Source organism: Dipteris shenzhenensis, chromosome 12 (assembly GCF_047967505.1).
Source record: "Dipteris shenzhenensis isolate YYH24624 ecotype China chromosome 12, Dip_SZ_1.0, whole genome shotgun sequence".
Taxonomy (NCBI): Eukaryota; Viridiplantae; Streptophyta; class Polypodiopsida; order Gleicheniales; family Dipteridaceae; genus Dipteris; species Dipteris shenzhenensis.
In genome coordinates, this window is record NC_141607.1 from 22,211,878 (window position 1) to 22,350,665 (window position 138,788).

General features: G+C 45.4%; 1 protein-coding gene across 1 annotated transcript; it reads right to left on the minus strand.

The window, feature by feature from the left end:
• Nucleotides 1-9,047: 9,047 nt before the first annotated feature.
• LOC147895979 (uncharacterized) lies at nt 9,048-109,349 on the minus strand. Its single transcript, XM_087382663.1, has 5 exons — nt 108,420-109,349; nt 74,428-74,994; nt 74,242-74,298; nt 63,851-63,986; nt 9,048-9,556 (listed from the first exon to the last, which is right to left on the minus strand). The coding sequence occupies exons 1-5, from the start codon at nt 109,058-109,060 to the stop codon at nt 9,431-9,433; spliced, it is 1,527 nt and encodes a 508-aa protein (XP_087238789.1). The 5' UTR covers nt 109,061-109,349; the 3' UTR covers nt 9,048-9,430.
• Nucleotides 109,350-138,788: the final 29,439 nt, after the last annotated feature.

Below are 138,788 nucleotides of genomic sequence, written 5' to 3' on the forward strand. Positions count from 1 at the left end.
GTCAGTAACTCTGCACCTGGTGGAGTACTGAAATTTGATGATGTTGTGGGTAGCTTATTGGCCGAGGAGATTAGACGGAAGTCTATGGATGGCAACAAGCAGGATGCAGCCTTAAATGTGCAAAGGGGCAGATCACAGTTCAGGGGGAAGTCCCAAGAAAGAGGGAAGTCTCGTAGCAAATCCAAGGCACGGAACATTGAGTGTTACCATTGTGGCAAGAAGGCATATGAAAAAGGATTGCTACAAGCTGAAAAGAGAGCAAAAGGATAAGAAAAAGAATGCAAATTGGGGTGCAAATCAAAAGGAAGACAGTCCAAGGGAGGACAAAGGAAAAGTGAAGATCGAGGAGATCAATGCAGTCACACATGATAGTGACAATGACGTTCTCTTCATGTCTAGTTTATCTGCAGAGTTGCTTACCACTTCAGATGATGCATATTCCCAAGATTGGATTTTGGATTCTGATGCTTCATTCCATGATGTTACTCCCCATAGGGAATGGTTCTCCACTTATGACAGTGGAAAGACAGGTTGTGTGCATCTTGGAAATGACTATGCATGTGACATAGTGGGAGCAGGTGACATAAAGTATTCTTTTGCAAATGGGTCTGCATTTGTTTTGAAACATGTGAGACATGTGCCTAAGCTGACCAAGAGTCTTATTTCAGTGGGTCAGCTAGATGATGTTGGTTTTCACACCACTTTTGGCTTTCAGAGTTGGAAAATTCAAAAGGGCTCTATGCTTTTGGCCCGGGATGCCAAGTGTGGGACTTTGTATCCCTTACATGTATCAGGGGTATTTGATCATGTTGTTGCAATACTCGAGCAGCCAAGCACTTCTTTGTGGCATTGCAGGTTGGGGCACATGAGCCAGAATGGAATGAAACTCTTATGCCGTTTGGGTTATGTACCGCATTTGAGTTTATCTGATTTTGAATTTTGTGAGCATTGTCTCTATGGGAAGCAGACTAAATCAGCCCATAAAAGAAGGGGAAAGAAAGAGTTTGAAATGCTTGATTTGGTGCATTCAGACGTATGTGGTCCCATGCCTACACGGTCATTAGGCGGGGCTGAATACTATGTCACATTCATTGATGATGCAACTAGGAAAGTGTGGGCTTATGCTATAGCTCGGAAGAGTGATGTGTTCCAGGTATTTCAGAAATGGCTGGCCTTGGTTGAGAATCAGTCAGGTAGAACGCTTAAATGTCTACGGACTGACAATGGTGGAGAGTATCTCTCTCATGACTTTCAGCATTTCTGTGATACACATGGGATTAAGAGGGAGCTCACATCCCCTCATACTCCAGAGCAAAATCCAGTTGCAGAAAAGATGAATTGTACCATTTAAGAAAGGTTGCAATGCATGCTTTCCAATGCAAGTCTTTCTGGTGGTTTTTGGGCTGAGGCAATGAAGACTGCAGTGCATGTGATCAATATATCACCTAGTAAGAGTTTGGATGGTGGTATTCCTGAAGAGGCATGGAGTGGCAAGAAGCCCTCTTACTCTCATTTACGTATATTTGGGTGTGAGGCATATGCACATGTGCCAAAAGAGCTTCGAAAGAAGCTAGATCCTAAGTCTAGGAAATGTATCCTAGAGTGTCTAGACCACCTGATAGGTTTGTTCCAGGGGTAGACTATGTGATGCTTACTGATTGCGGGGAGCCTTCTTGCTACAGAGAGGCTATGATGCGTGAGGATCAACGCAAGTGGGAGTATGCTATGCAATCAGAGATGAGTTCACTTATGAAGAATAAGACTTGGGACTTGGTTTCTTTGCCACATGGAAAGAAAGCATTGCCATGAAATGGGTCTACAAAATGAAGGTCACAGGTGATGATGTGCCTAGGTACAAGGCCCATTTGGTCGCTAAAGGGTTCAAGCAAGAGAAGGGTGTGGACTTTGATGAGATATTGAAGATGACCACACTTAGATGCATGCTTGGACTAGTGGCATCAGAGGATATGGAGCTTATGCAGATGGATGTCAAGATAGCTTTCTTGCATGGGGATTTGCATGAGGAAATTTACATGGTGCAGCCGGAAGGCTTTGAAGAAAAGGGCAAAGAGCATTTAGTTTACAAGCTAAAGAAGAGTCTCTACGGTCTTAAGCAAGCGCCTAGAGAATGGTATCAAAAGTTTGATGCTTTCATTCGGTCTCAGGGTTTTAGAAGGAGTGAAATTGATCACTGCCTCTACACTAAAAGAGCTAAGGATAATAGCCTGATAATCTTGGCACTATATGTGGATGATATGCTATTGGCTAGCAAGAATACTTATGAGCTAGATGCATTAAAGGCCAAGTTGCATGAGGCCTTTGATATGAAGGATTTGGGATTTGCAGGTCATATTCTTGGTATGCGCATCACACGTGATCGGAGTAGGAAACTCCTTTGGCTTTCACAAAAAGACTATGTTACAAAAGTATTGCAGCGTTTCAATATGGAGGGGGGGAAGGCAGTGAGTACTCCATTGCCTCCATATGTGAAACTGAGTCATATAGATAGTCCCAAATCAGATGAGGAGAGGGCCATGATGGCCAAGGTTCCTTATGCATCAGCAGTTGGGAGTCTTATGTATGCCATGATAGCTACTAGACCAGACATTGCATTTGCAATGGGAGTTGTTAGCCGGTATATGGCTAATCCAGGAAAGAGGCATTGGGAGGCAGTTAAGTGCATCATGAGGTACATGAAGGGTACCAAGGAGATGTGCATCTGCTTTGGTAGAGGAGACATGCGTGTACTTGGGTACACAGATTCAGACTATGCAGGGCATGTGGATAGTAGGAGATCCACTTCTGGTTATGTATTCACCTTTGCAGGTGGTGCAGTGTCGTGGATGTCTCGCGCACAGAAGTGCGTTGCTTTGTCTACCACAGAGGCTGAGTATGTTGTAGCCACAGAGGGTTGCAAGGAGGCTATATGGCTTGATCGGCTAGTGGGAGATTTGGGGATTTATACAGGTGTACCGACATTGCATAGTGATTCCATGAGTGCTATTCAGCTAGCACGGAATTCGGTCTTTCATGCAAAGACCAAACACATTGAGGTCAGGTACCATTTCATCAGGGAGGTACTTGAGGACAAGCACATGGAGCTTGTCAAGGTTCATACAGATGATAACCCTGCAGATATGCTGACGAAGAGTCTACCTAGTCAGCGGTTTGAGTATTGTCGTGTATTGATGGGCATTGGATAGTATGCTCACTAGTTGTTCTCCCTTAAAGGCACATTGTCCTTTAAGTGGGAGGTTGTGGGGGTTAAAGGTCACTGTGCCTTTACCCTAGTTATGTACAATACTCAAACACATATATAAACGAATGAAAAAGAAGATTAGGGTGGTTCTGCACCCACCAAAACTTGTGTGGCTCTCTGTCTCTCTCTCTCTCTCTCTCTCTCTCTCCTTCTTCCTTTCTTGCTTCCGTTGAGAGCACTCTCAAGATACACATGAAGTTCACATCCCCATGACATACCCCCCTCTTAAAGTAGCAAACACACTCGTCTGCCACTACATTATATAGTAAAGAAACAATAATGAAAGAGGCATAAATAGCCCATACCAGAGAATATATGATCTGTGATATACAACCAACAACAATGATGATATGGTCTAAGAGAGCGCGCGATGCTATCCATACATCAATGCATCACCTATGTGGAGTGACTAGTACACTCATCATAGAGGTTCCACGGTGAAAATGCTATCAGCAACCAGTACCTCGGGTGAGACCTGTAGTGTCACCAAGCAACCTCTAGATATTCTATGAGTTGTCTGTATCATGAGGGAGAGGAGGTGCTATCCCCCTCTCAAGCATCAGACAATGCTCCAGACCTCTACTCTGTTGAGCCTATACCATAGTGGGTTTGAGTTGAAATGCTTCTAGGTAGAGCTGCAATACCCATAATATAGTAAAGAAACAATAATGAAAGAGGCATAAATAGCCCATACCAGAGAATATATGATCTGTGATATACAACCAACAACAATGATGATATGGTCTAAGAGAGCGCGCGATGCTATCCATACATCAATGCATCACCTATGTGGAGTGACTAGTACACTCATCATAGAGGTTCCACGGCGAAAATGCTATCAGCAACTAGTACCTCGGGTGAGACCTGTAGTGTCACCAAGCAACCTCTAGATATTCTATGAGTTGTCTGTATCATGAGGGAGAGGAGGTGCTATCCCCCTCTCAAGCATCAGACAATGCTCCAGACCTCTACTCTGCTGAGCCTATACCATAGTGGGTTTGAGCTGAAATGCTTCTAAGTAGAGCTGCAATACCCTAGGTGAATCTGCCAGTTCAACTTCCTCATTCACTTGGCATCCACCGTTGAGTAGTTCTGAAACTTAACGAGACACCTTCTAGAAACTCTACCACTGACTTTCCTTTCATGGTATGCCAGAATTTGTTCCAGAACCAAAATCTCATCTAATTCCTCCACTTTAGGCTATTTCTCATCAAGCATGTCTACTGGCGCATCTCCTTGGAAAGGCTTCAACAAACTCACATGAAAGACATTGTGAATACTCCAATGGCGTGATAGCTTCAGCCTGTAAGCTACATCATTTATCTTTTGCAAGACTTAGATAGGTCCGTAGAACTGTATTTTCAGATTGGTGTACACCTTATCCTTGCCTTTCATCCGCCTAAGTCTTACTTTCTCAAAATGCAGCAACACCCAATCATCATTTTTAAAGAACAATTCACTTCGGTGCTTATCAGCTACTCTTTTATTCTTCTCCTAGCTTTTTGGGAGGGCTATTTTTACCTTCTGATAGGCTGCATCTAAGATTTCCTCAAATCTGTCCGCTTCAAAGATCTTAAATTTCTTCCACTTTGTTTGCTGGTCCGAAACATAGCATTTAAGAAGATCGAGGATAGTTTAGTTTGCCTCTTCTAACTATCCATCTAGCTGTGGGTGGAAAGAAGATGAAAAATTCAGTGTATTAGCCATGTTCTCAAACAAACCTCTCCAGAAAAGGCTGGTCATACGAGAGTCGTGATCACTGAAAATAGATTGAGGCATCCCGTGGTGCTTGAAAATATGACACATAAATAATCTCGCCATCTGATTTGATGTAACTTTCCTCCGTACTGGAATAAAGTGGGCCTCTTTGCTAAATCTGCAAATTATGGTCCAAATTCCATCATGTCCTAATGGTGTACAAGACAAGACAGAAGATGAAGTCCATGGCAATGCTTTGCTATGGTCTATCCGGAATAGGCAATGGTTGTAGCAATCCAGCTAGCTTTTGCCTATCATACTTTACCTTCTGACAAGTGATGCATGTCTTCACATAAGCCTCAACACCCTTCCTCAAAGTCAGCCAGTAGAAGAAGTGCTCCACACCTTTGATGGTGGCTTCAATGCCTTGATGTCCTGCATAAGGTGGGGCATGATTCTCCATCAAAACCTTTGGCCTCAATTGCTTTGTGACACAAATTCTACCATGCATCATCAAAAATCCATCCTTACTCATGTCGATTGCCCTCAACCAGCTGATCATAAATCCTTGCAAAAGCATCATCATTGGCACACTGATCCTTTATGGCATCAAGTTCACTGTGGTATGCAATGGTGATAGCTAAAACTTGTGGTTTCTTTGATAGTGCAAGAAAGGACTTCCTGGAAAGTGCATCTGCAATGATATTCTTCTTGCCAGGCACATGCACAATCTAAAAATGAAACATTTGCCCACCGCATGTGCTTTTTTTACAGCTTTCTCTGAGTGAGAAAGTACCTCAAGGATTGGTGATCCATCTGGACATAAAAATCAACACCTAAGAGGTAATGCTTCCAAGTAGAAAGAGCATGTATGATAGCTGCCATCTCTTTCTCATATATCCCAAAGTTCATCTCAACATCGGTGAGCGCTTTGCTCTCATACGCATTCACTCTACTGTCTTGCATAAGTACTCCTCCTATATTGTTCCCAAGGCATCACATTGGACATAAAAGGACTTCCGTAAGTCTGGCAAGATTATGACAGGATCGCGGAGCATAGTTTCTCCTTATGGCAAAGGCACATGGTTGCAAGGGCCATGGTATGTCACTAACAAGGTCAACAGCACAATAGCAAATAATTTTGTTTTGTTCTTCTTTTAGCAAATCCAACTAAAACATTATGACACCTTCGTGCAAGGAATGGTGGTACAAAAGGTGATACAAACATTACTAGTAGACACCTTCTTGCAATGAATGGTGGTACAAAAGGCCCTAAAGGCAACGAGAGGAGCCAAAGTCAATAAGGCAAAGTTGATGACCACCGCATCAAGGACTCGCACCAATCAAGAGAGAGCGAAGTCCAAACCAAAGGACTCATCTCACCAATCTCCCTATCCATATCACCCAATATTGAGCATGTGTGGAGAAGACCAATCCAATTGCAAATTGATACAAAAAAGAAGATTTGGTAAGCGATGACAAACCAAACAATGACTCTACTAGACGACCTTACGCAAGTGCAGGAGGCACGCGAAACCCACAATGCCTGAAAGTCACCAAGGGCCAATATTACGAGATGCATCATGTATCAAAGCTGGAGGCAATGCAGACTTTCAATCTCTTATGCAAATCTTGGTACCTCAATGGATGCACAACTCTCATCACCGCTTCCATGAGCAATGTTGGGAGGTCCAAGCCACAAGGGCACTAAGGAGCAACTCCATCCCACTTGTAAACACTGTGTACCAATGCATGAGGGCTGTTGCACTAGGCAACAAGGCGAGGCAGCAAGGGCCCCGATGGTCATATGACTTTGGCAAATGTCAGATACTAACGAATAAAGGATTCGTGAATGTCAAGAGTTTTGGGCTATGGGAAATACGATGTAGTGGGACCTAGCCTTTTGATTGGTGGGTGTGAATGATTGGAAATGCGGAGGGTAGTACACACCACAAATGTCAAAATGAGTCATCTATATGAAGTCCTAGACTCTTGGAGCCCGAAGCAACATGCATGTGAAAGTGTGGCCCTTGAGACATCTGTATGTGATCCAAGGTGAGCATTTCCCATTCATTGTACATCTCTTTCTCTTTCTCCCTTGCAATTCCTTTCTAAGTTGTGTGTCCCTTACCCCTTCTCGCGACTCACATCCACTACATAACTCTTCACATTTGTTTGCGGTTGCTGGCTATCTGAAAAGGTAATTTTAATGCAAACCCTCAAAGCAAAACAAAGGGTGATAGGACAAACCGGGGCACCAACATGTAGTACCATGATTCGGTGTTAAACTTTGATCACTGTGGGGTATAAGTTATGCCACCTACCCTTGCTTTGTTCTCAAGGTGATCTTAAACCATTTTTAGGACTTGAGGTCTAAGCTGGGTCAAAATTCTTTTGTACTCACCTATAAGATTTGGGTAAGGAACATGTGGGAGTTGATGTCTACAATGATGGGGCACAAGGCTTAGGTGGCAGCCTAAGTAGGCCCGAACTTGACTTCATGTGAAAACTTAAATCGAAGTTGAGCTCGACTTTTCTTTTGACCCAAACTGGCATTGAGTCCCTTGAACCTCAAATGTCATGCAACACATGAGGCCCAACTTGGCCATGATGAACCATGAGGCTTTGGAGGGAAAGTAAGTCATCAAGGCAAACAAGCTTTGGGTGCGGCAGTGCTACTAAGGTGGGCCCCAAAACCTTACTATGGCTTATGTTTAGCGATAGGAAGAGGATTGTGCTGAGATGGAAGTGAAGAGGATGTCAATGATGGGTCCTCAACTTGGATGATCGTGAACTGGAAGTGAAATATAATGATGATGATGGGTCCTCTACTTGGAATCTTTTCCCTTGGAGCTACTTTGACTAAGACCAACCAAAATGGCATTTGCTAGATCACCAAGGAGTTTTGCAAGAGGTCTTTGAATGTTGTTGGAGGCTTGGTTCGGATTTGGGTCTAGGATTATCAATGGAGAGGCTCTCCATGGGTCGACTGGCTCACCTAACTATGAACACACTAGGCCCGCTTGGTTTAGTGAGCTAAGATTGGAATAGAAATGCTAAGAGCACCCTATGGTGGCTAGAATCCTTAACCCAACAAGGAGTGGGACATTGGCTATAGTGTGGTGAAAATATGCTTCAAACCAACACGTAGCAAAGCTAAGCTAAATAACCAAAGGCCCTATAGCCTAGGAGCTCAAATGAAACTATTGAAACTACTATGGCTCCTATGGATGGGTGTCGCTGACGATGGAGAAGGGATCAGTGGCAAGAGGGCATTACCAAGAGAAACCTGTGAAGCCAGCGACCACCGACTGGAAAGCAATCCCTGTCGCTTATTGGTGATCGACGGATAAGGGAGTTGGGGTTCCATTTGGCATCATTAGATTTGTTCATTTGGTGGGCACATTGCAAGTAACATGTGGCTTTCATCATTTGGTTGATTTGGGGGGTGGTCGACACATGGCAGGTGCAAGTCAGACACATGGCAACATCAGCATGCTTGCCACACTAGTAGGTGCCATGACTGCTCTAAGAGTGCCCGACGGCTGTCAACTTGTCGTTGGCTAGTTCAATTTTTTCTTTTTAGTGTAGGTTTGATCCCTATATCACCAAGGGCAATCAAAGGCCCTGCTTGACACATTGACAAAGATATAGGTATGGAAGGATCAAATACTCAGGTTTCTACTAGTCTGGAGTTGGCTTTAAAAGGAGTTGATTGGCAAAAATTAGCAGCTTGTTGCATACGGAACGTTATTGACTATTGCCTTACTGCAGTCTAACATCCATGGACACAAGACTTACATACTCAGAAATGTGAGCAAGAAATAATGAGGCACTGCAAGGAGGCTCAGGACATGTATTACTCGAGGATGTAGTCATCCATTTGTTTTTGCACATGGAGTGGCTAACATCTAAACATGTTTGTACTGTTACAAAATACTCGCTTTGTGTGTGTGTGGTATATTTGAAAAGTTAAGCAGCAAAACAGTCATTTCCAGCTGAGCCCAGAAAGCCCCGAAACCAGATCTATGTTCAGCACAAGAAGCTAATCACAATATAGAGATGTTGTTGCATTAATACAAGCGAAATAAACTCAGAAAATTGATTCTGAGTTCATGTACATAATCGCTTAAGCAAAGCTGAATTTGTGGCATTCCACCGAGTCCATAATATACACCCAATGAAGGTAATTTCGCCCAACTAAAACCAAATGTTTGCTTTTTTTTTCCAGCAAAGACTAACAGTCTCTCACTTCTTGATCGTAACCAAAAGTTGCCTTAAGATGACCTTATCCGAATTTCAAACTGATTAGACTTGATAAATTACTTCTTTACAGCGGCTTCTTTTCATCGGCCCTATTCAATACCGGCTAGCCTCACCCAAACAGCCTCAAACTTGTACAGATGAAATATGCTCCATTTACCCACCACAAAGAAAGGGATAGCATACAAAAATAGACTATAATAACATCCATCATGAAAACTTCTGCATTTCGTCTAGGTCGTGCCTCGTGTGTGCTCGCTTGATAGCAAAGCAACGCCTCAATTTAGCTTGAGTGAAACTCGTTGGAGAGAGAGAGTCATCATGCACATCCATCTCCTGCATCAAGATTTTTTGTGTGAGAATCCTTCCTATTATTTCCTTGAGTTTAAAATGGCTGCAGAGGCAGATCTAAAGTCCAAAAAAGAAGATACAAGACTCAGAAAAGCCATCACAAAAAACAAGCACATGTGTACCACATTTGAAACCTTGGTTTATGTATTACTATTTGCATCTCTATATAGAGGCTCAATATTTCGCTTACAACTTGAATGAACTCCTTCAAAAAGATGTGGGGAAAAGAAATAATATCCAAAGGAAAATCATTTTGAGGTGTTGTAGCAGCAGACTATACAGGGGGAAATCAGGTCATGAAGCCAAAAATCACTTTCACTCTATTATTGGAAGGCTGCCTCATGAGTCATCACGGTTACATATGCAATCCCCATGTTCAAACGCCTGTCCTATTGTCCATCACCTAACTTCTGTTTACACATTTAGCTTTCCACTGTATTCGTGCAGCAAGATCATCTACGTTATGATCCACTTTCATTATGGCACCTATGACTTTCGATAATACGGTTCTGACTGTAAACCTCCCTTGCTGCTCTTGTTTTGCCTGCAGCTATCAGCTGTCCCACTCCTTCACTTTAGTTTTTTTCGTTTTTGAAGGCCCAGCCTTGTTAGAAAAGTAGGTTCAACTCCCCACATCCAAGCCCAAAATGAGTCATGCAAATGGGAGTGACACCCGTAGGTGGACGTGGGAAAGAGAGGGACAGCTATGTTGCTACTTCTTGAAAGGGTTGGTGGACCCTAAGTCCTTAGAGAGACCAAAAGAATGTTCATAAATGTTAAAGGCGCATTTTCCGTAAATGGTCAAAGTCTTGATTTGTCAAGGTATTTGATGTGCCGGTTGAGACGACCAGGTGGTCAACAGAAGAAGGTGCATATTCATACGAGGATCATATAGACAGTCATGTGACTACAGACAAGAAATGGTTTTTAGAGTTTAATGAACTCTTAGAGAGCATGAAAAATTTAAGCGCGTAAATTTATGACAAGTGGCAAGTGAATGATTTGATTTGATAACAAAACCATCTAGTAAAAAAGGGGAGCGACTTGTCACTATCTATACAGAAACATGTTGTGTATGTTTTGAGAATAAAGAATTATGTGGTAAGAGGTGTGATTAATCATTAGGATCGCACAAGCTGGGTGGTGAAAGTATCTCAAATATAGCTTTGTAAGACTACAATATATCCAATCGTACAAATTCAGCATTTTGTTGTTCTAAAGTCCAAATTTCTACAATGAAAATAAAGAGGAAACAACAAAGACGAAAAATAAGCTGACCAAGAAACTTTGAAAAACAAAAGGTAGACATACCTAGCAAGTAAAGCAATGCATGTGTCGTCATCAGTGCCCACACATAAGCAACTATACTGAATTTCTAAAGACCCACGGAGTCTCTTGGGCAAACCCCGTACTTAACTAAAATAGGTCAATTAAACAAAAGGGAAAGATAACAAGAAATAAAGAAGAAAGGAAGAAGATGACTAAGCAAAAATAAACAAATGAATCAAGAAACAAACGAGACCAAAAAACAGGAATAAAATCTCTCTCTCTCTCTCTCTCTCTCTCTCTCTCTCTCTCTCTCACACACACACACACACACACACACACATAACACATCGGTCTTCCAAAGGCTTTGATAAACTTTCTTTTTTTCTTTCTTTCTTTCTCTCCCTCATGTATAAATGAAGAGAAAGAATGACAGAATGAATGAATTATTTAAAACATAAAAAACTAAAGGGACCACTTACACTTATGTGTACAATGACGCAAAATTAAATTCCTTACTTAGAAAGCACATGCATACTCACTTTAACTCTTTTTTCAAACTAAGTTTATCTTCTGTTTGTAGCAACTATACTTCTATGAGTCCCTTTGTGATGGACCCAAACTACAGCAAATCCCCATAAGGTTTATGTTCTATTTGTAGCAACTAGACTTCTTTTACTCCCTTTGTGATGGACCCAACCTGCTGCAAATCCCCATAAGGTTTTCCAAAGGATGCTCATATCCCAAACCCTCTCTTGTTCTCTATAACCTCTAGCTCCAGGGACATGGCTCCTCTTTTTTGCAAGAACCTTAAGAATTGGCCACCCAAACCAGTTTTGTAATCTGGCCTCTAGAAATAAATAATAGAAGTTTGATTAATTAAAAGTATAATTCATTTGGTATCTAACCTGTAGGGGCTGCAATGATCAGAGATTACTTGTTTGAAGACCTTGTGGGGGTAGAAGCTAGGAAGCAATTGACTCAGAGAAAGGGATAATTCCCTGGGAAATTCGCAGCTGTGGTAAGCTATGAAGTCTGTGCCTTCTTTGCAGCCAGGAATTCAGATTTAAATTCAAGATCCCTGGTTGAATACAGAAGTTCGTGACAGGTTTCTAAGATGGAAATCCGTTCGTTGAACTGGTTGGACCTGTTGGAGGTGATGCTACTGCAAAGATCGGAAATTTGCAAGCAGTTTTGTCGATAAAGTTCCTTGTTTGCAGCAAATCTACCAGCCTGCGACAGTCGTGAATCTGTTCAGGGCTGTAGAAGGTGATGCCTACAGTATTCAGGTTAAAATTCTGTGTGATTGCAGTCGCATTGAAATAGGTAAGTGGATTGCCACCCCTTGGTATCATAGCCTCTTGGTGAGCGATGCTAGTTCAGCGCTTGTGTAGCCAGGTTGCCATTCAGGTGGGTTAGCTGCATGGGAGCTATCATTTGGTGGAGTGGGTCTACTACCAGTGTGAGAGTGTCAAGCGTTCTTTGCCATAATCATTTGCATCAAGTGCCGTTCATCATAAGCATATGCATCAAGCGTTGCTTATTATATGCGGTGACTTGAGATTGTCCAAAGTATTAAATGCAAAGGTGGCACTGCCTTTGCTAAGGGGACGACTTAGTTCCTAGCAGGCATGATTCAAACAATTAAGGGTAGCACGGTGTGTTTACCTGTCAGCTAGATCGCTTCTTGGGGACACTCACAAGCTAGACAGGACAAATTATGCAAACAAAAGGTGAAGAGCAGGAGCCACACGGTGGCTAAGCAGATATGTAGGTAGCCACGGGCACTACACTGAAACCCCAAGATCAGCAGGATTCGGGACACCAATAGACCAAGCTAAATGGAAATGGGAGGAGAAGTACTTATAGGTGTTAACTATGATATTGGTACAACCACAAGCGGAGGGATTCCACATATCCAATTGACAAATGCATCACCATCCTGAAAGACTTGTACAAGCCAAATAACACCGGCAGCATTCTAATGCACCAAAATTAATTGTTTTGGAGGACGGAGAACTTGTAATTGAGCACTTAGTAAAGGTCAAGTTAATAAGGGATCAAATCGCAGCTGTTGTGGTCAAAAGGTCAACATGAATTTGGTGGTGGTTGGGTCTCACCATCCTTCCTAAGAGCTTCAGCGAGCTTCAAGGGGATGGTTATTACATTAACTACAATAGAGTGATCCAAGCCACTCAATTTTGACAATCTAGGGCCAATGCTTCTACAAGAGGAAGCCAAGTAGAAGAAATACAATGAGAGGAATGAGAACAAGGCCTTTGTTGCGCAAGGAAAGGCAAACAACAACAAGGGCAAGCCTAGACAAGGAAAGCCCAAGAAGAAGACTCATGGTGAATCTTCAAATGAGGCAAGGGACTCTTCATATGGTGAAGGCAAGAAGAAAAAGAAGCGCTTCTACAAGGATAAAACCAAGCATAAAAAGACAGAAGAAAAGGAGGACATCCCCAAGACAAGAACGCAGACAATGGGTTGGCTATGCTGATGTCAAACATAGAGCAATAATATCAAATTCCTTAGTGAACCTAGAGAAGAACATGCGTTGCTTGATCTCTAGACTGAGGACAAGGCGGTCAACACTGAGGAGAATAGAAGAAGTAGATGTACTACACAATGGATAAGGACGGCACTCTTGAAAGGTGCCTAGCTTGCTACAATGGCAAGCAATACCAAGATGATTTTCTATTTTGTATTGATGATTTCAATAGCATGCTTTAGATTATTTGGATGTCCTAGAGCTCTCAACAAGGCGAATGGAGGTAAAGACCTCTCACTCAGCCAGACGGGAGAAGCTTCAATGCAAAGGCAAGCGATGCTTGCAAGAATTTAAGTCGTAGACATTTGACTAAATGAAGGTTGTGTTAGAAATCAACCAACAAAGGGAACACATAGCGGAAGACTGATAGAACAGCCCAGGAGCTCACACGAGTGTGTGGGGTGTGGAATCACAAAGTTCTTAAACTTATGTGCTTCAAATAAATGTGCACACTCATTAATAGACAATGATCCAGCCGATATAGAAGCTGCCAGAAGAATATATTTCCGTCCAAAACTATGGACACAATACAAAGAGAGAGAGATCCAAAGTCCCACCAAAGCGTGGTCCTTTGATCTTACGTACTTCTACTATCTGCCGGATATCTCTAGAACTTGAGCCCACGTGCTGTTAGAAACATGGTGTGAGGGAGAGAGAGAGAGAGAGAGAGAGAGAGGCAGACTAGGGAGTGAAGAAGTGATACTCAAATGAAGACATAATGAAGGCTTTCATTCATTCATCAAGTATATCAAGACGAGTGAAGTACAAGCCTTATATAGGCTACTCACTCACACACTAGCACCTAGTGCATATGGGATAAGTCCCACGATGACACGTGGCACTCACACATGATTCACATACATAGACTAGTACTAGATCACCTAGTACTACACACCAACACACTCTTTGGCTATGATATCTCCAACACCCCCCTTCAGAGCAAAGAGGGTGAGACCCAACACGCAAAGAGAAGACCGATCTCCCCTCCACCGCAATACTGCAAAGAGCAAGTCCAACTATCCAACACCTCCCATGTGATAGTGACTTCTCAGTCAGCTTGCGACCGGCAAGGGACAACCATCACTCGTCACCCCCCCTTACTCTGAACTAGGTGGTCGATACCATCAACCAAAGTAAAACTGGTGGACAACCCAGGATAGCGGGCCTCTTATTGACTCCAAAGACATTCAATTTAGAAAGACAACTCAAGGCTGAGAATCTTTATTTGACTCAACACAAACACACATAGCATATGGGCCTAGAAATCCCAATCCTAGTCAAATGGATCCTCCTCGTTGAGAGAGAGGCCATGAACCTCTGTTGTAGCTACATGTATCTCCTCCAGGGGCTCTTCAGGTTCAGCTTCGTCTTCAGCCAGAAGATTGGCATGATGCGTCTCTTGTTCCTGTGCTTTCTTCTTGAAGCAATGGGCTTCAACATCTTCCTGCAAAACTTGCAAATGATGTTCTTGTTGGTCTTCTTTTTGCTTGTGGAAGCAAATGCATGATCAATAGGAGAGGCAAGAACGACTTTCTTATTGCAATGATCCTTCTCAATGAGGAGGGCCACTATATCATCAAACGTGGTGGTGGCAAGACGAAGGATCTCAAGAGTGTGCTCAAAGCGAGAAATGCCATGCATACTCTTCATAAGGACGGCCATCTTATCTTCATCATCAGGGACACCCTTCAAACTTGAGAGTTGTTGAACAAGAGATTGAAACCGAGCTAGATGATCACTCAACTCATCACTCTCTTCCGTTTTCAGATCATAAAATTTGAGCTTCAGAAAGACTTTAGAGTTGGTGATTTTATTACCAAATAAGGTCTCGAGGCAACTCCAAATCTGCTTAGTTGTTGACTTGAAATCCACATGATGGATGAGAGAGTCAGCTAAGCAAAGACCAATGAGGGCAATGGCCTTAGAATTCTGCTGCTTCCAAATCCTTTGGTGTTGTTGATCAAGTAGCTCAACCTGGTCATCCTCAACAACATCCCAAACTCCTTCATGCATAAGCAGCAATTGCATCTTGGTTTGCCATGTGGGAAAACCTTCCCCCTTAAACTTCTCAACAAGGATAGAACTTGAAGACAAAGAAGTCATGATTGAAGAGAACTGCGTGAAGGCAGGCAGCAACCTCGAAATGAAGTAGGACAGCTCCAAAAATACTTCCAAGTGCAACAACAGCCTTCAAATAACCAAGTCGGCTGGAAAATGATCCAAACAACAGCAAAGAAACTCCGAAATAGTGAGGCGGCTGCAGCAAATGCTCCAGAATGCAGTGAGACTCCCTCGTGTGAGAGCGGCTACAACAAATGGATGATAACAGCTCCAAAATGCAAAACCGGCTGTCCAAAGTACACCGAGGTACTGCAGCAGGTCTTCAAGGAAAGAATCGGCTGATTTGGATGTGCTGGAGCCTGGAAGTCCTGAAACACCTCGAAAATGACTCTGTTGAACGTGGATATGCAGCAGCAGAACCGAGACCTTGAGTTTGGCGATGGAGAGCTCCACACATGCACGCAGGCCTTGAAGAATGTGCCAACCAGGTAGCTTACAAGGTGCCAAAGCTACCTAGACCTCCACAAGTGTAGGCGCAGCTTGCAGAAGCAGCCAACCAGCAAGGCTGTGGAGAGGTTAGACGGGCAGAAATGGATGCGAAGAAGAGGCAGCTATGGAGTCGGCTATGGAGGTTCTAGGTGGGCAGGTAGGAGTGCAAAGGACTGCAAGAGAAGGCAGCGGAACTGAGAGAAATGGAGCTTGAGCTAGAGTGACGAGTTAGGGCTAGGGCAAGGGTGACGTGGCAGCTATGGAAGGTGGCTCTGATACCATGTTAGAAACATGGTGTGACGGGGAGAGAGAGAGAGAGTGAACAGATACTCAAATGAAGACATAATGAAGGCTTTCATTCATTCATCAAGTATATCAAGACAAGTGTAGTACAAGCCTTATATAGGCTACTCACTCACACACTAGCACCTAGTGCATATGGGATAAGTCCCATGATGACACGTGGCACTCACACATGATTCACACACATAGACTAGTACTAGATCACCTAGTACTACACACCAACACACTCACTTCACACCAACACACTCTTTGGCTATGATATCTCCAACACGTGCTCCACCTCAAGCATATGTAGACTCTCCGTCCTTTGACCTCAGCACCTTGCTGCCCTAGAAGACAGCCAAGGCTCCAGCCCTAGAAGAGCTCACTTTGCAGCAACTCTTCCCTTTCTTTGCCTCCTGGATGTAGGCCCAAAAGTGAGGGTGGTGCTGCTCCTTCTGCTCCCAAAATTTGCCGGCTGCTGGATGTAAACCTGAGGCTCAATGGCCTCCCTTATATAGGGCCCAAGGTCCCTTGAAATGGCTGACTGGCAGCCTCATTCTGGCCGACTAGTCTGCCATAAACCCGCCCCCACCGGCACTTTATGTTGGGCTGTGGGCAGCTCCTCTTGGGCTGTGTGCCCTCTGCATTTAAGTGGGGACCCAGCCCCCTTGCTTTGTGTGCCAGCTGACTGGCTGGCCCCTTCCATGCCCCCATATTTTGGGGATGTGTGCTGGGCCTTATGGTTGACCAGCCAGCTCCTTGGCCCTATAAAGGGCAGGGTGCTGCTCACTGCAGCCCCCTCCCTTTCCTTGCCATCTGCGGTGCTGTTGCCAGGCCCTGCTGGACACCCGCCTTATAGGCACCTTCACATCTGGTATCCTCTGCCATGTCTGCTGCTCCAAATCCGCCTTTTCCAAGCCAGATCCCTCTTGCTAAGTGCATAGCTATCTGCTCCCGTCTTTCATCTCCATCTAACACAGCAGCCACGATTCCTTCGCTTGTGAGGTGCTGCCCATGTGGCAGCCCCCTGTCTCTCTCTTCTTTGGGCATATATTGCCCTAGGTCTCCATCCCCCATGCTCTCCTCATTTGGGGGCTTACAGATGGGGAGGTGACCTTTCCAACACACCCCCTCTCACACACACATCTCGGCTCAATGCTAACACATCGATGACGTTGCCCCAGCAGCTCCCATGATGGAACCCTCTGGAACAATCTGGTGTCAATTCTGGTTCCTAGCTTCTCAACCAATGGTTCCTGCTCCTCTAGGTCCGGTCCTGCACAAGCAAACCATCCTGGTACACAAGTCCATCCACAGTAGCATCAAACGGCACCATCACCTCAGTCACGTTCCCAATTTTGAACTCGAGCAATCCAGACGCCTCGATCTTCCAATTGTCCCCCTCATAATGAGTGAACCACCTGGAGTTTTCCAGGCACCATGCTCTCAGGGTCTATTTCAACCCATCCTTCCTTTGGCAAGGTCCGCAACAAAAGAACCATCTCCAAAAATGAACTCCCAAGAATATTTCCAGATAACCTGGACCACGAACTCTTACTGAGCTCTCAAGCAAGTACTCTCCTGGCTTCACTACACCTTGTCCATCACCTTCCAGCAATCTGTGTCTGATATTGGAAGAAACACCCACACTTCCCTTCTGTCTTCGAAGAAGGTCCGTTCCTTCCAATCTCGCATTACCTGAGATAAATGAAGAGCAAATTCTCTCCACATCATGCTATAAAGGCTTAAATTAAGAACATCAAGTACATACCAAATCGTCGTATTGCATGCGTGCATGCTCTGAAAGCAAACCAGGCACCTTATCGAGGCACATACCAATAACCTGTGCAATCCTATACTATCTCCTTTTAAATTACCGCAACCATTTGAACATGAAACCCTAGGGCACTCCATGGAATCCACCTTCGTGTCAATATCAACAGCCATGTACCACCATGCCGTCCTTCATCTTCACAAAGGTCTCAAAATCAGCATCACCAATGGTAGGCTCGTCCTCACGCGTAATGGCCTCAATATCTGTATCTCCTATCTCATGATCATCCTCCTCTCTCGTATCACGGTCATCATCACGTCCATGGCCATGATCATCCTCCATACGCTCCATATTAGTAAATGTACTATACATCACTTTGGAACGTGGCATAATAGGTATGACATGCCACCATCGGGTATTATCCACCATTGGTTGATAGACAACCTAATTCAAACACAAATACAATCATGTTATTTTTCTTGCATCAAATATTTAAAAGCGAGTATTTTTATATGTGTGCACAGTACCTGTTCACATTGTTGCGGTAGTACTAGTGTGTCCTTCCTACTTTGCCAAAACTTTGTGGAGTCAATAGTTACAAAGCCACTTGCATGGCATTTGATTGTTGCATTAGGGCCTCTTTCCACCACGTCCTTAAACCACTTTATATCCAAAACATACGCAAAGAAGCGTATGCGTAAAATACACAATATAAAAAGCACACAGAATGGAAGAGAAAGAGACACCAATATGCATGGTTCACCCAATATGGGCTATGTCCACCAAGAAGCAACTAGTCCTATGTTTTTCTTATCTAGCACATGAGAAGATACAAGGTACAAGTAGTATATCCTACCATTGCACTCCTGCTATGTGAGCCACACCTTTACCTTACAATTTTGACCACACAACTCATGAGCAACTCGTGCACCAATTTCATGTAGTTTTTGCTTCGGGGGTGCTGCCCCCAGCCCAGGATAGTTAGTCCCATCTAGTTTTCCGGACTCTCCAAAGTTAGGGATGGTGAAAGAAAGAACTCGACTGGGGGAGGAGGAAGGGAGAGAAGGGGCTGAAGAGGCTTCTGAAATCGACATCTCTGTTGCTAAACCACATAGTAAAATCGAAAAACAACTCAACCTTCTCTAGACTAGAACTCTGTACGCACCTGACTGGACGTGAGTCACCCTCCTTCTTGCAAGGGCATTGTCCTCCACTCGTGCCAAGAGCCTCTGAATCAGGGTCGTAAAGGCACTGTCCTCCAGTCGTGCCAAGAGCCTCTGAATCCGGGACGTCCTTTAGCAAGGTCCCTGCCTTTGGGCTCCCACACTTGTGAGCCTCCTACTTGGCCTCCGATACCATGTTAGAAATCAACCAACAGAGGGTACACACAACGGAAGACTGATAGAATAGCCTAGGAGCTCACACGTGTGTGTGGGGTGTGGAATCACAAACTTCTTAAACTTATGTGCTTAAAATAGATGTGCAAACTCATTAATAGACAATGATACAGCCAAATATAGAAGCTACCAAAAGAATATATTTCCGTCTAAAACTATGGACACAATACAAAGAAAGAGAGATCCAAAGTCCCACCAGAGCGTGGTCCTTTGATCTTACCACCACGTACTTCTACTATCTGCCAGATATCTCTAGAACTTGAGCCCGCGTGCTCCACCTCGAGCGTATGTAGACTCTCCATCCTTTGACCTCAGCACCTTGCTGCCCTAGAAGACAGCCAAGGCTCCAGCCCTAGAAGAGCTCAGTGTGCAACAACTCTTCCCTTGCTTTGCCTCCTGGATGTAGGCCCAAAGGTGAGGGTGGTACTGCACCTTCTGCTCTTCAAACTTGCTGGCTGCTGGATGTAAAACTGAGGCTCAATGGCCTCCCTTATATAGGGCCCAAGGCCCCTTGAAATGGCTGACTGGCAGCCTCATTCTGGCCGACCAGTCTGCCATTAAACCCGCCCCCACTAGCCCTTTATCTTTATCTTGGGCTGTATGCCCTCTGCATTTACGTGGCGGCCAAGCCCCCTTGTTTTGTGTGCCAACTGACTGGCTGGCCCCTTCCACGCCCCCTGATTTTGGGCTGTGTGCTGGGCCTTATGGCCAACCAACCAGCTCCTTGGCCCTATAAAGGACAGGGTGCTGCCCACTGCAGCCCCTCCATTTCCTTGCCATCTGCTCTGCTGTTGCTAGGCCCTGCTGGACACCCACCTTATAGGCTGTCACCACAATGTAAGTATCCTAAGTCAAAGTACAGTTGACCATTTATTTAATCATAATTAAAGAGTTTTCCATCTGGATTAATTATGGTCAAAAAAGTTTTTCTATTGGTCAAAGAATTGACTACGGCCAAAGATACTTGACTTCGGTCAAGTAAGCCTGATCTTGGTCAAGAAGACTTGGTTTATACCAAGAAGGTTAACTGCGGTTAACCAAGATGTGCCAACTTCGGTTGGAGAGACTTGACTATAATTAAGACGCCTCGACCCTTGGTCAAAGCCCCTTAATTATAATTAAGAGTGTTGACTCCGATCAACGAGAGAATAAATATATTAATATATTTGTTATGTGTGCACATGTGTTCAGTGGGGATGCCCACCGTGACTAGAATTAGTCCACAGTGTGTTATTTGCATGCAAAGCGCTAACAATTAATGGGTGCCATGGTGGTGCGCTTTAATTAATTCTTGCAGGTACTAGGAAGAGTTATTTTCCTAGCGCAATGGAGCCTAACAAGAGTCTAGGAGGCGGTTCGCGTGACCAAGTGCTTCGAAGACTCCAGAGTTTCCCTTAGTGGCATGTAATTAAGAAAGTAATTTAGAAATTGACAAGTGGCTTGTTGCCAAGAAAGAGAGTCTAAGAGCTCATGTAATATTAATTCATGTTTTGAATTTTTGTATGAGTAGCTCTACGTTGAACTGTGTACTCACTTTCTCTCAAGAAATAAAATACCTTCAGGGGGGTCCAACCCGACATGTTGTCCTGGGCCCTAGCTGTGTGTAGAGAGAGGGAGGGAGAGAAAAGAAAGAGAACGCTTATGAAAGTGTTTTTGCAGTAAATTATGAGCGTGAGATTTCATTGGTATCAGAGCCAACAATCAAAGCCTTTTCAGGTTTTGACGATTTGAGCAGACAAACACGATGATGAATGGAATTGCTTGCACAATGCCTTGTTAGCCATCGTGTGGGCATCAAGTGTTGCCAGCAGAAGTTACGCGAGATGATTAGTGTGATGCCTGCGTGGGATGTGAACTAAAAGTCGTGAATTGAAAGTTTGGCCAGGTCAATTGTTACTTAGTTCCGTCGACGACATGGGGTGCATGCTGCTGTAGGCGTAGGCTTGAAACAGCAAGGTGGCATCTGTTTTGACGACCCTTCATCGAATTCTAATATGCAGAGGCACATCGAGATAATCACCTGAAGGTAGCAGGCGCAAACTATTAGTAAGCCAATGCCAGGAATCTAAGTGGCATAAAGTAGCACCGCTCCCACGCAGGTGCTTAGATCATGTGACGGGGTGCCTTTTGCTAGACCCCGACAGGCATTTCCGATGGAGAAGCTTGCAAAACGAATAGTTAGCGTCGTGAGACGTGACAAGGGGAGATTGGACCGAACGGTGGCTGTGGGAGCAAAAGCAAGCTTTGATGCTTCATAGCGCCTAACAGACGACGGTCTTCGACGGAAGGTTATGGTGCTGGTCATTTCTCAGTAGGGTGTCACGGTGCTGAGTGCTTGCGGATGCCCGGGATGGTTAGGCACACGCAGAAGGTCCCACGACGGATGGTCTCCAAAAGGCGTGACGCGTGACGCTGACCAATTCACAGCCAAGGTTTGAAACCTTAGGCTCCTTTGGTTAGTGGACTGGTTAGAGGTCCAGTTAGTTGACCCAACCAGACTAGTCTGGTCACTGTAACCAGACTGTGACCAATCCAATTAGTCTAGTTGCAAACTAACCAAACCAAAACCAGCTTCTGGTTAGAGTAACCAGCAGTTACCCATCTGGTTACTGTTTAAAAAATAAAATTTTAAATTTTAAAAAAAAGACAGTTGCAGAGACTATTTCTGCTAGCAATTTTCACCTACCTGAGAGAGTATTTACTGTCAGAAAAAGCAGAAATCAGAGAAAATCAGAGATTTGCATAAGTAAAGGAATGCATGCCTTTTTGCTCAGAAAAAGCGAATCAGATGCATACTCAGTGCTTTTTTGCAGCAGCCAGAAAAGGGGCAATATAGTTGTTGCTGCCTTGGCAACTTTGTGGGTATATCCCTTGAGTTGACAGCCCGGTACTGGCATAGATTGTGAATGCAAAACACCACTTGTTGAGGTAATTTTTCTCTTTGAAAAGCAAAGGCAGCGTGCATCAGTTGCATACATAGTGTGTGTGAAAAACTTGCAGATCTCAGACAAGTTGTGGGAGAATGGCTCAATCACCTATCCAGTGGGATTCACAAGACAGGGATGCACATCCAAGACAGAGAAGTGTGCAGCAAACTCAGCAAGAATTTGAGCAGATGGTACGCATTCGTATGCAGGAGATGGAAAATCTCAGAAGGGATCCAAGAGCTCAGGATTTGTTTCAAGTAGAAACTATGCCTAATGCAGCTTATGATGTGCCGATGCCAAAGGCACACTCTCGTGTACAGCCCGAGAGAGAGGGATCTCATAGGGGACGGTCTCATAGCAGGAAGAGATGGAGGCATCATCACCGATCTCCAAGCCCTTCACCGTCTACCTCAAGCTCCACTTCTGTATCTTCTTCTTTATCAGATAAACCATCCAGGAAAAGAAGGAAACACAAGAAGTCTAGGAAGAGCAAGTCTTCCAGAGAGACCAAGGAGTTCAAAGATGGAGGTAAATCTGTCAAGTTTATGACCTATAATGGACAATATGGTCACACAGACAAAGCATTGCAGTTCATTAGACAGTTTGATGCTACTTTTGGTACATAAAAGTTTTTAGAATCCTCCAAGTTGAGAATGGTCAGTTTGCACTTGACAGCGACAACTAGTGCATGGTGGAGTGCACAAACCACAGATGGGTCAGCCTCAAAGAGGTGGAAGGGCTTCAAGAAATCCTTCTACCAACAGTTCATGCCTAAACAATTTAGAGATCATGTTCTTCAAGATTGGGACAGTTTGCATATGGATGCAGGAGATACAGTATACCAAAAGTTTTGGGATGCTTATTTGCAGGTTGCACCTTTCAAAAAGATCTCCAAAAGAACCCAAATGAGAAAGTACAGAGCAGGTCTCAGTCCAAAAATTCAGGCAGTAAGGAATGCTTTGGGGGCAAAGAACATTCAGAACATTATGCATTCAGCTTTAGTAGTTAGTCTCGTGCCGTTACAAGATCCATCCACAGTACTATCCTTGCATGCAAGAGGTGCTGAAAGAAAGAAAACTGCTTTTTCAAAATCAAAAAAGAAAGAGTATCCCAAGGTTGAAAAGAAAGGGTTTCAGCCTCAGAAGTCGAGGGGTACTCAGCTTACAAAGTCATATAAAGGCAAATCCCCATTCACTCCTGAACAGATAGCTGAATTCCGCAAAGATGGCAAATGCTTTAGATGCGAGAAAGAGGGGCATATGGCTGCCCAGTGCCCTGAGAAGCCTTCGGGTTCTAAGGAGCGGAAAAAGCCACAAGTACCACCAAGGCCAATGGTGGGAGCAATCCCAGATGTTTTGGGTAGTACCTCAGACCCAAAGGAAAAAGAGCTTTTGCTATCATGGGGAAAGATAAGAGATCAACAAGCATTAATCCTATTTGATCCAGGGTCTACAGACAATTTCATATCGGAAGATTTAGCCCTAAGATTAGGGATTAAAACTAAAGAGCTAGGCAGAGCTCTTGATGCTGATCAAATGTTCCAGGGAAATCTAGTGCAAGTTACTCCTTTGATTGGAAAGCTTCGTGTCCATGTGCAAAGCTATGTAGATCAGGAGGACTTAATCTCTCCTCTCAAGCAGCATAATGTTGTACTTGGTACACCGTGGTTCCATTAGTAACGATAGAATACCCTAAGAGGGTGCTGATTTTAATCCATAGGGGAAAAAACCAACGTTTAGTTGCCAGGAATAAAGAGAAAACTATCCCCATTGTATCTGATGTAACATGTGGTAAAGCAATAAAGTCTGCAATTTCCGTGTACATGGGTTTTGTAAAAGAAAAAGAGAATGATATGCATGCTGAAATGAATGATGCAGACAAAGACAAATTTCAGTTTCTTGTAAACTTTAAAGATTGCTTTTCCGATGCTTTGCCAGGGGAGTTACCCCCAGAGAGACCAGAGGATCATTAGATAGAGTTAATGCCTAGTAGTGAGCCACCAAATAGACCACCTTATAGAGTCAGTGCGACTCAGAGAGAGGAGATTATGACTCAGGTGCAAGACTTGCTGTCCAAAGGGTTGATTCAGCTCAGTTCATCTCCTTTTTACTCACCGGTACTTATAGTACAAAAGAAAGACGGTTCTTTTCGAATGTGCATTGATTATCGTGCATTGAATAAGATGACCATCAAAAATAGATTTCCGATACCACGCATAGATGATGTGCTTGACCAGCTCAAAGGAGCAACAATTTTCAGTAGGATAAACTTGAAGAGTGGCTATCATCAAGTCAGAATACAACCACAAGATGTGCATTAGACAACTTTTCGCACTACATTCGGGTTGTATGAATACTTAGTGATGCCTTTTGGGTTGACAAATGCTCCAGCTACATTCAATAGAATGATGGATCGCATCTTCCGAAAGTACAGGCACTTCACGGGTACTTTCTTTGATGATATCCTAGTCTTTTCAAAGACAGAAAAAGAGCACAAGTAACATCTTGCTTTGGTATTTCAAGAATTTCGAAATCATCAGCTTTTTGCCAATAGCAAGAAAAGTGAAGTCTTTTTGGAAGAGATCCATTATCTGGGGCACATAATATCCAAGAATGGGATACAGATGGATCCTGCAAAGAACCGATCCATCCAAGAATGGCTTGAGCTGAAAACTGTGCATGAAGTCCGTAGTTTTTTGGGACTCTGCTCCTATTACAGGAGATTCATCAAGCATTTTGCTGATATCGCAGCTCCACTACATGACCTTACTAAGAAAAATGCAGCCTTCACATGGGGAATATCACAGAAGAAAGCATTTAATACACTCAAGGAGTTGTTGACTACAGAGCCTATTCTTGTAGTCCCGGATCTCTATCAACCTTTTGATGTTGATTGTGATGCCTATGGAGAGTGTGTTGGGGCTGCATTACATCAAAATGGACATGTAGTAGCATATGAAAGCCGAAGATTGCGTGATGCTGAAAGATATCTAGGTATCTATGAAAAAGAATTGTTGGCTGTAGTTCATGCTGTGAACACATGGAAGCATTATCTTTTGGGTGCAGATTTTATTGTTAAAACAAATCACCAAAGTCTGAGATATTTTCTAACTCAGACAAAACTTTCCGAGAAGCATATGAAATGGGCAAATATGCTGTCGATGTATCATTTTCAGATTGTCCATACTCCAGGAATTCGGAACAAAGTGGCAGATGCCTTGTCCCGAAGACCCACTCCAGGTCAACAATGTGACCATTGCTTATCATCAGGACCTGGAAAACATGAGGGAGCAATATGCTAATGATGCAGATTTTGGTGAGATTTTACAGCAAATGCAAGAGGGGCAGTCCACCAGTCACTATTCCCTAAAAGATGGGTATGTAATGAAAGATGACTGCCTATGCATCACCCAGGAGATGAGGAAAAAGATTTTGGAAGAATGCCATGCACCTCCCTATGCTGGACATAGAGGAATTACAGCAACAACTCTAGCACTAGAGAGGTATTTCTTTTGGCCAAGGATGCGGTAAGATATACGTCAGTTTGTTACTGAATGCCTTACGTGTTAGAAAGTGAAGTATGATAGACGGAAGGCACCTGGCCTACTTATGCCTCTTCCCGTGCCTCAGGCACCATGGGAAAGTATTACAATGGACCTCATTTTTTATTTGCCAAGATCAAAGTCAGGGAATGATGGAATTTGGACTATCATTGATAGATTCAGCGAGCAAGCTCATTTTCCGGTTCGTAAAACCATAAAGGCAGATCATATGGCTAAACTTTTCATGGCACAGATTTTTAAGCATCATGGTATGCCTAAGTCCATTGTCAGTGATCGAGATCCCAGAATGACCAGTCTATTCTGGAGAGCTTTATTTGATAATATGGGGACGAATCTGAATTTTTCTTCTTCTTTCCATCCCCAGACAGATGGTCAAAGTGAAGTAGCAAATTCTACAGCATTGGATATGCTGCAATGCTACGTGAGTGACCAAGGTTCAGACTGGGAAAAGTACCTACCATTGCTAGAGTTTGCTTACAATAATACAGTACACAGCTCTACAGGGAAAGCCCCCTTTGAGGTCATCTATGGGAAGGTGATTCTGCCACCTTTCCTGAGGACCAAAGATGAAATATTTACCGCTGATCAGTTTGTGAGAGACCTCCAAACAGCTTACAACCAAGTCCGGACAGCAATTGAAAGGTCTCAAGAGAAGCATAAAAGAGCTGCAAATAAGCATAGAAGACAATTGGAGGAAGGGGATTGGGTACTTTTAAAGTTCCAGAAAGCTAGGCTCTGCAAGTTTAAAGGCAAACAAAAAGTGTATGCAAAGTTATCTCCTAGGTACTATGGCCCTTTCAAGGTTACAGAAAGAATAAAGGAGGTTGCATATAGGTTAGCATTGCCAGAGCATTGGAGGATTCACAATGCATTCCATGTGAGTCTTCTAAAGAAATTTCAGGGGCCAGAGCCTACAGAGGCAATATCAGAGGATCCACCAGAAGTGGATGAGCTGGAGGAGGTCCTTCAACCAGAGCAGATTGTGTACCATACTATACACAAAGGCCCTCAGGGCAAGGAATTTTACAGGTACCTTGTAAAATTCAAGAATTATACGGCATTGGATGCGAAGTGGATGGATGAAGACATGTTGTCCAATCATCCACAGCTTTAAATGTTTACAAGGAAGCTTTTCAGTTGAGGTCAACTCAATAGAAGCCGAGGGGATGTCACCACAATGTAAATATCTTAAGTTAAAGTACAGTTGACCATTTATTTGATCATAATTAAAGAGTTTTCCATCTGGATTAATTATGGTCAAAAAAGTTTTTCTATTGGTCAAAGAATTGACTACAGTCAAAAAAGTTTTTCTATTGGTCAAAGAATTGACTACAGTCAAAGATACTTGACTTCGGTCAAGTAAGCCTGATCTCGGTCAGGAAGACTTGGTTTATACCAAGAAGGTTAACTGCGGTTAACCAAGATGTGCCAACTTCGGTTGGAGAGTTGTGCCAACTTCGGTTGAAGAGACTTGACTATAATTAAGACGCCTCGACCCTCGGTCAAAGCCCCTTAATTATAATCAAGAGTGTTGACTCCGGTCAACGAGAGAATAAATATATTAATATAGTTCTTATGTGTGCACATGTGTTCACTGGGGACGCCCACCGTGACTAGAATTAGTCCACAATGTCTTATTTGCATGCAAAGCGCTAACAATTAATAGGTGCCATGGTGGTGCGCTTTAATTAATTGTTGCAGGTACTAGGAAGAGTTATTTTCCTAAGCACAATGGAGCCTAACAAGAGTCTAGGAGGCGGTTTGCGTGAACAAGTGCTTCGAAGACTCCAGAGTTGCCCTTAGTGGCATGCAATTAGGAAAGTAATGTAGAAATTGACAAGTGGCTTGTTGCCAAGAAAGAGAGCCTAAGAGCTCATGTAATATTAATTCACGTTTTGAATTTTTGTACGAGTAGCACTACGCTGAACTGTGTACTCACTTTCTCTCAAGAAATAAAATACCTTGGGGGGGGTCCAGCCCGACAAGTTGTCCTGGGCCCTAGCTGTGTGTAGAGAGAGGGAGGGAGAGAAAAGAAAGAGAACGCTTATGAGAGTGTTTTTGCAGTAAATTATGAGCGTGAGATTTCATAGGCTCCTTCACATATGGTATCCCCCACCATCTCTGCTGCTCCAAATCCGCCTTTTCCAGGCCAGATCCCTTTTGCTGAGTGCATAGCTATCTGCCCCTATCTTTCAGCTCCATCTGATGCAGCAGTCACGACCCCTCTTGTGAGGTGCTGCCCATGTGGCCGCCTATTAGTTGGCCCCTGCCGCCGAGCCCCACCAGGTACTCCAGACACGGTAGCAGACTCCCCCCCCAAATAGGGAGACATGGTCTATGAGATTCAGACTCAGCACACAGTACCCTTGGCATGCACCATATGGAACTGTAAACCCTATGGTCTGACCCTGGGAACTTCTCAGAGTCATACACTGGATGCGACATCGTTTTCTATACAGACACATGAGAGCCCCGAGCGCCCTCTCCCCTCGGTCAGTGGCTATACCTGGGAGTCAGTACTCCGTGAGGAGACCAGATATACTGGGGGGGTCCGAGGGTCAGGCGGAGTTGCAGTACTTCTTCGTTCAGCGCTCACAAGCTTGACATCCATGGTTAGATGGGATGTCCATGCCCATTACCTATGCCTCCGATTCTGACGCCCCTCCACACGCGACCTCTTTATTGCAGTCTGCTACTTTTCTCCCGAGACGTCACATTTCACACGGATGCTTCGTGAGGATACGGGGGTATCACCCTATCTAGATCTCTACTCAGACATTGTGGAGTTCTCCAAACGCGGAGAGGTCCTCCTAGTTGGGGATTTCAACGCAAGGACAGGTGCACATCAGACATCACTCCTGGACTTCCACTCAGATCCAGTCCTATTACCTGAGATGGACACAGAGGACTCGGGCTTCCCCCGCTCCTCGGCTGACAGTCGCGCTCCCGTTACTGGGTATGGGCAGGCTCTTTTGGACCTTGGACGTATACATGATTTGATCATCTACAATGGACTAGACCGGTGGCCTGCCTCCTCTGGTTTCACATGTTTCCCACATGGCGGAGGAGCCAGTGTCGTCGACTACATTCTGGGATCTCCTGCTTTAGCCCCACAGATCACTGACTTTCCCACTACACCCTTACCCCCAGGAGCCGATCACACTTACCTGTTCTTTCATATCCTTGTGCCCCGAGCCCCTCCCAGCCACACCCCGCACTACACTACCTATCATGATATACACTTCGATCACAACCTCTCACCTGATTACTCAGCCCACCTAGCCTCCCTCCTCAGACACATAGACACCATACCCTCTCTAGATCACCGAGCCACCCTTATCACCCACTCCCTTCACAATGCAGCCCACCACATCTTTCCTTCCACTACTCGGTCCACCCGCTGGCTCCACCCCTTGCAACAGCTGGTATGATGACGAGTGCAAAGCATTACGCCGCACACTCCGACTCACGACCCAACGAAACACTAGGGCCAATCCACGTCTCACCAGGGATTATCGTCGACTAGTCCGTCGCAAGAAGCTAGCCTTCCTGCGCCAGAATGAGGATACGCTACTGAACATTCTGTTTAGTAACAACTCCAAGGATTTCTGGAGGAAATTCCTAGAACACCGATCCCCCTCCCCCCTCACGGACACTTCCCTCTGGCACACCTATGCACGCACACTCTATGATATCCCTGATCAGCCTCCTCCCGACCTCTCAGCCACCCCCCGCCCCACTTCTTGTATCCTTCTCACAACCCAAGGAGTCACCCACGCAGCGCATAAGCTTCATAACGGTCGAGCTAAGGATCATGAGGGCCTATGCACAGAGTTTGTTGCCTATGGCATCAAAACTCTAGCCCCCATCCTGGCAACACTGTTCAATGAAGCTGTCTGCAACGGGTTCCCCAGAGCCTGGACCCTGAACACTATCACACCCATCCACAAAGCAGGAGATCCCATGGATCCAGGGAATTACATGACCATCATGGTTGGACATGTTATGTCCAAGATCTATGCATCAGTGTTAGATGGCGAGGTCAGTGCTCGCACAGAGGTACAGGGGCTCAGGGAATCCGGACAGGCCGGCTTCAGGGCGGATCACTCGACTTACGATCACATTTTTACACTTAGAGGGATCATTGAGGAGGCCAGACACAGGAGACAGAGAGTATATTGTTGCTTTGTGGATTTCCGCAAGGCATTCGACACCGTTCCCTGCGCCCGACTCATCAGATGTCTGTAGGAGTCAGGCTACGACTCGGTGATTATCTCGGCAATAGTAGCTCTCTATGAGCGGGTGACGGGGCAGGTCAGGATTGGCACCAACTGGACCCCAAAGATCATGAGCACTATCGGAGTCAAACAAGGATGTCCCTTGTCACCGACTCTATTTGGCCTCTACATCGACGAGCTCGAGACCACCATCAGGACACTCGGAGGTGCAGGCTGCTCTCTTGAAGAGGCTGTCATCCAGATTCTCCTATACGCAGACGATGTAGTACTACTATCCTCTTCTGCTACTGGTCTTCAGCGACACTTGGATGGACTTCAGGTCTTTTGTGATACACATGACTTGAAGGTCAACCTTGGGAAAACCAAGGTGATGATCTTTAACACTTCCAGACCCGCTAAGCACCGAGAGCAGTTCCTCTTCGCCGGCGACCCTGTTGAGATAGTTGACTCTTACACATACTTGGGCATTGTCTTCTCAGGCCCGATCTTCACGATGCGCCCGGCCATGCAGGCTAGGATCAGCCGGGGATACGCCGCTCTTGCTAGGCTGGAGCGATAGTGCTACCACTCCCACTTCCAGGACCCGCGGACCAAGTCTCTCCTTTTTGATTCTTTGGTCCGCCCAGCAGGCATGTACGGTAGCCCTTGGTGGGGAGTCGACCTTTCAGACACAGAGTGGGCTCGAGTCGAGCGCCTACAGATACTGATGTTTGCTCGGATGATCCGCAGCAAACCATCGGTACCACACCAGATCATTCTAGCAGAGTTCGGCGCCTCACCCCTACAGCTTGATGCGGCTTTTCAGGCTATTACCTATCTCCACAGAGTCAGGGATTTCAGCTCCTCCGCCGACGGTCGCCTCCGCCTACCTTGGCTAGCCCTATCCTCCTCTATGGCCTTATCCGTTGATGGGGACCAGCGATGCTGGTATAGTCGTCTTTCCAGCTGGTTCACCCGACTGGGCCTCGACTTAGACCGGTTGCCTCCTTTTCAGTACAGCCTCAACGCTCCACCATCTCCCCTCTCCCCCACTTACCAGGAGGTCAACCGGCTCATTCGAGCGGATCTGCTCCAGCTCCACACCTGGCGGACATGGTTTCTTCACTCCGAGCTTCCTGTGAAGCTCGACTTCTACCGCCGACACTGCCTCCAGATCTCACAGGAGGGCTTCATCACACCTCCAGGTTACACACAGCTTCATCTACCACATGCGCTCCGGATCTCCCTCGGTCAGTTTAGGGTCTCGTCACACCAATTACGGATCGAGAGCGAATGCGCAGAGGGTATCCCACGAGAGGACCGCCTTTGCCCACTCTGTGACTTGCAGGAGATCGAGTCGGAGGAGCACTTTGCTTTCAGATGTCCTATCTATTATGCCATTCGAGGCCGGTACCACTGCCTCTTCCGCGACAGATTCGGCTCCCTCCCACACATGCTCCACTTCCCGGATCAACGATGCCTAGCCGCTTTCTTACATGAGATGACTCGCCACCAAGATACCTCTCTCCGAGCACGGCGACACGAGCAGCACACACAGCGTGAGGAGACCCAGCGGCCTATCACTGACTTCTTCCAGTCACAGGATACCTCTTCTCAGTCTAGCCAACGACGCGGACGTGAGCCAAAGCCAGAGCCACGACAGCTGCGCCAGCGGACAGACTCACACATCCAGGTCCATGACATCTCGTCTCTGCTCTCTGCCCGCCCCACCGGGGTTACCGTTGCCCTCATCCACAGGGCCACCCGCCACCCCCGACGACCGAGCTCGACTAGGCCGCGTGACGTCAGAGGCCAATCATCTATCGCAGGGTTTTTTCCGACCTCCCATTTGACGGCCCCTCTATGATTGGTCTCTGACGATCACCACCTGCACATGTATACTGTATCTCCCCCCTCTGCCCCATTTTTGGTGCCCCCCCCTTCTTTTTTGTATCGTCTGGAGGTAGACACATATTTTTTGTATCCGGACTAGACACACAGTCCTTCATAACCTCTTTTTTGTAGAAACAGTTGGCTGGCTCGTTTTGAGACCGCCACCGTTATGCTCATTGTATCAGTTATCTTTGGTCTCATAGACCTTCACAGTCTCCCGAAGACTTTAATAAACTTTCTTTCTTTCTCTCTCTCTCTTCTTTGGGCCCTAGGTCTCCCTCCCCAACGCTCTCCTCATTTGGGAGCTTACAGATGGGGAGGTGACCTTTCCAAGAGGCTGCGTTACTGACTAGGTCAGTGGTAGAGAGGCTACTCCGGATAGTCAACCACGTTGTGTCAGAGACTACAAAGCTACAGACAATGGATTGTATGACGGTACCTTAGAAGATTCACGGTTCAAACCTGAGGATTGCTCACAGGAGCCATGATCTTGAGGCAACTGATCAATGATTAGAGGACCAAAGTATCGAGATGGAAACTTGTTAGAAAGAATCTATGTAAACCAGCTACTAGGATCTCTCTACACAAGGGCCAAGGTAGACGAATAGATTCAGCAAGCCAACATGTAATGGCAACATTACGGACTAGTTTAGATGCGCAATGTAAAGCAGATTCCAAAGGCGTCATTAGAGAGGAAAAACTGAAAGAGCAGGAGATGCAAATATCGGTGTATGCACCGAACTTGAAGAATGCCTTTGATGTGTTCCTGAGCACTCTTCAAAAATTGGGTCACATTGGCTCATTCAGAGGGTGTGTTGGGAAAGTAGGGTCAACTGCCCAGATGTGAGCCCGAAATGAGGAGTGCAAAGAAGAATGACACCAATAAGTGTAAATGCGAAAGAAAGGCTGCCACCATGTGAGCAGCACACAGCCTGCAACATGGACTGGCCAACGAGACCACCTGCATCAAAGGCTGGCAGAAAGCCTGTGAGATGGGGGATGTATGGAGGCTAGAGCAGGCCATGGTACAGACAGAAGTTGCATCAGCAAAACACTACGCAGCAGTCTAGATGGGCTGCTAAGGTCAGCCAATAGAAGGTTGCAGGTGCAGGTCGGGTCTGACAGGCGGCAGATTGACTGGAGCAGGTCAGGACAGCTGGCATGCCATGTGGCAGGTTGGTAGAGGCCGAGTCTGGGTCAGCATTAACACTGGACAGGTCGGGTGGACTGGTAGGCCAGTTTGTAGCAAAGTCAGCCTAATCCTAGACCAGTCAGCTATTTTGAGAGGCATTCATCCCTATATAAGAAGCCCCATGTGGGGATCATTTCTATGCTCATCCTGCAGATCGACTCGACGAGCCGTGGGAGCCCTGGTGATCATCACATAGAAGGAGCTCTTGCAGGGGCAACAGCCCCTGACACCTGCAACAGACCTAGGTGCAGACCTACACCCTGCAGGAGTGCATAAAGAGTGTGTTGAAGGGAGCTTTGTCTGCGGTGAGCCTCAGAGCAGAACATTGCAGGAGTTATCTACCTTTAAGCAGCTACAGAAGTCTACAGAGAGGCACTCGGCAGCCGAGGAGCTGTCTGCTTCAGACGGTGCAGCAAAAGGAGCCATATTCGTAGCTTGGTCCTAACCTCAGTGATTGTTTGCAAAAGGTGATGGTACATGCATTGGCAGTTTTTGTACCTGGTTTATAGCATTATATCTACTCTAGTTTGGCTATACATCTGTGTTCTGTTCCAGATCTGCATTGCCTCCTTAATTGTTTAGATCTTCATCAAGTGTCTTGTGTTCTCAGTGTAAACCTTCTGCTGTGAGGGGATTGGCCTATAGCAAACAACTACCCTGTGCTTTTCTACACGACCATAGTAGAAACAAATGCTCTCACACATATATATCCACACACCCATGCAGACTTGAGCATTCAATAAAGTCAGAATCCATAGGAAACCCAAAAAAATCAGCTATTCTTTGGATGGCCTCATCCAAGGAATATTATTGCTTGGATTCTCTCTTTTTGGTGGAAGAGTTATAAAAGAGTACACCAAAGTCGTTGATCAGATGACGGCCCAGCTTCACGTGAAGGGAAATTCGTTCACCCGACGAGAGGTTGAAAAAGAAAAGGTTCAAGGCTATTAAAGGTATTATAACCTCCGCAGCTGGCAGATCCAAATCTACAATTTGAGGTGAAAGCAAATGCAAGTGACATTGCTATAGGAACAATGCTAATCCAAGGACACCCTATATCTTTGAAAGTAAAACTCTAGATTCGGATAACAAAGGTATTCAGCCCATGGAACATGCTTCTCTGCTATTATCCACACTTTGAAGATTCCGAGGCACTACTTATATGGTGCTAAAATTGAGATCTTCACAGATCCAAAAAGTATGCTTATGACCAGCTCAAGTGAAGAGGCCGAAGGCCAAGTCTGCTGGATTAATGCAAAATTGTGATTTTGAGACAAGGTATCGAATGAGGGTATAGCATGGTAGTTAATGTCCTTACCTGAATGCCAATGGTTACTAAATTGAGCTTTTCTCAATTTCATAATATTATTCTAGAGTCATTGTTATAGGGTAGATGTGAGCAAAATGCTCTCCTCTCTAACATATGAAAGGAATTCGTAAAAGGGATCCCATTGGTGAAGCACATATAGTAGGGGTGCAATCCACACTTGAGATACCACGTCAATGCCAGTGGAACTCCACCAAATGTTGGGAACTGTGTTCACTAAGACTTGGTGAACCACAAAAAGTTGGTGCTAAGTTAAGGACTCAAGATGAAAAAGTAAATCATTAAAAATGGTTTACATTGAATATGTGTCATAGATGGTAAAGGGTTAAGGCGGTAAATACTTTTTAAGTGTCATGATAGACTAATATCCAGGTATTCAAAATTGAGTGTGTGATGTGAGCAAAATGCCCTTCTCTCTAACATATGAAAGGAAATTCGTAAAAGTGATCCCATTGGTGAAGCACATATAGTAGGTGTGGAATCCATGCTTGAGACACCACGTCAATGCTAGTGGAACTCCACCAAATGTTGGGAACAGCAGTAAAACCTTCCAAGTAGTTTTACTAAGACTTGGTGAAGCACATACAGTGAGCATGTGTCGTAGATGATAAAGGGCTCAGGCGGTAAATACTTTTTTGAGTGTCACGATAGACCAATCTCCAGGTATTCAAAATTCTGTGTGTGATACACAAGTATTCAAAAGACTAAAGTCTTCTAAAGAGACACTTACTCTAGCCAGGTATGAGTAAGGATATCCAAAACCATGTAATATCCTCCGAAAACTGCCAAATAAACTAGAGCGCTGAAGTTATGTAGATGGTGTGAGAAGTGCAGCGCAAACGAACGGGGGGGAGAGAGAGAGAGAGAGAGAGAGAGAGAGAGAGAGAGAAAGGTGTATTAACGTCTTCAGGAGACCTCGCGGGTCTATGAGACACGATACAAGATATATGTAACCCATACAAGCCACTGTGGGCTGAAGCAAAGGGCTCACTAAGGCCCTTGCTGAGTACTAAGTGCTAAAAATGCAAAAAGCTAGTACAAAATATATAGGCAATCAATGTGAGAGAGAGGAGAGTGAGAGAGCAAGAGAGCTGAACGTAACGTTGCACCAGATGAAGTGACTAATACAAGAAGAGGGAAAGGTTTTGTCTAAGTGACAAAACCTTATCCTGAAGGATAGGGAGAGAGTGAGAGTAAGAGGGAGTGAGAGAGTAGGAAGCTTGGAAGCTGAAGACTTAGTTGCAATAGAATAGAGTGAAAAGAGTGTTACACAAAGTGAGAAGGATAAGGTTTTGTCCTAGTGACAAAACCTTAGTAGTCACTAACCATAGTTAGTGAACTAACTGCAGTTAGGGGGAAAAACCTCTAAAAGAGGGAAAAGTGCCCCTAACTAACTTATTATATTACATTGGTCACTGCTGAATTATATCTATAATTCTAACACCCCCCTGCAGTGCCAATGTCATGTACAAGGCTGATCAATCACCAAACGGATATAAGTTCAGGACACTGCGAAATGCCTCAAACTTCTCACGTGGTAGCGCTTTGGTGAAAATATCTGCAACGTTGTCATGTGTGGACACAAAGATCATACTGATCTCTCCTGCATGCAACTTCTCTCTGACGTAGTGATAGTGAACCTCAATGTGCTTCGTGCGAGCATGAAACACGGGATTCTTTGCCACTGCAATGGCACTCTGACTATCAGTGAGAATTGGAGAAGGACCCTCCAAAGACAGATGAAGATCAGCAAATAAACGTCTCAGCCAGACACATTCAACTGTTGCTGTGAAAGCTGCCCTGTACTCAGCTTCACATGATGAGGTAGCCACTGTAGATTGTTTCTTGCTCAGCCATGAAATGCAAGATTTGCCCAAAAAGAAACAATTGCCACTAGTGGACTGTCTAGTGTCATAATCACCAGCCCAATCTGAATCACTATAGGCATGCATCTGCAAGTCACCCCCCCTGGGAAATAGTAAGCCAAAAGACTTGGTGCCCTACAAATAACGGAAGATGCGCTTAACTGCCTGCCAATGCATAGTTTTGGGGCTGTGCATGTACCTGCTCACCTGAGATACTGCAAACTGAATATCAGGCCTAGTATTGCAGAGATATATGAGGCATCCAACAGCTTGACTGTAAAGTGTGGCATCAACTGATTCTCCTGCATCATGCATTGTGAGTTTCAGCCCCGGTTCCATAGGAGTAGATATGGGCTTACACTCTTGCATGTTAAATCTGTCCAAGAGTTTCTGAACATACTTGGACTGAGACATAACAGTGCCACGTCTCTCATGAGAGAACTGGATCCCCAAATAAAAGTGAAGCAGCCCCAAATCTGACATATCAAAGTGGGTCTGCAAATCAGCTTTGAAATCTGCAATTTTTTCTTCATTGGACCCTGTGAGCAGTAAGTCATCAACATAAAGAAGGATGACTAAGATTTCTCCCCCATCCATCTTGATGTAGAGGGTGCTCTCAGTAGGACTATTGCGCAGCCCCTTGCTGGTCAAAAAGGCATGTATCTTGGCATACCATGCACGAGGGGCCTGTTTTAGCCCATATAAAGCTTTATTAAGCTTGCAGACTTGAAGTGCATTTGCTGTAATTTCAAAACCCGGAGGTGGTTTGACATACACCTCTTCCAGCAAGTCCCCATTTAAGAAGGCTGTTTTTATGTCCAGCTGATGAACATTCCACTCAAAATGTGCAGCCATTGCAATTACTGATCGAATGGTGGTCATCCGGGATGTAGGAGCAAAAGTCTCCTCATAATCTATGCCCTTTTTCTGAGCATAGCCTTTAGCAACCAGCCTGCCTTTATATCTGTCAATGGAGCCATCTGGCTTCCGTTTGACTTTAAACACCCATCGTGTGCCAATAGCATGTTTACCCTGTGGCAAGTCCACAACATCCCAAGTCTGATTTTTTGCAATGGACTGCAACTCATCGTGCATGGCATTCATCCAATGCACATTACCTTTTGCTTCTTCAAATGTGGCAGGCTCCTCCTCATCAAGGAGAGTACCTGCATATGCTGATTCCACTGAATTAGCACCTTCCATGTGCCTTGCTGCACTGCGAGTCCTGCCAGGTAACGGAGCATCAAGTTTACTCTCCCGGAGAGTCTGTAACAGCCAGTTTGGGACTGTTTTTGCTGCATGTATGTCTACAATTTCTTGCTGCACCACTTGTTCCACTGCCTGTGGAGGAGGCATGACATCCTGTGGCGGAACTGAAGCATTTGAAGGTTGCTGTAAATTCTGATTTGGATCAGAAAAATCAGCAGGGGAACCCAAAGCAATGGGTAGCAACCCTTGAAAGACATCTTCTGAAGATGAAGGCATTTGAAAATCAGCCTGAGTGTGAGCTGAATTTTCAGAAAATATCACATCTCTACTGACAATGATTTTGCGTGTAGCAGGATTGTAGAGACGATACCCCTTGCTTTCTGCACTGTATCCAACAAATATGCATTTGATGGCTTTATCTGACAATTTGTGCCTAAATTCAACTGGCACATGTGCATAGGCAAGGCATCCAAAGACTCGGAAGTGATCCACTGAAGGCTTCCTGTCATTCCAGACCTCAAAAGGAGTTTTTGTTTTTAAAGCCTTAGTGGGAGCCCTGTTCAAAATGTAATTGGCACACATCAAACCCTCTAACCAGAATTTATGAGGCATGTGTTTGCTTTTCAGCATACATCTGTCCATCTCCATGAGGGTTCTATTTTTCCTCTCAGCTTTGCCATTTTGCTGAGGGGTCAGCCTGACTGTGAGCTGATGCACAATACCCTTCTGTTTGAGGAAAGCATCAAATTCTGCAGATAGGTATTCCCCACCTCTATCCGTGCGTAATGTCTGTATCTTGAGTCCGGTTTCATTTTCAACCATGGCTGAAAAGTGTTTAAACACTGTGAACACTTCAGATTTCTTTTTCAACCCATAAACCCAAGTAAAATTGGAGTAGTCATCAATAAATGTGACAAAGTAGAGATGACCACCCAATGACGGAGTCCTCATGGGACCACAGACATCACTGTGTATAAGCTGCAATTTGCGAACAGCTTTAACTGAACCATCCTTCTTAAAGGGAAATCTATGCATTTTACCTAAAATGCACCCTTCACAGGCATGTGGAGGAGGTATCTCAAGAGGTGGCAATGCATCAACCATTGAAAATTTCTGAAGTGTCATTAAGCTGTTGTAATGCATGTGGCCATATCTGGCATGCCATAATACTGCATTTTGCATGGCAACTGTAGGGGTAGAAATTGCCAAAGCATGAGCTGCTCTTTTCTCAAAAATATCAAGCTGAAAAAGCCCACGCAGCAGAGTACCAGATAACATTAAGGCATAGTTAGCTTCCCTGTCCCGGACAGCACATTTGTCATCCTCAAAGATGACCTGAAATCCCCCTCTGTTAAGAGTGGACACTGAAAGGAGATTTTTGGTTATGCCAGGCACATATAAGACATCAGAAAGTCTGAAAATTGAGCCATCAATTGCAGTGAGCTCAACTTCTCCTGTGCCACGTACTGAATATGAGGAGTTGTTGGCACAAGTGACTTTCTTACCAACAGAAGGTGGATGCAAGGAAGTAAAAAGACACTTCCTCGAAGTGATGTGCTTGGATGCACCGCTGTCAAAATACCATGTGTTCAGTGTTTCATCAACACTGAAAGCAGATGCATCTGTAGAAGAGTCAAAACTGCAAGTCAAAAAAGCATATGTATCATCACTGCAAGAGGCTGTACTATCCCGAGCATCTGGAACAGCCAACCTAGAATCAGAAATGCAAGATAAAAAGGCATAATCTTGGCCAACAAAGTTGGCTGCAGCATCCCCACTGTCAGATGCACAAGGGGCTGAATCTGAAACAGCCATTCCTGAGCTGTTTTTCTTTTCTTTTGCAATCCTTTTCCTGCATTCTGCTATGTGATGACCTGGCTTTTTGCAGTAGTGAGAAAAACCCTTCTTTTTGGGCTTGCTTGCATCACTTTTAGCCTTTTGTGAAGGCTGTCCTGACCCACTGGAAGGCTGATTTGCTGTTGTCTTTGCCTGTCCCTTTGTTTTTGATTTAAATTTTGAGAGCATGGCTTGTTCACCTGCACGTGAAGCCAAATTTTTCCTGGTCTGCTCTTCCTGAAGCAGAAGTCCTATCAACTCATGAAAAGAAAGAGGATTTGCACCCCCCCTCAATGATAAATTCAGCGAAGTGTGAAAGCTGAGATAAGACTCAGGAAGAGAATTCAGAGTGGTTGTAATCATCTCTGAATCAGGAATAATTTCATCTATGTTTAACAACTGCTCTCTGAGATCCTGTAGCTTAGTGAGGTGGACTGACATGGAGTCACCCTCCTCCATATGTGTATTGCTCAACTCTCTTTTTAAAAAAGATACCCTGGCATCATTCCGTGCTGCATACATGCTTTCCAAAATATCCCACGCTGCCCTGGAGGTCTTACACGACCGGATATGCGGAATGATTGATCTTTTCACTGAAAGAGAGATGCATGACAAGGCTAAGGCATCCCGTGAATCCCATCTTTTCTGCTCTGGAGTATTGACTGTAGCTGCACCAACAACTTGTCCTGCAGCTGCACCCTGTGCACGACCTCTTCCACCTCCTTGCTGAGGAGGGGTAGCAGGTGCAATATCTGCTGGTCGGAGTTCATCCCCATTGACATAATCCCATAAATTGCGAGAAATCAGAATATTACGTACCATGAAACTCCAGAGGGAGTAGTTGGTACCATCCAACTTGTCTTCCTGTGAAAGACCACCGAACTGGAACTCATTCTGATTTTGATGGGCCATATCTGAGAAAGAGATTGAGGCAGATACAAAGCTGAATTCCCTTACTGGGAATAAAATGCACAACTCCCAAAAACACAGCCAAGCACGGGCTGTATATGCAACTTAGATTTCTGTACTTGAGCTGTCAGAAATCTGTCCAAGCATCAAACACTCTCCAAAATCTGCCAAAAGTGTTCCAAACACTCCAAGAAAGGCAGTATGTACTGAATACTCCAAAAAATGCTCTCCCAACACAAAAGCCCCAATTTGTGGCTAGAAATTGCAGCCAGAAAGGGGTTTCAATGCTAAAAGCCCCAAATACTGAGTCCAAAACTGCCTGCAAAACTCCCAAATGATCTTTCAACTGCCAAATTACATCCAAACTGCAAAAGCCCCAAATGTGCTCCCAGAATGTAGGCCAAATAATGGCTGTCTGCACAATTTGTCTGTCAAAAAACAAAACACCTGCTGGTTCTTTTCGAAACAAAGCAGCTACCTGTTGTACTGAAGCGGATTCAGTACAGACAGTGTGAACAGTACGGAAATGCCGTACAGTTTGTACGGCACTGTACGGCTGGCACTGTACGACGACAGGTACGGATGCTGTTGCGATGTACGACGGTCGATGTACAGACACGTCTTCCAAAGTGTACGGCGTTGGTACGGATCTGTTACGGATCTGTACAGCGACACTGTACGGATATGAATGGCGGTCGTCGTACGGATCTGAATGGCGAAACGGTACGGTCAGCAGGTATGTACGGCAGACGATGAGAAGAACTGTACGGCCACGTGCGTCAGGATGCCGTACAGTCGTACGGACTGTACGGACAGATTGGAGCGGGCTGGAGCTGGAGGCAAGGCGCTGGTACGAAAAGGAGCAGAGGGCTCAAAGGCCTAGAACCTGCTCTGATACCAAATGAAGGATAGGGAGAGAGTGAGAGTAAGAGGGAGTGAGAGAGTAGGAAGCTTGGAAGCTGAAGACTTAGTTGCAATAGAATAGAGTGAAAAGAGTGTTACACAAAGTGAGAAGGATAAGGTTTTGTCCTAGTGACAAAACCTTAGTAGTCACTAACCATAGTTAGTGAACTAACTGCAGTTAGGGGGAAAAACCTCTAAAAGAGGGAAAAGTGCCCCTAACTAACTTATTATATTACATTGGTCACTGCTGAATTATATCTATAATTCTAACATATCCTTCACTAACCGTAGTTAGTGAACTAACTGTGGTTAGGGAAAAAAACCTCAAATGAGGAAAAAGTGACCCTAACCTACTTATTACATTACATTGGTCACTGCTAGAATATAATAATAATTCTAACACCCCCCTGCAGTGCCAATGTCATGTACAAGGAAATGATCAATCACCAAAATGAAATAAGTTCAGGGCACTACGAAATGCCTCAAACTTTTCACGTGGAAGTGCTTTGGTGAAGATGTCTGACACATAGATCATACTGATCTCTCCTGCATGCAACTTCTCTCTGACATAGTGATAGTGAACCTCAATGTGCTTTATGCGAGCATGAAACACAGGATTCTTTGCCACTGCTATAGCACTCTGACTATCAGTGAGAATCAGAGAAGGACCCTCCAATGAAAGATGAAGCTCAGCAAACAAACGACGGCCAAACACATTCAACTGTCGCTGTGAAAGCTGCCCTATACTCAGCTTCACATGAGGAGGTAGCCACTATAGATTGTTTCTTGTTCAACCAAGAAATGCAAGCATGTCCTAGAAAGAAACAATTCCCACTGGTGGACTGCCTAGTATCATAGTCTCCAGCCCAATCTGAGTCACTGTAAGCATGCATCTGCAAATCACCCCCCCTGGGAAACATCAAGCCAAAAGACTTGTACCTTGCTAGTAACGGAAGATGCGTTTTACAGCCTGCCAATGCATAATCTTTGGGCTGTGCATATACCTGCTCACCTAAGAAACTGAAAATTGAATATCAAGTCGTGTATTGCAAAGATAAATGAGGCATCCAACAGCTTGTCTATAGAGGGTGACATCAATTGATTCACCCGCATCATGCATTGTAAGCTTCAGCCCCGGCTCCATGGGAGTGGACATAGGCTTGCAATCATGCATGGTGAATCTATCCAAGAGCTTTTGAACATACTTGGACTGAGACATAACAATGCCACGTTTCTCTTGAATAAATTGGATCCCCAAAAAGAAAGCCCAAGTCTGACATATCAAATGTAGCTTTCAATTGGACTTTGAAATCTGCAATTACTTCCTCATCGTCATCTACATAAAGAATGATGACCAAAATATCCCCTTCATCCTTCTTGATGTAGAGGGTGCTCTCAGTTGGACTATTGTGCGACCCCTTACTAGTTAGAAAGGCATCAATTTTGGCATACCATGCACGTGGGGCTTGTTTCAGCCTATACAAAGCTTTATTCAGCTTGCATACCTGATGTGCATGTCCTAAAATTTCAAAGCCCGGAGGTTGTTTGACATAAACCTCTTCCAACAAGTCTCCATTAAGGAAAGCTGTTTTAATGTCCAACTGATGAACATTCCATTCAAAATTTGCAGCCATTGCTATAACTGACCTGATGGTGGTCATTCTGGATATAGGAGCAAAAGTCTCCTCATAATCTATGCCCTTTTTCTGAGCATATCCTTTTGCAACCAGCCTTGCCTTGTACCGATCAATGGACCCATCTGGCTTTCTTTTGACTTTGAAAAACCAACATGTACCTATGGCATTCTTACCTGGTGGCAAATCCACGACATCCCAAGTCTGATTTTTATGAATGGACTGCAATTCATCATGCATGGCATTCATCCAATGCACATTATCCTTTGCTTCTTCAAATGTCTCAGGCTCCTCCTCATCAAGAAGAGTACCTGCATAAGTTGATTCAACTAAAAGAGCCCCCCCCATGTGCCTTACTGCACTACGAGTCCTGCCAAGCAATGGAGCTTCAAGCTTACTCTCCTTGAGAGTCTGAAGCAACCAATGCGGGACTGTTTTGGCTGCGTGTATCTCTTGAATTTCTTGCCTGACAACTTCATCCACACCCTGAGGTTGTACTAATTCAGCTGGGGGCTGAATCTGTACATGTGGATCTGGCGGAGGTTGCTGTAAATTCTGAGTTTCAGCGGGGGAACCAAATGCTATAGGAAGCATCCCCTCAAACACATCATCTGAAGAGGCTGGAATCTGAAATTCAACATGTGTATGTGCAGAATTTTCAGAGAATATAACATCTCTACTAACAAAAATCTTGCGTGTAGCAGGATTGTAGAGACGATAGCCTTTGCTTTGTGAACTATATCCCACAAAAATGCATTTGAGTGCCTTATCTGACAACTTGTGTCTGAACTCCACACGCACGTGGGCATATGAAACACAACCAAAAACTCTGACATGGTCCACTGAAGGCTTTCTCCCATGCCATGCCTCATAGGGAGTGATTGTCTTTAAAGCCTTTGTAGGAGCCCGATTTAAAATATAGTTGGTACACATGAGGCCTTCCAGCCAAAACCTGTGAGGCAACTTCTTACTTGTGAGCATGCATCTATCCATTTCCATGGCGGTGCAATTGTTCCGCTCAGCTTTGCCATTCTGTTGAGGTGTAAGCCTCACTGTAAGCTGATGCATGATGCCTTTTTCTTTCAAAAATGTCTCAAATTCATGAGACATATACTCCCCCCCTCGATATGTTCGAAGTGTCTGCACCTTGAGTCCTGTCTCATTCTTAACCATAGCCACAAAGTGTTTGAAATGCATAAACACTTATGATTTTGCCTTGAGACCAGACCCAAGTGTAGTTGGTAAAGTCATCTATGAATGTAACAAAATAGAGATAACCCCCAAAAGCAGGCGTCCTCATGGGACCGCAAACATCACTGTGAATAAGCTGTAATTTCTGTGTAGCTTTCACTGCACCATCCTTTTTGAAGGGAAGTCTATGCATTTTGCCAAGAATGCAGCCTTCACATGCATGAGGAGAAGGAGACTCCAAAGGAGGCAATGCATCAACCATATCATGCCTCTGAAGTGTCATTAAGCTGCCATAGTTCATGTGCCCATACCTAGCATGCCATAACTCCGCATTCTGCATCGCAGCAGTGGGAGTGCTAACTAATAATGCAAGATGGGATCTTTTTTCATATAGATCAAGCTGAAAAAGACCCCGACACAAAGTGCCAGACAACATCGAAGCATAGCCATTTTCTTTGTCTCTGACTGCACACTTGTCATCATCAAAAACAACCTGAAATCCTCCTCTATTGAGTGAGGACACTGAAAGCAAATTCTTCTTTATTCCTGGCACATAGAGTACATCTGAAATTCTGAAATTTGTGCCATCAGTGGATGTGAGAATAATGTCTTCCACTCCACACACTGAATAAGAAGAATTATTTGCACAAGTTACCTTCTTCTTGGTGGGTGAAGAATGCAGAGTTACAAACAGACTCTTCTTGGAAGTGATGTGCTTTGAAGCACCACTGTCAAAATACCAAGTATGAAGTGTCTCATCAACACTGAAGGAGCATTCATCCTTTGAAGGATCATAGCTGCAAGTCAAGAAAGCATATGGGTCATCATCATGAGTGGCTGTAATATCAGAGCTACCTACTCAAAAATCTAAAGTGCAAGACAGAAAGGCATGGTGCTCTTCAACCAAGTTGGCTGCAACATCTCCTCCATCTTGAGAATGTGGAATTGATGCATCTGATACAGCCATACCGGAATCCCTTTTCTTCTCTTTAGCTATGCGCTTTTTGCACTCTCCAATATAATGACCTGGCTTTTTGCAATAATGACAGATGCCCTTCTTTTTCTGCTTATTTGTATCACCCTTTGCCTTATAAGAAGGCTGTCCAGAATCAGCTTTATGCTGATGTGTGGGCTGATTGGCATGTGGCTTTTGCTGCCCTTTACCCTTGGGCTTGAACTTGGAGAGCATAGCATGCTCGCTAGCCCGGGTTGCCATATTTCTGCGAGTTTGTTCCTCCTGCAACAGAAGTCCTACCAACTCGTGAAAGGAGAGAGGATTGCTGTCCCCTCTCAATGACAAATTCAGCGGGGTGTGAAAACCGAGATAGGACTCCGGAAGAGAGTTCAGAGTGGTGGTGATCATCTCTGAATCCGGAATGACTTCATCAATATTCAGCAATTGTTACCTGAGGTCCTGAAGCTTTGTGAGGTGAAAATTCATGGAATCTCCCTCCTCCATATGTGTATGGGAAAGTTCTCGCTTCACAAAGGAAACCCTGGCATCATTTCTTGCTGCAAACATACTCTCTAGTATTTCCCAAGCTGCCATAGATGTCTTGCATAACCGAATATGAGGTATAATGAGCCTCTTCAAAATATACAGCAGACTGACCAAGTGAAATCCCTTCCTGGGATATAAAATGCACAAGTAAAATCTGCAAAGAAAAAGCTGCCCACAGTGACAAATATTGTCACAACCTGTCAAAGGCTCAGAATGCACTTCAATTATCCTGCAAAAGCTCTCCAAAACTGCCAAAAAACACTGCAAAATTTGCCAATGTCTGCAATGTCACTCAAAATGAGTGCAAAATTGCCTGCAAACTCCCAAATTGCTTTTTCACTGCAAAATTGCAACCCTCTTGCAAAAGCCCCAATTTCTTGAGGGAAATTGCATCCAAAAGAGGGCAAATTAACTAAAAGCCCCGATTATGCAAGAAATTGCAGTGCAAAACCAAAAGCCCCAAATTTTGGGGAGAAATTGAGCTGAAATTGGGGCAAATTCACAAAAAGCCCCAAACTTTACCAAAAAGGCCCAAATTTCTCCAAATGTGGTCACAATTGCCCACAGAACTCCTTGTATACACAGCCAAACAATGGCTCAATGCAAAAAAATGTCTGCCAAGCAACCAACTGCAAATGTTTGCCCACGAATACAAAGTACCCCAAATATTACAGCCAAACAATGGCTTTGGGCACTAATTCCTGGCAAAGACCACCTGCTCTGAAAATTTGCAAATGTACCTACAACTGTACGGAAACCTGCAACTGTACAGAATGCAAGACTGTGTACGGATACCTGTACGGTGGTTGGACAACGCAGTACGGCCACACGTGCGACGCAACTGTACGATCGAATCTGCAGGTACAGAATGCGAGCAGGAACTTAAGGTTGTACGGTGCTGACAGAGCGTACGTATGTACGGAGTGCGCTGTATGGAAGCTGCTGCAACGTTGTACGATGAAACTATCAGTCTGTACGTTGTACGAACTTCCAAGTGTACATACGAATGTTGCACCGGGTACTTGTACGGAATGGCAGCACATGCTAGTACAGGGCAGTACAGACGAAGTGACGCCTGCAGTACGGAAGTCCGTACGTTGTACAATGGAGAACTGTACGACGCACGTACAATTGGTTGTACGGACGACGAGCTGCTGGACGTCGAGCAGGAAGAGCTTACGGGCAAGGAGTAGGGAGCTGGGCAGGAAGCTAGGCGCAGGGCTAGAAGAAGTAATGGCTCTGATACCAAATATGAGAGAGAGGAGAGTGAGAGAGCAAGAGAGCTGAACGTAACGTTGCAATAGATGAAGTGACTAATACAAGAAGAGGGAAAGGTTTTCTCTAAGTGACAAAACCTTATCCTTCACTAACCGTAGTTAGTGAACTAACTGTGGTTACGGGAAAAAACCTCAAATGAGGGAAAAAAGCCCCTAACCTACTTATTACATTACATTGGTCACTGCTAGAATATAATAATAATTCTAACAATCAACTGCTAAGAAACAGAGCTCCAAGTACATGTGGAGGCTCTATATAACCCAGATCCCTAATGGTCCTCTGATGTGATGCAAAGAGCTCACTTATCTGTGTATGCTGGGCTGTCTCCCGCAGAGGCGGTGGGCCCGCTCTTCTGGATCTCTGTATCCGATGGGCTACATTGAGAATAATGCCTCGTTTCTGGCGGTCTCCTCTGAGGAGGGCTGAGATAGGTCGAACCTCAATTGTGCGTGCTCTGGTCATCCCACGTGTCGTGTGTGGTCTCCATGTCTCTCGTCCAACCACATCGTGGTGATGGGCCTCACTGCTAATCCATGGTGGTCTCGTCTCCTCAAGCTCCTCCCCCTCGAATGCGTAAAAATCAGTGACGAGTGTCTCGATCTCATCTAATGCTGTCTCGAATGCGTAAAAATCAGTGACGAGTGTCTCTGCTCGGTCTAGCTCGGTGTCCTTAGGCATCGACTATAGCTGATCTCTAGCCTGCCGCACAAGGGAATCTCTGTGTCTCCGCATCTCAATCAAGTAGAGCCCAATGCAAACCTGGTTGGGAAAATGTATCAATCGAGTGAGTGGTCCGAGAAGCCGAGCCCCTCCTGAAAGAGACAGTGGTATCGCCCTCGAATCTCATAGTAGGCCAAACAAACACATAGAAAATGCTCCTCTTTCTCGACCTCCCCCATTGTGCATAATCTGCAGACCCGTTGCTCTCTAGGAATGCCGGCCGCTCTCCCAGCCTCAATCTGCAGTTCGTGGGACGAGACTCATATCTGTCCAATAGCAATCCGCAAGGCATGTGACACTCTCCTATCCTCGAGGTACTGGGGCCTAATGATGAGACCATGCTCCGATATCCTCAGAAAGTGGTCATGATAGAACTGGGTCTTGGTGGGGAATACATGATCCCCCCCCCCCAAGCCCGAGATGTGTGAAGCTGGAGAAGGTCTAACCGTATGATACGGTTAATCTCATCATGTGGAAGGAGCTCTAGTGGTGCATCCATGTTGTACTGAAAGGAGGGGAGCCTATCCATTTGGATACCGTGGCTATCAAACCATGTGGACACCAGCGCATACCATGTTGTATCAAAGCCTCTCTCTACCAGGCATCGAGATGACTCCAGTGCCAATCTCGGTAATCTCCAGTGAGGTAGGGCCCAAACTTTGACGAGAAACGTCACTGTCTAGAAGAGGGCGTCCACCTGGAGAGGTGTCATGGCGAACTTTGCCTGCATGATCTGATGGGGGACTGAAGGCTTACTCCGAATCATCCTAGATCCCATGATCACCTGTAGCCTCTCAAATCACTTCCAGTCAGTAGCTGAAAGGTCACTCCCCCAAAAAGGTGCTGCATACATGGCAGTCGGTCTCACAAGAGTATCAAAAAGCCAGCCCTTCGTCAGTGGATCCTGGAAATGCGCCTGGAAGCACTGTCTCTCTAATCGGGCCAGAGCTCCCTTCCTCTTGTGAGTCGTGCTCTAGCAGCATGGGTCGTCGTGAAGCTTGGTCCCGTGAATACTGCCCCTAGGTACGTGTAGGACTGCACTATCTCCACTGGCTCCCCACGGTAGGTGAAACTATGTCGACGTCAATGTTGATGAAGCACTACTTGGGATGTGTTGAAGATCATAACCTTGGTTTTCCCAAGATTGACTGCCAGGTCCCTCTCTCTACAAAACATCTCCAAGGCCTCCAAATGTTTCTACAAATCCTCTGCTGAGGATGAAATGAGGACTATGTCATATGCATAAAGTAGTATTTGTACCATCAAATCAGCCAATAGGGAGCCCTCTCCTCCTAGGCGATCAACAAAGGGTGTGATCTCATCAATGTATAGTCTGAAGAGAGTCGGTGAGAGGGGGCAGCCTTGCTTCACCCCTATGGTGCTCTCAACCCAATCTGATACCCCCCAAAGAGCGCAGACGCGCCCTCTATCAGACTCGTATAGACTCATCACTCCCCAAATCATGATCTCTGGGAGATGCAGCTCCTGTAGTCGCCTGATCAAGTGAGAGCGAGGGACAGTATCAAAAGCCTTCCGAAAGTGCACGAAGCAAGTGTAGACCTTCTGGCGTCTCGACTTCGCCTCCTCGATGATGGCTCTCAGGGTAAAAATATGGTCCAATGTGGAATGTTGTCTCCAGAAGCTTGCCTGCCCAAGAGCCCGCTGTCCATAGTCCTCTGTATAACTACTGATCACCCTCTCCAATATCGATCCATAAATCTTAGCCAAAGTGTGGCCAATCATGAGAGTGCGGTAGTTCCCAGTATCAATGGGGTCCCTTGCCTTATGTATCGGTACAATGGTGGTAGTCCTCCAAGTAGGTGGGAATCCGTGACATACTGCATGGTTGAACAGCTGCGCTAGAATCGGGGCCAAGACCTCCTGTCCATGTGCAAAGTGCTATGTACGTAGTCCCTCATGGTCTGGTGCTCTCCAGTTGTGCAGACGAAGGAGGGCATTCCTCATGTTCTGTGCAGTGACAAGTGACAAGTAGTGGGTCTGGGCATAGAGGACATATCTGATGGCATCTAACCTCGGATAACGTATAAGGAGCATGCATATCTCGCAGCCTCTCTGTCCCCCCTCCCCCTCTCACAGCCGCTACCCGCTCCCCGCTCTCCCTCCCCCTCTCGCAGCCTCTCCCCGCTCCCCCTCTCTCCGCTCTGCCCCCCCCTACCGTAGCCTCTCCGCTCTGCCCCCCCCCCTCCCGTAGCCTCTGCGCCACCCCCCCCTCTCGTAGCCTCTGCGCCACCCCCCCCTCTCGTAACCTCTCCGCCCCGCTCCCCCTCTCGCAGCCTCGGTAGGGACCTACTGCCTACTCTCGCTTGCACTTGGCCTGCTGCCCCGTGGTCTGAGGGCCCTTGTCAGCTGCAAGCCTTGGCTTGCCACTGGCCCTGCGCAGGCTTGCGCACCCCTACAGCAATGCTGAACAAGATCTGCCTCTGCAGGAAATCGTAAACCTGAACAAGTCCTACAATGGCCCAGAAACCCAAACAGTCTCCGAAGCCAATTGTGGGAGAGATCACAAAGCGCATCTCCAGGAGTGGATTAGCAATTGACAGCCAACCAATCCTGAAAACATCGGGTGCAGTGGGCACCAATGCAGTTCTTTCTCCCGCAGCCATCATCTCTACTCCGACCACTGCCTCCCCCACCAGTGTACCACTCAACCTGCCCCCCACAGGAGAGGGTCACAATTCCTCACCCCCCACACAGCTCCCTTCTGTCTCCACCACTCTTATGTCCCCCCTTCCCCTCACCCAGCAGCCTTTCTCCACTCCCCTACCATATACAGCCAGCCTATCTCCCACACCCCCTCAGCCATACGCCATGTCCCAGTTCGCACCCCCCCGGGTCCCACCTGAGACGATAGATTACATCTTTACGGAGCTACATCGACTACGGGATCATATCGTAGCACAAGATCAGCTTATTCAGAGCATGCGCCAGGAGATCACTCACCTCCGTCAGGAGGTTGTCTCTCTCACTGCTACAGTCACAGCGGCCCCGCGCACTACACCAGAGGTGGAGGAGCGGATCGCTACCATCCAGACTGCTATTGCGGAGACTACCAGATGGGTGGACGTTGCGAGATGGGCACCCAAAGCGGCAGTCTCAGCCACCATCGCCGAGCAAGAACAGAGGGCCAGTAAGGCTCTCAACATCCGAGTACGAGGTATCCCCCACGCAGATTCACTCACCCCCTTAGCGGACGCAACTGCTTTCGTGACCTCTACCCTCGGCCTCGCCGAGCATGGGATCGAGCATGCATGGCGCACAGGACGGGACCGCACGCGCCGATAGCCACTCATCATCCGATTCAGGGATACTCAGGCTCGACTTGCAGCACTCAAGCACCGTGCTACACTACGGGACCACCCTACTATCTTCATGGATGAGGATCTCACACCTATGCAGGTGGAAGAGCGGCTTACCCTGCTTCAGCAGCGAGATGTAGCCCGTCAGGAGGGAAAGTGGGCTATCGTCCGAGATGGCCGCCTATTAGTTGGCCCCCGCCGTCGAGCCCCACCAGGTACTCCAGACACGGTAGCAGACTCCCCCCCCCAAATAGGGAGACATGGTCTATGAGACTCAGACTCAGCACACAGTACCCTTGTCATGCACCATATGGAACTGTAATGGTACCCTATGGCTACGTGTAACCTATGTGGCCAAAAAGGTCATTATTGTCGTTAGTGTCCCCAACGTAACACGAAGGGGTCCGGTAACTAAGTGGCCAATAGTGTAACTAGCGCGACCACGTATACTCCAGTCTTTTAGTAGCACTTGGCAGGAGCTGCCAGCAGGCTTTCAGATCCAGATGGAGGATTGCTTGCTTGCCTGTGGACCTGCCGATCAAGTGCACCGAGCAAGGAGTCATTTATCGAGGCAAGCTTTTAGGTAGGACCTCGAGCCACGAGGAGTTGTTCCCGTTGACTCACGTGGCAATATGTTACCAATTTCTATTTTGTTTGGCCGTTGTGACCTAGCAGATCCAGATGGGGTCTCCTAGTGTTCTACTGCAGCTATTGTATGATGTTGCTAGAGATCCGGGTGGGTTAGTAGATTGCCAATGCGGGAACCCATACACAATTGATTGATCCTTGTGAGCTGTTATATGCCCGTTGTCATTGAAGCACTAAAGTTCATCGACCTGGCGATAGTGTACCAGTTTGGACTTGAGAGGGGGCTATCTCACTCTACTATACACGTGCGATGCAAGGAAGCAGACCTTGCATCGGAGGTAGTATCAGTTGGATTATTGTTCAAGGATTCTCTGTTGGAGTCATTTACCAGTACCAGCAATTGGATTGTTGTACCAGATGACCTAGTGTATCATTACCAGACTAGAGGAGTGTACCTAGCACCTACTGCGCCTGGGAGCAATTGAGCAACAGTTCCAAGTTTCCAGTGATCGTGCTGAGGTAGTTCGTGCCACGAGGGGGCTTCTTCGACAATACCTGTGATGGTCTTCAGCGGTGGAGTATGATCAGCTATCAAAGCCTTAGGCTGATTGTCGTAGGTACGATCGATGAAGCGCTCCTCCTGGTCAAGCACCATGGGACCAATTCCTTCCAAGTCAACTCATTCACCCTACCATTAGTGATCAAGGATAAATAGAAGGCCCCGTACTAAGAGGATAACTGGGATAGTAGAGTAATGGCCATGTCCTCTGATGAGATCTGCTTCCCCGCGTGGAGGATCTCCTACTGAAGTTCCTTAACTTGTTGATGTGGTCCTGCATTGATGAAGATTTCTTGGGATCCAACAACCCGTCTGGACCTCCAGTGAGACCCTCTTCGTAGGAGAAGTTCGGTTACGCCAAATGCTCCCATATACTTTTGGCCACTGTCATGTGCTTCACGTGATTAATCACATGAGTACAGTTAAGAATTATAAATTATCTTACCTTGGCATTAACACGGTCCTAGAGCTGAGAGAAGGTCTCGGCCTCATTCTGCTCCAAGATGCCAAGGTCCTTCCCCTGGGGATCTGGTCAAGCAACACCTATCAAGATGAAATCTGCCAGGTCATATGACTACAACACAGACTCCATTATCACCCACCAGACGCCGTAATTGAGCCCATCCAACTGCCTATCAACCGAGAACGTGGGCAACACTAGCACATCCTCTCTAATCTAAAAACACTCTTCAAAGTCACCCTTCGCCGGTCACCCGAACAGTCCACACCTCACACATGCCGCTCCTCAAAGACACCTCTAAACAGCACCCTAATCCTCCTCTCTGTATGTTGGCTCAACACTCCCTGCGCTTCTCGGGTCTCAAGCTAACCATGGCTCTGATACCATGAGAAAAGTGCAGCGGAAATGAACGGGAGAGAGAGAAGTAAAAGTAGAATTTATTATCGTCCTTGGGGGGCCAAAAATAACCCATGGGACCTAATCGTCAGTACAAAAATCTCCTCCGATGTGGAGGGGTCAAGAATTTTCACGTTCTTGACGATACTAAAAAAGATGGGTGACAAAAGATCCCAATGTTGCCGGAGGGGCAATGGTAAGAAATGATGAGAGTTGAGTGGTGTCTACCAGTATCTGCTGGTAGTCGTCCCTGATATGTGTATATTTGGGGCATTATAGGGCTACATGTGCCTTTGTCTCCACTGTCCGTGAATCACAGAATCTGCAAACTTTGGCATGTTGTGGCAAATTCAGCCAAGCTCCTTTCTCTATTGCCAAGGGGTGTGATCGTGTGCAGAATCTAGCAATATTCCTGCGATAGAGAAGAGAGGGATGGGAGTGCTGATGTATGGCTGAGCACAGGCATCTGATGTCATGAATGATGACCAGCATAGGGTTTATTTGATCTTGGTAGACTTTGTCTTCTTTTCTCCTTTCAACCATTGAGCCTGTAGGGTGCATAGTACGGACAACTGGAATTCTTGTAGATTGACCTTTTCAGGTGGCATAGTTAAGTATGATTCCACTTTCCATCTGCTGAACCATTTCCTTATGTCTGTCCCCCATCTTGTACAGATGATCTTGCTTTTATGGTTTTTTTGAAGTTTCATACTTGCTGTCCATGCTCTGTGTGGTAATCTGTCTATTGGCATTTGTTGCACGTCCACTAGATACTGCATCACTCTGATCAGTGCATGAAACTGAATTGGCCTCCCACCCATTTCCAATAGGAGCATTGAGTAAGGGGTAGTAGCCTTGACTCCTAGATGTCGCCGTAGGAATGCTTTCTGCATTTTTTCCAATCTCATTCCATGTGGATGGAGGGATGCTGCCTCCCCATACGTCTACTCCGTATAGCACTGTTTGAACTACATATGCATCAAACAACATATTCCGGATCTTCCAGTTTCGGGTGTCAGTGTGCCTACAGTCATTTTCAAATTGATAGCATTTTCCCCAGCTTGTATCCAACCTTCTTTGTGCACATTGCCACCATCTGTGGTCGGCTGGTATGTCGATTCCCAGGTATTTAAAGGTATTGACATATTCAATGGGCTGCCCCTCAAAGCTGATAACAGGAGGATGTTCAAGTTTGGGTGGTGCATACTGCCATCATTTTGGTTTTGGTTATAGTAACTTGCAGCCCACTTTCATTGCAAAAGACCTGAAGTGTCTATAGTAGTTGATGCATGGAATCATGGTCATAGGCAAAAAAACCACATCATGGCATATAGAAGCAACAGTATTGTCCATTAGCCCGAGCTTGGGTCCTTGTATCCCTTCTGCTGCAAATTCATTTATGAGTTCTTCTAACTTGTCAATGCAGATTCCAAACAATGTAGGTGAGAGAGGACAGCCTTGTTTCACCCCCATATTACTTTGAAATGCAGCTGACAGTCCATGCTCTTGTTTTAGTCTGCATAATACTTTCTTGTATATTCGGGAGATGCCTACCCTTAATGCCAAGGGGACTCCGAGGTCTTGCATTCTTTTCCATAAGCCCCCTGTCAGGGTTGTATCAAATGCCTTCTTAAAATCTACAAAACAGCACGAAAGAGTTTTTCCTTTTAGTTTGCTTTCATCTATGAGTACTCTTAATGTGACCAGATGATCTGCAGTCCTATGATCTTTACGGAAGCCTGCTTGTCCAATGGCCCTCTTCTTGGTCTCTTCGGCCCAAGTGCTAATTTTTGCTTCAAGCACTGTGCTAAAAAGTTTAGCTAGTGTGGAGCTGACCATTATAGTTATGTAGTTAGGGACTGAATTTTTGTCTCCCCCTTTAAATAGGGGCTGGACCCAATTCTCTTGCCAGTCAAGTGGAAAGCCATGGTGTAGAGCATTTGTCAGTATGTGTGATAGCCATTGTCGTGCCCTATCTTCTGTCCATTTTAAGAGTTCAGCACACATGTGCATGTGGTCATATGCCTTTCCATCTGCCATCTTTTTCAGCCCGGCTTCAATGTCCTCAAAAGTGAAAGGGCTGACTACAAGTGCCATAGAAGAGGACAGTGCTAGCCATGGTATCCTAGCTACACCCAGAGGTGTAATCCCCATACTCCCTGACTCGGTACAGATACGTGATGACCTGAAATGTAGCATCTAGCTGTAATGGGGGTGACCCAAACTCCACCCGAATGATTTGGAGATACGTGATGACCTGAAATGCAGCATCTCGCTGTAATGGGGGTGACCCAAACTCCGCTCAAATGATTTGGTGAGGAACGGATGGCTTACCACGGATCATCCGTGATAACATGAGAACCTGTAGCCGCTCCACCCTGACCCACTCTGTATCCGACAAGTCTGGCCCCCAGCATGGGCTGCCATACATCCTTGCTGGGCGGACCAAGGAGTCAAAAAGCAACCCTTTGGTCCGTGGATCCTGAAAGTGAGAGCAGAAGCATTGCCTCTCCAGCCAATGAAGCATATCCTCTGCTCAGACGTGCATGCATCGCAGGTCTCATAGTGAAGATGTGTCCAGAAAAGACGACCCCAAGATAAGTGTATGATGAAACTATCTCAACAGGGGACCCGTCAAATGCAAACTCCTCCTGGCGCATGACAGTTCGAGACGTATTAAAGATCATAACCTTGGTTTTATCCAGGTTGACCTTCAAATCATGAGACTCACAAAAGGACTGTAGTGCGTCAAGGTGTCTCTGGAGCCCCTCTGCTCGGGAAGACAAGAGAGCCAAGTCATCTGCATAAAACAGTATCTGGATCAGCGTGCCCGCAAGAGAGCAACCTACCCCCCCTGTGTCTGCATCATTGTCTCGAGCTCGTTAATGTAGAGGCCAAACAAGGTAGGTGATAATGGACACCCTTGTTTGACCCCGATAATGCTCATGATCTCGTCTATCCATCAAATCATGTCTGAACTCTGCCTGAAATTCGCTCATAAAGTGCCATGACAGCCCAAACCATTTCTTGGTCGTAACCCAAATCCTGTAGGCGTCGTATGAGGCATACTCTCAGAACCGTGTTAAATGCCTTGCGAAAATCCACAAAGCAACAATAAACCCTCTGCTTCCATGCCCTCGCCTCCTCGATGATACATCTGAGCGCGAGAATGTGGTCCATGGTCCCATGATCCCCCCTGAAACCGGCATGTCCTGCTGCTCTAAGTCCTGGACACTCCGTAAATCTGCTGACCTCAGAATCAAGTACTGATGCATAAATCTTGGACATGACATGTCCAATCATAATGGTCCTATAGTTCTCCGAGCTCATGGGATCCCCTGCCTTGTGCATGGGTGAGATAGTATCAATGGTCCAGGTGCGTGGAAACCCCAAGCAAACAGCTTCATTGAATAGCTTTGCTAAGATCGGGGCTAGGAGGTTAATCCCATATGTGATGAACTCAGTTCATAGTCCCTGATGATCCTTCGCTCGGCCATTATGAAGTTCCATTACGACATCCTTTACCCCCCCCCCCAGTGAAGAGGGTGCAGGATGTGGGGCATGGCATGTGTGATAGGTTAGGGACTGGCTGATTTGGGATATCATAGAGTGTGCGTGCATAATCAAACCACACCTGAGTGTCAGTGAGTGGTGAGGGGGACCGTCCCTCTAGAAATCTCCACCAAAAGTCCTTAGAGTTGTTACTCAACAGAATGTTCAGTAACTCCTCGTTCCGGCGCACAAAGTCAAGTTTCTTCCTACGTCAGTCAACGGTACTTGCGTAGCGTCTCTAGTTCGCTCGGAAGATTGTTTTTAGTTTCAAATCTGAGCTAATGGCGTAAAGCCTTACACTCATCATCGTACCAACTATTACAGGGTACGGTCCCAGGTGGTGGTGGGCGGGTGAAGCGGGTGGTGTGGGGGACGGCGTGAAGAGCAACCTCGTGTAGTGAGCGGGTGACTAGGGCAGCATGGACCTCTAATAGGGATATAAAGTCAATGTATGCAAGAAGTATGTGCAGACGGCCAGAGTAAGTAGGTGAGTGATCGCGATCAAAGCGTATATCATGGTAGGTGGAGTAAGGACTCAACGGGGTAGAAAGTGCTGTGCGGCGGGGGGTAGAAAGGCTAAAGAAAAGACAGGTATGATCAGCACCTGGAGGGAGAGGTACTACGGTAAAGTCAGTGATCCGAGATGTGAAGGCAAGGGATCCCATGATGTAGTCCACAATGCTGAAGCCTCCCCCATGTGAAAAGCATGTGAAGCCACCTAATGCAGGCCATCTATCAAGACCATTATAAATAATGAGATCATGCATCCTACCGAGGTCTAATAGGGCCTACCCATAAGATGTGAACAGTCCTCGTCTGTCAGCCGAAACTTGTTAACATACCTGCCTCCTCAAGGTCAATGTTTGGCAATAGAGTGGAATCATCCATGAAGTCAAGGAGTGGTGCCTGACGAGCGCCTGTCCTTGTGTTGAAGTCCCCAACTAGGAGGACTTCTCCGCGGCTAGAGAAGTCAACAATGGACTGATAAAGAGCGACAAATGGGGATGTCTCATCCTCTCCTCAAATATCTCTGGCAAAGGAAGAGGTCTCGGGAGGGAAGTAGCAAACTGCAATAAACAGATCCTCGCTGTCCATGTGCCGAATTCGGATCCAGAGAAACCTGGGATGTGTATCTCTCTGCTCCACTGAGATGGCCCCCAAAAGTGTGGATCTGTAAAGGACTCAGACTCCTCCTGACCCTCGAACCCCTCCAGTATCCCTCGTCTCATCTCTGTGGGCAGAGTCCCATGTATATCGTTGACTACTGGTAGTGGGCGCTCTGGACTCTGATGTGTCTGTATAAAAGACTATGTCATGACCTGAATAGGATTCCGAAAGTTCCCTGGTTCTGACCATAAGGTACCATTACAGTTCCAGATGGTACAGGATAGGGTCTCAAATGTCTAAGTCTCATAGACCCCGCCTCCCTATGCAGGAGGAGAGGTGGGTGCCCGACAGGGGCCTGTAAGGAGTCATCCATCTCGTACTACTGCCCACTTCCCCTCCTTGCGGACCTGGTCCCGCTGCTGCAACAGAAAGCGCCTCTCCTCAACCTGTAGTGGAGTGAGGTCCTCATCCATGGAGATCGTTGGCTGGTCTCGTACGGCTGACCTACGACATAAAGCCGAAAGTCGTGCCTAGGTGTCATGAAACCGTATGATAAGGGGCTGCTCTCGGTTGGGGTCCCTCCCAACCCGCCATGCTCTCTCAATCATGTGCTCAGTCGCCCCTAGAGTAGTGGCCACAAAGGCCGTCGCATCTACCATCGGTATAGCCTCGATGCGTGGGATCCCACGTACTCTGATGTTGAGAGCCTTGCTGGCTCTCTCCTGCTGCTCCAGGAGGGTAGCCGAAACGGTTACACTTGCAGGTTCCCATTTGGCTACGTTGACCCATCTGGATGTCTCCTCGATGGTAGATTGCATGCTCGCAATCTGTGCCTTCACAACTGGGGTGCTTCCAGGGACTGTACGTATAGCAATGACCTCCTGTCGAAGCTGCGAGATCTCCTATCTGAGCCCCTGAATAAGATCATCCTAGTCTCCGATAGCCTGACACTGCTCATGTATGAGACGAGCCTGCTCCTGGGTGAAGCATTTATGCTCCGGTGCAAAGCGTGACAACTCCCTCTCGCACTCTCTAATGCTATGAACCTCTATCAGCAAGAGCTCCCAAGCCTCTGATGGGTCAGCTCATCCGTGCTCTAGCGGAAACTAAAAGGACTGTGGCATGAAAGTGTGAGGATGAGACTTGAGGTTGGGTGATGACTGGGTGAGATGGGTGCGGTATGGAGATGATAGTAGCCTAGAGGAGGCGATGCCAGCAAGGTGTGGGAACGTGGGCTGACTGAGAGGCAGAGGGGAGAAAAAGGTCGAGTAGTGCGGAGCAGTGTATGACCCCTCTAAAGTAGGTGTCATAATCAGAGAGAACTATAGCAGGAGAAGAAGGGAGAGATGGAAGAGATGGTGTCAGTGACAACCCCTCTATCTTAGGGGAGGGTGGAGCAATCGATGTCATGGGTGGGGTATATCAGAGCCAGTAGCTGTAACTGTAGAGGCTGTGGACGGAAGTGGAGCTGAAAGTGGAGCTGAAACTGGAACTGGAGTTGACGCTGAGACTAGCGCTAAAGCTGAGGATGAGGATGTAGCGGAGATCGAAGCTGAGACTGAAGCTAGAACTGAAGCTGAAGCTGAGACTAAAGCTGAAGCTGAGACTGAAGCTAAGGCAGAGGTGGACCCTGCCTTTGCTTTGCTATCAACTCCGAGTCCACTACGGTTGTAGCGTGTGTTCACATCCTCAAGTTTCAGCTGTGTTTGTTTCTTGGCTTTGTTGTCATCTTTCTTGGCAGCTTCATCCGTATCTTTGCCACCTTTCCCCGTTTCGTTTGACTAGCCCGTGTTCGGTGCAAGTCTTAGTGCAAGAGCGGGAGTGGGAGCAGGAGCATGAGCCCCCCATCCCCCATGACTTAGAGGTACCCCAAGGGGGATGAAAAAAGGCAGGAAGCGGGAAGCGAGAGAGAGAAGTAGAAGTAGAAGTAGAATTTATTATCGTCCTCAGGGGGCCAAAAATGACCCATGGGATGTAATCATCAATACAAAAATCTCCTCCGATGTGGAGGGGTCAAGAATTTTCAAGTTCTTGACGGTACGAAAAAAGACGGGTGACAAAAGATCCCAACGTTGCCGAAGGGCCAATGGTGAGAACTGATGAAAGCTGAGTGGTGTCTACTGGTATCTGCTGGTAGTCATCCCTGATATGCGTATATCTAGGGCATTGTAGGCCTACATGTGCCTCTATCTCGACTGTCTGGCAAATTCAGCCAAGCTCCTTTCTCTATTGCCAAGGTGTGTGATCGTGTATGAAATCTGGCAATATTCTTGCGATAGAGAAGGGATGTGAGTGCTGATGTATGGCTGAGCACAGGCATCTGATGTCATGAATGATGACCAGCATAGGGGGTTTATTTGATCTTGGTAGTATTCTAACTTTGTCTTCTTTTCTGCTGTCAACCATTGAGCCTGTAGGGTGCATAGTAAGGACAATTGGAATTCCAAGGCTCATGCCTTATTTTGCAACCATCTCCTAGCAGAATAGCTTTTCAGTTAACAGGCTCCCCACACTCCATCTAAATGAATTTCCATACTTTTCTAGCATGAGGGCAAGCAACAAAAAGATGGAAGACATTTTCAACAGAGTTTAAGCATCTCATACACTTGCCATCCCCTTTACCAATGATGAGTCCTCTTGAGTTAGACCATACTGCCTTATGTAGAATTAGCCAAGCAAGACATGACATTTTCTCATTCTGTGGAATCTAAGGTACCATTTGGATCTGTCATCATTCAATTTCCTGTCATCATTCAATTTCCACCTGCTGTTGAGAGTTCTAAATAGATTCTCCATATCAGCAGTGGGAGTTGGAATAGGTAATAAAGAGGAGCACCCCACCCAGCTAAACTCCTTGTGCATGCATAGTACTAAGCCTCCCTTCCAAATCACATCTCCTTGCCATAATTCTAGTCTTCCCATAATCAGTCTTTGATGTTGATCAGTTAAGGAGAACTCTCTTCTGATTTCAAGCCAGGATTTCCATCTGATATGTTCTCTATTCCAAAGTTGACTCCAAGACTGAAGACCTTTCTTGAATAAGCTGGCTGCAACTGTGAACTGTTCATCTGGCAGAGTGGCAGATCTAAATATTGATGACACCCAAATAGAATCAATAGCCATAAAGGTGCCTTTGCCAAAGAAAATGAGTTAGGATTTTATCTCTTCAAAAGCTCCCTAGATAGACTTCCATAGGGGACTTCCCTTGGATTTATAGGGTTTAGGGGTAAACAGATCAGAGATAAAAGGATACATTTTCCAGTTAGGTGCCCTGCAAAGGTCTAATATATCTCATGTTTCTCAACAGCAGTTGTGACCAATCCTCCTCTGGGTGAAGAGCAGCTTTGATAATCCAAGTAGTAGAAAGTTTTTTGGTTGCAGAGGAAATGTCAATCACCCCTAGACCCCCTTCTTCTTTGGGTTTGATACAGTATTCCCATCTTACCTTGGAGATTTTGTTAGAACCTTCCCATAAAAAGGATCTACATAGTTTGATGAATCTGTCTAAACCAGTTTTGGATGGAGACCAACAAGAGAGAGAGAGAGAAAACTATACAGATGATCTTGCTTTGATGGTGTTTTTGAAGTTTCATACTTGCTGTCCATGCTCTGTGTGGTAATCTGTCTGTTGGCATTTGTTGCACGTCCACTAGATACTGCATCACTCTGATCAATGCATGAAACTCAATTAGCCTCCTGCCCGTTTCCAATAGGAGCACTGAGTAAGGGGTAGTAGCCTTGACTCCTATATGTCGTCGTACAAGTGCTTTCTGCATTTTTTCAATCTCATTCCATGTGGATGGAGAGATGCTGCCTCCCCATACTTCTACTCCGTATAGCATTGTTTGAACTACATATGCATCAAACAACATATTCCGGATCTTCCAGGTCCGGGTGTCAGTGTACCTACAATCGTTTTCAAATTGGTAGTATTTTCCCCAACCTGTATCCAACCTTCTTTGTGCACATTGCCCCCATCTGTGGTCGGCTGGTATATCGATTCCCAAGTATATATATATATATATATATATATATAGAGAGAGAGAGAGAGAGCACGCCTCTCACACACACACACACATTGCGAAGGAGAGAAAGGAGAGAGAAAGGCGCACAAGAACTACAAGTGATCTCTGGAGAGAACCCTACTACAACTGGGGGAAAACCTCGGAAACAACGGGCTGCTCAAGAGCTCAGAACACACAGCTCAACAACCAAGTGGAAGGGAGCACAAGGGAGTGGATGAACTGTTCCATTACCCTGCCCCTCAGGTGCAAGACTGCTGGGCTGATTCTGCTCCTCTATCAAGCCCTGGAATGATGTGTGAAATGAGGGCTGAGGGGGGGCATATAAATAGTCCCCCAGCCTGGAATGATGTGTGAAATGAGGGCTGAGGGGGGGCATATAAATAGCCTGGCTGGGCCGACCTGCTGCCTACAGGGCTGACTCACAGCCCTAGGGGGGCGACCCAAACAGGCTCCTATAAAGGGCTGTACAAGGCCCTAATCCATGGACCTACCAGCCGACAGGCTAGGCTCTAGGGCCGACTGCCCCTGACCCTCCATAGGGAGCTGCACCAGCCGACTGAAGGGGCTGTGCCCTCTGACCTCCAGCCGACCTGCTCACAAGGGAGTGGACTCCCTAGGCGCCTCAAGAGGGGCTGCCACGCGGCAGCAACACGCGGCAGCAAAGCAGGCCTCAGGAAGGCCTTGAACAGCCTCCACATGGCCAGCACACCCGCCCGCACTGAGCATCCTGCCAAACCCTACTCTACCTATGCCTCATAAGAGGGGCGGGCACACCCACAACACAGGCCCTCACTCTCTACGCTATCCTCACACTATGCGGGCACACCCACAAGCAAGGCCCTTTCTCTCTAAGGTGACATCAGGAGATGTTTGACCTCTAACAGCTGGCTTCATCCATCAGCCAAGTGGAAAAGCATCTTCATGGATTCTATTGTTGATTTACCCAAAATGCAGAGGACTTTATATGGTACTTGTAGATAGATTTGATGAAATGGCACAGTTTATTCCAACTTAAAAAATGTTGAAAAGCCTTTTTTTTTAAAGGAAAAGGGAAACTTAGTCGTGGCTAGTTCAATTCTTCATTTGAATTGTAGGTTTGATTTGGAATTGTAAAACAAGCTTGGAACATTTTAGGAGCAGCTATTAACTGAACCCACCAATTGTATTATTGATACTGTGGGATATCGTCTCTAGCTGCATAGTTCCAACCACAGGGTTCTCTGGTAGCTACGATTGTGGGGCTTGATGGGCGTATGGGACACGGGTTCTTTTATCAAGGAAATCATTATGATCTAAATGTTAAGCTTGGGATAGTTTACTGTCACATAGCCTAGGCAATGTGGTGAGTTAGAAAAATCACCTTACAAAGCTATCTCTTCACAGCCATATCATGGAAAATGTGAGGGCAATGTCCCTACAGGCACAAATGGTTGTACTGTGGACCATGTCCAATCCTACAATACAGCTTCCTTCGGCTAATTACTCATTACCATGCACTCTAGTACTCTATTGAGCATGCGAGCCCAATGACTGGTAATTTTTATTGCACTCATGGTGATCATGCATGCTGAAGTCCAGTGGTGGGTGAGTGGTGGCTGGTAATCTTAATTGCCAGCCCGGTGGAATCATAGCCACCTTGACAAACATGGTTGATGAGAGCCACCACCACCGAGCAATTATTCCCAAAAAAGTAAATCATGAAGCCTAATCAGCTCTAATCCTCCTCTAATCACTCATTACGATGCACTTTAGTACTCTACTGAGCATGCGAGCCCGATGACTAGTAATTTTTACTATACTCGTGGTGATCATGCATGCTTAAGCCTGGTGGTGGGTGAGCAGTGGCGGGTAATATCAACGGCCAGCCTAGTGGAATTGTAGCCATTACAGACATGGTTGATGAGAGCCACCAGCACTAGGAAATAATTCCCACAAAAGTAAATCATGAAGCCTAATCACCTCACAAGAAATCAAGCCTCTTGCTGTACCACCATGATTACAATTGATAAACAGATGATTCCTTATCAATGCATCTTGTATTACATAAAGCATGCATGATGCATCTATTTGGCTACATTAAAACAACTGGGTAGAAACTTTTTTGTGATTATCCCTAGGGAAGATTGAGATTGTTATAGGCTGGGATGCCACAAAATATGCACAAAACGGACACTTAAGTAGCTCATTATACACACCTTCGACACTAATCATCGACAACAAATCAAACTGCATGAATTTCAAATGCTTGATCAAACATTTAACAGTTAAAGGTCACAAAACCAAACCTGTAGTAGATGATAAATAGATTTCAGGAGTTCGACATCAAACTCTGATGCTAAACCATTTGCATCATGTGCAGACAATGAGGCAAAACCTGACTGGAGCACTCTCCGAAGCCCATATTTCAGAAGTATTTGACTCCTTATAAACAGACAATAAAACACCATCAGTAAATGAACGGACAACACTAAAATACCCTCCAGAGCAGATTTTTGACAAATTATGAAGCAATGGCTATTAGCAATAAAGTGATTCACACACCAGCGGTCCAACATTTTCATCCAATCCTTTCCTTTGAGCAAGACTTTTAGCATGCCTCAAGTATGGACACATACTAATGCCTTTGAGAGAACTTTCCTTTTAATGTGTTACAAGTAGTGCATCTGAAGTTTATTAACCAACAATGAGAGCAAAAGGAAAACTATATATATGCTAAAATTGATATCCATGTACCCCTTCTATTGTTTTTCCAGGACTTAGTGAGCACATGGTTGGGGCCCAAGCAAATGAAGGTCAGGGGTCCCAAAATCCAGTCAGCCTTAGTCTGTTCAGGTCCACCATCTTTTCAAATGTTTGATCAGACATGCCATCCCCTCCCTTATATAAAGTCCCCCAAGGGGACTGGCAAAGACACTTGTGACGACCAGTGAAGCTCCCTTAAGGAGACAGGATCTCTATGGGAACATCAACTTGGCCTATTTTGGGATATACCTAGATGAATGCAAGAACATTCCCAAACTCATCCTCTAAAAACACAACATAGTGCAGTTTCAATCTCACGATAGTCACTCATAAGACCTACACGTGTGGCCATATTCTTCCGTGTCTGCTCTTCTTGCAAATACCAAAGGAAATGCAGGAAATACTGACAATAAACTTCCCTTCCTTGGACCAAAGATGCACAACACAAATCCCTTCCGGGATCAAGAGGCAGCCCCAAAATGCTCACGGACTCAGCCAAACAATGGCGTAAAATGCATCAGCCCAAAAGCATAAATCCTTCACCAACTCTGCCAAATGTGCCTGCAAAAGACTTGCGAATTGGCCAAAAGCCCCAAATCCTGCAAAATGAGTATCCAAGACCAAAAGCCCCCAATTGTAGAGGGAAATTGAGCTGAAATTGGGGCAAATCCAAGAAAAGCCCCAAATTTTGCAAAATGCCCAAATTTGCTTGAATCCTCCTGCAAAGAAAACTTGTGCACCACGGAACCCACAAAATGCAGACAAAAGCAACTATGGGCTGCTACAGGTACACCTGAATGGCGAGGTACCTGTACGGACGAGCTGGCTGTACGATGTACTAACAGCGACAGTACAGCAGTCCGTATTGTACGAAATGTACGGGGAGGGTATGAACTATTGTACGGCGTTGGTACGTGTGGCTGACTAGTCGACCGTACCGATGTGACTGGTACAGACAAGTGCAATTCTACGGATTGCGCAAGCAAATGGGCCATTGACTGTCGATTTGCAGGTATGGTACTGTACAGTACGATGCTGTACGGGCAAGCCGTGCAAACAATACATAATGGTACGGCATTGCAAGGAGCTCACTGTGTACGGAATGTAAGGTAGAATGACGGGGCAATTGTACGACGAGGTAGGCACCAGGTACAAGGAGCTATGGGAATAGCATATGGCAGCACCGTGCGGACTGTACGGATGGTGGAGCGGGAGCTGCACGCAGGTGTGCTGGCAGCACCGTATGGACTGTACAAATGGTGGAGCAACTAGAGCATTGTCAGGCTCTGATACCTAATGTAAGAACGGAGAGAGGAAGAGGTGAGAGCAGGAGAGCAAGAGAGCAACACACAGTTGAATAGCAAAGGATAAGAAAGCTTACAAGATTGGGGGTTTTGTCTTAGTGACAAAACCTAACCAATCCACTAACTGTGGTTAGGGGGGAAACCTCTAAATGAGGGAAAAGTGCCCCTAACCCTACTAATTAGTCATACATTAGTCACTTCCTCGAATTATGGCTATAATTCCAACAGTGTGTGTGAGGTGTGCTCTCTCTCTCTTCATTTCTATTCATTTCCATTGCACTTCTCACATGATATCAGAGCCACGATTGGCTAGAGACCCGAGGAGCGGAGGGAGTGTTGAGCCAGCATACAGAGAGGAGGTCTAGGGTGATCTTTGGAGGTGTCTTTAAGGACAAGCGGGTGCAAGGACTGGACTGTTCAGGTACCCAACAAGGGGCAACTTTGAAGGGTGTTTTCGCATCAGAGAGGCGGTGAGGAGTGAAGGTACATTGGGCTGCCAGCCCCTTCATCCGCTTCCCTGGCCCTCTCCTTTCTTCAACCTTCTATCCCCTCCACCTTCTCTTTCAGTTCACCTCTCTCTTCACTCCGACATGGCAACTTTGTCCGAGATGGCAATGAACAAGGCAAAAATCCCAGTTTTGCCCACGTTCCCGATTGACCGTCAGTTGGATGGGCTCAATTGTGGAGTCTAATAATGGGGTCTGTCTTACAATCATATGATTTGGCAGATTTCATATTGATAGGAGATGCCAGACCAGATCCCCTTCCGTCCAATCTTGGCATCCTGGAGCAGAAGAGGCCCAGACCTTGTCTCAACTCTGGGACCGTGTCAAGACAAGGGTAAGGTCATTTATTTTTCTTAACTCCTCAAGTGATTAATCACGTGAAGCACATGACAGTGGCCAAGAGTATCTGGGAGCACTTGGCATCCCTACATAATAGAACCTCTCCCATGAAGAGGATTTTCCTGGAAGTCGAGATGCGATTTGTTGGATCCCAAGAATTCGTCATCGATGCGGAAGCACATCAACAAGTTACAGGAACTTATGCAGATGGATGTCAAGACAGCTTTCTTGCATGGGGATTTGCATGAGGAAATTTACATGGTGCAGCCGGAAGGCTTTGAAGAAAAGGGCAAAGAGCATTTAGTTTGCAAGCTGAAGAAGAGTCTCTATGGTATTAAGCAAGCACCTAGAGAATGGTATCAGAAGTTTGATGCTTTCATTCGGTCCCAGGGTTTTAGAAGGAGTGAAATTGATCACTGCCTCTACACTAAAAGGGCTAAGGATAATAGCCCGATAATCTTGGCACTATATGTGGATGATATGCTATTGGCTAGCAAGAATACTTATGAGCTAGATGCATTAAAGGCCAAGTTGCATGAGGCCTTTGATATGAAGGATTTGGGACTTGCAGGTCATATTCTTGGTATGCGCATCACGCGTGATCAGAGTAGGAAACTCCTTTGGCTTTCACAAAAAGAGTATGTTACAAAAGTATTGCAGCGTTTCAATATGGAGGGGGGGAAGGTAGTGAGTACTCCATTGCCTCCATATGTGAAACTAAGTCATACAGATAGTCCCAAATCAAATGAGGAAAGGACCATGATGGCCAAGGTTCCTTATGCATCAGCAGTTGGGAGTCTTATGTATGCTATGATAGCTACTAGACCAGACATTGCATTTGCAATGGGAGTTGTTAGCCGGTATATGGCTAATCCAGGAAAGAGGCATTGGGAGGCAGTTAAGTGCATCATGAGGTACATGAAGGGTACTAAAGAGATGTGCATCTGCTTTGGTAGAGGAGACATGCGTGTACTTGGGTACATAGATTCAGACTATGCAGGGCATGTGGATAGTAGGAGATCCACTTCTGGTTATGTGTTCACATTTGCAGGTGGTGCAGTGTCGTGGATGTCTCGCGCACAGAAGTGCGTTGCTTTGTCTACCACAGAGGCTGAGTATGTTGCAGCCACAAGAGATCCCCCAGGTAGGAAAGCAGATATCTTCCGAGGACATGGCCATAACTCTCTTGTCCCAGTTTACCTCTTAATATGGGGCCTTGTATTCGCCCTTAATCACAAGTAGGATGAATGCGTTGACTTGGGAGGAACTGGTCCCAATAGTGCCTGACCAGGAGGAGCGATTTGTAGATCATACCTATGAAAGTCTGCCTGAGGCTTTGTCAACTGAGCAAAAGGAAGAAAGCAGTTGACAACAAAAGAACGAGAAGCACTCAAGGCATCTCGAACGTGCAACCGTTGTGGCCAGAAAGGTCATTATTGGTGTCCCCAACGAAACAATGAGGGGACCAATAACCACTTAGACAATGTTACCACCGCAATGACATATACTCCATCCTTCTAGTAGCACAAGGCATGATACGTTGCCAACAGGCTTTCCGGATCTAGATGGAGAATTGCTTGTTTGTTTGCGGCAACGGAACCTGCCAATCAGGTGCATGGGGAAGGGAGTCATTGATCGAGGCAGGCTTTCAGGCAGGACCTAGAACCACAAGGAGTTGTTACCGTTGACTTAGGTGGCAGTATGTTATCAGTATTTAGTTTGTTTGGACGTTATGACCTGGCAAATCCAGAGGGGGTGTCGTAGTGTTTTGCTGCAGCTATTGTCTAATGAGCTGGTGGAGATTTGGATGGGTCAGTAGATTGCTAGTGCGGAATCCAGACACAATTGATTGATCCTTGTGAGCTGTTATATGCCCGTTGTCATTGGAGCACTACTCTATGTCCCAACTTGGACTTGAGAGGGGGCTTCAGAGGGTGCTATCTAGCTCTGAGATACAGATACCCATGCAAGGAAGCAGACCTTGCACCGGTGGCAGTATTAGTTGGATTCTTGTCTGAGTAGTACCTTCTATTGGAGTGATATACCAATACCAGCAATTGGATTGTTGTACCAGATGACCCATTGTACCCTCTGAGCAATAATTCCAGGTTTCCAGCGATTGTGCTAAGAGGGTTCGCACCAAGAGGGGGCTTCTTCGACAATATCTATGGCAGTCTTCAGCGATGGAGTATCACACGACAGATTCCTCCATTTGTTCCAACGGCACACCCAGGAGTCTGTGCTCCATCCAGTAGTAGCTGAGAGGGGGTGTTGGAGGTCAACATCTCCTGATGTCACCTTAGTGAGAGAGGGCCAGTGCTTGTGGGTGTGCCCGTCCCCCATGAGGCTAGGTTGGCCTTGTTATGGGTGTGCCCGTCCTCCGTGAGAATAGAGTATGAGCAAACCACGGCGGCTCAGATCCAGTCTAGTACGGACCGTATGTATACGATGGTGGTTGGCTATGGAATTGTCCTTGGTAGGCCAGGAGAGGTGGCCTTGTAGGCAGTCCTGTGGGGCAACATCTCCGACTGTCAAGTCGGTTTGGCAGGCCCTAGCAGAGGCGTGCTTTGCTGAGGTGGTCCAACCTACTGGTCGGCCACGTAGCAACCTCTATATGGTTGCGGGGCAGCCTTCTTGTGGTGGGTCCCAGGGCAGAGGGAGTTGGCACCCTAGAGGTGTAGTAGAGCTATTAGCAAGCCCTTTATAGAGGGCAAAGGGGGGTCGGTCCCCCAGCATATGAGCCGCCCAGGGAGAGCAGTTGTCGGCTCCCCTTCATGCTAACCGACCAAAGAGAGGCTGGGGCTATTTATAGGCCCGAATCCTCGGTGTCTTGTCATCTCATTGTGGAGGCTGTTGAGCAATTGTGCCCAACTCTTGAGCAGCATGTTGTGCAGAGGTTTTCCCCTAGGTGTAGAGGGGATTTTGCCAGAGATCACTTGCAATTCTCACGTTTCCTTCTCTCCCTCTCAGTGTGGTGTGTGTGAGGTGTGCTCTCTCTCTCCATTTCTGTTCATTTCCGCTGCACTTCTCACAATATGCACTCACACATACAAATCCACACACCCACATACTTGAGCATCCATTTATACAAAGGGCTTCGTACAGAGTTTCTGTCGGCACTCCGGAGGTGAAGGGCAAACTCTGACGTGACGAAGGTTAGTAGTGAAGGAGAAAGCTAGTCAAAAAGTGTTCAAATGAATGTGAAAACAATATGGACAGAGACATTTTCTGAGGATAGGCTTGCAGCCTCCTCTTGGCACATTGCAATTGAGCAGACCCATAAGATGCTTAAAAGGGTGAGATAAGGGCTCAGAGAATGGTCAATTTGCAAACTTGAGATTTTCTGCCAGACAAGGGAATGTTATGGATCAAGAGTTGATAAAGGCAAGGAGGGACTTCAGGGAAGGGCAAGTAAAGAACCTTTCAAGCTAATCAGGAGAAAGAGGATCAATGAGGAGGTGCAACAGAAGAGGACTGATGATACTCTTGAAAGTAACTCAATGTTGAGTCCATCTTCTGTTGATACTTCTATCTTCAAAGACCTCTGACACTTGAGGAACTCAAGGATGCTGTCAAGGTTATGGCTGATGGGAAGACTCTAGGGGAGGATGGCCTTACTCCTATGGCAAGAAAGTGTTAGGGAAGAGTCCCTTCCCTGCCATGTTAATGGAGTGGTTATTAAACTCATCCCTAAAGAAGGGGCCAAGAATGAATTAAAATTTTGGAGGCACCTCACTAGGCTGAACTGTAGCTACCAAATCTCTTTCCCTTAGGATCCAAAAAAGAATGGACACTTGGATTTTAAAGGAGCGGAAGGGGTTCATTAAGGGCAGACACCTGCTAAAAGCCATAATAAATATCTAGGAAGGATGTGAATATGCCAAGGAGACCAAGTAGGACATATGTTTTTTCCTTGAAGTGGATTTTGATAAGGCATATGATAGATTGGAATGGGATTTTCTCATCCAGTCCCTCCCAGATATGGGTCTAAGACTGCTCTTTGTTTCTTATGTGAGACTCCTCTTAACAAATGCTTCAGCTGAAATTTGTGTCAATGGAGAAATGAGTCAGGCCTTCCCTCTAAAGAGATCAATAAGGGAAGGATACCACCTGGCACCTTTACTTTTTGCTATTTAGCAGACTCTTTAGGGTGGCTTATTCAAAACCAAGTCAAAGAGGGTGCTATCAGGGGCATAGTGTTAAACAGCTTGTATGCCAACAATTTGCAAATGACACTAATTTCACACCAAGAAACATTGTTCAAGATATCCAGGGCGTAATGAATTGTTTGAACACCTTTTGTAAAGCTTCTCGTTCTAGAATCAATCACTCTAAGACTGGATATGTCACACTCAAGGGGGGAGAACAGGATCTTCTTAAAGGTTGGGGTTGCCACAAGATACTCAAAGGAACAGTGTTCAAACTCCTAGGTATTCACATGGGTTTTGACATTACTATGAAACAACGGTGGGATTGGTTCATGGATAGATTTCAAATGAAGCTTGACAGATTGAGAGAATTTCAAGCTAATCTTGCAAGTACAAGGCTAGTACTAAACCATCGTATCTATCCCATTGCTATCTTTTATCTCTCTTGCTGGGCCCTCTCTAAATCAAGCCTTGACAGGTTTATCACAATTTGTAGATCTTTCCTATGGGGAGAAAATGCTAGAATCTCTAAGGAAAGATGGACCCAATGCATCAAGCCCAAAGAGGAAGGAGGCCTGGGGGTAATAGACATTGAATTAGCTGCCAGGAAACTTTCTGCTTCTTGGGTTCTTAATCCTCATTGGGACTGCGCTCAACTCTTGCTTAGAAATCTGAGCCTCCTAAGACCTTGTAGGGTACCTAGGTGGAAAAACTACCCTACCCTCTCTGCTCTTTGCAATCTTTAACCTTGCAAAGCAAAGGGGAGTCCACTCTGGCAATCCATGTGGAAAGCTTTTGAGGAGATAAAAACCCAAATCTTACATTCTAGTAAAGGGGCTTTTCATGGCCATTGACTCAAGTCTCTGTGATTTTCAGAGACGCCTATCTCAATGATGATGACTTTGTGAATGCCAGCATCCTTTTCAAGAAAGGTCTTCAATGTTGGGAGCAACTGTGGAACAAGGAACTTTTTAGATGGAAAACTTGGTAGAAGATCAAAAGAGCGTTTGCACTCAACAACCAGCATCAAAACCTTGTCTTGAGCAGGCTGGAACTATGGCAAAAGGATACCCAGTGTAAGGGAGGAAACCACCTTGTTTACAGCAGGGAATTCAGCTGGGTGGGCAGTACTCTTTTTTTTCCCATTCCTACTCCAACTACTAACATAGATTACCTTTTTAAGATTTTAAACTCCATGTGGAAGCTCTATAACAGTGGGACAAATGGAAGAACAGATTCTCTACGGTGTGGAACAAGAAGATCCTTGAGAAAATGTCTGCTCTTCTATGGCTAATTTTACATAAAACTGCTTGGACTAATGTAAAAGGCATGATTATTGGAAAGGAGATGGCAAATGCAAACGGTGTCCGGGATCAAATGAGGATATTTTTCACCTTTTTGTTGCATGGGAACATATCAGTTGGAAAGCCATTTTGCTAGGAGATACAATTAGAAGCAAACAAGACAATGGGGCTCAGATTAGGGCACATGCTTTATGGTTCATTTGGTTATCCAGGGATAATTTCAATTTAATGATTCTATCTTAGTTACTTATGCTCATTTTTTATCTTGGTGGGACACTAAAAAAAGAGACTTGACTCCATAATAGACCACTTCAACCAGACTCATCTGCAGCTTAAAAGGACCTAAATGAACACATTAAAATATGCCCACTTGGGTGCTCATTCCAGGCTACCCAGGAAGTATACCAAAGAGCTTGACACTATCAATCAGTTCACGGATGGTACTTGTCACACTGCTGGACCCTCTGCTATTTCTGGACCCTCTGGTGCTGGACCCTCTGGAGCTGTACCCTCTGTTGCTGCTGTTCCATTTTTTGTTGGACCATCTTGAGCTGCCGGTCCTTGCTGAACACATTAAAAGATGCCCACTACAGGTGCTCATGCTATCACGGATGATTTGCAGTAAGCCATCAATTCCTCACCAAATCATACAGGCTGAGTTTGGGTGATCTCCACTACAGCTAGATGCTGCATTTCAGGTTATCACATATCTGTACCGAGTCAAAGAGTATGGGGATTACCCTTCCGGATGCAAGAGGCTACCATGGTTGGCATTGTCTTCCTCTATGACACTCTCAGCAGGAGGTGACCAGAGATGCTAATATGCACGCACAGAGAGATGGTTTGAGACATTGGGACTCCACATGGATAGACTCCCTCCCTTCCAGTACAGTTTGGATGCTCCTTTCTCCCCCCTCACGTCACACAATGTCAACCAGGTGATCCGTGAGGATCTCTTACAGCTACACACATTCCAGACCTGGTTGGCACCGAGCAAACTCCCAGTAAAGCTAGCTTCTACAGAGATCACTGCTTACATATCACAGATGAGAGTTTCATTGATCCACCAAGGTACATGCGGATCCACTTACCCCACTCATTGAGGATCTCTATTGGGCAGTCTGGGTCTCTACACATAGACTTCGTATAGAGAGCGGCAGGACAGAGCATCTACCTAGGGAGAGGCGCTTATGCACATTATGCGATATGCAGGAGGTTGAGACAGAGGAGCACTTCATCTTTAGGTGTCCCATCTATTATGAGATCCGCAGGCGTTTCTACTGTCTCTTCAGAGATAGTTATGGGGCCCTGTCCCGATTCCTCTCCTATCCAGATCAGAGATGCTTGGCAGGCTTCATTCATGAGGTAGTTAGGCACCGCGAGAGGATACTTCAATCACGGAGATATAAGCAGACTTCTTCCTAGGCAGACCCCTCCCAGAGCTCTATCATGGAGTTCTTTCAGCCAGATCTCTTGGACACGAGACCTCGACATGATCGGGACTCAGAGCCAGTGACTCAACAGCTAAGACAGAGGGTAGACGCAAAGATTACACTCGGGGATATCGCCTCCATGTTCACCATCGGAGCCCGTCCGACAAAGGTTACTGTAGCCCTTGTTAGGCGTAGAGCTATGACCAGGAGACGTCATAGGACCGCACCCTCGAGTGGCCGACAACACTCTATCGCCGACTTCCTGCCTCCAGTGCCTCATTCACCTATGACGTCCTGATGAGGATGAGGATGATGATGTGACTGATTTGTAGTTCGATCACTGACATGACTATGTTGTACTTGGTACTTAGAACTATCATTATACATTATGCATTGGTGTGGATGCTCGTTTAGTAGCTCCACCCTCACAGCTTGATTGTACCAGGGTTTCAAAGTCTCATAGACCCATCGGTCTTCCAAAGACTTTAATAAACTTTCTTTGTTGGACTGGCTTCTGGTCCCTCTGTTACAGCTGCTGGACAGTCTATTGCTACTGCTCGACCCTCTGCTGGACTCTATTCTTGACTTTATGATGGTGGACCGTCTATTGCAGGACTCATGCTCTCTCTGTTGCTGGACACCCTGCTGATCACTCTGATGGACCAACTATTGGTGGACACCTGTTTTTATGTATACACTTGTTGCTGCTTCTCCCCTTGGGGGGCTGGTGTTTTGCACAAATCTTGGATATGGAAGGACTGATCTTTTGAACCAATGTTAAAATAATACAAATACTTCTTTTGCCCCAAGAAAAATAGTAGTCCACATTCTCTTCATTCAAGCTACAAACATGCTGTTGTAACCCTTATACTTGCTTAATTTGAAATGATAAAGCAATACCTGAAGCAAATAACCCCTTTCTCATATATTGATGGGGTTGAAGATCGAGCTGTTGTTCTGTCAGACAAACATTGGCATCAACATTCCATAAGAGAAATTCATCATTAAAAGTTTAATGACACACTAATCACAATAGAAAGCAAAGAAGATAGCAGATGCGTCTCAAAATATCACAGGTACACTCACCGTACTTTCTCTACCATAACCTCCCGATTCAGATCACGGCAATGTTCAAAAATAACCATAAGCCAATTTTTGTAGCGCTTCCAGAATTGATCAACAATCTTCCACATGCTTCTTCCAACCAAACCTTCGTGCAATCCTTGATCTTCAGGTATTGAAGCAAAGTCTAATGGTGTTTTGCTTAAAATATTTCTTAGATCTTGGTTACTTGTAATAGAATCAAGTTCAGATGTGCAAGAATTATGATTACAACGGAAAGGGCATAAAGACTGAGAGATCTTATCAGCTTCTTTCTCAACTTCTCTCATCAATGTGACTGCTATGCAATCCGCCCTCTCAGCAAACGCCACTCCAAAAAATTCATACAAAACAGTCCAATCATGGATGGTCATTTTACGTATGAGGCCACCAATCGACTTAGAATTGTATGGATCACTAGGCCTCCCAGTTTCCCACCATGCATGTAGAGCAGATCTCAAGTGATCAAAACCTTTCCAAAAATATGCATACTTAGAGGCGACCCTTTTCTGCACTTGAGCTGACAAAGCATTGTTCTTCACAATTCCCCACCTGTTAGTATGTCAATACAAGGTTATATATCCATTCAAAAACGCAGCTTTCTTCCAAAACTTAAATATTAGCAGCACGAGTCAAACAGGATATATAATAGGGCCTTCTTCTTAGTCCACTCAAGACATAAACAAGGACATCATGACCTGCATCCTTAGCCCTTGCGAGCATCTCTTGCACCTAGAGCCCCCTTGTGCACAGCCTCTCCAGCCCTCACCACAGTCTTCCAGCTCCCGTAGCCCTTCTGCCCAGCCTCCCCAGGCCCACCACCCCCCCGGGCCCACCACACACACACACAAAAGTCAAACTCCCCCCAGTTCCCTCATCTCACCCAAAGCCCCTGCTCCCCCAGCCAGATCAGGAGTCAAAACAGCCAGAGGGCTTTGCAGCTCAAGCCCATATGGAAGAGCAGAAGGTCCCAGCTACCACTCCTGCCATCTTGACTGCAACAAAGGGACTATCATACTTTGCCATCACCTCTGCCATGACACCCACCCCCTATGCAATGGCCTACCAGAGACAGCGGAGCAAACTTGCATTGGGATTAGACCCACAAGAACAGATCTATATTTTACAGCAGGAGCTTGAGAAGTTAAGCCTTGACTTGCCTCCTTGGAGAAGGAAGTACTTAACATAAGAAGCAATGGAAAACAGGAGGTAGGTAATGGAGAAATGTAATGCAGCAGCACCTGCACAGCAGTTGGTATCCATGGTTCAAAATATGGTTACCACCCAGCTCAAGTCCATGAAGCATGAAATTAGGGAAGTAGTAGAAATAAAATCATTACATGAGACGTGTATGGGGAGGTAAAAGAACAAGAAACAAGGGCTACCAATGCCTTGAGTCTACGCATAGGGAGCTGCCTGACTGTTGGTATGCCAAAGATGGGTGCACGGCAGAAAATATTGATCTCATTAAGAGAAAACCCCCCCCAGATTGAATGGGGTTCAGACGACATACTTTGTGTCCTCCGAAACGGGACATGAGTATGAGTAAGCAAACTAACAAGCTGAAAGGTACTAGGGTAGAAGTTGGCCAGCTAGTGGTAAGGAGGATTTGGAAGATCACTATAGGTGGAGCTGAAGCCCAAAGACACAATTGATGCTGAGGGCAAAAGTGTACAAATACAAAACTACAGGAAGTGAGAGCAAGAGCGAGAAAGAAAGAAAGAAAGAAAGAAAGTTTATTAAAGTCTTCGGAAGACCGATGGGTCTATGAGACTGTGAAAATCCTGATACAACAAGCTGTGGTAGTGTAGCTACTAACCGAGCATCCATACCAATGCAAAATGCAAAAATGCAGAATGGCAGTACTAAGTCCTAAGTACAACATAGTCATGTCAATGGTCGACTATATATCAATCTCAGCATCATCATCCTCAGCAACAGCAAGATATCACGATGGATGAGGCAGTGGAGGCATGAAGTCGGCAATAGAGTGTTGTCGGCCACTCAGAGGTGCGGTCCCGGCACGTCTCCTGGTCGTAGCTCTGCATCATACCAGGGCTATTGTGACCCCCGTCAGTTGGGCTCCCACTATATGGGGATTGTACCTCGAGGCGTAGCAAGCTACCATGGATAGCTCTATCCTCTTCTATGGCACTTGTAGCAGGAGGATATCAGAGGTGCTAGTATGCACGTACAGAGAGATGGTTTGAGCGACTGGGGCTCCACATGTATAGACTACCTCCCTTCCAGTATAGCATGGATGCTCCGTTTTCTCCCCTCTTATCACACGAGGTCAACCAGGTTATCCGTGAGGATCTACTACAGCTACACACTTTTCGGACCTGGTTGGGACCGAGTGAACTCCCAGTGAAGCTTAGCTTCTACAGAGATCACTTCTTACATATCACAACGGAGGGTTTCATTGACCCACCAAGATACACACAGATTCACCTACCCCACTGGCTGAGGATCTCTCTTGGGCAGTTCCAGGTCTCTTCACACAGACTTCGCATCGAGAGCGGCAGAGCAGAGCGACTACCCAGGGAGCAGCACATATGCACATTGTGTGACATACAAGGGGTTGAGACGGAGGAGCATTTCATCTTCAGGTGTCCTGTGTACTATGAGATCTGAGGACGTTTCCACAGCCTGTTCAGGGATAGTTATGGGATTTTAGCCCGTTTCCTCTCCTACCCAGACCAGTGGTGTTTGGCAGGTTTCATTCAAGAGGCACTTAGACACCGTGAGAGGATACTCCAAGCACGGAGAGGAGCAGACTTCTTCCTCGGTTGATCCTTCTCAAAGCTCTATCACGGAGTTCTTTCAGTTAGATCACATGGACCCCAACGAGACGAGGCCTCGACATGACCGTGACCCGGAGCCCGTGACCCGACAACTCAAACAGAGGGTCGACACACAGATCACACTTGGAGACATCCTCGGTACAGATATGTGATGACCTGAAATGCAACATCTAGCTGTAAAGGGGGTGACCCAAACTCAGCCTGAATGATCTGGTGAGGAACGGATGACTTACCACGAATCATCCGTGATAACATGAGAACCTGTAGCCACTCCACCCGAACAACCTGACGTAATATAGGTAAGCATCTGTGTTGAGGCATCTCACTGCAAACTTTAATAGGATAATGTCATGTGGAATAGATCTCTTCCCTAAGATCATGCGGGAGAGCATCATGACTGTTGTGGATGCAAGGAGCAACGGAATAGAGATGGGATGCAAGAGAGCAAATAACAACTGAAGGAACTAAGAGTACTTGCAAATAGATTGTGAAGAAAGTACAAGAGTGGCCAATGTATGGCTTCAAAGTCAATTGGTTCCTTAGGACTAGTCCTAACTAGCCTCCAAGGCCATACTAGGGCTAAGAATTAGCAAACCTTCTGGATACATCTTAGGTATACATGAAAACTATACCATGGTTGTACATGTTCGTCCAAGATGGATATAGGAACCTATGATAGTATAGGAAGATCAACATCATGTAGTAAAATGGTACCAAGTGTAAGGCATGTCAAAAAGCCTCAAACTTGGGTCGTGGTAGAGCCTTCATGAAGAGATCTGCTAAGTTATCCTCCGTGGGAATGTAGGACCTTTGTATATCTCCAACTGATAGTTGTTGTCGAACGTAATGATAGTACCTCAGTGTGCTCGTACGTGCATGAAACATAGGGTTACATGCAACAGCCAAGCACTCTGGCTATCGGTGTAGATGATAGTGGAAGTGTTATGGCTTACATGAAGATCTGAAAGTAACTTGCGTAGCCAGACACATTCTATGTAGCTGTGAAATCTGCCCTGTACTTAGGTTCACAACTGGAAGTAGGAACTATAGGTTTCTTCTTGCTATAGATGATTGTATAAGTGTTCTGCTGACATGAAGATCTGGAAGTAACTTGCATAGCCAAACACATTCTATGTAGCTGTGAAAGCTGCCATGTACTTAGGTTCACAACTGGAAGTAGCAACTATAGGTTGCTTCTTGCTATAGATGATTGTAGAAGTGTTCTGCTGACATGAAGATCTGGAAGTAACTTGCATAGCCAAACACATTCTATGTAGCTGTGAAAGCTGTCATGTACTTAGCGTTTCTTACTGAACCAAGAGATGCATGAAGAGCCAGGTATGAAATAGTTTGCATTGTGCGACACACGGGTGTCATATCAAACTGCCCAATCACTATCCATGAATGCATGCAAAACCAGTGAAGACTGATCACCCCCTAGAATAGTCCCAAATGCTGTGTGGCCTTCAAGTAACCGAAGACCTACTTCTATGCCTACCAATGCTGTGTGCTGAGCTTGTGCGTGTACTGCTTAACTGGGAATGCTTAACTGGGAAACGGCGTGCTGCTTGGTATGACATAAGTAAATAAGGCAGCCCACACCCTACTGATAGAGAGTGGCATCAAATGAGGCACTCTAATCCTCAGAAGAGAAATGGAAGCCAGGTTCCAATGGAGTAGAAACCGGCTTACAATCCTCAAATCGGTAGCGCTACAAGAGCTATCCAATATATTTGGATTGACTTATTATTATGCCCCCCTCAACATTAGCAAACTGGATGACCAAATAGTAGTGCAACCTGTCCCTATCTGGTCTGCAATCTATGCAATTTTTTGCGCGTTGGGACCACTGATAAGCATGTCATCCACATAAGAATTAAAACCAAAAATCCTAATTCACTCTTCCAGACATAAGGAGTGGCCTCTATAGGGTTGTTAGGAAAACCAAGGCATAGAAAAAAAGAATGTATCTTGGCATACCACGAAAAACCATGGAGGGCCTTTTTCAGCCGGCATGTGAAATACGTGATTTCAGAACCTTCAACTTCAAATCTTGGAGGTAGGGTGGCATAAACCTCTCCCCTTGTCAATCCCCATGAAGGAAAGCGGTCTTAAGGTCCTTCAAATCCTGGAGGTAGGGTGGCATAAACCTCTCCCCTTGTCAATCCCCATGAAGGAAAGCGGTCTTAAGGTCTAGCTGGTGTACCTCCCAATGCCTATGGGATGCCAGAGCAACTACGCACCGAATGGTTGTAATGCATACGTGGGAGCGAATGTCTCGGCAAAGTCAATGCCATGTTGCTAGGCATAGCCTTTCGCAACAATGTGGGCTTTGTAACTGTCAACACTGCCATAAGCTTTGCGCTTCATTTTGTACACCCACTTAGTTCCTATGGCACGCTTGTTGGCAGGCAAGTCACACAACTCCCAAGTGCTAATAGCATGAATAGAATCAAGTTCAGCTCTCATGGCCTGCATCCATTCATTGCTTTCAAATGCATTTCAGTGACATAGAGGTTCCTCATTAAAGGTAGTGGCAATCAATACAACATCAAGCTCAAGCAAATTGCCACGCATCTGTCTTTGTGCACCAAGAGCCACCTTGGCACTGTCTTTTGCTGTCTAGAACCTCAGGAGGCTGAGTGCTGCTAGAAGCATGTGGAGGTTGACCTTGCAAAAGCTTCTGAATCAACAATAGATTGAAAGAGGGGCAATAAGCTATCAAACACATCTAAGGCATCCACATTAGGCTGTCTTTTGCAGTCCACCCAAGGTAAGGCTGCGCGTTCAGCAAACATAACATCCCTACTAACAATAACCTTCCATGTAGTGCGCTGAAACAACCTGTAACCTTTGCTTTGTGAGTTATAGCCTATGAAGATGCATTTGACAGCCTTATCCTTGCAATTTATGCCTCAGCTGAGAAGATAATGGCAAAGGTCCAAACACCCTCATGTGAGAAAGCACAAGCTTACGACCTGTCCATTCCTCATAAGGTGTGATTTTCTTCAATATCCTAGTAGGTGCCCAATTCAGCACATAGTTTGCACGCACAAGAGCATCTACCCAAAATTTATTAGGCAAAGACTTGCCTTTAAGCATACACCTCGCCACTTCCATTAAGGACTAGTTCTTCCACTCTGAAATACCATTCTATTGCGGGGTGTAAAGAGGAGTGCATTGATGATTGACCGGCTGCTAAGAGATATACTCACCCGCCTTATCTATACAGAGCCATGGCTAAAAATTTCTTAAAGCACGCAAAAACATCAGACTTGGCCTTGAGAGAATAGACCCATGTGTGTCTCGTGTAGTCATTCACAAAAGTGAGAAAACAATAGAAACCCCCAAGAGAAGCTGTCTGCATCGGATCACAAACATCATTGTGCACTACCATGCATGTCACCCATTTCGTATGGGATACGTTTGTGTCCAACCTAAAAGCTCGGTTTCTGCCGCCTCAGTATATGATGAATCTGGAAGATCTCCCCTAGGGATCCAATGGTTCCAAGAGTACTCACATGTGCTCGATTGGCCGCACGATTCCTTCACGATTGTTGAAGGACTACCTGAAACAGACATTATCCGCGAGGACAAAAGTATTCAAGGTGTTCCTCTGATTTCCCACATCCAAGCATCTCGCGCTATTCGCAAAGGTGCATGCGTGTGCTTGTGTATGTCCGCTCCTAGCTGAATGCAATACAACAAAGCTCCTCCTTTGGGACAGACATGGCTCTCATCCAGTACTTCCAATGTGTCATGCTCTGAGACAATCTACCCCTGCAACTTCCGCCTCACAGACCAGAGGACCATCGCATCGAGTTAGTCCCAAACTCTACCCCAGTAAGTTTGTTTCTGTATCGTTTATCTAAATCTATGAAGGGGAAGTTAAAACAACAGTTGACTCAGTTACTGCGTGATGGGTTTATCTGGCCATCTTCATCACAATTTGCGGCTTCAATATTATTTGTCCAGAAAAAGGATAAGTCAGCACGATTATGTGTCGACTATATGGCACTCAATAAGATTACAATCAGCAATAAATTGCCAATGCCCCGCTTTGAATACAACTTAGAGCGACTGAATGATACAAAATATTTTTCTAAGATAGACCTTAAGAGTGGTTATCATCAGGTCCGAATATTTGACATTGAAGTCTCAAAGACAGCATTCAGGATAGATCGAGCCATGAGTTCATAGTCATGACATTTGGTCTGATAAATGCTCTGCCAAAGTTCAATAAAATGATGTCGTAGGTATTTGGTGAACATATAGGAGTGTGCCTATTCATCTTTTAGTAGATGATATCTTGATCTTCTCAACCACACCGGAGCAGCACTTGAAGTGCGGAAAGCCCTTCAGCTTTTGTGTGATAATCAGCCCTATCTCAATGCCAAAAAAGGTGAATCTGGGCCGATAGAAATACAGTATCTAGGCGATATCATCAGCGCAGACGGCATCCGCATAGAGTTCAAGCCATTACAAGCTAGGCAGTCCCCACGACGGCTCAAGAGATCCAATCCTTTGTTGGCTTTGCCAGGCCTACAGCAATCAAATAAAAGTGGGAGCAGTATCTTCCGTTCGTACAAGCCATACTAAATGATACATATTCTTCGAACATTGGTCGTACATCTTATGAAGTAGCTTTGGGCAAGAGGTTCTCCTCACTCCTCACCACAATGATCTCCCCATCTCTTGAAGCTAGCAAGACATGGTAGAGATTATGGAGACAATTAACGACCGCCTCGCCAAAGCACAAGTAACATATACACGTCAAGCCGCCAAGCCCCATTGAAATGTCCATTACAAAGAGGGTGCTTGGATTTATTTAAGGATCATCAAGCAAAGGTTGAAACAAGTGGGCAAGCGATGCCCCAAGCTCTCCTTCAAAAGCTTTGAAAAGTTGCAACTTCCAGATAGTTGGACGATGCACAATGTCTTTCACATCTCGTGGTTGAAGCCTTATATTGGCCCAGCACTCACTGATATCGCAGATGAGCAGCAACCCGAAGTGATCACCGATGCAGAAGTTATAGAGCCAAAGCAGATTCTCATCCATAAACGGAAGCATGGGTCAGGACAATGCATCCACGAATTCTACACCAACTTTACAAATCGAGGACCCATGAAGCGGTTTGGTTAGATGAAAGTTTTTTTCAAGAGTTCCCACAGATATTGGTGGAGTACTTGGAAGCAATGCAATTACCGCTAAGTTAAGGAGGAGGGAATGTCACATGGACCCCTGCACTTGGGTGCAAGGTGACACTTGGCTACATCGACACGTGCTAGTAGATCCCCAAAATAGGTGATTTTGTTGTATGCCGTGACCCCTTTGTGAGCCCTACTCCAGGGAAAGTTGAGCAGGAGCTACATAGCTCAGTCTCTCAAACCATAGGACAAGTCTGTGTTCACTAGTACCCACTGGAGAACAATAGGCAAAGTGTTTCCATCTTAAGGTTTAGTTAGGTCTAGAGGTCTTAGCCTAGGGTAGGAGCTCAGAAGGGCCCCCAAGGGCTGGCCTATGGAAGAAGGCAGGAGCAGCCAAGGTAGGAGCCTCACAAGGGCCCCTGAGGCAGCTCCAAGCGAAGGGAAAAGGGCTAGGGAAGGCGCCTTATATAGGCTGCATTTTCCCCTCCCTATGCAGCCCATTGGGCTAGGCTTTAAGGCCCAACCAACCAGCCAACTAGCCGACTGGCTGGTCGGCTATCTAGGGCTGGCTGGGTCGGCCTAGCATGGGCCTAGGCATCCCTCTGAACCCAGCAAGTCTTCTGCACTGAAGGAGGATCTGGTGCAGCAATTGTAGTAGAGCTGGATGTGGTTGTAGTAGCAGTAGCACCCCTATAGTGAATGAGGTGGCAGGAGATGCCTATGGCTGAGTGACAGGTCTAGTCTCTAATCCAGATACAATGCCCCAAAAATTTTTAGATACCAAGAAGTGGCACACCAAGTACGACCACATGGGGTAATTGATACCATCAAGTATGTCTTCTCTGCTGAAGGAGGATCTGGTGCAGCAATAGTAGTAGAGCCAGAAGTGGTTGTAGTAGTAGTAGCACCTCCTATAGTCTCTAATCCAGATACAATGCCCCAAAAATTTTTAGATACCAAGAAGTGGCACACCAAGTACGACCACATGGGGTAATTGATATCATCAAGTATGTCTTCTCTGCTGAAGGAGGATCTGGTGCAGCAATAGTAGTAGAGCCAGAAGTGGTTGTAGTAGTAGTAGCACCTCCTATAGTGAATGAGGTGGCAGGAAATGCCTATGGCTGAGTGACAGGTCTAGTCTCTGATCCAGATTCAAGGCCCCAAAATTTCTTGGATACCAAAGAGTGTCACACCAAGTACGACCAAAAGGGTAATTGGTACCATCAAGTATGTCTTCAACTGAACTGAAATCGTTCTAAACAGCCACGTTGGCCATTGCAAATGAAAGTCCCCAAAAAGAAAAGTGCCCTGCAAATGTCGAAGCCCCAAGGCTATTACTGCAATAAGCAGGCTGTTCAAATGTTGACACTATATCTGCAAATGTCATCCTGAAGAACAGCAAAAGCTCTGCAAATGTGGATGCCCAATGAATTGCTCAAACAGTGAGCAAAATGCAAAAGACTATCCTACAATATATGACTACAATAATCTGTAAATGTCAATGCACCAAAAGCACAAAACTGCCCTGTAAATGCTTATCCAGCCCTCAAATCTGCTCAAAAGTGACCTGAAATCGAACCCCAAGGCAAAGGGGATGATTGCAAGTGTCAATCCTGCAAAAGCCCCAATTTTCCCAAAAAGACAGTATGCCAGAAAAGAGGTGCTCAATGTCACTGTACAAGCATCTAATCTCAGCAATAAACTGTCACTGGCCTCAAAAAGCCCCAAAATCTGCCAAATCACACTGCTAAAAATAGCAAATGTCTGCAAATCTCAAGTGGAAAAAAGCTTGAAAACTGTCCAATGCCAAAAGCCCAAATTTGTGACAGGTCAAGCAGTCAGAAAGTCAACAGATTTGACTAAATCTGCAAATGCAACCTGTGAACTAAAAAGTGTACAGAGGCTAGAGCTGTACGACGAAAGCCCACGAAACAATCGTGACTGCTGTGTGGCGCTGAATAGGAAATGCCGAAATGGCATCGTGGGTCTGGTACAGGTCATGGATGGGGCGAAGCAGTAGAACTAAGGCAAAATGGTGAAATGTCATAGCGGGTGAGGCAAAGTGGCATCGTGGGTCTGAATCGAGCACACATCAGCGAAATGGTTGTCGATGTTGCAGACGCAAATGCTGTAGCAGGTCACGGGTATAATGTCGAGCTACTATATATGTCGAGCTACTATATCGCCAAAATTTTCCTACCCCGGACTAATGCTTGAAGCATGCAGAACCAAGGCGAAATGGCGGCGCGGGTCTGAATCGAACATACGCAGGCAAAATGGTTGTCGATGTTGCAGAAACACTATCCTCCAATCACGACAATGAGGCATATGCCCTCTAGTCAACCTTGCCTAATTTCATGGTAAAGTTGCAGCCTATGAAAATGCACCCCAAGTATACATATGATCTGACTATCTCAACCGGCTCCCCTACAATTGTGAGAGCCTCACATTGAAGCTGGGTTTCATTAGTGTTGAAAATCATAACACTAGAATATATCCAATCAGGGAAAAAAAAAATGAATAGAAAAATAATATGAGAGAGAGAGAGAGAGAGGAGGAGGAAATCAAACTCAGCCTTCAAAGCCTGCACTATCCTAAGCGAGGCGTACAAAACGAGCAATGGACAAGAGTGTTCAACCTTCAAGATCAATTGATCACAATGAGAATAGAGGACGGACAATCAATGCACAACAGTGTCACCAAAGATTACTTGGCGAAGATAAGCCATAATGTAGATACGAATGCACAATCCATGTGCCTAGGGAATATGCTTTTACAAAGCTTCAAATCACTTGTCCCAGTGTGACCATGGATTCATCAAAACTGCTCACCTACAACGAGAGGGGCCACTAGCATCTTGAAACTGCAAAAATTCTGCTTAAGAAAAAGCTGTGAGATCCTCATCTTAGCACCAATAGTTGCTTCTCTAGGTGCGGCCAAGCATCAGCAGCTGCCATTAAGATGTCCAAATGATGAACACAGCCATTTAAGCCTCGCCAATTGTCATCCTGCTACAACAACATGTATCCACTCGCTTGATAATATTTCTTTTTGTTTTTCAATAGTATGCTTATGACATGCATGCTGCCACATGTGTGGGACAGGTGGACTGACCTGCCAGCCCAGATTCCATGTGGCAGTCTGCCACGTGTCACTCCCAAACACCCTAAAATTTCAAAGTTGTCAGAAGTGTCTGGGGGCAGGTTGTGGGCTGTCCTCTTTGGGACTGCAGCCCACCAAAAATCTAGGACAAGTATCCACCTTCCACTCTGGGCCTTGGGGGGGGGGGGGGGGGGGGGGGAGGGGGGGGCTGAGCCTATAAAAGAAGGCCTCTCCCCTTCATTCCCTACATAAAAAAATTCGTCACTTTTCTTCTCCCTCCTTTTGGTTGATGCAGAAAAACCTCTCCAGCTCCTTGGGTGCAGCCAGCTTCTCCCTAGGCCATTCTCTCACCTCAGCAGCACTTTCTCTCTCTAAAGCAGCACACTCTCTCTCTACAGTTCCAGCCCCTCCTCTCCAGAAATCTGCCCTTTCTCAACTCTTCTGGAGCAGCAGCAACATCCTCTCTCCTTCTCCTAGCCTGGAGCAGCCACAGCCCCTTTCTCTCTCCTGCTGCAGTCTTTCTCTCTCTCCTGTAGAATTTCTCTCTCTACTGTTCCAACCCCTTCCCTTTGCAGAAATCTGCCTTTCTCTGCACCTCTGGAACAGCAGCAGCTCCTCTCTTACATCCCCTCCCTTGGGGTCAGCATTGGCACTCTCTCTCTACAGCTATCACTCCATAAAGGCTTTCTCTCTCTAGCCTACAGGCTGTTATTCTGAGCTGTTCTCATTCCAGCCCCATTTCCACACTCTCCTCACCCAAGGGAGCTTCAGAAGCATCAAGGACTTCATCTACAAAAGGATCAAGTCACGAAGGGGGTCTGTATTGTCAAGTTTATCTCATTCACAGCACTATTACATGTTGTTTCTACTATCTTTCTAGAAACTAGTGCTTGCCTCTAATGTTGGATGTAAGTGGTGATTGTTACAAGCTTCTTCCTTGTGGATTGGGCAAGCCAAGAGTTGAAACCTAAGCTTGGAGTCCTCCTTTCTGTTGTTTGTCTTGTAAATATGCTCTTGAGTCTTGTATCTAGGTCCTAGGCTTTCACTGAGTTCATCAGTTTGGAAGGTGCATTGCACCTTGGTCTTGTATCTCCATTTTCAAGAATAAAGTTGTGACGCTCCAATTTTGTATATGAAATATTTTGGAAGATATATCACTGATAGTGTTCAAAAAGGATGGTTTTGATGTTTTGAAGGTTTTGGAAAAGTTTGGTGTTGGTCGAAAAATTTTGGTTTTTGTCCATTATGGTGTCGGCTGGATTTTGCGGCTTGATTTTGAGTTGGTTAGAGAAATAATTTGAAGAAATTCTGTATGAGAGAGTTTTAGATCTCGTTGAGTAGAAAAACTTTGTCCTAGTGAAAAATTTGTGGTTCACTCGTTTGCATGCCTGTATGGAGGTCAGAGTTGCTAACAAAGTGGTTTTGAGCTAAAAGTGCATCTAGATTTCCGTGTCAAGAGTTGCAGGCATTAGACGGAGGTCGAGACGGAAGAATTAGCCATGAAAGGTCAAATACAAAGGGAAAGAAGAGAGTCCGATCTTCGAGATGAGCTATTGAGCTTGTCCATTGGATCTATGAGGCAGGCGTGGTGATGCTCCGAACAGGGCCGTTTTCATGCCCTTCAAAAAATTTAATTTTTTTTTAAAAAAAAAATTTAAGAGACACGTCGAGATTCCGTACGCGTTTGCTATCATAAGCGCATGCTAAAAGAAGGTGAAAAGCACACACACGCTTTTCGAGAAAAAGCTATTTTTGGCCGATTTTGGAGGCTTTTGGCCGCTTATTTTGGAATCGTGAAAGGCTATAAAAGAAGAGAAGATTGTGAGAAGGAGAACACACAATCCAACGCATGCATATCGAGGCTGAGAGAAAGAGAAGAGAAGGCACGCATCTCGAGGTTGCTCGAGTGAAGAGAAGGCGCACATACCGAGGCGCTGAGAGCACACGAATCGAGGCAACGCAAAGAAGAAGACAAGATCAAGATATTTTGAGAGCACGCGAATCGAGGCAACGCAAAGAAGAAGACAAGATCAAGATATTTTGAGAGTGAGAGTAAGAGTGAGAGTGAGAGTGTGATTGAGATTTGATCATCTGATTTGAACATCTTCATGCGAGTGAGAGTGAGAGTGAGAGTGCTCGGGGGTGGACGGGTGGTATCGAGCTCCTTCACGGAGTGATTCTTCTCCAAAATTATAGTAAAGACTCATCAGTTTGATTCATACTGCAATCTCTCTTCTTGTTCATTCGTGATTATTATCTTGCTACAATTTTGATCGTGATTGTGAAAGAACGGTGCGTGACAAGTGGTATCAGAGCACGGTTTCGATGGCAGACAACGAGGCAATTATGAAGAAACTAGAAGAACAAGATTCATTGATTCGAAGGCTAACCATGGAATTAAATAGATTGTCCAAAGGAAAAGGCGTAGCGGATGATGGAGCTAGTGGTGGTGCTGCTAGCAGAAATTTAGAAGATGAAGAGGTCTATGTCGAGCTTGGTGCCGGGGTACGGAGCCGAAAGAGACAAAGAGGTGAGGAAGATGTTGCCGAATCTGTTCTTTTGCAAGTTTTTAAGAAAGCGAAACTCTCTGAATTTGATGGTGAGAAGAAGACCGGGGAAGATTTGGAAGCGTGGCTCGAAGAACTTGAAGATTTCTTTGCTCTACGAGAGTTTGATGAAGCGGGAAAGACTAAGATCGCGGCACTACAGTTACGTGGAGTTGCAAAACTATGGTGGAAGTCACATGTGCGAATCCGACAACGTCAAGATCAACCCATCACATCGGCTGAATTCAGAACTGCAGCTGAAAAGAGGTATTGTTCTCCACATTATTATATGGAAAAGAAGATGGAGTTCTATAATTTTAAGCAAGTACAAGAGGGAAAACGTAATCTCTCTGTGGATGAGTATAAAGAGAAGTTCCTGCGATTACATAAGTACGCACCTGAGGTCACAGGTGAAGCTCTTACTCACAAATTGTGGAAGGGCTTAAGGAAGATCTTTTATATATGATGAAAGGAACAGAATCAAGTGATTTCTTGGATGCTTTGGCTAAGGCCGAAAACTTTGAAAAGATGGAGGAATATAACCTAAGAAAGATAGCAAAATCAAACTTCATTCCAACAGGTCATCGTTTTCAAGGGTCACAATTTTCAGGTATGCCTCAACGAAAACCTCATTATTCGAATATGCCTAGATTTCAAGAGAGGAGTAGCCAACCTGGCTACAATCAAGTGGGAAGGCCAAACTTTAATAACCGAAATCAGAATCAGAATCAAAATCAAAATCAAGGAAATAAAGGAGTTTCAAATCAGAAAACCCAAGAAAACGCACCTTGGAAAAGTGATCCAGAGTTTATTGAACGGGCAAGAAGATTGGGATTATGTTTCCGATGTGGTGAGCAAGGTCACCGAACATTTGAGTGCCCGAATAAAGTAAAATTTAATTTTATGAAAGGACCAATGATGGGAGCAAAGACGAATCAGACGAATCCAACCATCGACGAAGCGGGGGACAAAGGTAAGTGCTTGGAACCTATGAGATGTATGGCATTTTCCGCAGCTCATATGCATGCGTCTGTGATTAAAGTGATGGGGAAAATTGGGAATCAAAACATAAGTTTTCTTATTGACTCTGGTAGCACTCATTGTTTTATATCCCCGAAATTCCTCAAGACTCTAAACGTAGAAATTAGGGATCAAGTCAGAAGACCAGTCCAACTTGCTAATGGAAAATTACATTATACTCAAGGGCTTCTAGAAAATCTTTCCTTCAGTTTAGCACAGAGGAAGAGTAAGGGAGATTTTTATGTTATTGAGATGGGGAAGTGTGACGCTATTATTGGAATGGATTGGTTAAATGTAAACAAAGCAATTATTGATTGTGGAGAAAGGACCGTTAGTTTTCTTAATGAAGATGGCAAAGATAAAATTATTCAAGGAGAAGAAAGAGATAGTAAAGCTTCTCTCATATCAGCCATGAAATTGCTGCGAGGAGTAAGACAGGGCTGTGACACATTCCTCATCTTTGCTGATAAGTTAAAGGAGGGAAGTGAAGATGAGACAGTACCACACTATGTTACAAAACTCCTTGAAGAATTTTCCGATGTGTTTCCTGATGATTTACCTGGGATGCCACCGCCTAGACATCTTCATCATGCTATAGAGTTAGAACTAGGCACAAGTCCTTATTGTCGGGCTCCCTATAGATTTAATGTGGATGAACTAAAGGAGTTAAAGCTTCAACTGGATGACTTGTTGAAGAAAGGGTTTATAAAGCCTAGCGTTTCTCCTTGGGGTGCTCCAGTCTTATTTCAAAAGAAAAAGGATGGAACTTATAGGCTTTGCATTAACTATAGAGGATTGAATCGGCATACTATAAAGAAAAGTACCCTCTACCTCACATTGATGGATTGTTGACTCAATTAAATGGTGCCACAGTGTTCTCTAAAATTAATTTGCGATCTGGTTACCATCAGATTCGTATTAAGGAGGAGGACATTCCTAAAACTGCTTTTAGAACTCGCTATGGCCATTATGAATTTATTGTGCTTGCTTTTGGCTTGACCAATGCACCCGCTACCTTCATGTGTCTAATGAATGATGTATTCCGTGAGTATTTAGATGACTTCATTCTCGTTTTCTTGGACGACATTTTTGTATATTCTAAGAATGGGGAACAACATGAACAACATCTAAGGAAAACACTTGAAAAGTTACGGGAGCATAAACTTTATGGGAAAAAGAGCAAATGTTTCTTCGCTAAAGACAAGCTTGTGTATTTGGGTCGTGTGATTTCAAAAGATGGTATTCATATTGATCCTGACAAAGCAAGGCTTATTTCGGAGTGGCCTAGACCGAAAAATGTAAGGGAGGTAAGAGGCTTTATTGGCTTAGCACAATATGAGAGAAAACATATCAAAGATTTCTCAAAAATAGCCTCTCCACTACTGATTTGACAAAACTTGACAAGCAGTTTATATGGACGGAGAAGTGTCAACAAGCTTTTGATACTATATAAGACAAAGTGGCTGAAAATTGTATTCTCAAGATACCCGAGATGGGTAAACCTTTTGTAGTGACATGTGATGCTAGTGGTACCCAACTTGGATGTGTACTTTCTCAAGATGGTCGTGTAGTGGAATATGAGTCTCGAAAATTAAGGAAGCATGAAGAGAACTATCCCACGCATGATCTCAAATTGGCTGCCGTTGTTCATGCATTAAAACATTGGAGACACTTTCTACTTGGTGTAAAGTTTGAACTTCGAACGGATCATGAAAGTTTGAAGTATCTCTTCACTCAACCATTATTGAATAATAGGCAAAGAGGATGGATGAATCTTCTTTCCAAGTATGACTTTGAGATTAAGTACATTGAGGGAAAGGAGAATACGGTGGCTGATGCTTTAAGTAGAAGACCTTTCGTGAATGCCATTACCCTTGTTCGTTCCGATCTTGCAGAAAACATTAAAAATGAACTTGAACATGATGTTTTTTACGCACCTATTCTTCAAAAGATTGCTCAAACACCTTGTGAAAAGATTGAAGGAAAGTTTCATTTGGTGAATGGTAAATTATATTGCCATGATACACTTTGTGTACCATGTGATTCACCTTTGAGATGGAAAATCTTGTATGATTGTCACGATGCTCCATTTTCGGGACATGTTGGATATAACAAAACATACAGCAAGGTTCGAAAATCATTTTATTGGCCTGCACTAAAGCGTGATGTTCGTCGTTATGTCCAAGAATGCTTACAATGTCAACAAGTGAAGGTGAAACAACATAAGATGCCTGGTAAGATGCAACCTTTGGATATACCTTTCAGGAAGTGGGAATCAATATCCATGGATTTTATTACTAAACTACCTACAGCTCGACGGGGATATGATACCATTTTTGTCATCATTGATCGTCTTACCAAAATGGCACATTTCTTTCCTATGAAAAAGACTGATGGTGCTCTTGAGGTAGCTAAGTTGTTTGTGAAAGAAATTTTCCGATTGCATGGGATGCCTAAAAGTATTGTGTCAGATAGGGATTCCAAATTTACCTCTAATTTTTGGAAGGCCACATTCAAAGCAATTGGGACGGAGCTTAAGATAAGTACAGCTTTTCACCCACAAACAGATGGAGAAACTGAAAGGGTTAATCGCGTACTTGAGGATATGCTTCGAATGTATCTTAATGAGAAGCAAACAAATTGGACTGAATTCCTATCCTTAGCCGAGTTTGCTTATAATAGTTCATGGCATAGCTCCATTCGAATGACTCCATTTGAAGCCATGTATGGTCAGAATTGCCACACTCCTGTGAATTTTGCGGACCCCCAAAATAGAGTCGAAGTATCTAGACAAATGCTTGAGAGGATAGATGAGGAAGTGAAACTGATTCGGAAGAGCATTCAAAGAGCACAAGACAGGCAAAAGCATTACTATGATAAGAAGCGGTCTTTCCGTGAATTTCAGATTGGGGAGATGGTATTTCTGAAAGTAATACCTAAACGCAGTAATCTAATCCTTGGAAAGGATAGAAGACTCTCACCTCGTTCCGCAGGACCTTTTAAAATCTTAAAGAGCGTGGGAACGCTTGCATATCAACTTGAACTGCCTGAGAACATAAAAGTGCATCCTGTTTTCCATGTTTGTCTATTGAAATCTTATGTTGCCAACCCAACTCATATTTTGCAGGACAAGTCTAGGATCATGGAGGATGGGACTTTGAAAGTCGAACCTAAATATATATTAGATAGGAACACGAAGCGGCTTAGGAATAGAACAATAGAAGAAGTTTTGGTTAAGTGGGATGCTTATCCTGTTGAAGATGCTTCATGGGTAGACTTAGATGCCTTATTTACTGAGTTTTCTTCATTTAAACTCTGAGGACAGAGTTCCTGAAGAGGGAACGGATGTGACACTCCAATTTTGTATATGAAATATTTTGGAATATGTATTACTAATAGTGTTCAAAAAGGATGGTTTTGATGTCTTGAAGGTTTTGGAAAAGTTTGGTGTTGGTCGAAAAATTTTGGTTTTTGTCCATTATGGTGTCGGCTGGATTTTGCAGCTTGATTTTGAGTTGGTTAGAGAAATAATTTGAAGAAATTTTGTATGAGAGAGTTTTAGATCTTGTTGAGTAGAAAAACTTTGTCCTAGTGAAAAATTTGTGGTTCACTCGTTTGCATGTCTGTATGGAGGTCAGAAGTTGCTAACAAAGTGGTTTTGAGCTAAAAGTGCATCTAGATTTCCGTGTCAAGAGTTGCAGGCATTAGACGGAGGTCGAGACGGAAGAATTAGCCATGAAAGGTCAAATGCAAAGGGAAAGAAGAGGGTCCGATCTTCGAGATGAGCTATTAAGCTTGTCCATTGGATCTACGAGGCAGACGTGGTGATGCTCCGAACAGGGCCGTTTTTATGCCCTTTTATTTTTTTATTTTTTTATTTTTTTATTTTTTAAAAAAGAGACGCGTCGAGATTCCGTACGCGTTTGCTATCATAAGCGCACGCTAAAAGAAGGTGAAAAGCACACGAACGCTTTTCGAGAAAAACTGTTTTTGGCCGATTTTGGAGGCTTTTGGCCGCTTATTTTGGAGTCGTGAAAGGCTATAAAAGAAGAGGAGATCGTGAGAAGGAGAACACACAATCCAACGCACGCATATCGAGGCTGAGCGAAAGAGAAGAGAAGACACGCATCTCAAGGTTACTCGAGCAAAGAGAAGGCATGCATATCGAGGCACTGCGAGCACGCGAATCGAGGCAACGCAAAGAAGAAGACAAGATCAAGATATTTTGAGAGTGAGAGTGAGAGTGTGATTGAGATTTGATCATCTGATTTGAACATCTTCATGCGAGTGAGAGTGAGAGTGAGAGTGAGATAGCTCGGGGGTGGACGGGTGGTATCGAGCTCCTTCACGGAGTGATTCTTCTCCAAAATTATAGTAAAGACTCATCAGTTTAATTCATACAACAATCTCTCTTCTTGTTCATTCATGATTATTATCTTGCTACAATTTTGATCGTGATTGTGAAAGAACGGTGCGTGACAAAAGTGAGCCTGGATAAGAGGGGGGGGGGGAGCCATCTTGACCCCTCAATCATATTGCAATTTCCAATGATGTCACTTTGTGTTTAAGCTGTATAAGTCTTAATTCCAGCTTAATTGCAATCTCTTAAGTTCAAGTATATGTGTTTGGCAACTCGCAATCATTTCATTCAAACGCCTCTGCAAAATCCGTTGTCTGAATTGATAAAAAAGCACCGAGTAGTTTACATTGGTATCAGAGCTTAGGCAGTGGTCCTGTACTATGTGCTTTCTCTTGTTGAGTCTCTCCTTCATGTTGGAACACTGAAAGGAAAGAGTAGAGTGGACACAAAATCAGAATACTTGCTTATAGAATGAAGAAGAAAGAGGTCCTTAAGTAGGCACCTCATACAAGGTCACTGACATCACTGATGACCTCAAAGCTCCTCAATCATCTCCTCAATCTGCTCCTAGATTCACTCAATCATCCTATGTGGCTTTTCCACCACCTAACTGTGCTTGTGGGCACCTAACTGTGCCTCTAGCACTCACACATAGAAACATAAGGTGTGCCTGAGGCATACACCTTGAGATATCCCAACAAACCCCCCCTCAAGGAGATGCCTCAGGCTATGTCAAGGATACATCTAGTCTCATAGTTTCTCATGCCATCTCATGGTGGTCAAGGATAAATCTATGGCTAGGTTCTCATGCTAGCAAGGGTTTCCTTGGGTGTAAGGTAAACAGAAAGGGATACAAACAGACCTTCCAATGGTAATCTCTCCTACATGTACATGCACACAATGTCTGTAGGAGGTACCATGGAACAAAACATACACATGGCCTACATCATAAGGTGACCAGAGGTATTTACAAACACACACAACACAATAGTTTATTTTCATTCATTTTGGAGGACTATCCAGGCTGAGTACCTTGACATAAAAGAGAGATCTGGAGCATAAATAGAGATGATTTAAAATGCATAATCTTCATGGGATGCCTCATCTTGTGGAGGCAAATTCACTGTAAGTAGATTTGCATTTTCTGTCTTTGCTTTGTCTCTGCAAAACTTCTCACTATGGTTGTTTTTGCCACAGTGCTTGCATGGATTAACTTTGAAGCAGTCCTTTGAAAGGTGATTTGTCTTTCCACAGTGATTGCAAGGAGAATACTTGCCCTTCTGGAATTTCATAACATAAGCAGTGTCATTGCCTTTCCTTAACTCCATATGTCTTTCTTCTTCTTGGAGAGCTGAGATAATGCCTTCAAGGTTTGGATTGGGAAGATTCTTCAAAGTGCTTACAATGTGATCAAAGCTTTCAGGCATACTCTTAAGTAGTACTGCCATAGCATCATCAGAGGTGATAGGAGAGTTGATAGAAGCTAACTGAGTCATAAGACTCCGCATATAGTTGACATGGGCAGCTAAAGTAGTATCACTTGCCATCTTTAATTCAAAGAAAGAGATTTTAAGTGATAGTTTAGAAATATGAGAGCTTGCACCAAAAATCAAATCTAGCTTCTGCCATGCTTCCGATGGAGACTCCAAGTCAGATATATGATGTATGTAATCATCACCCAAAGCTAAAGCAATTATACCATATGCTTTTTCTTCTCTTGCTGGATCCCTTGCCGGTCGTGTCGGAGCTGAAGATTCTCTAGCATTTGAGGCCGTAGAAGAAGCGGTAGGAGTAGGTTTGACAAGTCCCCATAAGTTCTCCCGCATCAATGCAAATTTTACCTTCATTTGCCATGTATGGAAGCCCTTTCCATTGAACTTCTCAAGATTATATAAAGTAGCCATGAGAGGGTCTAACCCAGATATTGGGCAGTGTCTATCTCTCTTACAAGGCAAAAAGAACTGAAATACTTCCAAAGTATAGGCACTTGATGTAGCAAATAGTAGTGACTAGTTTTCAAACAATGATGCTACTTTTTGCATGCTTCATAGAAGTGAATGAAATAAACACTTTCCAATCACAACCAGGTCTAGCAAGTCAAAACAAAACTGAAGCAACACTTGTAGTGAAGTTATTGAAAACTTCAAAAGACCAGAAATGCTAGAGTAGCATTTTATGTAGCATCATTTTCAAAAGTATGTCAAAACTGTCAAAACTAGAGAGCTGAACTTTGAGGGCTTGTAGCTCACTCTTCAAAGCAAAGAAAAGAGGGCTTTCTGAAGCAAAAGAAAGCTCATATACCAGAGAGGGTCCAGCACAGAGGTTGGACGAAATGGTGCGCACTTTTGCCCGGGAGAGTTGCTACAGGCTGAAACTGAGTTTTGACGATTTCTCCCTCGTTACTAAACCAAATGACTTGAAAAATGGCTCAAAATCTTCGTCTTGAGGTCGCCCATCTACTCCTAAGAGGGCTCAGGCAATGGCGGAGCAGCCAGGGAGTATTGAGCAACAGAAGAAATTCGCTGTTTGGAGAATGGCAGCCACCACAGACGTTTTTTCTTCAATTGCTTGCAGGTGGAAGTTCGTCCATACTAGAGGAGTTTCCAGCTCAGAGGGTTTGGGCAATGGTCGTTTGTAGGCGGAGAACCAAGCTCTCTAAGATTTTGGGAAGAAGGAGGAAGATGGGGAAGAAGAAGATGAAGAAGAAGATGATGATGTGGCAAAAATGGGCTCAAGGGGGATCAAATGGCTCTGATACCATGTTGGAACACTGAAAGGAAAGAGTAGAGTGGACACAAAATCAGAATACTTGCTTATAGAATGAAGAAGAAAGAGGTCCTTAAGTAGGCACCTCATACAAGGTCACTGACATCACTGATGACCTCAAAGCTCCTCAATCATCTCCTCAATCTGCTCCTAGATTCACTCAATCATCCTATGTGGCTTTTCCACCACCTAACTGTGCTTGTGGGCACCTAACTGTGCCTCTAGCACTCACACATAGAAACATAAGGTGTGCCTGAGGCATACACCTTGAGATATCCCAACACTTCATTGAGTCATCTTGTCATCATGGCAGCCAATGGACCTGACCCTCCTTCTAACCTGCAGGAGTTGAGTGCTCTCTTGTCAAACATTGCTCAACAAATTCAAGTGCTGGAAAGCAACCAAGCAGAAACTGATGACACAGGGCCCCAATCCCAAGGAAGAGGCCGTGCAGACAACAACTCCTCCAACAAGGAGGGAAAATCATCCTCTTCTTCCCCTCCTCGAGTAGACGGCGTCATCGGAGTCCATCTCCTTCGAGACGCCCACGGAGACGAAGGTATGCAAAGCATAAGGTACCTCTTGGAGACAAGCTCTTCAAGTTTACCAAGTACAAGGGAGAGGACAAGCCCGAGGTCTTGCTGGCCTAGATCCCAGACCTCGAGTATTTCTTTGAGGGGGACGAGTACAAAGACAAGGCGAAGATCCGGTTTGCCATCCTGCACATGCAAGACCGTGCTTCACTCTGGTGGGCAGCTATGGTCAACATTGGACAGCAAGCCCACACCTGGAAGTACTTCAAGAAGAACTTGATGAAGCACTTCCTGCCTAAGGAGTTTAAGAGAGATACAATGGTGCAGTGGGACATCCTCCGCCAACGCCAAGAAGAGAAAGTCAGTGAGTATGTTGATCGTTTTTGGGATACTTTGTTAAAAGTTCAAGCATTCAGTAGGAAGGATAAAAAAGAGCAACAAAGGAAGTCTTTGCTAGCCTACGGTATGTGGTTCAACATGAGGTGGACATTGCCACTCCTACTTCTCTCGAAGACACCATCAACATCACCTTGAAGGTGGAGAAGAAGCAGTATTTCTCCAACAAGCGGAACGACAGCAACAACCAACAAGCGGAAGTCCCAGGGAACCTCTTCCAAGGAACAAAAGGGTAAGGAGACAGCAAAGGACGCACCAAATGAGCAAAAGTCAGCCAGCCAGCCTCCTCTGAAGAAAGTAGCCCGCACTTTCAGCTCATTGTCTGCACAACAAAAGCAAAGGTATTACTCTGAAGGGCAGTGCTTCAAGTGCAGCTTTGGTGGTTAACAAGGTGGAAGCACCTCCAGAAAAGGGAGCTGCAAACAACACCCATAGTTTGTTGAAAACATGGGGTCAGGTAAAGGATCAATCCGCTTTGTTTTTGTTAGATAGCGGAGCTACTCACAACTTTATTTCTCATGAGATGGCACAGAACTTTAGCCCCAGAGGATAAAGGAGAAGCCTTGGAGGCAACTACAGCCTTCAAGAACCAAGAAGAGAAGGTGTACCCCATCATCGGCAAGCTTCAAGTACACATCCAGGGGTACTTGGATCATCTACCCTTCACCACTTCAAGGATCGGATGTCATTCTCGACATGCCCTGGCATAAGCAATTCAACCCCCGAATCGATTATGTGAAGAATATTCTAACCCTCCAACATAAGGGTAGAGATGTGAGCATTACAGCGGGAGTTTCAAGAAACACCATTCCTATGGTAAGTGACAAGTCATGCACGATCTCCCAATAGGGGGGCTATGAGAGAAAAAAATCCATTAGCATGAGAGGGGGGGAAAGGGGGCGAGGAGGGAAAGGGTATTTGGAGTGGGGGGAGGAGATGACAAATGGCCTCTCTCCAAACAGTTCTACTCTGTCTAAATCCTCACCTTGCTCTCGCTCTGTTGCCACCTCTTTCTCTCTCTCTCTCTCTCTCTCTCTCTCTCTCTCTCTCTCTCTCTCGCTTCCCACTTTCCCTCACATCTATCTATTCTCAACTCCGCACGTTTTTGGCACCTTCCAGCCTCGCACCGCCTTCGCAAAGCTTCCACAACTCGAAGCTCCCTCAACGACTGCATCTCTCTCTCTCTCTCTCTCTCTCTCTAATGGAAGAGAGCCGGTTGCAAGGAAAGCCTCTCTATTGTTGCTTCATAGATTTCAAGAAGGCATTTGACACAGTGCCTAGAAACAAGTTGGGGGAAAGAATGGACCAATTAAGAGTGCCAAACCACTTAAAAACAGCAGTTTTCAGATTGTATGAGAGGGTAACTTGCCAACTCAAAGGCAGAAACGGATTGTCAAATACATTCCACAGTAATATGGGGGTTAAACAGGGTTGCCCTTTGTCACCAACATTATTTGGACTATGTATTGACAGATTGGAGGAGTTGGTCAAAGAAATGATGCAAGAGCAGCAGCTAGAGGGCCCTGAAATATGTGCATACACCGTACTACTGTTGTTATATGCAGATGATGTTGTCTTTTTCTCATACACAGCAGAAAGTATGCAGAGGATGATGCCCATTCTACACAAGCTCTGTGCAGAGAGTGGACTCATGGTAAATGCCACCAAAACTAAAATGATGATAGTAAAAACAAAGCAGCCTGCAAACACCCCAAGTATTATGTTCAATGAGCAGGAAATTGAGAGGGTAAACACATTCAAATACTTGGGAATAGATGTGCCAGCAAATCATAGATGGAATGATTGTGTCCATAGAAGGATAGATGCTGGGTGGGGAAAGTATTATCATTTTGAAAATGACTGCAGAAATAGTGACACTAAGAGATGGAGCATCAAACGGATTCTATTTGATGCATATGTGGTGCAAACAGTGCTATATGCAATAGAAGTATGGGGAGGAAGCATCTCAGCATCAAAATGGAATGATATTGAAAAAATACAGAAATCATTTCTAAGACGGCATCTAGGAGTCAAAATTACTACACCGTACTCAATCATGCTTATTGAGACTGGTACAAGGCCCATTGAACTGAGAGCACTACGAAGGGTTTTCAAATATGTGAAGAAGGTCAAGAACATGGGGTGGCAGAGATTACCAATGAAAGCATGGGAAGCAAGTAAAAGGCCTCAAAAGACAAACAAAAGCAAGATGTTATCATCTGGTTGGTGGCAAGACATTCAAAGATGGTTCCAAAGATGGAGAGTAACATCCTACCTTGAGATGTCATCCGGGGAAATGGATGAGAAGGCATTTCATAAAGCTTTGTTGGGAATATTGCAACAAAAATGGCAATCAGCTGAGAAAAGGGCTAAGTATGAGTACTATTGTACACATATCAATCCCATCTATTGGGACACCTACTCCAAGGAGGAAGATAATGCACAAAAGTACATAACTATACCCATACCTGCAAATGCAAGAAGAAGTATTGCACTCATCCGCACCCGATCACACACTTTGGAGGTAGAGAAAGGTGCTTGGGGAGATGTCTCAAGGGAACAAAGATTTTGCAAGTTATGTGACCAAGAACAAGTAGAGACAGAGGCACATGTCCTCCTTACATGCCCACGATATGCATGCATAAGGAGGGACTTTAACAACATTACAAAGGAACACGACACCCTCGCAAGCTTGCTTTCACATACCCATATAGCCACTCTGGGCAATTTTATTGCCAAGATTCTTCAATATCGGGAATGTTGTATTACTCAATGTATTTCAGAATAGTTGTTTTCCTACCCCTTCCATAAAAGAAGGGAGACACTTGTATTGTGATTTTCATGGGTCCCATGGGTCGGTTTCTCGGCCCCCAGAGGACGGTAATACATTCTTCTTCTTCTTCTTCTCTCTCTCTCTCTTCCTATCTCTGTCACTCTGTGGCCTTTTCCTCACCCTCTGCATCACTGGCACCTCGGCTCTGTTTTTTTGCTCAACTAAGTCTCCTGCAACAGCCTCGAATTCGCATTGACATCGACAGACTTCACTTCCACACTGCTCAGAAAACCAGACGTTCCCTTGCTTTTGCAAATTTCATAAACAACTTTTGCAAATTCTTGTTTTGTTGATGATGCAATACCAAAACGAAATGCAGATTCCATCACATCTCAAAATTACAAACCTGATGCAAAAAATCCGAGATGAATTGGACTTCGGAGTCAAGAGATATTGAATTTTTAAATTAAGCAGACCCATTAGGAGTATGCGTTCTTTTCTAGTGTTTCTACACGATAAGCAACAACCAAGTGAAGAAAAGTCAGATCCTCTCACAAAAGAAAGATTAGATTTTCTTCAGGAATTCTCTAGTTGCTTCTCTCAAGAACTTCCTAGTCACCTCCCTCCTGAGAGACCAGAAGATCACAAAATTGACATAGTTCTAGGGTCTTCACCTCCAAATAGACCCCCATATAGAGTTAGTCAATCCCAGCAAGATAAAATCTTCAAGCAAGTCCAAGAACTCTTGGACAAGGGATTGATCCAACCCAGTAGTTCTCCCTTCTACTCTCCTGTCTTACTAGTCCAAAAGAAGGATAAAACCTTCAGGATGTGCATAGACTATAGAGCCTTAAACAAACAAACGGTTAAGAACCATTTCCCAATTCCTCGTATAGACGATATCTTTGATCGTTTAGGAGGATTTGAAATTTTCAGCCGCATAGATCTTAAGAGTGGCTACCATCAGGTACGAGTTGTACCTGAGGACATTCATAAAATAGCCTTCCGAACCACATTTGGGCTGTATGAATATATGGTAATACCATTTGGCCTTACCAATGCCCCAGCCACATTCAATCGGCTGATGGAACGGTTGTTCAGGAACTATAGACATTTCACTACCGTCTTCTTTGATGACATCCTCATTTTCAGCAAGAATGAGGAAGAGCATAAGGAGCATCTAAAGATTGTATTTCAAATCTTAGCTGAAAATGCTCTTCACATCAATGAGAAGAAAAGTGAGTTCTTTCTTCCTCAGATTCGCTATCTTGGTCACATTATCTCACGAGAAGGTTATAGACCCAACCAAGATACAGACAATTGTAAAGTGGCCTGGCCTGAAGAATGCCCATGAGGTAAAAGGTCTTTTCTAGGCCTATGCTCATGTTACTGAAGGTTTATTTGGCATTTTGCTGAACTTGCAGTAAGAAAAATCTGAAGTTCAGATGGACCCAAAAAGAAAAGGACTCTTTTATTGCTCTAAAGCATGCCCTGACTACAGCTCCTATACTTATCATTCCTGACTTAAGGAAACCATTCCTAGTAGCAGTTGATGCAGTGGCAATTGCTTTGGGGCTTCTCTTACCCAAGATGGTCATGCAGTGGCCTTTGAAAGCCGACGGCTAAGAGATGCTGAACTTCAATATGATATCTATGAAAAAGAACTCTTAGCTATAATTCATGCTCTCAAACTTTGGAAACACTATCTTTTAGGGATAGATTTTCTTGTAAAAACTGATCATGAAAGTCTTAAATATTTTCTAACTCAACCTCTGATCAGAGAGAGACATATGAAATGGTCTACCTTTCTGCAATCATTTCATTTTCAAATACAATATACTCCTGGAAAAAAGAATGTAGTGGCTAATGCCCTTTGTCGTAGACCACGGCTTCACCATATTTCAGTTCCCTATCATGATGAGCTAACAGCCCTCAAAGAATTCTATGAGGGAGATGCTGCTTTTGCTCAGCCATGGGCACATCTGAAAGATGGAGGCACCCATCATGCCTACCACATCAGGGATGGCTATTTATGCATGGAGAACAAACTATGTATCACAAAGCAGCTTAGATCTAAAGTGATGGAGGAAAGCCATAACCCACCCTATGCTGGTCATAGGGGTATTGTGGCCACTTTTTCAGCCATGGATAAAATTTTTCTACTGGCCTGACATGAAAAAGGACACTGCTGCCTACATTTCAGCTTGTCTCGCATGTCAAAAAGCTAAGTATGAGAGAGGAAAACCCAAGGGTTTACTTCAGCCCCTACCCATTCCTGAGAGACCATGGGAACACATCACCATGGACTTCATTATAGGAATTCCCAGGACCAATCAAAATCATGACACGATTTGGGTGATAGTAGATCGATTTAGCAAGCAAGCCCACTTCATTCCTTGCAGAAAGAATCTCAAGGCACCTGAAGCTGCCCATTTATTTATTAGACACATCTTTAGGCACCGACATGCCCAAGTCTATAGTATCGGATAGAGACTCAAAGTTCACTAGTAACTTCTGGCAGGCTTTGTTTGAGAAGCTTGGAACTCTTCTAAGTTTCTCCTCAGCTTTCCATCCTCAAATGGATGGCCAAACTGAAGTTACGAATAGTACACTCTTGGATTTGCTGAAATTTTATGTGCATGACCAGCAAACCTTTTGGGAGAAATTCCTTCCTCTTGTGGAGTTTCCTTACAATAACACAATTTATTCCTCCACTGGAAAAGCTCCTTTCGAAATTGTATATGGTAGATCTTTACCAACTCCACTCATGCAAACAAGAGAAAATCTTTGCCGCTGATCAATTCATGGAGGATTACGACTTTGCTTATGCCACGGTTCGAGTAGCCATTCAAAAGGCACAGGAGAAACAAAGAGCAGCTACAAATAAAAGACGGAGGGCGTTTGCAATGAAAGAAGGCCAATGGGTCTTATTGAAATTTGAGAAAGCCCGGTTAAAAACCAAAGTGGGCAAAAAGCGCATCTACTTCAAGCTATCCTTTCGATATTCAAGTGTTGCAGGTAATAAATGATGTCTCAGTACGATTGAGACTTCCAGAGCATTGGAAGATCCACGATGTCTTCCACGTAAGCTTGGTGAAACCCTTCACTAGGGAACCACCTCAAGAGTCCACACTGGATGATCCACCTGAAGTAGAGGACACTGAGATCTTGTTGATCCCAAAGCAGATTATTCTGCATAACTTCACTACGGGACGTCGAGGCACGACTCGCAAGATGTACCTTTTAAAGTTCAGAGGGATCCCATCCACCGATGCCCAATGAGTGGACAAAGCTACATTTCAGGAGTGTCCTGAAATCCTGGATGCTTATGAGGAAGCATTTCAGTTGAGGACAACCGAATGAAAGATGGAGGGAATGTCATCCTGCTTCAAAAACATATATCCACTTGCTTGGTAATATTTCTTTTTGTTTTTCAGTAGTATGCTTATTAAGAAATAAAATGTTTTCCTACTGTTCAGTTACGGTCAATGGGGACTAGGTCTAGCATTTGAGGGTGGGCCCCCTTGCTTGGGGTTATGACAAGAGTGATGGCCTCTCTTTGAGAAGGACATCTGGAAACCACACTCCACCTGAGAACCCAAACATGGGACCAATCAAATGCACAGATTGCATACTGACCTAGGAACCATTCAAGAGAATGTTCCTTGAGCTTTGGGTGTGGGCCTGGCAGCATGCCAAGAGTAATGGAGATACAAGATAAGACGACAAACAAATGAGCTCAGTATGGCTCATTTATGACCTTAGAGTGCGTCAGTAGATAGTCCAAGCTATTAGGAACCCGTGGGTGCGATCAGAATTGAATTCTGACAACTTTGAAATTTTAGGGTTTTTGGGAGTGACACGTGGCAGACTGTCACATGGAATTTGAGCTGGCAGGTCAGTCCACCTGTCCCACACATGTGGCAGCATGCATGGCAGGTGGCAAGATATGCAGGTCAAGTGTCTGGCCCCAAATCTGGTAGATTTGGAGCAAGTTGTGGGCTGTCCTCTTTGGGACTGCAGCCCACCAAAAATTTGGGACAAGTGTCCACCTTCCATTCTAGGCCGAGGGGGGGGGGGGGGGGCTGAGCCTATAAAAGAAGGCCTCTCCCCTTCATTCCCTACATAAAAAAATTAATCACTTCTCTTCTCCCTCCTTTTGGTTGATGCAGCAGAACCTCTCCAGCTCCTTGGGTGCAGCCAACTTCTCCTCAGGCCATTCTCTCACCTCAGCAACACTTTCTCTCTCTACAACAGCACACTCTCTCTCTACAGTTCCAGCCCCTCCTCTCCAAAAATCTACCCTCTCAGCTCTTCTGGAACAGCAGCAGCATCCTCTCTCCTTCTCCTAGCCTGGAGCAACCACAGCCCCTTTCTCTCTCCTGCTGCAGTCTTTCTCTCTCTACTGTAAAATTTCTCTCTCTACTGTTCCAGCCCCTTCCCCTTGCAGAAATATGCCTTTCTCTGCACCTCTGGAACAGCAGCAGCTCCTCTCTCACATCCCCTCCCTTGGGGTCATCATTGGCACTCTCTCTCTACAGCTATCACTCCATAAAGGCTTTCTCTCTCTAATCTACAAGCTGTTTTTCTGAGCTGTTCTCATTCCAGCCCCATTTCCACACTCTCCTCACCCAAGGGAGCTTCAAAGGCATCAAGGACTTCATCTACAAAAAAGTCAAGTCACGAAGGGAGTCTGTATTGCCAAGTTTATCTCATTTACAGCACTATTTAATGTTGGATGTAAGTGGGGATTGTTGCAAGCTTCTTCCTTGTGGATTGGGCAAGCCAAGAGTTGAAACCTAAGCTTAGAGTCCTCCTTTTTGTTGTCTACCTTGTACATATGCTCTTGAGTCTTGTATCTAGGTCCTAGGCTTTCACTGAGCTCATCAGTTTGGAAGGTGCATTGCACCTTGGTCTTGTATCTCCATTTTCAAGAATAAAGTGAGCCTGGATAAGGGGGGGGGGGGGGGGGGCGTCTTGGCCCCTCAATCATATTGCAATTTCCAATGATGTCACTTTGTGTTTAAGCTGTATAAGTCTTAATTCCAGCTTAATTGCAATCTCTTAAGTTCAAGTATATGTGTTTGGCAACTCGCAATCATTTGATTCAAACGCCTCTGCAAAATCCGTTGTTTGAATTGATAGAAAGCACCGAGTAGTTTACACCAATTAAGACAATAACACATTCTTTAAATCCGACACAGCACTACCAGCAGGCACGCTAGATCATTCTGGCCTGCCAACACACTCCGAGGCCCTCTTTAATCAGTGCCACACAGGCAAAGCATAAAACTTTCACCCATTGAACTTACAAATCGAAAGCAGAAGATGATCTCAATCTCAATCCATGAACCCTCTACACATGTCAATCTCTCTGCTTTCTCTGGAGAGAAAGCCGCTCTCTCTGTTTTTTATCCCAATTGAGAAATGTAATTAGCTTCACAAACCAGAATTCAACAAAAACGAGCAGAGAATATCTCAACAATGCATATTATTTTTTCAGAAGAAGCACCAAAGGCTCTACAGCAATACAACAATGACACACGCACAAACCTATTCACCGCCACAACTACCAAGGCTTATAGAACTTGTGCATCACTACATCACTGCAGCCAGAGGAATCAAGACCCTCCTTGTGAAGGGGTACCCTTCCAAGATGCATGGGCTGCCGTGCATGGTACCTTAGCCAGTTGCCACAGGTCATCATGACAGCATAGCAGCCCAACACTTCCAATGCTTCAATCCTTGCAACAGGGAGGGGGCGGAAAGGGGAAGGGGCTGCTCTTGTAGCCCTTCATGTCTGTCGGACCTGGGTGCCCTAACTGCTGCTTCTAGCGTTCTTACTTGCTGCGTCATCTTTATGCCTGTTTGTAGTTGATTGCAAATCTTTAGTAGATTCTGGGATCTCCACTTGGACACTGTTCAACCATTAACAGAGGGGGATGTCAGATGGACTATCTCCATTTAATGTGGCATGCTTCAGGTGTAGTATGGCAGGCATACCTTGACCCAGGGCAATTCAAGGGTTGCTACTCATGTCGACAGTTTGGCAATCCCTGACAACAACATTTCACCAAGACGGCAGAACGAAGATGACCTGGGCAAGATACGTACTTTGGATACATTTTCGAATACTGTATGTTCATTGTACATTGAGCTTTGACATTAATTAATCTGGATTCTGTACTATTCGAATATTGCATTTTCATTGTACATTGAGCTTTGACATTAATTAATCAATCTGGATTCTAAATCTTTATCATCATTGGCAATCATACAGCATGCATGCGTGCTTGCATGTGTGAGTGCATGTGCATGTGCATGTGTGCCATGCACACGTGTGTATGTGTGTGTGCATGCATGCATGAGAGAGAGAAAATGAAATGAAACGAAATACCTGAAAAGTCCACAGGAGAACTGTTAGGATCTATAAGACTGGAAAGAAAAGCAAGTACAAATACAAGGTCCAGAGAGTTCTACACATAACTCCGCTGGACAATAAAAACTACGTCTTTCTGCACTAGGGTAAGTAAACCTACCCAATTCACTCTAAAGTTACTGAGGTAATTAAACAAAATTACAATCATGCAGAACTAAAAAATGAGAAAACTTGTAACAAAGAGTATATGGTCCTGGAAGGCTGCATATCCCTACAACCCACTCCGTCTCCAGGAAAGATTGGAGAAAGAGAGAGAGGAGGAGCAAAGAAACTGAGCAGCGAAGAGGGAGACAGACAGAGGGAACAAGAAGTAGAAGTAGAATTTATTATCGTCCTCAGGGAGCCAAAAATGACCCAGGGGACCTAATCCTCCGTACAAAAAAATCCTCCTCCGATGTGGAGGGGTCAAGAGTTTTCGAGTTCTTGACGGTACAAAAAAAGGACGAGTGACAAAAGACCCCAATGCTGCTGGAGAGGCAGTGGAGAGAACTGATGAGAGCTGTGTGGTGTCTACCAGTATCTGCTGGTAATCATCCCTGATATGTGCATATCTGGGGCAATGTAGGGCTACATGTGCCTCTGTCTCGACTGTCTGTGAATCACAAAATCTGCAAACTCTGGCATGTCGTGGCAAATTCAGCCAAGCTCCTTTTTCTATGGCCAAGGTATGTGACCGTGTGCGGAATCTGGCAATATTCCTGCGATAGAGAAGAGGGATGGGAGTGCTGATGTATGGCTGAGCAGAGGCATCTGATTTCATGAATGAAGGGGAGGGCGGGGGGCTTCAAAGATAAAGAAAGAGAGGGAGAGGGTGAGAGAGTTCAAACTACAAAGTTCATTGTCAAAATCGTTTAAGGACTAAGCAGTGGGCGGGCCATTGCAAGAAAATGAGAATAAAAATTATAGTCATGATCTAAAGACTTAATATTTCAGTTGACCATCAGGCTGCACCATTTAGAAAGCGACCAAGGACTCCTAAGCAGCCGGCTGGCTGTCGTATGCAGCATGAGGAGTGCGATAGTGAGCAAAATCTTAATATCCAATATATTTCAAAAACTGGCCGCTCTAGGTTATGTCACAAGACTGAGAGGACCGCTCATTCTGACGACAAACGTTGACACCAGTTTCGATGTGTCTGCAGTGACAGTTTCTGAGCCCCGATTCTGTTGAAATAATCGATATCCAGAGGAGCAACAGAATGGGGCCAGAGGTTCAGCTCCTTTGCAGCCCTTTGGGTACTGCCACATGGATGCTGGAGCAGCCAATCATGGGCAGCCTGCCATGTGGCAGTTGCCCACCCCCCTCTTGTTTGTGCCTGCTCTGTTTGAGGTCTTATAAACTAGGCTTTATCTATTATATTTCTGTAGCGAGAGGAACTAACGGTCCTATGTGACAGGTGTCTCAAGCAGCCATCCTGCCTCCATTAAGAGTGCAATGGAGCTCCTTAGAGCATGTTCACTCGTGAGAGGTGGTTTCCAAACCAGGAATTTCAATTTGGGTTCACGCGTGGCGGTTTTGGAGGGACTGCTCTTGAGTAGGGGCAAGCAAAAAAAACCAGTTGCCGACAGGGATAGCTTGGTTGCAAACCTCAGCTCCTGCGTGAACAGGCTCTTAATGTTCTGCCCCTGACCCACCTCGGCACCCCCACCCCATCTCTCTTCGTGCCTGCTTGTGGTCTTACTATCTCCGCCTTATCTAGGGATTAGCAGCCTAAAAAACATGCAATGTAAAGTTTGCAAATAATCAAAAGATTGAGTATATTACAACTTTCCTATAATTTTGCTCATTCGCTTTCCTTCCCTAGCCTATCAAAGTCCCTGCAGACTGAAAAAAGGGCCTTTTCAAAACCCCATTAATTCTTAACTCTTTTTTACCACAACTTGAACCATAAACGAGGCAGCCGGAAATTCTTGACAGTGCTTAAGAAACGACGTATTATTACAAACAAGAAAAATAGTACCACACAAAACAAGGAAGCGGAATGAGATATGAAACGCAGAGTCCAATCACACCACCATATAAAAGCACAAGTTTTGCACTTAACGGCAGAAACCTTCCTCCATACTACAATTTAGAGCGAAACGCCATACTTGGGCAAAGAAACGACTGCTTGCTTAACATCACTCTGCACATCGAACTGTCCCCAGACTTCGTCTTGCGAGCCTAGGTGTTGCCACCAATGACATGTTCGAATGGCAGAACACAGATCTCTTATACCGAGTCTCTTCAAAACGTTCGTCACAATTTCATTGGGCATCTTATACACCGAATTGCCATTTCCGGGCTTGTCCGCATCGCCCCACGAAACCCTTGGCCCCTCCTGCTCGGCGTTAGTCGAGAGCTGCTCTCCCAGCTGGGCGTATGTGTCAAGCTCATGTCTAACAATGGACGGCTTCCGCCGCTTGGGGTCTCGATAAATATCGACTCCCCAACCAGGAAATGCGAAGGTGAGAGACGATTGCGAGACAGAGGGATGGAACGGTACTGTGGCAGGAGGGGGCGTCGCTGGAGGAGAAGGATGGTAGGAATGTCGATGGAATGAGGCGGCGAGCTCCTCTTCCAGGGCGTTATCGAGGTCGTCGTCTTCCACTAGCGGAGCTTGCGGTTCGTCGTCTAAGGAATCGGAAGCGAATTTCTCCTCTAAGAGGTGCGATTGCTGAGGCTGGTGATGATGGGTCTGCTGTTGTGATTGATGGAGCTCGTTCTCCGATTGCGGGAGGAGGCCAGACATTGATTCACGTCTGCTGCAGCCTACTGGCTACGACGAAAATCTATCTGCGAGCTACTGGTGTGGCTCTGATAAATTTATTGCCACGGCTCGCAAATTTTCTGTCGTGATTTTGGTTTGCAGCTTTGAAACGCCATAGCTAATCACAGTTGCTTTTTGGGGGTTCAAATGCCATCTCTACGTCCGTCCCTGGTAAATTTGAGATGTGTTTGCGCGCAACCTCTCAAGCCCTGCAAGGAGTCTTGTTTCATTGTTCAAAGTTTCATTAACCTACCATGACATGGTCCATACCTTGACAAATGAATTAGTTGTGAGGGGTTGAAAAGGAAGAAGGCAAAGCCATGATTAAAGGAAGGGATAAAGGGGGGAGGTCAGAAGTTTCAATTAAAGAATAATGGGAGGCGGTGAGGGACTTTCTGAGTTAAGTTACTCTATGGCTTAGAGGTAGAGCTCACCTGTGGGAAATACAAGATTACTATTTAAAATCTTTTCTTGAACGTTGGGGAATAGGTGCCCACTACATTGAAAAATGGGCATTAGTATTAGTGGCGAGAGGCATGAGTGTCGATTAAGCTAAGGTTTGAGAGGGAAATTTTGTATGAGACTCTATTAAGCTAAGGGAAAGGGAAGCGAATTAAAGAGGCTCGATTTTTGGAGCATTTCGCGATCCACTTAAAAATCTCGCCTTGTTGCATGTCGCCTCCAGAAAATCTGCTCTCCACCTTCGAGGACCCTCCCCCTTCGAGTTCCTTTGGCTCCAACATTGCCTCGAGCCTCCGAGTCGCCTTAGCCTTCTTGCCTGCTCCCCCCTCCATTGGCGGATTCCTACCTCTCTTCTAACCCCATCGAGTTGTTGAAGACCAAAATCTGCTCCTCTGACTCTCTCAGCATTGCAAGTAGCTGTGTTTCCCTTGGAAAGGCATCGAATTGCCTCGGGCTTCCACCGCTCTTCCCCCAGGAATCGTGCATGATGAATGAATAGGATCTCTGGTGTGATGAATTTGCCAAGAGTGGCAGCCCAAGGAAGCACGATTGAGCAGCAGCAAACAGGGGGATGGAGAGGTAGGCTGAAGGTAAGACAAGCTGAAGGAGAGGCTCCAGAAGAAGCGAGGTGGAGGATGGGTGATGTTGAGGGAGAGATGGGGAGGGAGAAGGAGGTGGACTATGCAGGATGGGTGATGTTGAGGGAGAGATGGGGAGGGAGGAGGGGGGATGCGAGAGGAGTGAGCTGAGTGGAGTGAGAGATGCGGGCGGAGAGATGGAGGAAGAGATCAGAGTGCGGAGATAGACATTGACGAATTAGATTAGGTTAATTGAAAATAATGTAACATGCAAGTATTAAATTAATTGACCCTCTCTCTCATTTGTGTCACAGAGCAACCTCTCCACTCGAATCTATCAAGCATCCTCAAGAATTTTTGTGAAAATAAATTAGCCCATGAAAAAACATAGGTTAATTAGCCTCCATGGGGAATAGCTATCTAGCCCCTCTTGAATTTCAAATATGATGTTGTGCACCCCTCTTAGACATATGCTTAAAAGATTAACCTATGTATAAAATAAATTAGCCCATGAAAAAACATAGGTTAATTAGCTTCCATGGGCCAAAACAAACAGGAGGAATGAAGTCGAGTGAGCATGTACCCCCTAACATAATACTATAGGGAACAACTAAGATCGCTTTTTGTTTGTGTGATTTTTGATCGGGGTTTTAGATTTCGGTAGATTGAATACACTCTAGTTTGCATGCTTATGACATGCTAAGCCCTTGGCTTCTGTGGTGCTTTTGTGACGTGCTAAGCTCTCGGCTTCTATGGTGCTTTCTTTGTTCTTCATTTCTCCTTCATTCAACCAAGTTCTTATAAACTTTTCAGGAGCGGTGAGCCTTGCCATCAGCTTCCGTGGTGCTTTCTTTGCTCTTCATTTCTCCTTCGTTCGACCAAGTTCTTATAAACTTTTCAGGAGCGGTGAGCCTTGCCATCGTTGTGGACTGGTGTATCTACGTGTGATTCCTTCGTCTACACCTTTCATCATTGATTTCGTAGGTCTGCCACTACAAAGCCTTCAATGTGTTCCGCCTCAACGTTATCAATGGTACTTCCAGGTTTATCTAGGTCGTCAATGTGTTATGCTTCAACGTTAGCAACGGTACCGTATGCTCCTACCTCAAGTACCGTTTGCTTCTCATTTATTAACAAAAAGAAAAATACAAAAGAATAAAAGATACTACTCTACAAGCCACTTCAACTCCTATTGAGCTTAATGATAAGCCACCACAAGATATTCTAGGAAAATTAATTTCTTCACAAAGTCATCTAGAAGATCTAAAAGGGCCGCCTGTAATTGTAAAATCTGTAGGAATCCTAATGTGGTGAAAGACAACAAGATTTCAAATTTGCCATATTTAATAAATTACTCCTACTCTAAGGAGTCGCCATAAAGCATACTGTGCATCATTGAGCATGCCTTTATCTCCAAGTAAATGGCAGTTGTACAACAACTTGAACTCAAAGTAAACGCCTCGACATTAGTTGCCATATGCTGTGAACAAAGTTACAGTCCCAAAACAAGTGAAAATGGCTTTCTAATTTTACTCCGCAAAGTGCACATAGTAGAGAAACATATTTCCACTTAGTAATTATGCCTTGTGTTAGGTATGTACAGACCAGCAAATGCCAAAGTGTAGAATTTAACATTGCAAATGGGGTGGACAACCAAACACTTTGAGATTGCAACCCAAATCTCAATGGAATCAAGCAGAGCATGAACCCTCCATATCAACTGAATAACTTTGGGAATGTCAAGTGCCTACTTGAGAGGAAATTCATGATGACTAAGCTTTGAAAGATCATTTCCTTTATGGTTCACCCAGTAGCAGGTCAATGTTTGCTTAGGTGTAGCCAATCGCGAAACTATTTTTGGGGCCATTTTGGGGCTACGACGCAACGTGCTCCTGGGTGAAATTTTGAATTTTGCACGGACCCATGCTCTTGCCAAAAATTTTCTTGACGTCATGATGCCATATTGGCGCAATAATGAGATGCAATCTATTTATTCAGAACACCGCGGAGCTCAACACATGGCAGCTCTACACTACATTGTGCATCTCTGCACTTCTTTAAGCAGTGTAGTTGACCACCTATCATTGTGCAGCCTTCTGCCGCAACTTTGCCACCTGTCACTAGGCTGCGCGCCCATGCAGATCATTGAAATTCAAGGTTGGCATGGAGAGACCACCACACTAGTTCTTGGTGTAATAATGAGACGCAATCTATCATTCTGAACACGGCTGCACCGTAGTCTTTGGCCTGACCACCTGTCATTGCGCATCCTTTTGCCGCAGCTTTGCCACCTGTCATTGGGCAACGTGCCCATGCAGATTATAGGTTGGATTGGAGAGACCATCGTGCTGGTTTTTGGCGTAATAATGAGACGCAATCTATCATTATGAACATCTCCTCAGCGTAGTCTCTAGTCTGACGACCTATCATCGCCCAAAATTCAAGGTTGTCTTGGAGCGACCACCACGCTAGTTCTTGGAGTTATAGCTTCGTTACTATTTTTACATATTATAGGAGGAGGTTTATGATGATCACCGCGCTGGCAAAAAGGAGATTTATGACAACCACCACACTTGTTCTTAGAGTTGTATATTTGTGTACCAAGGAAAATGTATTTCGTTGTGCAACCAAGCAAAATGCAATTGACGATATGGCCCTTGAGGGGTCCCCTTTATAGCTCCGTTATCTATTTTTACATATTACAGGAGGAGGTCCATTATAGCTCCATTACCTATTTTTACATATTACAAGAGGAGGTCTATGACGACCACTGCACTAGCAAAAAGAAGGAGATCTAAGACAGCCACCGCATTGGTTCTTGGAGTTATATATTTGTGTACCAAGGAAAATGTATTTCCTTGTGCAACCAAGCAAAATGCAACTAATGATATGGCCCTTGAGGGGTCCCCTCTAGGGGCAAGGGCCACATTGACATGCCATATTATCTAGTGGCATCCTGAATATTGTATAATGCATGTCGATATGGCCCCTGCCCCTAGAGGGGACCCCTCAAGGGCCATATCGTCAATTGCATTTTCTGAAAGTTTAATTGTATTTTTCTATATGTATGTCCATGCAACCACAACGGTGGGTCGTTGGAGCTATTTTAGCGCTATTTTGGTTCTAAACCAAGGAAATTATCGTCCTACTTTACAGGTATTTAGTCCTTGTTGTAGTAAATATGAATGAGGGCAAAAGTATTCCAAACCACCGTGGTGGCTGGAGGCCCAATGGTGCCTTCCATATAATCAACTATAATTCATCGAGTGAAAATCGAGCAAAAGTACAATGTACATCTACATCCAATAACAAGTTATATAAAAATTAACAACTTATACTGAGCAAAAATTGAGCACATGATCTTACATTTATAAAAACTCAGCAATTGCTAAGAGCCTTAAAGGCCAAAAGATTGCATCCAGTGATTGTAACCATTCAAATATAAAAGTTAACAATAGTGCATACTGAGAACAATAGTGCATACTGAGAGCCTCAAATTGAACAAAAAGAGATTACATAAATGTAATAAAAAATCAGCAATTGCTGAGAGTCTTAGAGACCAAAACATTACATCTAGCAAGCCAAAAGATCGCTAAGAGCCTTAGAGGCCAAAAGATTACATATAGCCGTTGCTGAGTGGTTATGAGCCTTGTTGAGCAATAGGAAATTCGTACAACTCAGTATTGCCACCAGCCCAGCTTGTTGCATTAGAATTTTGCAGGGAGCCAATGGAGGAGATGATGGAGAGGCTGAAGACCATGCACATTGCCAAGACTTAGACTACGGCCCCCCCAACAAGTCGAGAGTACTTTGCTTTGAAAATCCTGAGGCCTTCGTTGACGTCTAGGGGGAACCCATATAGCACAGCCATAAAGAGGCCAGAGGTGAGCATGTCATCTAAGGTGGTGACATGCAGATATGGGGGGAATCGATCGTGTGGGAATGAAGGGTGTCCACTAGTGTAGCATTTCTACTCCAGGTGAGTGCAATGCAATCACCTTATATGAGAAGGCAGATAACATTGGGATCACAATGCATCGAGGGGGGGGTGGTAGTAGGCATGGTGAAGATGAGTGTTGAGCAGAGTGTGTGGAGCAAAGTAGCAAAGCAGGGGCAGATGAGAGCAATCTAGTAAAATGTCAAATGCTAGCATGGTGGCTGGAGCTCGGGGTTCCATCCATATTAATTGCAGGCCACCATGGTGGAATCTTAGGCGCCACCCCAGATGGGTTGATAATCATGAAGTAGACGCTCGGTGGTGGGTGAGCAGGCAACTGTGGTGGCTGGTAATTAAGTGCCAGCCAGTGGAATCTTAGCCACAACAGATGTGGCTGATGAGCGCCACCACCATTGGGCAGTAATTATCACAAAAGTAAATCATGAAGCCTAATCACCTCTAATCACTCATTACCATGCACTCTAGTACTCTACTGAGCATGCAAGCCCAATGACTGGTAATTTACTGCACTCATAGTAATCAAGCATGCAAGCCCGGCGGTGGTAGTTGACAAGTGAGTAACTCGGGCCACTGCAGTGGCTGGTAATTAACTCCTAGCCTGGAGGCCACACAAATGTGGCTGATGAGAGCCACCACCACCGGGCAATAATTACCACAAAAGTAAATCATGAAGCCTAATCACCTCTAATCACTCATTACCATTATGCACTCTAGATCTCTACTGAGCATGCAAGCCTAGCGACTAGTTTTTTACTGCACTCATAGTAATCATTCATGCAACTCCGGTGGTGGTAACTCGAAGGTGAGTAATTACAGGCCATTGCAATGGCTGGTAATTAACTACCAACCCGGTGGAATCTTAGCCACCACCACAGACGTGGCTAGTAATCTTAGACGCCACCACCTCTAATCACTCATTACCATGCAAGGTAGTACTGCCACCTTGAATTAATCAAAATTCAGACCAACCACCGCAGTGGCTCTCATCTTGACAATGTAGTCACGCTACAAACTTAAGCCTCCGCTATTCCATTCCCTTAATTGTTTCGTCTTCTATCCCTCTCGACCGTTTCTTTCTCCCTTACACTCGGATTGAAAACTCAAGCCTCCACTATTCCATTTCCTTCATTGTTCATTTTCTATCCCTCTCGACCATTTCTATCCCCCTCGCACTCTTCCTGCAACTTCTATCCCCTGTTGTAATGGAATCCGGGAGCTCGTCACACAATCTTTCCTCCCCCTCTACAGCACAGTGCGAGAGCCTCTGCTCCCCTGATCTGGAAATTGTGACATCTAGGAGCTCCTCACTCGCTCTTCAAAAGCCCAATTTGGATGCTCTCAACAACTTCACTAGGCTGGTATAGAAGGTGAACATGAAGGAGGGACAAATAGTCTATCAAAGTCAGAAGATTACCATCACTAAAAGTGTGATTGAAAATGTGCTAGGCATTCCTAGAGGCAATTTACAAGCACAGTTCTTCGAGGAGCAATGCAAGAGACAGGATATTCTAGATGTGTACCCCAACACTAAAATTAGTAAAGATGGTGGAGTCAAGCTTTCTAGCTTGCCAACAGACCTCCAAGATGTGCTGAAGAAGACAATGCACTTCTTTCATGATACAAGAGGACCCATGAAGTTCTAGCAGGTTCAAGCAGTAATAGAGCAACTGAAAGGATGTGATGTATCTTTCTCAAGGGCAATCTCCAAGAGCGTGATAACCAACCTAAAGAATCGCATGGATAGCAAATCCCAATTGTCATCTCAGTCCATTGGAGTTGCAATGCACCTGATGACATCTACCCTCAAAGGGATTTTTGAGCAATACGATAAGAAGATGTCTTAGAATGTGACTTTTCTATAAGATAAAGCCACCAATGCAGCAAAGGCAGCGCAACTAGGGAAAATTCATAGGGAGGGTGCAGAAGCCAAGGTAGAGGAGGCACAAGAGCAAGCTGAGGTCGCTACAAAAATGGTTGACATGGAAAGGCATAGAAGAGAAGAAGTAAAGAAGCGCATCAAGGATCTCCAAGATAGGCTTGAAGAAGTTAGAAGTGATGGGGACATCACGGACAAGGAGCGAGCAACAATGATGCGAAAGAAGCTTGAAGATCAGAGAGCCACAAAGGAGGGTCTTTACAAATGGCTCTGCAACATGTAGAACACATTGAACATTGAAATAGACCCGATGATGGAGGAGCTAAAAAGGGAGAATGCAAAAACCAGAGCGCTGATACAGGAACTGCGAGAGAGCTTCAAGGCTAGGAAGGATGGGGCAAAGAGCAACTATGGTGGAGAAGACAATGAGGCAGCTCTCCAGGCCAGGAAGGATGTAGAGAGCAGCCACACTGAAGCAAGTTGCAATAGTCACGATGGGGTATTTTTTTTCGAAACACTATTGGAAGTTCAAAGAGTAAGCTACAAGACACTGCAACAAGATTACGATAGGGTTGTGCATGAGCTTGCCATGGCATTTGACAGTTTTGAAAAGCAATCCATCATCATGAGAGATTTCCAAACTAGAGTGGAAGTCTTGGAAATGGCCATGTTGATGTTTTTGAGCAATTTAAGCAGCTTCAACAGATGCTGAGGGATTCAAATGAAGCTGTTGCACAGAGTGAGCAAAGAGTGGAGGAGATGAAGGAGAACATCTGCAGCCTTAGGATGAGGGAGGAAGGAATCAAGAAGCAACTTCATCATGTAAAGAGCAAGAAGTGATATTGACAATCGCAATAGTTAAATCATATGCCTATCGTGCTATGCAACAATGTCTAAAATGCATGTTCTGCCATACCCCCATCATAGATGACTGCATGATCCAATGGCCTACGTGCTACCACCCTGTGCACATTTTTTGCTTTGGGGTGTTTGTGCATGCAAGATTGCTATGTAGAGAATGCCATTTGCCATTGCCCAAGTCCTGGACAAATCAAATGTGCCTACCTGCTACAGGTATCTACGATGAGAAAGTAGATGCTATAGCTCAATTTGCCATTTGGGCAAAAAATGCAAAAGACAAGGAGCACAAATTGAAGAAGGCCAAGCCATGACAACAAGGAAAAGGAACCTGAAGGGAGGAACTAGCCCCCTTTAAGAAAGGAGCAAGAAGGGCTGAGCCTGCAACCAAGAAGCTCAAATCAAGGAAAGAGGAAGTGGCATGAAGGGAGGGGCCAAGCCCCTAAAGGAAGGGACCAGCCCCCTTTAGGAAAGGAGTAAGGAGGGCCGAGCCTGCAATCAAGGAGCTCAAAAAGGCAACCTGCTTAAAGCAATGTGGAGCTAGACCACTGAAGGAAAGGAGTCCTTGAGATGTAATCTAAAGGAAAGGAGTCTTTCAGATGTAATCTACATAATCTGTGTGCAATCTATTGAATCATTAATCTTCTCCAAAGTTTACTTGGGCAATGTTTTCTCACCTATGTGACTAGATAGTATCCTTTGACAGTGGACTCTGCATCATTAGACTAATGCAAGCAGCTCCTGCGAGCCTCCTTCCCTCGCCATAGCCTCTACCTCCCTACTCTCCTCGCCTGCCTCGCCTGCACCCTCGCCTCGCCCTCCTCGCTCGCACCTTCGCCTCGCCCGCCTCGCTTGCGCCCTCCCTCGCCTCGCCCGCCTCACCTGTGCCCTCCCTCACCTCGCCCGCCTCGTCTGCGTCCCCCCGCCTTGCGCCCCCCTCGTCCTTTGCCCCCGCCCAGCCTTGCCACCGCCTCTCCCTTCACCTCGCCACGCCCTTGCCTCGGCCCTCTGCCCTCGCCTCCGCCCTCCGCCCTTTGCCCTCGCCTCCGCCCTCCGCCCTTTCCACGCCCTTGCCTCCGCCCTCGCCTTTGCCCCTAGCGCTCGCCTTCGCCTCGCCCTTGCATTCACCATTGCCCCCGCCTTCGCCCTCGCCTCTGCTTGCCTTCACCCTCGCCCTCGCCTCGCTCGCCGCTTCCTCATCCACACCCAGGCTCCACCCTCGTCTAACTCCTCCCTTTTTGGTGGCAGCCTCTTCCTCATCGGAGTTCTCGTAGTTTGTCTTGGCGGTATGGTGGCTCCCTGCCTGGAACCGGAGGCCCAGTCGGACCCCCCCTCTCTAGAAGCCTACCGCGTGATCTTGATAGAGCAACAGTCATCCCGGGTACAACAGGTTGCCAATGACTTTGCCCACACTTCAGGCTATGGCAGAGTCATTGGACACTCCCCCTCCAGACCAGCCATCAGGGATTGGCTTCAATCCACGCTTATGTTAGAGGATAGCCACATCGAGGAGGTGGCCCTTATGGGAAGGGGCATCTTCTGGCTTAAACTCTCCACCGCGAAAGTTGCGAGCAACCTGATTGCTGGCTCCCCCACATCGGTGGATGGAAAGATCATCATGATAGTCCCTTGGTACTGAGGATTCAGCGCAGTAGACTTTGATGCTTGCTTCCGCGTACCTCGCCACCCAGTAACGCTAGTATTTCCAGGCCTTGCTGAGCCGATAGTCAGGGACCTGGGTTCCCACTTTGGCTGGGTGATGCATGACACTTTTGTCGATGTGGTTGCTACAGCAGGAGCTCCGAGAGTCAGTGTGGTCGTGGCAGATCCTATGTCCCTCCCTGCAGTGATTGAGATTGTGATAGATGCTAGTAGCATTACTCAGAGCATGGTAGTCACAGGATAGAGGTGTCATGGCTTTGGGCACCTGGCTGCTGCTTGTCCGTGCTTCTCCAGCTCCTCTCAGCCCCCCCGCCCCCCCCGCAGCCCCCTCCCCCTCCCTCTAGGCAGCCATGTCAGGAAGAGCAGAGGCAGCCGGAGTCTGGTCCAGAGGTGGCTGGCGGCTGGACCGAGGTCAGAAGGAAAAGAGGAAAGAATAAGAAGCCTTCTGACAAAGGCAAGGAGGCAGAGGTTACCCAGCCGATAGCAAAGCCTCAAAGACCTGACAGGTAGCCGCCCCAGGGCCCACGGAGAGCTTCTTCTTCGGTTGTAACCTTCGGTTGTAACCTGCCCTCCGCAGCCTCAGGTCCCCCTCTCTCCCGATCCCCAGCTCCCCCCCACCTAGCCCCAGCCCCTTCCCCAGTCGCAGTCCCCTTCTTTCGACCCGCAGCATCAACCCCCGCCTCTTCCTCTTTAGCCCTCGCCTCTTCCTCTTCAGCCCCAGTCCCATCCCTCCTCCCCTGCCTCTCTCAGCTCTTCCGCAGTGCCAGCTTCACCGGTGGTTTCTCAACCGCATGAAGCCCCCACTCTCCCACCTCCGCCCCCCCCGCTAGTTGCTTCTGTGGAGTCCGTGTCGCCTACCCCACAGCCTCCTTCCCCTCACGCACCCTAGGCAGGACACCCTGAGACTGCACCACCCCTGGAGCAGCCTTCCTTGTCAGCTAGCCCGGCCCCCTCAGTTGCAAATTTTGGTGAGCCTCAGCTCCAGGAGAGAGAGCTTCCTCGTGACTTCTACAGGTCCGATCCCTGGGATTACTTAGATGTGGCCGATCTCGGGACCTTCACAGCTTGCCTCGACATCAGTATCTTCCTGCTCCGTAAAGGGGCAGATGGGAAGATCGCAGCCTTGGCCCCGAGGGATGGCCCCATCTTTGCTTTTACTGTTCTCAGCGACGGCATCGAGATTTGGACAAACGGCTCGGTCTGGGAGGCTCTCAGAGAGCAGACGCACGCTCAGATCTGGTCCTAGGATAGGCTCGACAGGTGGTCAGCTTCTCGAGACTCAGTGGTCCGAGGGTGACGTGCGCCTGCGATGGTGATGCATCGCCAAGCATTTCAGACTGATTGTGATCCTTAGGCCCCCTCTAACGTGGCCCCTCTCCCAGGATGTCAGAGCCTGGACACCACAGAAACTTCGCACCTTTTACGAGATGACTACTTCAGAGATCTCGAGTTGGCTCGAGAAAGCGTTTGTCCATGGCACCAAAGGCCTCACGCCTTTACTAAAAGTTTTGAAGAACGGGTAGGATGACCCCGCCTCCCCCTCCAAACCCTCACAGAAGTGTCAGCGCCTTCATTCCGAACTTCCAGCCTCTTCCTCGACCTCGGCCGCGAGCAAACAGTTGTTCGCAGCCTACCAGTCCTCATCATGAGCTTACACCTTGTCTCCTGGAATGTGAATGGGTTCCATTCTTCTGGCACCCGTGGTCCTAGGAAGCTCATCTGGAGACAGGAACTTCAACCAGCAGTGATTGGTCTCTTGGATATACTCCTGCTCCAGGAGCATAATCTTTCAGTGGCTCATACCCGTAGTTGCGAGAAGATCCTCCCTGGATGCTCGCACACTTATTGGGAGCCCTCGATCGGTGCACAGGGGAGGAGTGGTGGTGTTTGCACTTCCGTTTGCGAGTCGGTTGCCCAGGTAGTTTTTGGCCATGGTACGTTGATACCAGGCCGTGCACTTTGGGTTGGCCTAGAGTTGGAGGGCTCCAAAATAGGAATCCTCAACATCTATGCACCCACAGACCTCCGACGCAGAGCCACCTTCTGGAGGACACTCACAGAGATTCTCCCAAACATGGATTCGTGGATTGTTGTCAACAATCTGGAGACTTTGGAGGACCAGCAGGGCAGAGGACCAGAGTTTATAGGTATAGCTCAGGCAGAGCAGTCTGCTTGGGACTCCTTTCTCTTCGCGACAGGAGGTAGGGATAGCTGGAGAGACCCGTCCTTCCGCCGATGGCACGAGAGCTTGGACTTCTCATGGGGCTTCCGCAGGGAAGGGGGCAGACTTCTGGAGAGATTGGACAGATTTTATATCAGTGATTGGGCCATCAGCAGAGGTGGTCAGGTGGGTGTAGTGCCAGGGACGACGCTCTCCAATCACGCGCCAGTGCTCTTATCACTAGACTCGATAGCTCAGTCCCTTCCTCCCCATTCGTGCAGGATTCCTGATTCCATCTTCTCTAGGGAGGAGGTGCGCAGTAGTATCGGTAGCCTTTGGGACCGAGATTGGGGCGGGTGCGTGGATCTGGTAGAGTCGGTGGCGCAGGCTCTACAGGAGTCCAGCCAGATTTGCCAGCTCACAGCCCTTCAGGTTTGCCAGGAGTGGTGGGGCAGAGAGAGAGCTCTTCGTAGGGACCTCGCCTCCATTCAGCGGCTCTAGCAGGCAGCTCCGGGTTTGGAGGAGCTTCGGATCCAGGCCCTTCAAGCCAGAGCCCTTCTTGAGGAGACTCTCCAGCGTCGCTCAGAGTTTTCTTATCATGCCTCTCTCTCCTACTGGGCTCGGAAGGGCGACCGGATGAGCAAAGAGTTCTTCAGGATGCATGGCCAGAGGGCAGCAGTGACCAGCTCTGGAGTCTTAGGACAACGGAGGGGCACATCATTACGGACCAGGAAGAGGTCTTGGGGTTGGCTACCGACTTCTACAGGACTCTTTTCCAGTAGGAGCAGCTTGCCCCACGCACTAGACGTTCCCGCGAGGAGGTGTGGAGGCACATTCCGACCCTTGTTCAGCCCAGCATGTAGGCGACGCTGATGGCACCATTCACCACCATTCACCACTGTCGAGATGCAGGAGGCCTTGATGGCCATCGATGGGCAGAAATGCCCTGGTGAGGATGGGCTTTCTAGAGCTTTCTTCACCTCTTTCTGGGATCAGATCCATCAGCCCCTACTAGCAGCCCTCCAGAGGATTTTCAGCAGTGGTCATATGCTAGAGAGCCTCTCTTTGGGATTGATCTGCCTCATCCCGAAGGGGGGAGATCGACAGGAGATCCGTCAGTGGCGCCCGATCACTCTCCTCACCACTGCCTATAAAATCCTTGCCAAGATGATCAGCGCCAGAGTTCGGCCACTACTTCCTGACCTCATTCATGACACTCAAACAGGCTTTGTCCAGGATCATAGTATCCTGGATAATGTCTTCACCTTCTCAGAGGCGACAGAGTGGGCTCAGCACAGCGGGTCGCACTTAGCCATCCTACTTCTCGACTTTGAGAAGGCCTACGATCGAGTGGACTGGTCCTTCCTGGAGGGTACTTTGGAGAGACTTGGATTTCCAGTGGGATGGATTCAGGGTATCTCAGCATTATACAGGACAGCTTCCAACAGGGTCATCATCGGTGGTAGGATGGGAGAGCATTTTCGATTGGAGAGATCAATGCGTCAGGGTTGCCCCCTCGCTCCTTACCTGTTTCTCTTCTTTGCCGAGGCGATGACATACTATCTTCAGGCGAGGTCGACAGGGATCCGGGGTGTTCGCCTTCCCATCAGGGAGGACACGGAGCTCCTGGACTCGGAGTATACAGATGACATAGTGCTGTATGTTCAGGATGATGAGATGATGCTGGAGAGGGTGAGACTGGCCTTAGAGGTCTTCTGTTCGGCAGTCGGTGCAAAAATCAACTGGAACAAATCAGTTGGTTTTCTCATAAACCCTGGTGCATGCTCATAGTGGGGGAGGTATCTGGGTTTCAGATGGATCCCGCGGGGGCAGACTACTAGATATCTCGTCTTTCAGGTCGGCCTAGACATCATGCCAGCTCAGCAGTTTCTCCTGGTGCTAGATTCCATACGACGAAAGCTAGCTTTCTAGAGCACTGCTAAGCTATCTCTTGCAGGTCGTGTTTTTGTAGTCAACCACTCCTGGCCACGGCCTGGTATGTGGCCTCTTGTTGGTGCTTCTCGTGATCCTGCGTGGCACAGCTCAGGAGGATGGTCTGGAATTTCCTGTGGTCTGGGGGGGATGGTCTCAGAGATACCAGAGCCAGGGTAGCTTGGCAGACAGTCATTCTTCCGCAGGCTGAGGGTGGCTTGGGGGTCATTGATCCGGAGCTTCAGAGTCAGGCCCTGCTGGGCAAGTTAGTTATTTGCGGTTTGACCCCGGGGGGGCAAACGTGGAAGATGTTACTTTAGCAAGGGATTAGTTCTTGTGTCCCGCACCGAGGCGGAGAGTGGCTACCGTCCCTTTGGTGGATCTTCACCTCTGCACCGCTTACTCGCCCCCACTCCCCGCTCATTCCTAGCCTTCTCACGGTTTGGAGGCGACTCTGTCTCAGTCTCCTCCAGTCGCCTCCTAGCAGTCAGGAGGAGATCGACCGCCAGCCGCTCATCTGGAACGATCAGGTCAGAGATGCCTTGGGCCTTCAGCTGGGGGAAAGGTCACATATCTCGTGGGATGGCTGGATGCGGGGGCCTGGTCGATCCCTTCGAGTTTGGAGGGACACTTACAGACACTTGGAGACCGCTGCTCTAGCAGCCGCAACCGAAGGTGTCCGTGGAGCTCAGATGAGATGCACAGAGATAGATGGCGCGATTCCTGCCGGTTGGTTGGTTCCACCCGAGATTCAGATCCTCATGCCTAGTGATGCCTGTTGGCTTGGATAGTTCACCCCTCGTGGCATCCCACTGGTGGTTGCAGGCAGGCTGGATGACACCTCTGTATCCTTCTTCGCGGTTGTGGGGGATGGCCGACTCAGGAGAGAGGGTGTGCTCATCGATCCCCTTCTCTCGTGGCAGAGGGTTTGTGTCGTAGGCCTCGTGGGAAAGGTTTGGCAAATCGATCCTAGTATAGAGTAGGATCAGCTACAGGTATGGCGCCTTTGGCTTTGGGAGGGGCGGGCCCTGTCAGAGCTTGATTGGGATCTAGGTGAGTGGAGATGGCCAAAGGTTGTGGCAGGCCAGGGGCCGACCCCTTTCTTCGCTTACAGCACAAAACTGGGCAGGAGAGTTCTCGGGAGGATGTAGAGCCGACCGCCCACCCAGCGGCCCAGTTGGTATTCTCAGGGTATTTCCAGGCTATTTTTGCACACCTTCTGGAAGGCCTTGTGGGAGAGCTGGCGACCGCGGAAGATTTCCTACTTCCTTTGGCTACTCGCCCACAAGGGTCTTCCAGTGGGGAGCTGGTTGTGGCAGAGTGGTTAGGGTGGACTCTGTCAGATTTGTCATGAGGACGAGGAGTCACCAAAGCACTACCTGTGGAGCTGCACTCGCACCCAGGAAGTGTGGAGGTGGGCCTTCGGGATCCTTACTCGCGTAGCTCCGGAGTTAGGTTTGATCACCTGGGGCGCGTTCTGTTGGTGCAGCACCACACCTGGCTATCATTAGTTGTTCGAGGCAGGCCCGCAGGACCCTATGTTCCTTATCACACAGGGGACTTAGGGGCCGCTTGAGGGCATCCCGTAGCACTTGGCAGAGGCAGACACAGGATCTCAGGTGAGACAACCAGTCTGGGAGATTATTAGCAGCATCGTCGGATGGCACATTTGGACTTCGCGCTGCGCGTAGATCCTCAGTGGTACCCCTCTTTCGACTGCCCAGGTCATGGCCGACATCTGGAGCGAGATTATCCACATGCTCAGAGGCCAGTGGGACCAGATCCAGGGGGATTCTCAGGCTGGCCAGGAGAAGCGGAGATGCTTCCTCCGAGATTGGGATACGCAGGGCCTCTTCTTCGAGCATACTTCTCAGGGCCTTCAATGACGCTACTCACTGCATCTCTGGCTATTTCTCCACACCTGCCTGATCCCTCTGTGAGAGAGAGCTTTTTGTTTCCACTTAGGGCTGCGTCCGATTTGTGAACGCAGCCCCGTCAGCTGCAAAACTAACTTTTATGTATCTTGTTTTTCAAAGTAATATAATAAGCACTGTTTTTTCGGGAAAAAAAAAAGTATCCTTTGACAGCAGGCCAAGGACCATAATGTGAGACACAAGATTTTGATTAAATAACTAATGTGAGATAAAAGATTTTGATTAGACAACTAATGTGAGACGAAAGATTTCGATTAAATAACTAATGTGAGATGAAAGATTTTGATTAGATAACTAATGTGAGACGAAAGATTTTGATTAGACAACTAATGTGAGATGAAAGATTTTGATTAAACAACTAATGTGAGACTGAAAGAATTTGATTAGACAAGTACTATGAGACGAAAGATTTTAAGACAACTAATGTGAGATTGAAAGATTTCGATTAGTCGGTTGTATGAAAGAAGAATGAGAAGGTTAGGCTCAATGAACTCTCTCCTTATTTAAGTGCAGTGCTGCAGACACAACTAAGAGCCCATTATGAAATCTAGCCCTAAAACTCTATACACCGATCCACCTACTGCAAATCTATGGCATACCCAAAATACTTTGGAATGCTCATGTTCTAACTGAGAACAATATTGGATGACCTCCTCACAGAAACAGACCTGGAGAAGAGGGAGGAAAATAGCTACAAGGAGGACATGCTTCACAATTGGGTGTATGACTTGGAGTCGACAAAGACGGTGAATATTAATTTCCTTGGCTATCATTTTTCTTTCTCCTTTAAGGTACTTATCAAGCTCATGCTGTAGCTTTCTTTTGGCAGGACATGGTGGAGGCACAAAGTTGTATAGAGCACAAATACCATGATGAAGAGGACCCTAAGCGAAAGGAGTTACTATGGGCATACAAGTCGGCAGAGGCAAGCAAGCAGTTGGTGGTCCAAGTGTGTAATGAGGTCTGCCATAGTTCATCAGACTAGACTAAAGAGTTGGGAAATGCTTACTATAGAGAGGTTGATAAGATAGTTGGGAGTTTGGAATTTCCTTGAGCTGCAAAATGTCATCTTATTTTTAAAAAAGTAAAAATCTTGCAGGCATTTCTTGGACTTGTGGACTTTCATGAACTACCATCATCCATGATCTATGGTGCTTGTAATACCTAATTTTATGTTGACCTGCTTCCATGTTAGTAGTTAAAAGCTAGAACTAAAACAAGGCACTTCTTATAAGATGTTACATCCACATTAAAAGAAGAGATGAAAGGCTATTCGATAAGAAGCTCAAGAAAGAATTTTAGCTAAGCAATCTAGTGCATTAATTTCTAATACCTATTATAGATTCTTCGTGTAGTTGATATGGTTCTAGAATGAGACAATCCATGTCTCAACCACTACAATTAGATGGCTACTACAAGCAAATGAGGAAAAAAATTTGGCCTCACACATCTTCCTTCAGAGATTGTGCAATGAGGTGAGCTTGTTGGGTAAGCCAAACACAAGGACTTGGGTCAGATCTTCTTCATCCTTTTCCCCTACAAAGCGGTCTCCCACAACAAAGACTAATTGCCTTGGGAGATGTACATGGGGTAGTGATGTCGATTTAACTTCAGCAAAACTAGTAGTAAAGAAGAAGATCAAGCTACCACCAGTGCCCAAGAATCATGTGCCTAGTGGCTCCACCAATCCTTTGCCTAGTGGAACCACCAATCTTCTGCCTAGTGTAATGACCATTCCTTCATCCAACGGATCTACCAATCCTCTGCCCAATGGATTTGCCAATCTTGTGCCTAGTATATCCACAAATCTGGCCCCACTTGCCCCCAAATCTTGTGCTTAGTACTTCTACCAATGCAATTGCTAGGGTCCTTCAAGTCCAAGCTCATTGACATCTCAAAGTAGAAGGTAGTGTTAAAAGACCTTAATGTCTCCAAAAAGCAAAAGTGCAATCTACCTTAGTAGTGTGAGCCCCACCAACCACTAAGGAATCGCCACCATTTGATGCCATTGTAGTCCATCTTCTAGAAGTTTCCAACCTCCAAGTAGCATGGTAGCATGCCAGGCATCTCAATAGGTACCTTTGAATAGACTTCAATCACCCAAAAAGTGGAACACCTAGGAACACCTAAAGTACGAGGTTGCACGGCTAAGTTTCGTAGTAATTGTTGCAACCAAAGAAGTAGGTGAGGTAAGAGAGCAATTGGAGGAATGGGTAGAGCACCTGACTACCGAAGCCATAGCCCTCTGGAATGCCCAAGCAGTATAGGATCAAAGTATTATAGGGTGCTAGACAGGATAAAAAAATGGCCTTGGAGGCATGGCTCCCCGAGTGCATTTCTTGGAAGGTGGAGTCACAAGCCCAAGAGTGGTTCTTGGAAGCATAAACCAAAGTGTATGACAAACCATCAATTGCAACCCATCAGTTTGATACAAAAACATTGATGCTCTGCACAATGTCTTGAAGTTCCTGTGGGGGGGGACAACATTGAGAGGCTATGTGGTATGATTTAACTAGGTTCTAAAACATAGCTAGTGCTCCAACACAATGAGGAAGATCTAGATGTAGATGCAGGGAGTATGGTAGTAGTGCCCCATCCAATCCCAGTACAATTTATTAACTCAACCATGGAGAAAAAGGTAGTCAAGGAGGTGGCTACTCTGGGCAACATGCAACTTGCCAACAACCAATCTACTATAATGCTTCAATGGATAAACTCATTGAAGGTAGAGCTATAGAAGCCAAAAGAAAATGGTAAAGCACCCATTCTGGAGGCACTGGTCTAGATGGATGCCCTCGTCCTATGCATTGACCTAGCCCAAGGAATCTCAATAAAACCTGAGAGGTCTGATTATTGAAAGAACAAGTATTGATCCTCTAGCAAAGTTACAACATTGCAAAGGACTAGCTAATGGTGTTGAGGATGGTCTACAAGGAACAACAAAAGGCCACCAAAGAGGAGGCATGGATTAAAGAAAGATATTGACAACTCAAGCAGTAGCTCAATGCTGTGTGCACTCATTACCAAACTCTAAGGGGACAACCTCTAGCATATCTAAACCCTACAGGTGCAGATAAGAATGTCCCTTCCACCCTAGAAAGCCCACCAACAACCCCACCACTAATCTAGACTATCAAAGCTCTAACCCCTCTGACACATCTATCTCATGGCCATGGAGATAGAACCAAAGCAATGGTGAAAAAGGTGCAACTGTGAGTGCAAATGGCAAACTTGCACAAGGGCAATTTGGAGCTGAATTGCATTACTAATTGTTGGAGGCCCAAAATAGTGGATATCCAAGACCAAATCATACAAGAAATTGCATTCTATGCCTTACCTAGATGGTGGCAATTGCCTGGCTACCAAAAACTCTGTGTTATCCCAGACTCTTTAATTTCATGTAGTAGCAACATGTGTGAAATGAGACCACCCTAGCCTTTACCGACTTTGGCTACCTATGGCTATTGTGGTTGGTGCTCTTGCTCCCCTTCATGATGACAACTGAGAGTTGGTGAAATGATCTCAATGGAAGATTTTACAAGCTTCTCTATGGGGATTCAACAATAAGTAACATGATTTTGCCTCCAATGGCAATACTCAAAAAGAAAGATTGGTCCATAGATGATGGTTTGCATTACCATAGCCAAAGACACTTTTGAGTGCTTTTATAGTGTAGTGTTTGGAGCATCTACCTCCTCCAACATGCACTATATGGATATAGAATCCTAGGCATTGATGGTGCATGATGAGCAGTAAGTTCATAGACTATCAAAGATAGAGGTAAGATGAGTTATGATCATCCACTGCCATAGCAACTGGTTGTTGTTGATAATGAGCAACATCAGATTGCCAGTAATCTCCACTGAAATGGTAGCATCTATCGAGTCATTTTGACTTTAAAAAGGGCATCTTTCAATTCATTATGGGTTCAATGATTTCTCATGCCGCCATGAGTCCCAAAGTGTTGGGGTTCCAACCACTTTGATTGCACAGTCTCAACAGCTACCTCCACCAAGCTTTAAAGGCTATACCATTGTAGGACTTGAATAGGATTCAATTCATTCTTCTATTATTTCTTCACACTTGTCTTGTCTAAGTGTTTTGCCATCATTTTCATTAACCATTGAAGGACAAGCCAATCTCACATGCTTATTTAAATGAGGTAAATTGCATTTACGTGTATAGAAACAAGGTTAATGGCATACAATGATACAAAAAATGAAGAAGGAATACATAGCTTGATGGAAAGGATAAGGAAATCGATGAAGTGACAAAGTTTTGCTTTGCAATGCTAGGTTTCACAAGGGAAATCTCAATAACTTTAAGTCAAGGGCCTTACAAAGTCAAAGATCCCCATCAAAGCTAAGCTACTACAAAGTCTCAATAGAGTCCAATTCAACTCAACAATCAATGAGAGCAAAGTAAAGCACTATTACATCAATAGTGAGACATCCCCAATGAAATTGAATGTTAGGGGGTCCCAAATCTTTTCTAATTAGCATTGGATTTTCACACAAACGCTCATGTATGTATAGGTAGGAAAGATTCATAACTAATTAGTTTTAACTTGGGACCATAGGTATGGGTGCTAGTTGTCCTTTCAACTTCTCAACAATAAGAATATAAGGGAAATTCCCATCTCATTAGACATGCATAGACAATCATGTCTCAAGCACCACAAATAAAATGGCATGCATAAAAGCCCTAAGAGAAAATTGTTTTAGTCAACACTCATGGCACCCTCATCAAAATAGAAGAGCTAAATCTATTAGCCACTCACAAAAGAAACATGCATTGTTGGCATATGGCAAACCATAAAAAAGGTAACTAATACATGTATCCAAATGCTAGCCTAAAGCTAACATAAGATGAGAAAGAGACCTACATTGCTGCCATCAAAGAGACTCTACATCAAAGGACACATCCTCAATATTGACATCCATCCCTGAGTCAAACACCTGAAGAATAACAAGGTCAAGAATCAACACCTAGAAGGTCAAGCCAAAAAGAACCTATGATGGTGGTGCTAGACAATGACAATGATGATGACATGCAACAAGCATGCCACTACAAAGTGACTTTGCATCAAAGCAACACATCCTCAACATCAACATTTATACCCTAAGTCACCCATTTAAAGAAAAAGAAAGTCAAGAATCACCACCCAAAAGGTTAGCCCAAAAGACCTAAGATGGTGATGTTGGACACTAACAGTGATGAAGAAATGCATCACGCATGCCAAGGAGAGATATCTCATGCTTAGGAGGAACAAGGGTTAGGAGAACTACAAGTAGAGTCATCAACTTGAGTCAACCCTACTAAATGAACATCAAGAAAACTCTAATATCCAAGATAGTGAAGACGCAACAACAAAAGAAAAGACACTGTAAATTGTATGGTTGAGAGTTTCCAAATATAACATTTCAAAAGATGCAAACACATTCTTAAAGTCAAAAGACTCAGAGACTTTCCCAAGAGGATGCAAGCTCTTGTGCCTTCACCCAATACAAAAATATATATCACTCAACACAACATCATATCAAATCATAGAATTGTATTAAGTGGATATGGCACCATGACTCACTATCAAAAGCTTGTTCATATCTATCTCAGTACTTCCATAGTGCAAAAAGCCTTTGTGTTTCTAACTCATTAGAAAACTATCATTTGAGACTTCTCAAAAATTCAAAATTGGTTCCCACTTGGCATAAGGTCACAAAGTTTGGAAATACGATTTGATATGGTTTGTAGACTTCAATCAAGTAAGAGACTAGATTGAAATATATAGAAAAAGAAGAGTCTAGTACTTTACTTACCATGCGGAAGGGAAGGGAGGGATTGCTATTGGAGTCCTCTCTCATTATAATGGAGGAGTCACCCAAGTGATTACAGATGGGAAAAATAGATGGGTGCTACTCAAATGCTCTATTAAAGGGATTAATTTTGCAATAATCTCTGTGTATGCTCCCAATTCCGCCAGCAAAAAAAAAGGTGTTATGGGATTCTCTTTTGTGTGTAGATGGCAATTGTTTTGCTATGGGGGATTTCAATATGGTGGAGGTGAAGAGGGATAGATGGTTGGAAAAAGGCACTCTCATCAGATGTTTTGAGCTGGATGCTTGGGAGGAACTCAAGGAACACAACGGCAGATGGTGGATGCAAGTCCTGATGGTGATTTCACTTGGTGTAACAGTCAATTGGGTGAGTATAGGAGAGAAGCTAGATTGGATTAGGTTTTATCTCTCACAGGGTCATCTGAATAATGTCATTTCTTTAAATACTAATACTTTCTCCTCCTTAACTTTTTCTAACCATGGGACTATCTCGTGTTCAATCCTTGATAAAGAATGCTTGGGAAAATGCTTTTGATGAGGGCTAGTCTATTGCAAATGCTTGAGTTGAGAATATCAAAAAATCCTTAAGACAGTTAGAAAACATAGAGCTAGGGTAAGAGCTTAGAGAATGGATTTGATTCAGAGTAGAATTGAGAGCTTAGAGTAGTAGGCCAGATAAGGAGATCCCACTACCCAAAGAGATTTACTTATTGCCAAAAAAGAGCTCAGAAAACAAAAATATATTAGATTAAATGACATCACCATGTGTTTCAAAGATTGGTGGGCAAGCAAGATGGATAGACCCACTAAGGAGACCTTCAAACTTATCAAAAGAAAAAAAGTCAATGAGGATATCCCTCAGTCATTCTAGTAGAAAGCAAAACATTTCATCATATACTAAAGGGAAAAAGTGTAAGAATCCAGGTCAATCTTCCAAACTGGTTGGTTTTCTCCAAAAAGATCAAATAGTGATAGATGCTTACCTTGATGTTTTGCTCTCTAAACAAGCATAACTTTTTAACATAGAGTATACCTCAATGACCAATGATGACTCCAATTCCTAGGGAATTGCACGTGCCTTCAAGCATCGTGTTTGTGTGTCGTCGTCATGGGCTGCCTTCAGGCGTCGCACATGGCCTGCCACCACACGAGATGCTGCCTTCTTGTTGCCATTACTGTCACCTCCCCATCGTGGTCACATACACATCTGCCTTTGTTATCGCCAAGTCCCACCTACTGCCATCGTCCATGCTAACTCGCAACCCGCTTGGCTCAATGTTCGCTCTCTAGCAGCAAGGGCCAGAAGTGCAGTGTAGAGTAATGAAAATGAGATTACTGTGTGTCTAGAGTAGCATCAAATCTATGCTTGAGCCTGAAAGGTGGTATGATGAATCTTAAAGGATGAGTATATAGTCAAAATCCTTTCTAAAAAAGATTCAATCATACTTGCAAAATGAGGATCCAGAGAGAGAAATACTAAAACTAGAGAGAGAAATACTAAAAGCCTGCACGTTTTGAGGTCCCCCCACTTTGTGGAGGGACTCAAGAGGTTCCCCCACAAAGTATAGAGATACAAGAGGTCCCCCTAAAAAGTGGAGGGACTCTTGTTTAAGAGGTCCCCTACAAAAGAGGTCCCACCCTAGAGGTACCTATGAATTGTGTAGAGACCAACATGTATAAATCTCTCTCAATGGAATGAAACTCTAACTCTTTGGGGTTCAGTGTTCAAGTTCACTATGGTGTTCAAGTGCTTGTTCTCCTTGGGTCCATGCTCCCTCAACACAATCGTGTGATAGCATGTTCTAACCTTGTAATCTCCCATCCTCCCCCCCCTTCTCCTCCTCCTCCCTTCTCCTCCTCCCTCCTCCCTCCTCTTGCTCCTCCTCCTCCTCCTCTCCTCTCCTCTCCTCTCCTCTCCACCTCCTCCTTCCTCCCTTGATCTTCCTTCTCATTTCTTTACCCCTTGAAGTCGTGAAAGAGGCTAGCTCTCCACTCCTCAACCCTAGAATCCTCCTAAACCCTGCAACCCTCTCTGAACCCTGGAACTCTTAGCCAGCACTCTCAACCTTATCCCCCTTCTACACCCTTGGACTCCCTGGGGGGCGAGAGTCTCCATCCATCATTGTGAACAAGCCATGTTTCTCACCTAAGCATGCACAAGAGTTGCTTTCCATGCTTCAACCTACACCTTTCTTTAGAATATGACCCAAGGACCTATGTTGTACTTGTGAACACCTATGCTACAATGAGCAATGACAAGATTGTAGGTGACCAACACCCTTGGAACCTGGACATGGGAGAGATAGTGACAACAACATGTGCTAGTCTCAAGCCACACTAATAATGGTATCAAAGCCACACCAATAGTGGTAGTCCTAAGCCACATGTTGTAGTCCCAAGCCACACTAATAGTGGTATCAAAGCAAGGCAGAACCCATCTTAGTACCATTTGACTATAGTAATGACTTCTTTGTGTTCATGGTGGTAGGGCCATGGACAAGTGCTTGCTGTCTAGCCAAATACCATGATTCAATGATATAACATCTATACTTCTATATAGTCATAAGCTACTACCTACTGAGTTGTGTTGCTCTCTGTCTATTGATCATATATTCAACTTAAAAATTTTTGACACTATATTTTAAAATTAGAGACTATCTACATTGTCAAAAGTGATGCCAAAAACTAATGATGAACTCGAGATTAATGTATGAAATGGGATAGTCATCTTGAAGGAGTTCAATCACAATTTAGGAACGAAAGCACCTTAGCTACAATCAGTTTTGGATTGCTAAGTAATTGGAGGTGATCCAACAATCAATGAATTACAAAATCCAATGGAGAAGAGCCAACATGGCCTAGAGAGGACTTATTCATAATTCAATATGGTTTTGGATTGATATGCAGTTATTGGCAATTTTCTCCAAATTCAAGAAATTTCATAAGGATATGAGAGGAATTAGAAACATCAGTTGGTCTTATAAGCCCTAAGGTTTACCATAATGGGTGGAATACTCTATAGGAAAGGTCTTGGAGGGAGTGTGTCATAGGTATGTGATTGAGAGGGAGATTTCATTGATTCTATAGGAAATTCATGATTCATCAGAGATCCTATTGATTCTATAGGAAACTCATGATTCATACTATGGTCTCCACTTTGTTGGCTAGATGATAGCATAGAAGATTTTGTTATTTGGATATTGGTGGCCCAATAATTATGAATATGTAAAAAATTGTAATTCCTACTAAAGAGGAGGAAGCATAGACAATCAAAGTTAGCCCTTAACTCCCATCTTAACCTTGCTTCCTTTCAAAAAGTGGGGTATTTAATTCATTGGACCCATTGCTATTACTTCTTCCTATGAGAAAAAGCATGTGTTGGTTGGTAATAGTTTTACAAAATGGTTTAAAGCACTAGCTACCACAAGGAATGATGCTTTTATAGTGGAAATTTTTTTTCTTAGAATAGTGTTGGCGTTTGGTGTGCCAAAGAAAAGTGAAGGGTCAAGTAGAAAGCACTAACAAAGTGTTGGATGCAATCCTATAGAAAAGGGCGAATGACAAATGGGGTTGGGATCAAAAAACACCTCAAGCGAGGTTGCCTTACAATTTGACATAAAAGGGGGAATAGGGTATACTCCATATTTTTGTATGCATGGAAGTGAATTTTGGCTTGTGGAATCCACCATCTACTTTCAAATGTGCCTCTTAAATATAAGTTTTGATATTATGAAGTGTTAGAATACAATTGTGGGGGCTAGAGGTGACTAAGCAAAGAATTTCTAGATTTTAACCTTGGGCGAGCACAAAGAGAGAACGTACTTAAATGCTTTGTATAGAAAGAAAAAACAAGAAAAGAAGTACCATGATGAGGTTGCATAAACATACCTTTGAGAAAATAACTTGAAAAGCTATCGTAACGTAATAGTTTAGGAGAGGAACATACAAGTTAGTGGACATGTCAATGATAAAGCTTTCCCATTCTGAAGAGGTCATGACAACAATCACTATCAGACTACATGCAATAAGGGTAAAGAAGATAAATCGTCTAGTATATCGTCACACAGACACGGATTATTCACCCTCAAAACCCCCGACAAAGTCACTTAAGACAGTCTTTTTGGAACAAGAACCCATGCATAGGAGAGCCTTGTTCGCTGTACCCCCGTCCTCATGAACTAGACCATAGTGAGTTGGAACGTGCATGGGCTCCACGACCATGCTCGTAGTCAGCCACAGTACTTGATACTCTGGCAGGAGTTGTAGAGGGCCATTGTAGGATGGCCAGTGGATATCCTTTTGATTCAGGAGCATATGTTTTCAGCAGCAGACATCAGACGGTGTCACCAACTCCTCCCAAGGAGAGGTGCGGAGGAGTGGTCCCTTGCAATAGGACAAGAGGGGTTTGCATCTCCGTTTCACAGACTTTGGCTCTAGAGGTCTACGACCATAGCGAACTTATCCCTGGACGGGCAGTTTGGATGGGCAGTTTGGATGAGCGAACTTATCCCTGGATGGGCAGTTTGGATGGGAGTCAGGTCGGGAGAGTTCAGGATTGGGATCCTGGGTGTACACCCCAGCGTGCAGATAGCATCACCCGGCCTTTTGGAGGAAGCTGACAGAGAGTCTTCTAGATGTAGACTCCTGGATTGTTGGAGGAGCCTTCAACAACCTGGAGTTTGGGGAAGACAAGTAGGGCAGCGCCTCATTCGCTGAGATGCCTGCAGCAGAGCGTAGCACCTGGGAGCAGTTCATTTTCATGATCAGGGACCTGTGGCAAGAGCCAGATTTCAGCAGGATACTTGGCAGCCTTCTATTCTCTTTTTGACAGAGGAAACATGATGGACTGCTTGAGAGACTAGACCGTTTCTACGTTGGGGATTGGGCACTGCACAAAGGCGGCTCTATTGGGATTTTGATAGGTACCACGATGTCAGGCCACTCTCCCGTAGTACTTCACTTAGAGCAGCTCTGCTGAGGTCTCCCCCAAAAGGGGGTCCGCATCCCAAAGGACCTCCTGCAGGATGAGAAGATCCAACAGGCCATGGCGGAGATTCGGTAGTACTCAGAGATGATACCGAGCAAGGGCTAGGCTTCGTGGGTGGCCGATGTGATCTAGAGTAGTGAGGAGCTACAGGCTCACGCCCTTAGGTAGAGGAAGATGCTTCAGGATTGTGCGTGGGCTTTGAGGGACCTCACCTCCATAGAGCGGCTCAGGGAGCAAGACCCAGGTTCCCAGTGGCTTAGAGACAGGCTGGAGAGCGCTCACCTTGAGCTTTAGGACACGGAGATCCGACGGGCTGAGTTCTCTTATCACTCTTCCCGGGCCTGGTGGGTATAGTAGGGGGACAGGATGACGAAGGAGTTCTTTCATACCACTGGGCCTTGCTCGGCAAGCACACACCTACAGCGTCTCCGAGATCCGCAGGGCATCATGGACAATGACCCGCATGAGATACTAGACCTGACCACATATTTCTACAGCCAGCTTTTTTAGATGGAGAGGATGACTCTAGCTGGTTTAGTGGCCCGAGAGGTAGTTTGGGATCACGTTCCGGCAATGGTCTCGCTGGATTTATGCAGTAGGCTAGAGGTGCCTTTCACTGATGAGGAGCTCTGGGAAGCCCTCAAGGCTCTCCCTACCTAGAAGTGTCCTGGCAAAGATGGCTTGACTCCGGCCTTCTTCCGGAACTTCTGGGAGTTCATCTCCACCCCTTTCCGACTAGCATGCCAGGAGATTTTTGACACGGGCTCCCTCCCGCAGTCCTTGAGCAGGGGTTGAATTTGTTTGATCCCGAAAGGGGGAGATAGGTTTGACATTCGGCAGTGGAGACCGATCACTCTGCTTGATACCGCTTACAAGATCCTCGCCTAGGTCTTGAGCTTGCGGTTACAACCCCATCTTATGGACATCATCCATGACACACAGATAGGGTTTGTCTAGGAACACAACATCCTGGACAACATCTTTACTTTTTGGAAAGCAGTGAATTGGTCCAGGGAGGAGTCACAACTAGCCGTCCTTCTCTTGGATTTTGAGAAGGCCTATGACAGGCTGGAGTGATCCTTCTTGGAGGGCACTATGCAGAGATTGGGTTTCTCAGACAGATGGGTCAGAGGAGGGCTCGGCCCGGTCTTTTGGTAGATGGAGCAAATTACCCATGGAGGCAGAGGAGAGACTTGGCGCCGTAGCGCATCTGCGAGGGACAGGGCAGCGGATGAGAGAGATTAACCTAGCCATTCCTGAGTCCTGGTGGGAGGGACTTCATGCTTGGAGGGACAACACTTGGCTGGGACAGTTTTCTCAGACCGGTGTCCCTTTTAGGATGATGATGCAGCGAGGTAGAGCACGCACCCCGGCTTCTACCGTGTCAGATCGAGAGGCCTACTCCATCCGCTCCCGAAGAGGGAGCCGGAGATGGATGGGAGTCTTGATGGGATTCACTAGTAGATGATCAGAGTGGTGGGACGTTTGGGGAAGGAGTGGCACATTGACCCTCCCAATATTTCAGAGCAGGATGCCCCCAGTTGGCGTCTCTGGCTGTGGGAGGGTAGACCCTTGAGGGAGGTCTAGTGGGATCCAAGAGAGTGGTTCTGGTCCTCCAGGGGTGGCCTTACCGAGAAGATGGATGAGATGTCCTTCTTTTCATATATCACACGGATTGGCATGAGGCTTCAGATGGACTCTTCGAGGTGGACCCCCTCGACGGAGCGACATTGGGTGACCTAGAGAGTACCCCGAGATGTCCATTCTAGGTTTTGGACACGGCTATGGTCTAGTTTGCGGCCGAGGAAGATATCCTACTTCTGTTGTCTGGCCACCCATGGAGGTTACCCATCGGACCATGGTTGGAGCAAATGCGAGTGGAGGGACAGTGCCACTGTTGCTCTGGTGGTTTCTTAGAGAGATTTCACATGGGAGCCCTCCGGATCATGACTCGCATGCAGAGTCTCCAGAGGGACTACACCTGGGGGATGGTGGCATGGTTGATGGAAGGAGGACATGCGTTCCAGATTGATGAGGTCTCCCCAGCCTACCGGATATAGGGTTAGAGGATACAGAGGATAGCGCTCCATGAGGCAGTCCCTCCGGATAGCCTAGCTCCCCTCTCTCCTTCGGAGTATAGCATTTGGGAGGTGGTAGCCAGCATCACTACATGGAACATGTCGTTGCAGTCTTGTGATGGGTGAGCACCAAGTTCCACCCTCGACTACCATGGTCGCCATCTGGTAGGATATCATCTATACTCTACGCTCCACTTGGGAGCGTGGGACTCCAGGCTCTAGAGTGACTATTGAGTGACGAGCTCGTTTTTGCAAGGCTTGGCCTACAAGAGTCTTCTACATCTTCACTCTGCGAGGGATTCGCTGGTTGTATAGTCCCCCCACTTGGCTATTAGCCCCAGTACTAGAGATTCCCTAGGCAGTGAGCTAGGTTTCTCTGGAACAGGCTGGTTTTTCTTTCAACCTTTTCCTAGTTTTTCTCCATACTCAGCACCTTCGGGGCTGCTGTTTTGTATGAAGTTTTTCAAGCATTAATAGAGGGTTCCTTTCTTTGAAAAAAAGAAGATGAAGATAAATCGTTTTAAAATAATGATAGAGGGTTTCTACCTTTTCAATTGAGCTTCTTTCATTGTCTAGCCTCTCCCTTCACTTTTTACTTCAAGACAAGGTATGATCACCCTCAATGTAAACTATGGATTAAGAACCCTTAAAGTGATTGCCGCCTTCATATGGATGCAAAAACTAGTTTTCATGACTTCCTCAAGCCTCAGTAAAGCTACTTTTCGTATGTACATCACTCTTATGATGAAATTTCCCTTCTAGAGAGAGCTAGCCAACAACACATTATAAACACAAGGGCTTGCCACACATTTCATTTGCCATATTTTTCTCTTGTTCAAACCCCTTGTGCAATATTAATCGCCTTTTGTTCATCTACCTCCAAAGAAATGCATCCCATCTTCCTCTCTATCCTTGCAAACAAAATACCTTAATGAGGGAAGCTCTAGAGATTGGTCAAATGTTATGTGAAGAGACATGAGAGCCAAATAAGAAAACTACACTTGTTAAAAGCCTATTATAACAATTTTGTGAGATAAAGGAAGATATGGGTATAGGCCGAATTTCATAGGAAGAGGCATGAGATGGTATTAAAGATTGTTATCACACTTTGTGAGATAATAGAAGTTCTAGGGATAGGTGAAATGTCACAGGAAGAGGCATGAGATGGCATTAAAAGCCCACTCTAGTTATGAGTACCGACACAACATAGAGGCCTTCTTTTTAAAAAAACTTGTGCTCTCTGTTGACAGCGCTAAGGCAGTATCCTAGTTAAAACTTGTTACCCATATAAACATAACTAAGAAGCGCAATTAGCTGTAACGCTTGTGAATGATACATCGCCTTCATCTGTAGGCTATCTAGAATGAGTTTCAGAATAGCATCGGATTCA

Excerpts from the sequence above, each read along its gene's own strand:
- LOC147895979 (XM_087382663.1), bottom strand. The coding sequence starts at position 109,060 with ATGTCTGGCCTCCTCCCGCAATCGGAGAACGAGCTCCATCAATCACAA. Across the intron at positions 74,299-74,427 it reads GTTATGGTAGAGAAAGTACG|AACAACAGCTCGATCTTCAA; the intron begins GTGAGTGTACCT and ends TTTGTCTGACAG. Across the intron at positions 9,557-63,850 it reads CTATTTATCATCTACTACAG|GAGATGGATGTGCATGATGA; the intron begins GTTTGGTTTTGT and ends ATCTTGATGCAG.